The sequence below is a fragment of the Gadus chalcogrammus genome, chromosome 6 (genome assembly GCF_026213295.1).
Source record: "Gadus chalcogrammus isolate NIFS_2021 chromosome 6, NIFS_Gcha_1.0, whole genome shotgun sequence".
Taxonomy (NCBI): domain Eukaryota; kingdom Metazoa; phylum Chordata; class Actinopteri; order Gadiformes; family Gadidae; genus Gadus; species Gadus chalcogrammus.
The window spans coordinates 9,437,009-9,580,877 of NC_079417.1; the positions used below are offsets into that span (position 1 = coordinate 9,437,009).

General features: G+C 43.5%; 10 protein-coding genes across 10 annotated transcripts; 9 read left to right on the forward strand and 1 right to left on the reverse strand.

Moving 5' to 3' along the window:
- Positions 1 to 2,975: 2,975 nt before the first annotated feature.
- On the forward strand, positions 2,976 to 6,472 carry LOC130384630 (arrestin domain-containing protein 3-like). Its single transcript, XM_056592919.1, has 6 exons — positions 2,976 to 3,413; positions 3,523 to 3,589; positions 3,705 to 3,849; positions 3,972 to 4,074; positions 4,176 to 4,438; positions 4,780 to 6,472. The coding sequence occupies exons 1-6, from the start codon at positions 3,158 to 3,160 to the stop codon at positions 4,879 to 4,881; spliced, it is 936 nt and encodes a 311-aa protein (XP_056448894.1). The 5' UTR covers positions 2,976 to 3,157; the 3' UTR covers positions 4,882 to 6,472.
- A 114-nt stretch (positions 6,473 to 6,586) lies between these two features.
- LOC130384629 (arrestin domain-containing protein 3-like) lies at positions 6,587 to 10,723 on the forward strand. Its single transcript, XM_056592918.1, has 6 exons — positions 6,587 to 8,534; positions 8,963 to 9,023; positions 9,212 to 9,356; positions 9,589 to 9,685; positions 9,881 to 10,137; positions 10,444 to 10,723. Exons 1-6 carry the CDS (start codon positions 8,273 to 8,275, stop codon positions 10,663 to 10,665), a joined length of 1,044 nt encoding a protein of 347 aa, XP_056448893.1. The 5' UTR covers positions 6,587 to 8,272; the 3' UTR covers positions 10,666 to 10,723.
- A 1,449-nt stretch (positions 10,724 to 12,172) lies between these two features.
- LOC130384287 (arrestin domain-containing protein 3-like) lies at positions 12,173 to 17,800 on the forward strand. Its single transcript, XM_056592410.1, has 6 exons — positions 12,173 to 12,434; positions 16,047 to 16,107; positions 16,283 to 16,427; positions 16,671 to 16,767; positions 16,953 to 17,209; positions 17,508 to 17,800. Exons 1-6 carry the CDS (start codon positions 12,173 to 12,175, stop codon positions 17,745 to 17,747), a joined length of 1,062 nt encoding a protein of 353 aa, XP_056448385.1. The 3' UTR covers positions 17,748 to 17,800.
- A 1,181-nt stretch (positions 17,801 to 18,981) lies between these two features.
- Positions 18,982 to 21,088, forward strand: LOC130384766 (arrestin domain-containing protein 3-like). The gene is made up of 6 exons (XM_056593093.1): positions 18,982 to 19,419; positions 19,593 to 19,647; positions 19,727 to 19,874; positions 20,011 to 20,107; positions 20,396 to 20,652; positions 20,761 to 21,088. The coding sequence occupies exons 1-6, from the start codon at positions 19,161 to 19,163 to the stop codon at positions 20,884 to 20,886; spliced, it is 942 nt and encodes a 313-aa protein (XP_056449068.1). The 5' UTR covers positions 18,982 to 19,160; the 3' UTR covers positions 20,887 to 21,088.
- LOC130384764 (arrestin domain-containing protein 3-like) lies at positions 21,083 to 25,321 on the forward strand. The gene is made up of 6 exons (XM_056593092.1): positions 21,083 to 21,716; positions 21,808 to 21,868; positions 21,997 to 22,168; positions 22,328 to 22,415; positions 22,554 to 22,816; positions 23,727 to 25,321. Exons 1-6 carry the CDS (start codon positions 21,455 to 21,457, stop codon positions 23,880 to 23,882), a joined length of 1,002 nt encoding a protein of 333 aa, XP_056449067.1. The 5' UTR covers positions 21,083 to 21,454; the 3' UTR covers positions 23,883 to 25,321.
- An 18,557-nt stretch (positions 25,322 to 43,878) lies between these two features.
- tmem167a (transmembrane protein 167A) lies at positions 43,879 to 46,734 on the reverse strand. Its single transcript, XM_056592354.1, has 4 exons — positions 46,624 to 46,734; positions 45,886 to 45,995; positions 45,114 to 45,148; positions 43,879 to 44,692 (listed from the first exon to the last, which is right to left on the reverse strand). The coding sequence occupies exons 1-4, from the start codon at positions 46,624 to 46,626 to the stop codon at positions 44,622 to 44,624; spliced, it is 219 nt and encodes a 72-aa protein (XP_056448329.1). The 5' UTR covers positions 46,627 to 46,734; the 3' UTR covers positions 43,879 to 44,621.
- LOC130384244 (DNA repair protein XRCC4-like) lies at positions 46,707 to 66,083 on the forward strand. Its single transcript, XM_056592353.1, has 7 exons — positions 46,707 to 46,800; positions 51,395 to 51,555; positions 52,339 to 52,553; positions 60,151 to 60,317; positions 61,205 to 61,375; positions 61,897 to 61,976; positions 65,664 to 66,083. Exons 2-7 carry the CDS (start codon positions 51,417 to 51,419, stop codon positions 65,789 to 65,791), a joined length of 900 nt encoding a protein of 299 aa, XP_056448328.1. The 5' UTR covers positions 46,707 to 46,800; positions 51,395 to 51,416; the 3' UTR covers positions 65,792 to 66,083.
- Positions 66,084 to 76,081: 9,998 nt separating this feature from the next.
- On the forward strand, positions 76,082 to 102,094 carry LOC130384289 (mucin-2-like). The gene is made up of 9 exons (XM_056592411.1): positions 76,082 to 76,554; positions 78,010 to 78,073; positions 79,118 to 79,501; positions 80,776 to 80,950; positions 81,116 to 81,243; positions 84,558 to 84,851; positions 89,549 to 90,961; positions 94,370 to 101,703; positions 102,080 to 102,094. The coding sequence occupies exons 1-9, from the start codon at positions 76,528 to 76,530 to the stop codon at positions 102,092 to 102,094; spliced, it is 9,834 nt and encodes a 3,277-aa protein (XP_056448386.1). The 5' UTR covers positions 76,082 to 76,527.
- Positions 102,095 to 109,913: 7,819 nt separating this feature from the next.
- On the forward strand, positions 109,914 to 119,387 carry LOC130384290 (mucin-2-like). Its single transcript, XM_056592412.1, has 2 exons — positions 109,914 to 118,981; positions 119,215 to 119,387. The coding sequence occupies exons 1-2, from the start codon at positions 110,314 to 110,316 to the stop codon at positions 119,385 to 119,387; spliced, it is 8,841 nt and encodes a 2,946-aa protein (XP_056448387.1). The 5' UTR covers positions 109,914 to 110,313.
- A 3,133-nt stretch (positions 119,388 to 122,520) lies between these two features.
- LOC130383732 (mucin-19-like) lies at positions 122,521 to 142,446 on the forward strand. The gene is made up of 8 exons (XM_056591489.1): positions 122,521 to 134,782; positions 134,887 to 135,000; positions 135,111 to 135,224; positions 136,952 to 137,110; positions 137,495 to 137,577; positions 140,229 to 140,373; positions 140,522 to 140,704; positions 140,843 to 142,446. The coding sequence occupies exons 1-8, from the start codon at positions 122,647 to 122,649 to the stop codon at positions 141,004 to 141,006; spliced, it is 13,098 nt and encodes a 4,365-aa protein (XP_056447464.1). The 5' UTR covers positions 122,521 to 122,646; the 3' UTR covers positions 141,007 to 142,446.
- The last annotated feature ends 1,423 nt before the right edge of the window (positions 142,447 to 143,869 follow it).

Genomic DNA, 143,869 nt, shown 5'->3' on the forward strand with positions numbered 1-143,869 from the left:
ATTACAGCTGACCCTGGGGATTAACTGCAGTGTGTAGAGACTACAGATCAATACCTCAGTTTATCCTCTAGGCCTGTTCCTTCGCATTCACATTTGGATGTAACATACCGGAATAGGTGGTGTATTATCCCATATAGTTCAACAATATGGATTTTTTTATGTGGTTGAGTAGCAAAGAAACAAAAGTGTTTTCGATGCAGATGAGGAAACCAATGTCAAATTAATGGCAGGCTTGAGTGTGACGGTGAGCAACTCCATTTCTAACTTTTCATTATACGTATCAAACAAAAGGAATAAAAGGACCGACATAGTAGAGTTTGAGGTAAGAAGGAGGTCTTACAAGCAGCTGCTACAATGCGGCAGAGATGAGGAGAGCTGTTTAATGCGTCACACAAAAAAGTCTGAGAAATGGGGAAAGAAATATCTTGAAATGATAATTTGACCGTAATAAGCCATGGATTAGCCCAATGATCGAGTAGTCTACCCCACCCCCAAAGAATATAGCGTACTATATAAAGTTCAACAAAGTTGTAGATACAACATACCCCAAAAGCGGCACAAATCAATAAATACACCAAAATCCAACTTGAAAGCTGCTGAATAATTCTCTTTAAAACGTGAGAATGTTACCATTGCATCTTCATGCAGTCAATGGCGGCCCGTTGTGTGGATACATACTGAAGTGTAAACATGTATGAGCTGGATAACATGTAAGAAAGCCAGTGTGTGTGTCCAAGTATGCTTGGTTTAGATGGGTTGGCAAACTGTGAGCTATAGCTGCTAGGTGATTGTTCGCTTGTGCTTGTTTGTGTCTATTTCCACGTGTGTGTGCATGCTTGTGTGAGTGCATGCATGAGTGTATGTGTGTATGGGTTTGCATGTGCTTGTGTGCGTTTGTGTGTTTGGGTGGGCATGCATTTGTGTTTGTGAAAGCTCCTGCTGCCTGAGATCTGTAACTTGGTAGTGGAATGTGCCAAACACAAACCCACGGCAAATAGACATTCATGTTTCCAAGCAACCAGATCACCTTGCTACTGTAGTATAATGTATGCACAGATTGACAGGGACTTCAACACAAGAACACACACGACCTGTCTCTGTGCCTGAATCAAACCCAGTTTGATGATGTGCAGACAGTATTTCAATCATTTACTTAATGAATGGGACTCAACACAAAACAACCTCTGAATGACAATCCCAAAAAAAAGGGAACCTTTTATGCAAGGATGTATTAGCTGTAGAGAAATCAAATGAAAACTTTAGGAACATCGAATGCAGCAGGAGATGCCAGATGCTACTGGGATCGCCTGGCGGTAACAATAAATTCAGTTTATAGACACAATCTCAGTGGAGCCTCTGTCCATCTAATGGATGTTTAAAGAGATTAAATGATGGACATGATTACAGGTTGTTGACTGAGCTGTGCTGTGCTGTCTGAAAACCTCAACAATTCCTAGTATGCTGACAGAGAAACCCTTGTCCAATCTGTATAATACTATTTCATAAAGTTGGACTGCTTTATAATCAGTGCAATAAACAGCAGTTTTGAAATAATAATACAAGTATAATCCACAATATCAGCCCTGTTAAAACTGTTTTTCAAAATAAAGTGCACCGGGAACTGATCCGTATTTTGTGGTGGTCTTTATTTATTTGCTTGATATAGGCCTAGTCGTTATAACATAGACATAGTCGTTATAAGAAGTGTTTCCATATGCCGACATATTTCTGAGCCATATACAGTCCCAGCCGGTCCCTGTCAAGGTATTTGTTCTGTAAGTTGTGCTTTACTGCCCTCAAGTGACATTTCATTCTGTTGTGCCGGCTGCGGTAGGCCTACACATTATCATCTCTCCAGCCAAACAACGACAGCCAATCTGTGTATCAGCAGCCTATTATTTTAATTTGATGTTTATTATGAACGAATTTAAACCAAGACTATATATACAATCTTAAAGGGTGATTATCTGTGACAACAGTTGTTGTATATTTGATCTTTATTTGTTCATCAAGCCTGTGGAGACGTCACTCATGTTACGGTACCACCTCGTAGTGAAGACAATGTACTCAACGTCTGTGCATATTTGGTGCCACCTGGTGGTCAAGAGGGGGAATGGGATTGGCCATCGAATAAGGGCTTCTTCGATTGCACTCCATGGACCGCAGTTCGGTTACAGTGACACTTTGTATTTGTATAAAAATAGTTTAAAGACTTTATTGGCTTTAAAAATTACTGGTTAGAGTTCAGTTTAGGTTTTATGTAAGAAATGAGGTTTTAGGCCTAGTTACATTTAGGAATTAGTTTAGAGATGGGTATGCATTAGGTTAGAGATTTAGGTTCATGGTTTCGGTATGGTATGGTTTAAGCTATTTATGTGGTTATGGTTAGGCGTTCTACGTACGTGTTTCCTCACGTTTTAGTAAATATTAGTAAGTGATTATTATTATTATAATGATGATTTCGCATCGAAACAATAGAGAAAGTTCATGACCACCGGTCGATACCTGTGCGGAAATGACGCGTTCGAGTATGCTTTGTAACGGTTCAGAAAGCATCCTCTCAAAGTAGGCCTATACGTCCAGATTTTCAGCTTGTATAGTTTCCCAAGGAGTAAGCCTAGCCTATCTCCGGTAGTTTCCACCGCCTTGTCAGTATCAGATAACTTCACACACATGGTAACCAGTGCCACACCGATTGCTTGCCATGTCCTTACAAAATAACAACCATACAGTAAAATCGTAATGACTTCTAATACCCAATTACTGTCGTCGCCGATATTGACTGATGCAGATAAACAGATCTCTTCCCCATTCAATGGCATAGGCTATTTAAAACAAATGCAGAAGCAAAATGACACCAATGAGATCACAGGAACTTGACGCAACAAGCAAGGATTTACGTTGATGTTGCTCCAATGAGCCCTTTTCATTGTCATTCATAAAGTGCGTCTCGTCAAGTCGGTTTCATATTGGAACGCGCCCCGTTGGGACACCGTAGGCTGCTGTCCACCAATAGAAGTGGAACGCCGCCCCGGAAAGCCAACACCTAACACCAAAACGGACTTCATCGTCGTGTTTGTTGTTGCATTGTGAGCCATGTTGTTGACTTCGGGAAAGCTTTCGTTTGTTCGGGGAATATCGCCACATTAACGTGATCATGTTTGGACAAACCATCAAGAATTTCAACATAAATTTCCAAAGGCGGGATGGGAGTAACGTTTATTCAAGCGGCGACTTGATGACTGGAAAGATTTCCTTCGAACTTACCAAAGAATGCGTGATCAATTCTATCACGTTGACACTGAAAGGCAAAGCGAATGTTGCCTGGAGAAAGGGAGGGAAGAAAAGACGTGGCGTATCTGCAAAAGTTGTATATTTCAACTTCAAAAATGTTATCATGATGAACCGCGAAGGTAGTTCTGCGTAAACAACTCAAAATCTGACCGGATTTCAGAATGAAACGATTCGATGTGAATCCGTATACAATGTGCATTTAACTTCACTTTATCCCACTGTCTGCAGCTGCCGTTCAGTCCAAATTTCCACCTGGAACGCATGTGTATCCGTTTACATGTCAAATCCCACAAGGGTGTGTATGACGTTTTTCTGAAAGTGATTTGTAGGCCTGATCTTTGTAGACATATTGTTGTATGCTTTTTTGGTTTGTAACCAGTCAGTCTTTTTATTTATTTTTTTCCACCAAGGGACTTCCCGTCTTCTTTCAAGGCGTTCGCTGGTCAAATAGCTTACACTTTGATAGTGGGTTTCGATAGGCCATGGCACCTCACTAAAGAGTTTGAAACTGAGGTCAACTTTGCAAACCGTTGCAATCTAACCTACGAACTTATGGTAAAGTACCAAGGCAGACTGCAACAGTAGGGCCAGCACTTAAACTCCAATTAAACATATTTTGTATGCCTGTTCATTCAGATTGAGACTCATTCTGTCCTCTCCATATTGCTCTTCTATAGGCACCTCTCTCCGGCTCCAACAGTATGACGGTGTGCAGCCTGTGGTGTGCATCTGGTCCCATTTCAATGAATGTTCGTCTTGAGAGGGCAGCTTTTCTCCCCGGTAAGGAAATCCGGCAAACGTTGCTTCTGCCTTGTGGCACAAGATACAAGACAGCAGGTTCAAACTCGTTTTGTCTTTAAATGCCTTTGTTCTGAATGCAGGGGAAGAAGTCAAAATCATGTGTGAGTTCAGCAACTCAACATCTCGACCAGCCACCACCAAGGCACGCCTTCTTCAGAAACAGATGTTCTACACTCTTAACCATGTCCAACACCGGAAGTTTGAGCAAACTCTGGCGCGGCAGACTGGCCTTGTGGGTCGCCATAGCCCTGAGGCTCACAGTGAGCTCACAATCACTATACCTTCAACCGTGCCTTTCTCAATCTCCAACTGTGCCATCTTGGAAGTCAGTTACGTAATTGAGGTAAGTGAATAATGGTTGTAATGCACGTTTTAAAAGAGTAGGAAATACCTCTTGTGACGACACTAGGGTACCCACCTCAGTTATGCTTGTTCTGAGTACGGTCCACCTGCTGCAGATCCAGCAGAGCCTGGTGGAATATATTGTGATTTAAAGAGGGTAACTAATAACCAAACAGCATTCTCCCTTCTCCATGCTGTTTGTTCGATTTGAGGCAGAACTTCCGGCATGTTTCTGACAAGACACTGTTCAAAATGCAGCTTGCATTTTGAACAGGGCAATCGCATGCATTGGCGAAAATTGATTTGCATAGTCTTTGCTGACTGTTTTCTGCAACTTCCTAGGTGTGCTTTTCTGTCAAGTACTCCCCTGACCTCACAGTGCTGTGTCCTATTGTCATCGGCAATCTTCTGCAGGACTCTTTAGCTCCACCACCACATGTGTGAGTATGATAGAAACTCATCTGTTGTGGATATATATATATATATATATATATATATATATATATATATATATTATATTAAGTGCTGGTTAGCCTTTGCCAATTTGTATCCACTCAACATTGATATGTAGGTCTATACTCTAGAATACTAGATAAGTTAATATTCTCGCATTCTTGTCCGTGAGATATTTTCCCAAACCCTGAAAAATGATTTTATGGTTTGAATGCTATTTATTTGGCCAAGTGAGTGTTGAAGTAGATAGCCCAGTTGAGTCGACCTCAGAAAGACATTTTCAAATTCCTGCTTTGCATGGAATGACCATGTTTACATCCGGGACTTTTGTGTATCTTAAACCTTGTCAATGTGCTGGATAGGCCTGAATGGCTTAACAAATGTTTTCGTTGACACCCAATTACCGATGACAGGGTTAAGCACAATTTTATGTTAATGAATTCGATATTCTTTGTAATTATCTGTGTTACAATGCAGTATTACAATTGAATTAGTCCTTCCTTTTGTTACTGAAGTAGAATGTTGATATCTATCTCTTCTGTTCTATTCCTCCTATTTCATAAATGTTCTTTAACATTAAATATTACACCAATTAATGCTATCAACATTCAAACCAATCTTTCTGGAAAAAGGCCTGACTGAATTCCATGGCCAAACATCCGAGATTTCTGTTTCCCAACCATATTTTAGCTCTCACTGCCGTTACAAGTTATCGTCAAAGTTGTGACTTTTTAAAGATAAATGTAAAAACTCTGGCAGATTTTCCTGAGGTTAGCATTTACCTTTCCTTCTCTACTTTGCCATAACTCTGCCTCCTTGAATGTCAAAATGTGTCAAGACCAAATAGTTGTGCAGGTAGGAATCAAGTTTTATGTTTTAATTAATCAATCATGTTTTAACCCCTCATCATGGTAAATTAAATCAAATACTACAGACACTAAGTGTCCCGCAAGGAATCATTTTTCGTCAACTAGCCTTAACAATTTGCATCCCAATAATGTTGAAGGGTAACAGATTTGACATGATGTGCTACGTTTTCTGAGCTTTCTAATCAATGTTCAATATATTTCAGAGGGGACAGTGAGTTATAGCTTATAAGTTAAGTTACGAGGCCAGCTGTTGTATTCCTGTATCCGGACAACAAAGTTGAAATTCTTCAATACAGCTTTATTAGGATGCTTTTTGAAACGTGTCTCCGAGTGCATTCTAGCTATTAAATCCTGTATAATACAAGCCTAGACAGTACTCAACCTTAAATACAACTTTACGAATTCTATAATTTGCTTTTTTTGTTCAGTGCTAAAGCCAGTGGAGATGTTTATTTTTGTTCATTGTGGCTCTTTCACCAGGTATTTGCCAAAGATTTATTTTCAGGTTTATTCCCTGTTTCGAACCATTGTCATACCAACATTTCTTTGTACTCTTTCTTCTTTTTATTGCGACAATCTGCAACCATATTTATGTCTATATATATATTGAATATATACAGTAAATCTTTTTATTAAAAATGTCAAACTTCTTTGTTTTGGACTTCTTTTAATGCATTGGGGTTTGGTTGTACAGATGCTATAAATATGTCTATATTACCATTGAGATTTCTGAGTTTTATTCCAACATCTGGTTATTTATCCATCTTATGTATTACGATCCATTATTTCAAATATAACGGAAGAAGATGAAGTCAATAAGTATTCATCTAGTATATAATTTTTATAAAATGATATATTTCTGGATCCAAAAAAATAAGTTATATTTGCATTCCCTTCAAATATAATTCTCTTCATCCATTTACATTTAAAGAACATGTCTTTATCAATCATATTTTTTTTAATGTACACCTAAAAAAGCTGTTTATTATGAATTGTGATGTTGACAATATTAGTAGTTCTTGTTAGTTAGAATATAGTAGAACCATTATACTTCACAACTGCCATCATTAAACATGCATTAACGTGCTAAAGTACCAGACGAGAGAAATACATTTAAATGTATTAATGTCCACATTACTTCATTTGAATATAACATTTTCTTTCAGTCACACACACACAAGTTTTCGATCCAGTTCATACAGTTGTGTAAAGCAATGACAAGCCCTTCAACTTGTGCACACTCTCTCTATTTCTCAAATACGCTCAACCAGTAGTTAGGCTGCCTGAATGACCCACAGCAGACCTAAAACATAGTGGCGTTTTTGATCAACAATATACTATTGCCTTGACTTTAGAATGGATGAAAGATGATTAATAGATCCAGTCGGCCATTTCTTTTAACCGTGGAGGCCTAACGACCTCCATGGCGCACAGAGATGAGCAGCCGTCACATGGAGTTTGGCCTCACCGCTGTGGCTTGTCAACAATCTCACCTCTCCTCCCCTTTAGTCGGCCTATTCTGTCAAATTGATGCTTTTACTCACAGTCACTCACTCACGGTCTCCATTATGTGGATAAGGAGCAGCTGGTTGTTAGGAAGTTATTTGTCTGACATTAGGGTTTAAACCCTGAACCTTTGCCTGTGAGGGATACGCCTAGCCACTACACATCCTGTTGCCTAGCTTGACGAGGATGATGATGATGATGATGATGATGTGGATGCTGCTTAGGAAAACAAGACCAGTGCAGAGATTTGACAAATGCTTTGTTTTTCTTTTAATTTAGTTGTGATGCATCACTATGTTAAAGGCCTACACAAAGATATTTCAAATATGCTTTTGGTTTATTTTTTAATAAATTAGTTCTATCAGGCCTACCACAAATCAAAATCATCGGGGCATCTCGAGTTAGGATCCACGGGTAAGGTCCTTTTTAAAGGGACTGTCAATGTATAAATTGACAATAGGCTAAATAAATAGGATGTAATACTAATTTACCTAAATTAACCTTTCCCCGGCTCACTCTATTGCAGCGCCCCATCTGGTAGACTTCCCTAGCCATCGAGATGCTTATCCCAGGATAAAGTACCCTCTAAATCCATAGGGAATGGGTATAACGTGTGACCCAAAGCCATTTTGCCAGGAAACAGCAGCGAGCGCTTCAAACAAGTGTGCTTGTCCTCTACGTACACCTCATCGGGATAGGCCGTAGTAGGCTCTGTTTGCTTTTAATCTATATTTTTTATCAGACTACAGCAAACAAGGAATTTATAAATCAGAAGGGAAGGAGGCTGAAAATAACACTTTTCAAACTAAAACCTTTTTTCCTTTACACAGACATTTTTGGGTGTAGCGCAGTTTTAAGTGCACCTGAGGTTCAATGGTCAGCATGGGATTAATAAATAACAAAAGGGGGAGTGTCGGGAAACACCTTAAAAGACATAGTATACGTTAGCTCCTTGCTCGACAGAGCAATCCCTCCTTCACTTCTCATTTAGGCCAAGTTGCGAGGCCATGGAAGACACTGTGAAGGATTTCTCGGTGTCTTACAATCGCATTAACAATGAAGACACCTTTACTGGAGGAGATTTCATCTCAGGGAACATCAAATTAGAACTTTCAAAAGATTGTAAGATCAATTCACTCTATGTGCAGATCAAGGGGAAGGCCAAGGTCTTATGGTCAGAAGACCATGGTAGAACGTCAACAGTTTACTCTAGCACAGAGAAGTTCTTAAGTATTAAGCAATCCGTCATACAGGAGCTCAAAGGACAGGGTAAGTGTGCTGTTTACAACATGAATCTCATTCATATGTGCATTATGTATATACAATGCTGTAATCAGAATCTCTCAACTTTTTATCAGTTTCTTGCTGCTGTACCAAAATAAAGTTAAAGTTAGACATATAAATCACAAGTCTTATTATGACAACAACAAGACATTGTTACATAATGACGATTAAATCGACATACTTTCAAATCCTAATTTGGCTGGTTTCTCCTAACTGCCTACCCTGGTTTTCATTTTCACTGTTGCAACCTGAGTATATTCTTCTATTTTAATAGGGATGAAGCATTACATTTCCCTCAAATGTACCTTTGTCTTTTGGATAAATTATCATAAAATAATTGTATGCACACACTTTCTGTTTCAATACCCTCCACAATTCTTGCCAAAACTAACCTAATAATGTTTTCATTATAGAAAGCCAAACGGTTGGCCAAGGGTGCTATGCCTACCCATTCAACTTCCAGATTCCTTCAAAGTATGCTACATTTATTTATATCGTCATTTCTATCTGCTATCAATCTGTTTTATAGTAGAGGACCTTATGATATTTTGGAGGTTTTGTTTCACCTAAACTTTCTTTATGAAAAAAGAAATGCATAGTAAGTAATGTTTCACAATTCAGCTTGTTCATTTTATTTAATCTTTTCCAAAAATGTATTTCAGAGATCTTCCATCATCCTTCAAAAGCTTCACTGGGAAAATCCAGTACAGGGTGAAGGCCTACCTGAGTAGGTCTATGAGCCGAGATACCAAAGCTAATGCTCCCTTCACCGTTATTTCCAAAGCCAGCTGTAGTCCAGAAATGATGGTAATGATCTAGCCTTTCTAACACGTTTGACTTACTAAGCTTTTGTCTTATTTGTAATTATCGTCATTTGTTTTGTTGGGATATTTTGGTAAATGGCGAAAAGGAGGCCTCATCTTCAAAGTAGAAATACTGCCTAAACACCTTTACATAGAATGTCTATCAGTTGTGTAGAAAGAACCCCAAGTGTTTTAGGTCTATATTACAAATGGAAGTTGTGTTTCTGTACTTTCAGATTCCACAGCATAGTACCAAAGATCAGAAACTAAGACTCTTCAACTCAGGAAAAGTGACCATGGATGTTCACATAAATAAAATGGCCTTCTGTCAAGGTAAAGGTCCCTCTGTTTTCACAGTCAAATGATTCTTCAATGTCCAATACTTAAAGTAACAATGTAATGAATACAACAAACCTCCCAAGAAATATTAGGATAATCTATGTTTGATTACCAACGATGATTTAATGAATGCATTCATTCATTCATTAGCCAATTGTCTGCCTTATTTTCCTGTCATCTGCCTTGCAGGTGAGGCCATGCAAGTAACAGCCTACATTCAGAACAGTTCATCCCGGGACATTAAGCCCAAGTACTGCTTGTACTTAAAGACCAGCTTTTTTGCAAATGGGAAGAAAAAAGTAAAGACCAAGGACCTGGTGAAAGAGGTGGGGGAGCCCATCCCCCACTCCGCCGGCCAGAATGTGATCAGGGTCATCACCGCCCCCGCCACCACCGAAGTGTCCATCTTGAACTGTTCCATCATTAAACATGAGTACAGACTCAAGGTGTGTATCTTGATGTTGCCAACAAACATCTTTATCTGGTTCCCCTCATAAACCTATCACTATCACTATCGTCCGCCGAAGTCCTGCACAGAGGACACAGAGTGGAAGCACTCTCTGTGATCTGATGTGTACTGCTTTGTTAACAAGCCATGCAAACGGATGTGGAGTAACAAAGTATAAATACTTTGTTGAAGTCGTGTTTTGGAGTGTCTGTGCCTTTCTTGAGTTTTTATATTTTCTGTTGATTTGTTGTTGGATGCCAGCACTTGGTTCTTGCTTTGTAACCATGCATGTCTTGCCCGTTAGGTCTATCTGGACGTGAAGTACCAATTCGACCCGGAGGTCGATTTCCCCATCGTCATCCTGCCCGCCACAGCATCTCCTGGCCTGGGTCAGCCTCCTGCCTATGGGGGCTATGGCTTTGAGGCGTTCGGGAACCCTTCACCTACCTCAGCAGCCTCTGAACCCTCTGCCCCACCTCCGCCTCCCTCCTACGGGACATACAGCCTGTATCCCCCCTTGTCTTGAACTTAACAACGAACAACAACAACCAGTATCTGACATTGAGTTGAAATGCTGAGTCGATTTGAAAAGATGGTACCTAAAGGGATATCATGTTATATACTTTGGTACATTTTACTTAATCAATCGGTCTAACACGTATCGTTGTTAATTACATTTTGGGCATTGATGGCTATGCTTCTACTGTTATTCCCTTTGATATAAAGTGTCAATAGGCTGCAGTAATTTGGTGTTCATTTAGCCTCCGTGGCCACTGAGTGCACTTGACAAATAATGCCTTCATGCACATTCATTCCACTGTCTATACACCTGTTAATATGAAACGTTCATAAAACTCTTCACCTAATAAATACACACGTTTGTACACCCAATTATACAAACTCATGCACCCATGGACTCATTCATATGTCCATTATACACGTTCATTCACGTATTTATACATAATTCACTCACCTGTTCGCACACACATTCATTGAATTAATTATGCTTAAAATACATCCACATTCATACACATGCTCATACACCTGTACACATCAATGGTGATATCAACCATACAAGGCAACAACCAGCTCGCTAGAAGCAGATAAGGCAGCTTGCCTTGTTTCACTGAGAAGGAACCAGCAACCCTCCAGTTTCCATATCAACCTATCTACCTCATGGGATACTGTTTGGATCGCACCAAAATCTAAAGATAATCTGAAAATCTTCTGTATAATGTAAATTCAATTCTTGCAATGTATTACTGGATAGACTAATTTAAGATTAAATCAATTAAGAGAGACAACGATTAAGTTTAAGCGTCAAAATGTCAATTTATTTGATTTCTTTTGTCTTGTTTTTTTATGCTACCATGAGGACCCTATTATGTATGACCTGAGAATATTCCAAAAAACTCATTGCTTCCTCACAATTAAAGGCTTTATGTGCAATGAGATTACCCTGGTATGGTAAAATACCATCTAAGGAGAACAAACATGCTGGAATCCAATCCAAAAAGTAAAACGTTTCGCAAATCTAGCCAGTTCTATAGAGCTTTGGTTATTGTAAATAGAGCAAACAGCTATGTCTAAATTACTCCTAGTTTCCCAATTTCTGAATCGGTTGACATGCCAAACATTAGCCACGTATCCGATACCACGTGTCCTCAACCACCACTATCAGGTATGGAAGGCAATTAGGCCAAAAATAATCAGAAGGCTTCAGTCAGTAAAGATTTTTGTTTGCCAATCAGATTGCTCAAAAATATATATGTTAAGAGTGGACGTAACTGCGTCGAAACTGAATTTCTTTCTTTTAGCTACAACCTTTCTTCATTTCCACAAACATTTTCGGTGTGGCACAGTGTAAGTGCACCTGAGGGTCAATGGTCAGCATGGGATCAATAAATAATGAAAAGGGGTAGTGTCGGGACACACCTTACAAGCCATAGGGCTATATGAGCTCCTTGCTCAACAGTTCAGACCATACAAAAGACTGACTCCTTCACTTCTCATTTAGGCCTAGTTGCGAGGCCATGGAAGACACTGTGAAGGCTTTCTCGGTATATTACAATCACATTAACAATGAAGGCACCTTTACTGGAGGAGATTGGATCTCAGGGAACATCAAATTAGAACTTTCAAAAGATTGTAAGATCAATTCACTCTATGTGCAGATCAAGGGGAAGGCCAATGTCTTATGGACGGAACAATATGGCAAAACTGTAGTAGTTTACTCTAGCAAAGAGAAGTTCTTTACTATTAAGCAATCCGTCATACAGGAGTTCAAAGGACAGGGTAAGTGTGTTGTTTACAACATGAATCTCATTCATATGTGCAATAGGGGTGGGGAAAATAATCGATTCTTCGATGCATCGCGATTCTCTGAAACGATTCGGTCTCGATGAAGATAAATTAATAATCTGAATTTAAATATATATTTTTAATTATTATTATTTTTTTAATTTGTTCGCCTGCTATGACGGAGTATTAGGGCCACACATGCCGTGACGAGATTAAAGTCGACACGTCGAATGTCAATTTATTTGATTTCTTTTGTCTTGTTTTTTTTTCTTTTCGTAATTATCTCGTAATTACGAAATCAGAATCCCATAGCCTATAGTCTTCCACAACATGTGGTTCAGTTGATTGTTGGTCGGACTCGGTACCTCCGTAAAGATGGAAAGAAATGGGCAGATTCGGAGTTTGCGGTTCAATAGATCATCAGTGAAGCATCGTTGCGACACCACTGACACCTCAAGCTAAATGTAGTAACCTAGAGACCCAGCTACAACATTGTTTTCATCCAAACGAGCTGTCTTTATAGCGAACGGTGAATTGCATTGGCTTCTATGAGCTGTCGGCTTTCAGTCGCGACCTTAGGGATCGTCTGCAAAGTGCAAAATGGAAAACGACCACAATGGTCAAATTTAAATACCGTCGCCATTAGATTATATATAGTCATGGCCTCTATATGGTCTTACTACAATCTTTAGTTTTGAAAAATATATCTCTACTTATTTTAAAGGATTTTTCATTTTGCAATAATTTCAATAGCGTCCCCATTATTAACTCTAGAGCCCCAAAACTTGTTCCATGTAGGCATGGCCCATATTTTTCCAAACCAAAGGTTGTAGTCTGACCATAATGAGCCCAAGCCTCTATTGAACAAGTTTTGGGGCTCTAGAGTCAATAATGGCGACACTTTTGAAATTGTTACTATAAAAATTCCTCAAAAATAATAAGAGATATATTTTTCTAAACTAATGGTTGCACTAAGACCATATAGGCCATCCCTATGGAACAAGTTTTGGGGCTCTAGAGTTAATAATGGCGACGCTATTGAAATTGTTGCTAAATAGAAAATCCTTAAAGGTCCCATGGCATGAAAATCTCACTTTATGAGGTTTTCTAACATAAATATTAGTTCCCCTAGCCTGCCTATGGTTCCCCAGTGGTTAAAACTTGCGTTCGGTGTAAAACGAGCACTAGGTGTTCTGCTCGCCTTTGAAGAAAACGGAGGCTCAAGCGCGCTGATTTGGAATGTGGTCCCACATGTCGTCATAAAGCATCTAAGCTCCTCCCCTTTGTCTGCCTTGCCCGCCCAGAGAATTTGGCCCGTCAGACCGTGCGAGCGAGTGTGATTACACAGTCTGTAACGCAAGTGTTTGCTGTCGGTTCTTTGACGTCTCTTGTATTTCCACAACGAGACTGTAGTGGGGTTATCTCAGCCATGGTTGAGAAGGAATTGGGGGAAAGGAACTTTGGCTTTGACTCCCTCAAGAACATGAACCACGACATGGAGGAGAAAGGGATTGTTGGCCGCGAATGTCTCCCGCTTGAGCCCCGCTTCCCGCTGCCGAGGGACCGCTGCCGAGGGACCACCGCCTCGGCGCTGCAGGAGGCGGAGGTGCCTAAGCGCTGCCCGGCAACAATCCCTTTCTCCTTCATGTCGCGGTTCATTCTACTTCAGATTGATGTGGACGTGGAAGAACCAGGAACGGAGAACCCAACGCGGTCGTTTGAGATTCATAATATCGGCTCACACAGCTTTTGGCCGTGATAATATATATTATATTATATGATATAGATATCTGTGTCTAATATGATATTATTTAGATATAGAGCTCAAGGACTCCCGTGTGTTCTAGAATATTTACAGAACACGGCTAAAGGCTGTGTGCGCCTCCCATTGGCCCACTAATACCTATATTAAAGCATCCATAAAAAAGCATGCAATGGGACCTTTAAAAATAAGAAATAATAAGAATCTGCCCATTTCTTTCCATCTTTACGGAAGTACCAAATCCGACCAACAATCAACTGAACCACATGTGGTGGAAGACTAGGGCTGCGTTTTATTATCCATCCGTCTACTCTCGGAGGTCCGAGGACGTTGCCTAGCGACACGCACAAACACGCCCTTTTCCTCGGACGGCGAACTCGCCATCTCGGTTGAACTCAGTGGTGACCGAGCAAAATTCCGAGACAGAATTCAAGATGGCTGCGCCCGGTGTGACTTGAAGTATGAACTGTTTTCATTGTGCTTGGACCACTTTGGTGGTTTAAATGGCAATTTCAATCACTCGTATTACTGCAATACCTTGCTGCATCCGTATCTCTGCCTATGGCCTATAGCCTACTTATTTTGGAGCGCTTGGTCCTCTGTCAATGCAACCGCGACAACAGCTTTCCGGGTGGCGTCCATGTTTTCCTCCAACGATCGAGCGAAATAATAAAACGCTTGAAGTGTGGGCGTGGCGTCAGATCCGAGATCCGAGTAGTAGGCTATGGGATTCTGATGTCGTAATTACGAGATAACTATCTCATAATTACGAGATACATACATCGCAATTATGAGATAATTATCTCGTAATTATGACATAAAAATGTCGTAAATATGAGATAACTATCTCGTAATTATGAGAAAGATAAATATCTCGTAATTATGAGATAATTATCTCGTAATTATGACATAAAAATCTCGTAATTATGAGATATTTTCTCATAATTATGAGATCTTTGTCATAATTACGAGAAAACCTGATTTTTTATTTGTGATGTGAATGCAATGCGCCAACGTAGTTTTTTTAATGCAAGCTGCATTAATTATTGCATTGTGCTAGAAAGTCATATTTGTGACAAAAGCTTTTCTCTAATATAATATTAGATAAGTTAATTAATCTGTTGACGTCTTTAATGATCATCACAAAAGTAGGAAGTGATTGGCAAACTCTGGGTAGCAAATTCAGATGTATTTTTGAAAATCACGCATGGAAATGTAGGCCTACATACAATTTTTTGTTGCATTGAGATGCATCGATAATCGTTTTAGAAACGAAACGTTGACCTCATAAACGGAATCGAATCGAATCGTGAGGTGCCAAGAGATTCCCACCCCTAATGTGCATTATGTATATACACTGCTGTAATCAGAATCTCTCAAATTTGTATCAGCTTCTTGCGGTTGTACCAAAATAAAGTTAAAGTTAGACATATTAGTCACATCCATTATGACATCAACAAAACATCGTTATATAATGACAATTAAATCTACATTCATACTTTATAATTGTTGTCACATGCCTGTCATTGCACATTACCTGAGTCCTCCACAAGGTTTTTTGAGAACCTATTGCTAACGCTAATGATCTAGTCATGTTTTTTGGGGGGCTTTAGAATGAGGCCTGAAAGGAGGATCAGGATTTTTCAGATAGATTCTTTCAAATTCTAGCCTAATCTGGCTGGTTTCTCCTAATTGACCTAACCTGGTTTTTATTGTCACATTTCCCTCAAATATACCTTTGTCTTTTGGATAAATTATCATTAAATAATTGCATGCACACACTTTCTGTTTCAATACACTGCACAATTTTTGCCACAATTAACCTTCTAATGTTTTCGTAATAGAAAGCCAAACGGTTGGCCGAGGGTGCTATGCCTACCCATTCAACTTCCAGATTCCTTCAGAGTATGCTACATTTATTTCTATCATGACTTTCTATCTGCTATCAAGAGTGGACCTTATGCTATGTTGGATGTTTTGTTTCAACTTAACTTTCTTTATGAAAAAAAAATGCAAAGTAAATAATGTTTCACAATTCAGCTTATTAATTTTATTTAATCTTTTCCAAAATTAATTTCAGAGATCTTCCACCATCCTTCAAAAGCTTCACTGGGAAAATCCGGTACAGGGTGAAGGCCTACCTGAGTAGGTCTATGAGCCGAGATAGCAAAGCTAATGCTCCCTTCACCGTTATTTCCAAAGCCAGCTGTAGTCCAGAAATGATGGTAATGATCCGGCTTCTAGCCTTTCTAACACGTTTGAGTAACTAAGCTAAAGTCTTATTTATATTTATCATAATTTGTTTTTTGGAATATTATGGTAAAGGGCGAGTAGAAGCCTCATCTTCAAAGTAGAAATACTGCCTAAAACATTTTTAAAATGTAATGTAATGTCATCAGTTAAGTATAAGGCACCCCAGGTGTTTTAGGTCTATCCTACAAATTGTAATTGTGTTTCTTTTCTTTCAGATTCCACAGCATAGTATCAAACACCAGAAACTAAAACTCTTCAACTCAGGAAAAGTGACTATGGATGTTCACATTAATAAAATGTCCTTCTGTCCAGGTAAAATTCCCTCTGTTTCCACATTCAAATGTTTCTTTAGTTCAATACTCAGTTACAAATAATACAACAAACCTCCTGAGAAAAAAACTTGTCTCACATCTATATTTTGCTACCAACGATAAATCAATGAATGCAGTCATTTATTCATTCGTTCATTTGCCAATTGTCTGCCTTATGCCTTGCAGGTGAGGCCATTCAAGTCACAGCCTGCATTCAGAACAGTTCATCCCGGGACATTAAGCCCAAGTACTGCTTGTACTTAAAGACCAGCTTTTTTGCAAATGGGAAGAGAAAAGTAACGACCAAAGACCTGGTGAAAGAGGTGGGGGAGCCCATCCCCCACTCCGCCGGCCAGAATGTGATCAGGGTCATCACCGCCCCCGCCACCACCGAAGTGTCCATCTTGAACTGTTCCATCATTAAACATGAGTACAGACTCAAGGTGTGTATCTTGATGTTGCCAACAAACATCTTTATCTGGTTCCCCTCATAAACCTATCATATCGTCCGCCGAAGTCCTGCACAGAGGACACAGAGTGGAAGCACTCTCTGTGATCTGATGTGTATTGCTTTGTTAACAAGCCATGCAAACGGATGTGGAGTAACAAAGTATAAATACTTTGTTGAAGTCGTCTTTTGGAGTGTCTGTGCCTTTCTTGAGTTTTTATATTTCTGTTGATTTGTTGTTGGATGCCAGCACTTGGTTCTTGCTTTGTAACCATGCATGTCTTGCCCGTTAGGTCTATCTGGACGTGAAGTACCAATTCGACCCAGAGGTCAAGTTCCCCATCGTCATCCTGCCCGCCACAGCATCTCCTGGCCTGGGTCAGCCTCCTGCCGATGGGGCCGATGGGGGCTATGGGGGCTATGGCTTTGAGGCGTTCGGGAACCCTTCACCTACCTCAGCTGCCTCTGAACCCTCTGCCCCACCTCCGCCTCCCTCCTACGGGACATACAGCCTGTATCCCCCCTTGTCTTGAACTTAACAACGAACAACAACAACCAGTATCTGACATGGATTTGAAATGCTTTGTCGATTTGAAATGATGGAATTTGAAACAATTACTATCATGTTATATGACTCATCATGTTATATATTCTTGTACATTTTACGCATTCAATCTGTCCAACACGTAAGGTTGTTATTTGCATTTTACATCGTCTGCTAAATGCGTAATTGTAATTGTACTGTTAATCCCTTTGATATTCAGTGTCCATAGGCTGCAGTAATATGGTGTTAATTTAGCCTCCGTGGCCACTGAGTGCACTTGACAAAGAATGCCTTCATGCACACTCATCCCCCTGTATATTTATACATCCATGAGTCAACTTTTCACAGACACATTCACTGAATTATACATGTTTAAAATACAACCATTCATTCATACACATGCTAATGCATCCTTTCAGTCATACACATGCTCATACACCCGCACACATCGATGGTGGTATCAACAATACCAGGGAACAAACAGCTTGCTAGAAGCATATAAGGCAGCTTGCCTTGTTTTAATGAGAAGGAACCAGCAACCCTCCAGTTGCCATCTCAACCTATCTACCTCATGAGATACTGTTTGGATCATATGAACCAAAAACTAGACAATCTGAAAGTCATCTGTATAATGTAAATTCAATTCCTGCAATGTATTACTGGATTGACACATTTAAGATTAAATAAATTAAGAGAGACAACAATTAAGTTGAAGCGTCAAAATGTCAATTTATCTGAGTATTATTTTTTTTTTATGAATAATACTACCATTGGGACCCTGTTATCTATGAACTGAGAATATTCCAAACAACACATTGCTTCTGCACAAAAAAAGGCTTTATGTGCATGAGATCACCCTGGTCTGGTATTATACCGGCTGAGGAGAACAACCATGCTGGAATCCAATCCAAAAAGTAAAACGGTACGATTACTTGAGACTTTGCTGTAACGTAGTATGCCAGATGTTTTTTTTTTATTCATTAAAATAACCATCCAACAAAAACAGTATAGAGCTGTGGTAATTGTAAATACATCAAACAGCTATATCAAATTACTGCTAGTTTCCCAATTTCTGAATGGATGGTCATGCCAAACATCAGCCAGTCGGTCAGGTTATTTTGTGTGTAAAGATTGGTTGAGATCTTTTTGCCAGGCAGATCGCTAATTTTTTTTTGTTTTTGTTAGCCAATCAGATCGCTCCAAGAATCATGCTGGAGTGGATGTTACTGCATCAAAACCAGCTAAACAGGATCATCAGGTATATCACATCACATGACTGTGTTCAGGTACCCAACTGGATGTTTCTTCCGTGTTTGCGGCACTTCATACTTTGTTCACAATCTCTTTGACTCAATTCTCTCTAGTCTCGGGTCTGTTTGTCTATTCATAACGTTTCCTGAAAATGACAGTTGAATATTTTTCTATTGAGTATGACGCCAACAACTCTAAAAACACCTTTACCAATGGGGATACCATAACAGGGCGCATCATCCTGCAGGTTTCAAAGAAAACGCGCATTCAGTCTCTGATTTTTAGAGCTAAGGGGAAAGCCAATGTTTGCTGGCATGAACACTACGGTCAGAATATACATGTTGTGATAACTTCTCATGAGAAATACTATGACATCGAGCGTCCCATCTTCACAGAGGCGGGAAGAGATGGTAAAGTATTTGTCCTCCTTCTTAAAGAAGACTATAGCTAATGTTAATGTAATTTATAATGCTTTTCTCTGAGAATATGTCTGGATGGTACATTTTAATTTCCTTTTCAAATGGCTGGCCTATATTTATGATCATTGTAACATAAACAAGGGGTTGTATTTTCTAATGCTCAGAAGTCCTCGGCCAAGGAAGACATTCCTTTCCATTCGCCTTCAAACTACCAGACAGGTAGACCTAAACTTGAGGATGACATGTTTTTCCCTTGGCAAATGCCTTGATTTAATGAATAAATAACGATGTGTGATAGGGACATGCCATCCACTTTCAAAGCTACCGAAGGCAAAGTGGTCTACCAGCTGAGGGCTCAACTGAATCAGTCAATGAGTTTATCAAAGAAAACCAGAGCCAAGTTCACCTTTGTGTCAAAACCAGACATGACGATTCCAATGCTTATGGTAATATGGTGCCCATTCTCTGTTTACAATAGAATAGTAATAATAATACAAATTATTTTTAAGGGTTAACAACTTTTTGGTGGGGATTTGGAGGTTATTTTCATAATCTCTCAGGAGTTTATTTCTAAACATCTAGGAACCTCAGTATGGTTGCAAGGATCAATCAGTCACATTCTTCGCCTCTGGAAACATCTCGCTGAACATTTCCATACAAAAGATGGGATATCGGCAAGGTATTTATTTATTCTCAATTGTAGTTGCATCATTCAGTTTAGTCGACAGGAATCTATAATGTGAAGTATAGAATCGGTGTGACTCTGACCAAAGCGAGTATATGACCTTGCACGTTTCCCCCATACCATAGCTCATCCCAGAGTAGCTTCTGCTACTGGGTTATGCTGCTCTACATCCAGGACCTCATGTATCTGAGTCCACTCACAACAATTGTTTGAGGAATGCAGCAGTATATGACCCAACTGTCATGTGATCATTCTTACAAAGTGTTTGACTGCCCCCTTAAGGTGAGGGGCTGAAGGTGGTGGCGGAGATCAGCAACTGTTCCACTCGTGTGGTGAAGCCAAAGTTCCTCCTTTACGAAAAGAAGAGCTTCTTTGCCCAGGGCCGCAGGAGAGTACACACGCACAACATTGTGAAAGAGAAGGGTGAGGAGGTGGGCTCGTCCTGCACACAGACCGTCGCCAAGACGATCTGCATCCCCCCAGAGCTGCCTCCCTCCATCCTTAACTGCTCCATCATTAAGTTGGAGTATAGGCTGAAGGTAAAGCATGCACTTCACCAGATGTATTCATTGTAGGATTCATTCTGAGTAAGAAAGAATCGACAACAGTTTAATATTAATATCACACATTTTCTGTCCTGTTTCAAGGTGTTTCTCGATGTGACTCTGGCTAAAAATCCTGAAATCAAATTGCCAATTATTATTCTTCCCTGCGTCGGTTCTGTTACTACTAAAGGATCAGGCGTGGAGGAAAGCGCCTCGGCATACCTGTAGATGGATATTGTGTTTCTAAATGTGTCTAGAAGTAAAATCAATGAAGTGGACTTCATGGACAATATCAGCAACAACTTTTGTTAGTATTGTACTTAATTATGTTATAAACTAAACCTTTTAAAGTGCAGAGTAAACCAAGACGACATTCTAAATAAACTATTTTGTTTAATAATGTATTTTATTTTTCTAAATTTTCATATTTGAATGGGGGGAGTGGGGGTGGTGGGGGACTGTGCTGCTGGGCACTGCGATGTCTTCGGTTACCAAAGTGAAAACGGACTCCTGCAACCTTGATCACATGATCAGGTGTGACAGAGATACCTGCAGGCTAAAGGTTGGCTGAAAAGATCTCCTGTTCCAGTCATGCCACTTTTATCAGTAGCCTATGCTGGCTTGTTTCTCCGTTGGGATGCAAAGGATGGACTAAAACGTACTTCCAATGGATTGCCCGGTTTTATTTAGAGATCCCTGTCTCTCACTCCATATTCTTCAAATATTTTGACAATCTTTCAATTTTCTTTACCAGAACGAAAATATCCATCTATTTTTTTTTTTTTTATATAATACAATGACTATAAAACATCTACGTGTGGAATGTGACCAGAAGAATGGGACAACGGGAGCGTTTTCTCCAGGGGATATACTCTTTGGAAGAGTCATGGTGATGGCCGATAAGGAGACCAAGGTGCAATGTTTAATTGTCAAAGCAAAAGGAAAAGTGGAGGTGAAGTGGCCTGAGCAGCAGGGGAACGGTCCTCCAGGGGTCATCAGTGACAAGAAGAGATACTTTTATTTTGAAAAGATCCTTCTTCAGGACAAAAAAGCAGATGGTTTGTACTTCAGTGAAGGTTTTTTGGTGGTCGATACCGAGTACTCATACACGTATACATAATTAAATGACACATGTCGTCTTTTATAAAGGTTCTGTTATCATCGGACAAGGCGAAAATTCCTATTCATTCAGCTTTGATATTCCAAATAGGTGAGTGTGTTTTATCCAGCTTGGACTTTTAACACATCTTCATTCTAGTACTATGTCATGTAAACAGTCCCCTTAAGAACTCTCAAAATGTTGAATGTTTGACTTGTTCTCCCATTCTTTCCCTACAGAGATATGCCTTCGTCTTATGAGGGGAAATGGGGGAGCATTACATATAGTCTGCACACAAAACTGACCCAGACAGCTTGGCAAGTATACAAAGCCAAGACTCAGTTTCCAGTTTTAACAAAGAATGAATTCCCCTTCGGCTCAAAGTCAGAGATGATTATCATAGGACTAAAGGTATGGCAACATAACAATTTAAAAAGGCTTCGTTACTTCAGTTGCGATCCGTTTGCAACAATTTAATATTCACTTTTTTCTTTTGGTTTCAGTACCGCAGTAGACACCTTTATGCGATGGATAATAATAATGACAAATACCCTTTTTTAACACCCACAGGAGCCACAGTGTGCCACCAGGATTTCATTCTGTGGCTCTGGAAAAGTCACTGTTAATGTTTCGACTGAAAACATGGGTCTGACACAAAGTTAAGGCAGTTTGATGTGTGGGTGTGTGTGTGTGTGTGTTGCTTATTTGAATCAACACAGCATAACGCACCAGATGGTGACATATTTCCATCTCTCCTTCCATTAACTACCTTCTATTTGTAACACTCCTGCTCCAGGTGAATCCATGGAAGTGAGAGCGGAGGTCCTCAACGACTCTGCGTTCGCCGTGACCCCCAGGTTTTACGTGTGCGAGAAGCAGACGTTTGTCACGCGTTCCCAGAGGACGGTGGTGCACGTCAGTCACGTCGAGTTTGGGACCGGGGGTTGCGCTGTCCCTGCGGCTAGCGCCACGACAATAGCGAGGGTGCTGACCGCCCCGCCACAACTCCACCCCACCTTCTTCAACTGCTCCATGATGAGACTTGAGTACCGGCTGAAGGTATGGCACGCATGTCCGGACAAACGCACACACAGACACAGACACACATGCACACAAACATGCATATATAGACACACACACAGGCACGCAAACACACAGACACAGGTACATACTGGCACGCGTACACACAGGCAAAAGACACACACAGGCTCTATTGTGTTTGGAGAAAGAGAAGCCTTTGCGGGGGTTGGGGGGGGGGGGGGGTTAGGGGGTGGGGCTTGGGGGTCAGGGGGAGGGCTGGGTCTTGGCCACTCGAGGAGTCACAACACAGCTTGTCTGCTCCAACTAATGAGAGTGCATGTGGACGCAGGTCTCAAATTACAGACCAACCAGTTTTGTCAAGGCCCGGACTCAAAATAGTCCGGGATCAATGCACTTCAGTCTCAGACTAATGACGAGCGTTTCGAATGCCCTGCGTGCAACCTATTGGTTGTCGTTTGAACAGCTATACTGTGATAATTCATCTAGTTAGGTTGAAATGGGGTGCTTTACAATGTACATACACATGAAGAGTTAACATGATGTGTATATAGGGCGGCTCGTGGCTCAGCCCACTACCCGCTGACCACACAGACATTGTAGAGACACACGCTTGATTCTGACCATTGTTTCTGTGCTACATTCCCTCCCTCTTCCACCCCAGCTTCCTGTCTTTTCCTCACTCTGCTGTCCATAAAGGCCTAACAAGAATGTGTGTATATATATACGAATGTATTATGTATCAATATAATTTAACTTGTCTACAGTTCATACATTTTAGGAATGTGGAGTAGGTTTTCCTATATCTGTGTCACAGTATATATCATACATTTCTTTACTGTCAATGATAAATCATCTTTTAAAAAATCCTTTCACTCTATGAAGTATACTTTATGACAGACTTAACACTGTATATTATGCTCATTGGTAGGTCATGCTTGAGTTTGCGCAGGCAAGAAACGCTGAGATCAAGCTTCCTTTGATCATCCTGCGAGGTTACACAAGACCACTGGAGCAGAAAACCAAGAAATCACAACGCTTCAAGTCACTTCCTGGTCGAAGTCCACTTCCTTCCTGTATAAACTGAGCTGCTTAGATGAATAGAATGTTTGTTGTTTAATATTGACTCAAATAGTTTTCATTCTTTCTATTTGTGTGTGTTTGTGCGTGTCTGTTGTGTGTGTGTGTGTGTGTGTGTGTTTGTCCTTTTGTGTGTGTGTGTGTGTGTGTGTGTGTGTGTGTGTGTGTGTGTGTGTGTTTGTCCTTTTGTGTGTGTGTGTGTGTGTGTGTGTGTGTGTGTGTGTGTCGGTGTCGGTTTATGTATGTGTTTATGTGTGTGTGTATGTGTCGTGTGTCTCTCGACACAACTTTCAATTGTTTTCCTGCATTGTGCCCATTCATTCACTAGAGGGAGACATTTGCCACATTTTAGAGTTGTAAGGTAGGACGTAAGTAAACTCACTGAGTTGTCTCGATGTCCGCTATTTTGACAATATTGTCATCAATCTTGGCCAAAAATCTAGTGTGTGGTAGAATATCCTCCATAACCCTTTGAAGTAATACGGTGTGTCATGTCTAGGACAGACAAAAACGAACTATTCATGTGACATTCATGCAATTAAATATAAAATGATAAAACAGTTTTGAAATATAAGATTGGATTCCCGTTTCCTAAGCCTACTAGAAGGATACTCTGGTACCATCAGTCTACAAGATTAACCAACCTAAGCTTCCAACTACCTATCCCATGCACATACACGTACACGTACACGCACGCACACAAATACCCAGATGGTGTGTTTTGCGATCCCCTATGCCACAGGCTGGCCGTGGACATCTGGGATTGAACCCAGAAGGCCTCTACCTCTCAGCTGTGCTTCTGAGGTATAGAGGGACACTCATAAAACCCTTCTGGTTGTGACTCAGTCAGCAGTGGTGTCTTTCGCCTAAATGAACTTGCGATAAGCCTATCAATAACTTTGGTAAGACCTTTGCAACAACAACAATAGAAGAATGAGATCAGTAGTTTAGTTTAGGACTGCAATGTAAGCACCAAAATACCTGCATTGACTGTTCTGAGGGGCAACATGTGCGTCTTACTTGGTTGGACCATTGGTTATATACTTCATACAGGGGCTTAACCCTTTTCCTTGTCTTTATCTGTGTGACACTCTCCCGTTTGGCTTTGCGTGTCGAGGCTTTGACTTTCGGTATTCCGGTCTCTCCCTCTGGCCTGAACCGCATGACATGAACTGCATTTGAATGTGAGACAAGGAGCGGAGTGGTAAGCGAGTATTAAATGAGAGCCATTTCTCTTTTGAATCAGTGCAATGTTAATAGCCTTAACCTGCGCAGAGTAGGCCTACATTTACTAGAATAGAATAGAATATAATCAAATAGAACGGAAAAGAGAGTAGTTTGGTTGTGTTTTCGGGTTTGGTGGAGCCAGTCCACCTGCAGTAAAGACCAGACCGGTAGTCATGGCTCCTATCCGGCATGGCGGTGGATCTGGGTTGGAAACCCTGCCTGGTTACCAGCCTGGCTCCACATGCGGCAGGCAGGCAGGCAGGCCTCCAGCCAGCCTGCTCCCTCAGCGCACCACAACCTCTCTCCTGGTTTAGGGAGGGGGGAGGGGGGAGGGGGGTGGAGAATGGAGGGGGGGGGGAGGAGTGGCCTCTGGCGCCTCCCACCCCCGTAGCCAAAGACAGTGCCATGACAACCGTGCAGGCCTGCTGGCGACTCCCTGTCTTCGCCGGCCATGGTTGCCATGGCGACTCCCCGCAGGGCTCCCGCAGATCAGCGGGAGGGGCGTCCAGTTGACTAACCCTCTCCCAGCTGGGGAACGGCTGAGGGAGAGCAGTATTGTGCGTGCGTGTGTGTGTGTGTGTGTGTGTGTGTGTGTGTGTGTGTGTGTGTGTGTGTGTGTGTGTGTGTGTGTGTGTGTGTGTGTGTGTGTGTGTGTGTGTGTGCGTGTGGCGGAAGAGAGGTGTTGTTTTTGTGTGTGCGTGTGTTTGTGTGTGTGCTTTTGAGTATCAGTGTGTGCTTGTGTGGGATGGCACGGCAGAGCCTGAAGAGGGAGAGATGCAGCAACCCAGAAAACGGCAGAGTGAGCTCTAGATGCCACAGCTGAGCGCAAAGAGAGAGAGGGGGAGAGAGTCGGAGAGAGATAGAAACCCCAGAAGGAAGACACAGGAGACAGACAGTCTAAACTACAAAAACAGGCCCACAGATTCAGCATAACCACTTCTCCCAGTCTTCCACTGTTTGATTGTGCTTATATTATTAAGCAGTTATATCCCACACTCATACATACATCCATATAGCTGTTTAACTATGACTCCAAACAGACACACACCCAACTATGTATACATGTATATATATATATATATATATATATATATATATATATATATATATATATACATTTATATAAATAAATGTATACATTGGCAGTACATGTCATGGCAGTACTAGTCTGTAGTAGTGGTAGTTGTGGCAAATGCTAACTATTTATATTCCTTCCCTGCCGCGTCGACTTTATGGCAGCAGAATAGATGGCTTAATAAGCTTTTCTTCATCATAAATTATGCATATGACTCAAATGAAAGACATTAGTCACTAGCATCACTAACAATGATCAACTATGGTGAAACTCGATTTGTTTCAGTGAAAAACAAAGAAAGAAAACCAACTCTCAGTCTTTCAGTCTTGAGTCCTGGTAACAAACCCAGTACCAGGGGGGCTGGGGCGTGATAGGTCCGCAGATGGCGTGATAGGTCCACAGACGCCGTACGTCTCAGTAGTAAAGCATGATTTGCAAAATGGTACCACCATGTCTACGGGAAACAGAACGGAGGGCCTTTCCCTACTCACTAATTGTTCCAAGCTGTGTCCCCTCCAAGAACTAGGTAATCACTGATTTCATGTGTGGGTTTGAGAGATCAGTCGAGGCTCACTCTTTAACTGTTGGGGGGGTCATTTCATTTACTACCATGTATGTACAATGCCGTTCATGTACTTTCATGCATGCATTTTGTAAAGTGAGGTGGTATGCTGTTTCTTACATTTCTACAAAGAAGGAAATGGAGATGCATTATAATGAAGTTTTTATTTGTAAAATGAGAGAAATTTCCCATAGTAAACATTTGCTGATGTATTGTAAGTGCAGAAAGATCTTCATTTTTTTTTATTATATAAAACCAATGTATTTTTGTCAATGTATAAAAAAGTGTGACAAGGCAATTTTGTCAGTGTAATAAAGGCAATTTGCCAAAACATACATTCTAACCTAAAACAAAATGACCTACTTAATTTCAAATTGTACTAGTTATTCGTGCAATAGTATTCATTCTACCCTAAAACTATCTCTACGTAAAGTGTGTGGTTATATTTTGCACTTGTTGTGGCAACCTTTGGATTTACAAATCTTAAAAAAAACAAAAACTTTGACACAAGTTGATCTTGACACACATATATATATATATATATGCATATATATATATATACATATATATATAGAAAACCTAAACAAACAAAAAAGCTTATCTTTTATTTATGAAACTCAGAGAAGCAGCCTCCCCTGCATAGGTGGACATTGCATATCTTGCACCCGAACACGCTCTCGTGCCGCAGCCCCTTGTTGGTGCAGTTCCTGCAGCGCCGCGAGCGCTCCGACATGCGCTCCAGCCGGTGGCCGTACTCGATGGGCGAGTCGGCGTGCCTCTTCCGGGCCGCCCGCTCCATGCCCCTGGCCCCCTGGTAGTCCCCGATCAGCTGCTGCGCCAGCCGCACCCGGAAGTGGCGCTGGGTGAACTGCTTGCCGCTGAAGCCCGACGGCGGCGCGCCGCCCCGGCTCTCCCGCAGGATGATGTAGGCGTCCACGATGCAGAGGTTCACGAAGAACCACAGGAAGTAGCGCCACCAGCGCTTGCACGGCCGGCCCACCTGGTAGCATTCCCGCAGCTGGTCGCACAGGTCCACGCCGCGCATGTTCTCCTGGTACAGCATCAGGGGCAGCGGGCGGGGCAGGCCCAGCGGCACGCCCAGCGAGAGCCCGCCGCTCCCCTCCCCCTCCGCGCCGTCGCTGTCCCCCTCCCCCTCCTCCCCGTCCTCCCCGTCCGCCTCCCCCTGCGGCGGCGGCGCCGGTGGCGGCTGGCTCGGCCCGATGCCCACGATCCCCGGCGCCGAGTTGGTCGACAGGCAGCTGATCACCTTGTCGTCCCGCGTCACCGTGGCGACCAGGTTCCCCCGCTGGCACTGGTAGAACTCCCCCGGGGAGAGCTTGCCCACGTTGCGCGGACAGAGCACCTCCGGGTAGCCCCTGCGGCCCGTCTGGGTGGGCCCGCAGGCGTACAGGCCGTCCCGTAGCAGCCGCTGCATGAGTGGCACCGAGGTGAAGAAGCCGTCCATGAAGAGGTGGTGGTACTGGCCCTCCAGGCCCCGCACCAGGGACGTCACCACCCTGTAGCCCAGGGAGGCGGTGGCCACGTCCTGGCTGGGCTTGCCCACGTAGATCCTGGCGCGGTGGCAGTAGCCCGAGCGAGAGTCACACAGCATCCACAACGTCAGGCCTTTCTTGAAGGGCTTGGAGGGCATGTACTGCGTGGGGGAGAAGCGCCCCTTGGCGGAGATGCCCGATCTGTCGATGGTCAAGCAGCGGTTTGGTGTGTAGGCGTCCCACATGGTGTTGTCCAGCACGTCCAACAGCGGGCGGATCTTAAACAGGCCGTCGTAGCCCCGCTCGCCGCGCACGGGTTCCGACTCACGGTCACACAGCTGGAGATATTGTGTGAGCTTTTCAAAGCGCCTTGCGGTCATTGTTTTTTTAAAGCCTGCGTTGCCAATGAAAATGTCACTGGCCCAGTACATGCCAGAGTCTGGAAGTTGATTGATACCCATCAAAATGTTTAGTCCCACATAAGCTTTCATCTCTCTGAGATCAGTGGGGTGCCAGTGGGGGTCTGATTTTCCGCTCATTCTTTGCCGATAGAGGGCGTAATTATTTGTTTGTTCTACCATGTGTTCAAAAAGAGAATCTGGGAAGAGTAGCCGGAAATAGTCACGGGTGTCAGCATCGTCCCCCAGCGAATGCTGAGGGCCACTTACAGCAGAGAAGGGTTCGATCGAAATCACCTGGTCAGGTTCTCCCCAGAAGTCAGGAGAAGTGCAGTCCTCGTCCAAGTCATCATCAAAGCTGAAAAAACTCGTGCGTTCCTCCTCCTCTAGGTCGGAGAAATCGATATCCGAGTCGTTTGAGGTGGTATCAGAGCAGTTATTGGAGGTAGCATAATAACAGTCCTCTGTGTACTCCTCCTCCTCGTGTTTGATTCCATTACCCGTGACCAAAATAATGTTACAGCCACCTCCGGCGATGAAACTAGCGGCGTCTGCAGCCTCCGCCGCCGCGGCGGCTGTGTTCGCGGATCCATTCTCCCCCTCGCCGCCGCCGTCATCCTCCTCCCGTTCTCCGGCTTCTTCGTCTTCCTCCTCGTCCGAGTCGGGCTTTCGAAAGGGGATTTCAAACCACTTCACATCGGCCGAAAGATTAAGAGGAGACTCTTGACTCTTGTCACACACCGTTGTAGTTTCTGCGTCCGCGCTAGTTTCCAAAATAGTAAAAAGCTCTCTCCTTTTTCTTGCCGTCGCCATGTCGGGGTACTAAAGTGTCCCTGCATGAGTCTTTTTTATTTATTTTCTACGTACAAAATAGTATCGGAAACCGCGTATTTTTTTCCCTTAAATCAACTAACCTGCCACTTAGAGCTGCCCCCCCTTCAGCTAAACTTGCTGGTTGTTAACCTATGCGGTCTCCATACGCTTGGTTCTCATTGTTTCCGCTCCGGGTTTTTCGACGCTTTGTAGCGCAGTGTGGCCGCAGACGTCAGAAGCTGCATGCATGTCCTGCTTTGTAGGGCGTTTTGCGACTGCAGCTGGTTGGGTTGCTAGTTCGCTAGGCTGGCAGATGGCCGCTCGCTGTTCTATGCCCGCTGGCATTCGCCACTATCAATAACCGGATAGCCGTTGCATCATGGAGAAGAAATCTACTACTGCGTTTACTGATTAATAAACTGATTATTAAACTCAAAATATTTGATACTCCCAGCCAATCGGGGTTTAGTTTAAGGCATCCCCATTTGTATATAAAAAACTAAAAAACAACAAACTTTCAATAGCAGATCTAATCCAGTTGTGGAACTATGAAGGAAAACATATCATGCCCTGTCATGGGCTGTTGCTGACAAAAGTTGTATTTGACGACCCAATACAACCCAACAGGATGTGGATTGCAATGATGGATGTGGCCACAACACACGAGGCTTCCCATTCATTCGCCTGCCAAACATATATACTACAGTGAGTGAACTTGCAACGGTGTAGGAGAGCCCCGTTCATTCATAAACATGCTTCTTCCCTCTGACAGGTTCCTACATGCATCTGAAACCCCATAGGCTATTGTGGAATCAGGGACCTCCCTCTATTCTATGAATGTGGGCAGATCCTCTAATGTTTTACTCCAGTGCTTGGCCATGAAGCTGAGCTGAGACTGATTGGTCTTGACTGTAGATCAGGCAGAGGGCTTTGGCGGGCATGGCTCCACTGTGTTTTGTTGTTGTTTAGTATTTCTGAAGTCTCACATAAAATACTCATTAATATAGGGTTGTTTTATGTTTTTATGTATTATAATAGTGTAGATGACCATCTGCACCATAATTTAACCCTCTGCATCAATGTTAAAAAATATTTTTCATAGACTTGTGTTATAGATGACGTTGAAGGGTTGAATAATGTGCTAATAACCGAATAGCCAAAACACCCCAGATCACCAGCTTATCGTATAGGCCTTGTAATGCTTCTGATTCAAAGTGGATTGCTTTGTATCGTAATTAGAAATAAGCAGCGAGACGAAAGGCCTTTAGTTTCATGGATTATGTTTCCTCTAGGCCTAGACTTTGTCACAATGTGACTGAGAACTAGATAATAAACACATGTAAGCTCACACCAGTATTCGAGTTCCAGTGTTTCACGCGACATAGCAAGTCACAGCCTTCTTAGCTACAAGGCCTGAAACCTTGAAGACTTCGGTTGGAGCGTTTCACAAACCAAACCCAAAAACTCTTGACTACGGTTTTCTCACTGCGTTCGTGGGAGGAGGAGAAGGCGGCTAGCTGTGCCGTGTCTCCATGCGTGGGGGGATGGGCACCACGAAGGGGTCCTTCCAAATTCTTTTGGCTGCGGGCTGGGCCTGCATGGTTGGCTGAGCAGTCGGCTGCTGCCCCCTGGGTCCCGCAGCCGACGCACAATTTATGCATCTTTTCTCCAAGCCTGAGTGTTGCAAGCAGGAAAAGGTTCTAGTCGGCGTCCTCATGGTAGCAAGGCTATCATCATGCTGCCTGTATTTTACCCAGAGGCCTCTCTCTGTCTCTCTCCCGCTCTGTCTCTGTCTCTCTCTCACTGGCACCGTCTCTGTCTCTCGGTCTGTCTCTCTCTCTCTCTCTCTCTCTCACCCTCTGTCTCACTCTCACTCTCCCTCTCCCTCTCCCTCCATCGCTCTGTGTGTGTGTGCGTGTGTGTTTCTCTCTCTGTCTCTGTCTCTTCTTCACGTGCATGGAGAAGGGAGTGGGCCAGCCTGATAGTGGTGTGCCTATAGTTCATACACTGGGAACCAGTATGTTGGAAAACTGTGGGAAAACACGCGAGGGAGAGTGGTGGTGCTTAATGATATCGAGCCCAAAAATAGAAGTAAAGAGGGGGAAAAAAAAGGCTCACTCTAGCGTTTCCAGGCCCCTGGAGCAGAGTACTGCAGCAGACCCCTTAGAGACTCCTGTGGTGGGGTGGAGAGACGCCGACCAATGGGGGCTCAGGCGCTGTGTGTGTGTGTGTGTGTGTGTGTGTGTGTGTGTGTGTGTGTGTGTGTGTGTGTGTGTGTGTGTGTGTGTGTGTGTGTGTGTGTGTGTGTGTGTGTGTGTGTGTGTGTGCGTGTGACTGCCTGTGCGGCTAACTCAAGCCTCTGCACAGCTCAGATGCTTCTCTCATGGATGAGTTCCGCGCTGATCGGCCAGTGTGTGTGTGTGTGTGTGTGCGTGTGTGCGTGTGCATGTGTGTGCCGTGAATGTGTGTGTGCATATGCGTGTATGTGTATGACGGTGAACATGCAAAATATTGGTGCCGCCATGGCCGCGGCATGAGCGACCAACGCGACGCTACACTGCGTTACTCTCCTAGCACACAATCTCTGTTGTTACTGGTTTATTAAACGGTTAAAACCACGTTTTTTACTGGCATAGGTAGTCTATAAACAAATACCTAATATCTTTCCCCTTTAATGGGCTGAAGCATCTTTAGTATTTTACCAAATCCAGGTGATATGCCATGGTATGCTCCATTTAAAGCCCATCATTGCAAATTGTTAGTAGCCTACAGAATATCTTCTTGTAATCTGGATTTTAAACCTCTGAGCCAGATGTCAAGTACATCCAGAAAACTATTTATTGTCTTATTGGTATGTATTGTATGTCTAATTTGAACCTGAATCCTATGGGCCTGCTGTTTTCGAATACAGGTGTAGACTCACATGACCTTGTGTATCATTCACCTTGTTTCACGGTTCTTATTAAAAACAGTGACACAGCAACCCCTTGTGGTGGCAGCACAGGCATGAATATCCATTAGGAATAAAAGCCTCAGAACAGCTCAAGAACAGAGCAGCTCAAGAAATACAAATGCATACAAATGCATCCGTCTATTATTAACGATTTGGAAACATATATACTAAAATAACGCAGCACAATGTTTGTTAAAAAAATGGTACAGGAGTTATCGTCGCGTTATCATTAAAGGGCTACGTTACGCGTGAAAGTACTACCAAATCAACACTAGATGGGGCTAGAATACAGGGCCATGCGCAATAAATGAGTATCACTTTATTGGCGGTAGTAAAATTGTTGGAGTTAAAACGTGAGATCAGGTAGACTAATTGGATAACTGTCGTGTACAATATCCTCAATAGAACAGCGAGTTTAATGTGTAAAATTGAACTATCTTCCCCTCTGCCAGTTTCAAATGTAGGTCTACACTGTTTGGCTCGCCGTTGTCCAAACATGTGTTTCTCATTACAGCGTCCATGTTGCTGGATGAGGGTCAACAGGCCTGGCCAGGAAAACGCTGGCCTGAGTTTGGCCCTGACATAATCCCACAACCTCCGGACGCTGGATTAGGACTGGTCCAATCGGTGATTACGAAAATCTGGCCAATCAGGGAGATTGGTAATAATCATAATTCTTCACTGCCTCTGTTGAGTCTTTGCTTATTTTTTTAATGACTAGTCCTAAAGATGTTGAAAACACATTATTTTTCACCCTAGGAGAAGAGGTTCTCCTAAAGGAATGTAATGCAATCTTATGAAAGGAGTAGATGTTGCCACTAAGGTATAACAAATGTTGGTGATAGTTTAATTATAGCTCCCTGGTGTGTGTGTGTGTGTGTGTGTGTGTGTGTGTGTGTGTGTGTGTGTGTGTGTGTGTGTGTGTGTGTGTGCGTGTGCGTGTGCCTGATGTGTGAGAGTTTGTATGAAAGTGTGTTTGTGTGTGTCTGTGTCTGTATGTGTGCACGTGTCACTGCATCCACGCATGTGTGTTTATGTGTTTCTTTCATAGCGATAAGTGTTTGTATGCATGCTGTCTTTCGGCATGCATAAACATTGTCCAATTAAATGCTAATCATTGGTAGATTATGGGCAATTGAATTCCCATTTGCAATGTTAACATGTCCTCGTGGGCCTGAGATGGCTCCGAGCCCGCTTGGAATCAACTTCACATATGTTTTTTTTTAGCCCTGCAGAAGCAAACAGCAAGCACAGGGTTGAGGCGCAGCGGGGTGCATGGAGAGGAACAGAGAACAAAGAGCAGACTCACCCAATAAGATGAACACGAGGTAGTCCTAAGCTATACCCAATAACGGAGTGACGATATATCACCTCAATTCTACTGACGTGGTCATTTGTTGTGTTCACATCGTTATGTCGTCGATATTTGTTTGCAGTATTTTAGATATGGTTATGATAATCAGAGTGAGGGAATTGTATAATTGATGTATTGGTATTGTGGCTTGTACGCCTACCTTTTTGTCCTCCATGCTGTTATGCAATTTGTTGATTTAACAAGGGCTTTTTGAGCAAAATATCAATACAAAGTGCTTGACAATCAAAACAACACAATTAAAACACCAAATTAGTTTAAAATAACCTAACAAATCAAGGCCTGCTTTTGCCTGGTGAAATGTTAGCCGTTACCCTTGTTTCTTAGGGTTGAAATTCACTCGACCAAACCATGGGCAAAAATACCAACACCAGGAAATCCTATCCTCTTCCTTGAAGAGATCACTTCCTGTGGACCCATACGGTTTCCTGCCAGCGTTTTACCCGCCACAACACCACAGTCCCAATGGGAAACTCAAGGGCAGCACTAGGGACTGGTGACGATTGATGGTCGTTATAAATGGGTTTGTTATACTTATTATTCTGCCATTTTCTATCACCTATGATGCTAAACGTTACGCCGGATCAGATCAGAACGTAAACTTAAAAACAACACTAATGGGACTGAGGGACTGATTATCTCCACGAAAACAAGGAAAGACTTCAGTACGGACGTCAGGAGATCCCCTCTTATAATGACCCCATGAATGTGGGAAGGTTTTCTGGTCTCTACTGATCGCTCTCAGCGCTGTATATCATCAAGTCCCAGACTCTGGTTCCCACAATGCGTCATCAAACATCAGAGCATTTTGGGTGTTGTTAAGTATTTGTAATTGTTGTTTCATTCATCTGTTACATATAGTGGCCAGTCCCCTTCACAAATTATAATAAATCAAATAAAAAGACTGTAAATTATCTGTCACTTATGCGCCAACATATGCCAGTAATTTGTTCAATGCTTGCTGTTTTTTCATTGGAACATTTAGATAGCTTTTGGTTTAAAAAGGAAATAATAACATCCGGCGATGAGTGTTGTTCATTGGTTAGTTGATCTGGTATGATGTCCCAGTGTGAGGTTATTAATGTCAATAAATCTCCTGTTGTGGTCGTTGGTTTATGAGCAAAATTATGAGAACAGCTTTGGACATGGTCCTTGTAATGAAATACAAATGTATTTTTTCAAATAAAAATAAAAACACATCAAGACAGATTGACGAGGCTATTGTTTGTAAGCGGTTATTGACATTATATTGATGTATATTCAAGTACACTTGGCTTTGTTTGTTTGTGATACATTATGTGAGCTAGTCGGCGGATTGGCAGAGGTTATGCTTCATCAATATTGTTTACCTGTCTGTCACACAACCTAAATGACACCAGCCGTTTCAAATCAATTGTTTCCTTCCAATGGTTGTATTTAGTGTATATTTCTTCATGTCTTCATCTAAGAAAATAAATATATGACTAATACTGATTTAATTTATCTTTGTACTAAATATTATGTGAAGGTATAGCTGAATTAATTTAAAGTGATCACTGATTATATACACCAACGTCGGCAATGGATGAATATTTACCTTGAGGGCATTTAGCAAATGCCTTCATCAAAAGCAACTTACAACGGTTCATGCACACATTCACACACACCGACGTCGGGTAAATCATGGCAGGCGACAGCCAGCTCATCAGGAGCAGATGGGTTAGGCTCAGGGACACTTCGACACTCAGCCTGGAGGAGCCAGGGATTGAACTACAACCTTCCACTTATAAATCAACCCGCTCTACCATGTTGCAATCCCCTTGTTATGGCTTTTGAAAGCTACACCCTGTTTTTTTTTGTTTTTTAAATCACCCATGCAATGAAATAATACTATTATAGACCATCCAGAACCAACATAAATAATATCACATTATCATAGAGGACTGTACTGAAATGATGCTAAATTATTATCGTTATCTTGTATTGATATTATTCCAATGATCGTTATCGCAGCCCATGGGCACCATAACTTCCTCTCCCAACGTGTCCCTGACAGGAGTCCGTCGTGACCAGCTACAGTGGTGGGTGCAGGGTCAGACCCAACTGTCAACATAAGCTTTCTAAGCAAGTAAATAAACAGCAGCGTGGCTTTCTTTGGGGGAGTATATCAATGACATCCTGTTAATACAACCTACCCCATGTTAGGTCAGAAGAGGAAATAGCCCCAGATGGCCCCTATTACTGTCCCGAAGACTTGTTGCACACATGGGCTTGAACTAAGAGAGAAAGAGCTCACACACTTCAAAGATGGCTATAATTCCCAAAGACAACATACTCGGTCAATCCAAAACTCATAAACGGCTTGTTAAGAAATCAGCAAAAAAAGGTATTCCTCACTTCAATGTTTTGGCTTCCATTACACTCAGTTGAGGAACCTTTTGAAAGTGTTTAACAGACCATTTCCCGAACTCTCTGTAAACCGTGAGTTATTCTTTTCCCCCGGTTATCACAATGACTGCATCGTTTAAAGTGAGGAGAGTTAGGTGTTTAGAGAGCTAATGATACATCTGCACATTTCCCTGTTTATTTCACACTTGTCAAGCAGCACTTCCACAAGGTACTAATGATGATGTAAATTGGACTATATGTGCATTTTATGTTTGTGTTATGTGAAGGTGACAGCGAATTGCAGGAAATATATAATCACTCCAAGAAGAGTAGTAGTCTTGGTACATTAACTATATAATTTATGTTGAATCTCAAATGTGGTTTATTGAAAAGTAAAAACGATTTCCCTTTATGTCTATCAAAGTATCTAATTGGAAGCAGTCTAATGGTTTCAGTCTAGTTGACACACATAAGCACACAGTCACACGCTTGCGAAAGCGCACACACACGCTCGCGCCCGCGCACACACACACACACACAAACACACACACACACACACACACACACACACACACACACACACACACACACACACACACACACACACACACACACACACACACACACACACACACACACACACACACACACACACTCACACACACATACACACACACGCAAACTTGGGAGATACACTGGACACACTAATGACGCGATGACTTCATCAAAATAGGACATCACATGAAAGGTATAAGTTTGAACCTTCACCTCTAGGGACCTTAGAGGATGGGGAATTCAGCTGTTGTACACTAGCTGCAGTCACGTGTATGGGGCGACCCAAAGAGCAGCAGGGCTGCCTGTAAACAAACCGGGGATGGGGATATCCTTCTTCCATCACTCGGTTATTGTTAACCGCGTCCTCGTCATCACTTCACATTCCAGTCACACCCAGTGACAGAAAGAAATGAATGAGCCCTCGGAGAGTCGTAATAAGAATATAACATAACAGCATGTGGTGTAAACAACTGGGTAAGGGTTGGTTAATGTTGCTGGGACACCAGCAGATCAACTGAAAAGTAACCATTGCCATGTGTAAAGTCACAGTAGCTGACTTTACACATGGCAACTTATTGCTAAAAAACAACTTATTTTAAAGTTGTATGATATACTTTCTTAATTTCTTTAATGTTATCTTTATCTGGTTAATGGCATATTTTATGTGTACGAATGAAAAGTTTCATGTTGCCAGGTGACATTGGTTCAAGTGGGACCCCGTAGTGTTTACACTGATGCATGTTGTGATGCAATGTTCTTGTTTGGTTGTCATTGTATTTTGTCCATTAGAAGTTAAGACAACTCCCTAACTACAACATAACTCACTTCCACTTTTAATTAGAAACATTTCCCTTTTCACCAAAGTACAACACAGCTTGGTCAACAGATGTCACTTTAGCATATCTAAGCGATTACTCGATTTTGATTAGCTGATTGCTGATTGTATTTTGATTAGCTGATTGCAAGATCAAATAGGATTTAATTTGTTTGATAGATGAGCTATATTGCCCTTGGTTTTTGAGAAAGATGAATGTCAAACATGATGTAAATTGCTATCTTGACCATGACTAACTTAACTAGTAATGCTTGTCTTGAGTAAAGAACAGTGTTACAATGAGGGAACAAAACAATATAAAGAACAAAATAAAGGGAAAATAAAATCTTGAGCTAAAATCATAGCCAAGGTTCTACATGAATTGAAACAGGTGAACACTACATGAAAAATCCCTCGTATATGCAGGTCCGACGAGTGACAGGTCGGGTGTTTGTTGTATGCTGTGGGATCTCTCAGTGGACCTCACCATGGCTGTTGGACAATATGGCTCAGCAATGACCAGCAACCACACATTGTTCAGATAAAAAATGTACAAGATGATCCCCAGTCCATCCCAAAATGACCCAGTCGCCATTTCATTGCTTGCTTTGCCAAACATGTGTGTTTGAACAGTGGTTGCTAACCGTCATAGCAAGGCGTTTGGTTTCCAAATGTGGTTAGATGTTTAGATCTGATGCTCAAGGAAAATAGACAGCTGTGTGTGGCTTAACCCTCGATTGATATGACCTTTGACACACAACAAATCCAGGCTGACAACAACTCTCTACCTGTTTGTTTGTGTGTAGAGCAAAACATCTGGGAGGTGTAGCAGCGAAGACTTTGGTTTGTTGAAATGTACGTATTTTTTAACCTATTGAGCATACAGTAAAATATATACATCTTTTTTATATATATATTCGTTATAATTGTCACTGCCTAAGAACTGGGTATTTTCTGGAAACTTGATTCAAGCAAAATGAACTCAATTATTTCACAATATCTCTACCCTCACTAAGACCAACAGCAAGAGAATACTGTAATTGCTCAACAAAAAAGAGTGGCTTCCAGTCATTTTCATTTCACAGAACCAATTCCTGGAGTCAATAAAGCGTGAATCTGGCCTGTTTTTCCCCTCTTGCGTTGACATTGTTTCCTTGCACAATTTGCTCTGCAGTTGACTTATCCGAGCCAAGAAGCATTCAGTGTCGATTGGACCGATGCTTTTTGGCATGGACGCCAAGGAGTAACAAAATCACACAATTGATGCTTTCTTTTAGAAAATGTCAAATGTTTTTTCTTTAAAGGATACTAATCAGGCTGATCACACCCTCGTAGATGTCTTTCCTGGCTTCACTATAACACCTGTAACCAAAGTTATTTGTCAGAATCATAGCATTTCACGTGAACGCGTCTGCCTCAAAGGTAAACAGTAGCAATATAGCACTATGGTCTTTGTGATAAGACATTTTGTAAAAGTACCTGTATGGTGATTCACTGTTATTTTTGTCCACAGAATCCGTACTGAGAGAGGCCGTTGATTCCGAAAGATGAATGTGCTATGTTGCCATTGTTTACAGGCGCCCTCATAAGGCTCTTAATCAGTAGGAAAGTCATTTAGGAGAATGATATTCGTAACAGATGATTTAGTGAAGCCAGGAGAAACGGCTATGACCGCTGGATCACTAAGACATTGTGACACACAGACATTGTGACACACCGGCATTGTCCTTTAAAGCTGAAGTTTCTTACATATTTATTTTTGAAACTAAGAAAACATGCAATGCTTTGCGACATAATGTTGAGATAACATATTTCAAACACAATGACTTTGCAAAGTAAGGTTTTATTTTATTTAGTTGTATTTCTAAACCATGAGAGAAAAGCCACGTGTGTAGCCAAGCATCCCCCAAGGTTGTTGTTCCTCCCTTGCTTATCTAACTGTTCAGCAAAGTTTGCATATAACCAACGTTTAATCCAATACAAATAACAATGCAATACAAAAAAAAGAAAACCCCCACCAATAATAAGATTTTAATTGTGGTCAGTTTCAGAATCAGATATTGCATGCTAATGCTTACACAAATCTTTCAACAACTTTTACCACATGTAAGTTTGTTTTTTCTTTCTTTTCAGCCATTTACTCCAAATTTAAAAAGTCTATCTAAACCGAGCTAATACCCCGCCAACCCAAACAATAAATGATTAGTGAACCCAACAAACAAAGCAACAAATACAGTTTATCTTGCTCATTCAAATATATCCTCTGTCTTAGCTTGTACAAAATGTCACATCTTCAACAAGTTCACACACAGACTGGCTGCAACTGAATCAAGGTACATTTTCACAGATTATTGACCCCATTTAAAGTACCAAACAGGAGCTGGCTAATTTCTGGCAGCCTTTCTATTGTTCCCCTGCCTGCAGTCTTAAATCATCTGAGAATGCCATTGCACATTCTAGGCTGAAAGGCCGAAGGTTAGGCCTACTGGGCATTTTAAAATAACTCCTCTTGTCTTCTCAACTTTCAGGGGTGTGATCTTGTGTGAACTTGCTTGTTTTAACGTCTGTTGTGTAATTCTGGGTGTCTGTGGTTATTTGCCATGCCTGGGGATTTATTGGTGGGACATGGATGTGCCTTGGGCTAAGTAAGCAATCATTTACATATTTTCCACAGATGAATTGTTTTAGCGATGTCAAATTAGCTGTATTTTAAGTTGAACTATGCATTCGCAACATTGCAATAATTTGCGTTTTTGTGTATTCTCTGCGATTAGAAGGGAATTGACTTGGGTGAAAGTGTGCAGCCATTTTCAATAGGGGTGACATGTTGTATGTTTGTCATATCCCCGCCTGCTGCTTTTGATTTCCCAGTGCACATCAGTGCAACAAAGAAGGGCTGTGAATAGGGAGAGGAAAGAGAGAAGCAGAAGAAGAAGCAGAAGCAGAAGCAGAAGCAGAAGAAGAATAAGAAGAAGAAGAAGAAGAAGAAGAAGAAGAAGAAGAAGAAGAAGAAGAAGAAGAAGAAGAAGAAGAAGAAGACCCCACTTGATGTATCTTGCTGGTGGGCTTGAGGTTGGACCCCTGCCTGCCGGCCCTTCATCTCAAGGGGCCTAAGTGGGACCACTCTCCAGGCTTCCTGGAAGAAGTGATAGAGGGGACACACAGACCTGCCCATCGCACACACCCCAGATAACCAACGCATCATTACAATCAATACTGTAAAGGGACAACTCAACCTCCCAAAGAACATTCATTCAATATTTGTATTGGTTCGTCCATAATGATTTGGACCATCGGAACAATTTAAGCATTCTCTGGAAAATGAATCAGAATGGATGAAGGTAGTTAGGGACATGACAACCTAACTGACTGTACATATCTGAGTTGACTCCATAGGCTTTGAAAATTGGAAAGCCTATTGATTTCCCAAGTGAATATTCATGTCTCTGGTGGTGCACTGGCACATCCATAATATGATTTGAAATGGCAGGGACATTAAATAATGTTGCTGAAAAGTATTCATGAGTAGCACATAATGGCAAAAATAATGCTGCTAACTGCATCCTCAGTAGAATTATTACAATTAGAAGATAAGAGATGACCAGGGTACGTCATGCGTTGCATTATGATTATTTAATGTGGACTATCCACCTTTAAAAAAAGCCTTTACTTGCATGTCACCCTTTAGATAGTGATACTTTGAAACCCTGTGAAAGTCTTCACGGTCAAACTTTCATTGGCCTCCTTCCAACACGTCCTAATTAGTCAGGAATGGAAATTTCTATTGTCATCGTATTGTAGTATTGTCATCTTAAACACATTCACATATCCATATTCACAACAATGTATGTGAATCTAAAAAGTCAATTGGGATGCACACAATGTTTGTTAGCACAGGATATGGTGTTCGACTCCCAGTGGAAAGAAACCGGGTTCAATTCCCAATAACGACAGACCTGTACTTTCCCCGACCTGCTCCTTAATAACATGTGTCTGCTAAATGCCTAAAGCATGGGTCACCAACCTTTTGAACCTGAGAGCTACTTCATGGGTACGGAGTCATACGAAGGACACCCAGTTTGATACACTCTTCTGAAATAACAAATTTGCTCAGTTTGCCTAGTTATATATTATTATTAATGATTAATGATGCTCATCTATGTGAAGACACTGATCATGATAATGATTCCTCACAGTAATTATCAACAATGACTTAAAAAAGGTGGGAAAGAGTTGTTCAAGAATGAGTAGTGCTATTTTTTAGAACAGGCATGCGGGCGCCTCATATGGTCCTTGCGGACACCCTGGTGCCCGCGGGTACTGTGTCGGTGACCCCTGGCCTAAAGAGTATCTCCAAGTACTAAACAGTTTTGATCCTTTTTATAAAGCACCAAAAGATTAAGTTGACATGGAAACATCTTAGTCAGACTATCCGATGCAATAGAAGCCCAGACTGTATCACAGATAACAGACCCAGTAAAGTCATCGTTCAAAAGTGGACAAGACAGCTGTGTGTTTTCTCTGGTCCGAAAAAAAAAAAAAAAAGAGAAGGCCCAAGTGTTTTGGCTCACCTTAATTCATTACACACATGATAGTCATTGGCCAGAAACATGAAACTATTTGTGCATTATTGAAAAGTAGCGCAACACCTCCCAGAGTCCAAGATGTCCCCCCTACTCTTGCATGTTCCCTTTGAAGGTGCCATTCACTGTTGGCTTGGAGCATATTTCACAATCAATTTCATTATCTCTAAGCAGAGGCCCCTTGTTTCCTAGAAATCTGAGATGTCTTTAACTGTCCCTGCATCACAGCATTGTGAAATCAGGCACAGTAATGTTTAATGCACTTATACTCAGCCTCAGTCCAGGCCAATGAAGCAGCTAGGTTTTCATTTGTTACGGCATATATGATCAATTCTGATTTCATTTGATAATAGTACACATATACTGGGTTCTATCTCAATATTTGATATTCTTAACAAATTACAGGTACGTGACTTTTATCTTAAGTGATGTAGTTAAACCCAAGCATCTGTTTTGAGGGTTATACAATACCCCCCCCCCATAATCTTCGTTGTCTCTAATAGCTCTGCAATATTCTTTTATTAGCTTAAGCGTGTGGTAAGATGCTACCCAATAACCATCAATAGAAATGTCTGTGAAATCACTGCATGCACCCTTTTGTGCCATCTGTTTGTCTAACCGTTCTCTTATTTAACAAATTTTATGCATTTTAGCTATTTAATTATATTTAAATCGTTGATTTCTCTATTGCCGTTATTCAGGTTTTGCAATCGTGGGTGTTTGTTTGTTTACATAGTACATGATACTTTATCGTATACTTGTAGATTGAATCTTGAAGAACATTGTGGTTTAATTCTCCGCTTGGCCTCCCTGTGTTGGCAGTACTTCAGCAGGATCCCGGGCGTGTGCGTGAAGAGAAACAGTGTCACACTGGGTAGGGAGGCCTTATTTCTCTCTGTGCTTGCTCACTTGGCATCAGATGCGTGTAAATATTGACCGGCCAATAGAAATACATTACCCATGAATCGTTAGAGACTGTAAGTCATTTTAAAAACAAAGTGAATGTTGTGAATGTTTCTCTAGGCATTCAGCACCAAATCCATTGGTAGATAATCTCCTCACACCCTTGTCCAAAACCGCATGTGACATTGAAATAGGATGAAGATAAATGGTGGAATCAAACAATGGAATAAGAAATAATAGAGTTTGACCGCTTTCCCTGAGCATCTAACTGCTCTCTGAATAAAGTTTTTCACATGTCTGAAAGGGGGCGAGTCAATATTCATCATTCAAAGATCATCTCGCTGAATTATACATTGATTTCCGATCAACAGCGTTGAATAGGAACTGAAATTGCCATTCCCTCCTTTCATCCTCACCAAAGACATTAGCTGTGTGGAGCCGCGCCACTTCCCTTTAGTCATCCCGTATCTCTTCTCAGGGTGATAGCAGCCGGTGACTAAGAGGGTCCTCCTACTCTGTGTCTCCTCTCCCTGCGTCACCAGTCTGATACGAACAGCCTTACGGGCAGGCTCTGCTTGATGCTTTATCTGAACCAGTACAGGCCAAAACGGATGCGCCCAAACAGAGGCCAGAGGGAATGCAGAGAGTTGGATCAGTCATCATCAGACTATCAACATTTGTTAGTAAATTAATTAAGTTAATAATTCGTTTTGTACTAGGTTGAACTTTTAAACTTTGTGGTTTAAAGACTTTTATATGGTTTTAACTGCAGCAAACAATAGTCTGTAAAGAGCAGCGAGTGGCAGAAATAAGACAGCACTGTCATAGAGGGCATTATTTTAGGGCTAAAGAGGAAACACAATAATAGCACCTCCAACTTTAATAATGTGCTGAAAGCAGGCTGAAGACCAATACAAAGGTTGTATGGAGAGAAAAGTCAAAGTGCATTTCAAAAGTTTCTTTAATAAATATTGCAAAACTTAATGAAATAAAAAGAAAAAAAATTATAGGTTTTGAAGCAACAATTGGCCAGCATCACATTTTAAGCAAAGATTACTTTCCTAATATTGGCGCTGTCGTAATTAAAAAGCAACATCGTTGGCGGGACAGGTACATTTGGATAATGATAATAATAGTATCGAGCAATGTTATGTAGATACAATTTTTTATATCTCCAATATTGTCATTAACATTTACTTTTACTCAATTAAACCGTTAGAATTTATCTGAAGAAATAATGTCCATCTATTTGGAAAAGTCAAACATTTGAAATCGATGGACGAGGTGTACCCCAACAGAACAGTGGATGCACGACCAAAGGGGACGTTTTTAAAGAGAAACAACAGAGGAAACATTGGCCCCAACACTCCAGCTGTTATACACATTGTGCACATAAGAATAGACACAGGTAGACTGCACAATCCCGGGAGAAATGTAGACACCCCCATTTTGTTCTTCATACAGCTCTTCTCCTCAAACACATTTTATTTTTCCATGGCAAGGAGGAGGGCGTGTGGATGGATCTTCCTTCTCCATGCATGATATCGAAGTTAATGCCTTTGGAGTTTTTTTCTGTCCATGTTATCGTTGTCCATCATGAATTCAGTCCATTATCGCACTCTGTGGTTGGGCTACTGCATGAAGAGTATACTAAAAGCCATACCGATGCAGAACGCAGCCACCCAGGGACTCTTCCGTTCACCTGATGCAGAAAAGACATCGACTTTGACCAAGTACTCAAGTTACAAATTTCTAAATAAATTCCACTTAGTGTGTCAGTGATTCGAACACAATGGACCATGCTTAGAATGCAGTCGTGCAAACGCTTTCTAGATGCACTGAAGACTCATTTGGAGATGCCGCATACTAATTTAAGTGTGGAAACATATTGTTCTTGCCAAATAACAGATGTAATTCAGGCTGGCTGAAGCGATTATTAAGTCTTATTTTTACTTTTAATAAGAGGCATAAACCCAACAATGCAAAAGTGCATATCAGCTATGTCGCAAAAAAAAAATCATAAGTGATCACTCTCAGGACACATAGTTATTGCTATCAGTGCATCTTATTCTCTAGACACCAGGTCTGGGCAGAACCTTGATCCCAACCAAATCATCACTTACCTATTCTGGCACATTTCCAGAAGATACCTAGAAGCCTGTAAGAAAAAAATAAAGAACAAAAGACCAGGTTATACTATATCAAGTGTCTGGATAAAGAAGAGTGAGATAAATAGAACTGATACAATAGCCTTGGGTTTTATGATAAGAGTTGATGAATGAAAAGATCTTGACGCCGCATTACTATTACCAAACACATATATATATATATATATACACACATATATATATATATATATATATATATATATATATATATATATATATATATATATATATATCTTTATTTGGTGTTGAATTGGCATGTTTGCCATTCATACATTTTATGTTCTTATATAGTTATGTTCTACTGTGATTACTGTATTGTATAATGTGTGTTGTTTTTTCACAGTATCAAGATGTTGCAGTATCATTTAGTAAACATCTGCATGCTCTTATTATGCATGCTCGTTAACTAAGTCCTAAAAGTCTACTTGCCTAACATGAGAACAGATCGCTTGGTACAAAACAAATTAAATTGTATAGTTAATTAGTCCATCAAGCATGTTGATATCATTTCAAATTGCACTGCATAATCAGTGTTTGAAAAGGAAAGCTTTGCTTTATTATTTCCGTAAACATTTATGGTACCCCAATTAAAGTTTTATTTTTTTATCTATCATTATAAGCAAATAGACCCCAGCCGGTTTGGATTGAAAAAATATAATAGATTTGGATTTGGGTAGTTATTTTGTAAATGACGCTTTGAAACATTTTAAAGTGTGTGAAATCATACCCAGTCTTATGCTTTTCCAACAGTGATGGAGCCATTGCTCTAATGTAGGCACACGTACATATCAGCAGGAGAATCACCGTTAACAACGACTGGAAGTTGAAAATAGCAGACTGCAAAACAAAAACGACCCAATGTATTAGGCAATAGTTCTTATTGTTTCGATTGTGCCAGTAATTGTGGGCAGAATAGTTGAATAGTGGTAGGATGATTCCAGGATGCACAAGTTACATTGATCTTGATGATCTGCATAACATTGAACCATTACACTGGTTACTTTCGGGAGCTGTATGAAGTACCAAGTCCCTGTTATAAACATAACTTGTGGATCCTCATCATCATCAACCCACCCACTCCCACACCCACACACACAGCTGTAGCTACGTGGCATGGTACAACCACACAACAAAACTACGCTAACTCGCTAGTCTAAACTTGTAGTAGTACTCATGCATCAGTACATGTATACACAACGCCTTTAACTGGATACAGTAGCATCGCACAATTCAATTTAATTATAAGGACTTATAGTCATTCAATAAGCAGCTACAAAGAGACAATCATAACTTGATCGTTAGCTGACAGTTCTCATTAGCTACACGCATTAGCTTTGGCTATCGTTTGCTGAAGAAGTAAATTATCCACAACGTTATGTCGCACATCCAGCTATGCAGTCTTTACATCCGACTAACTATTCAATGAGCTAAAGTTAATCTTATCTTACGGGAGCGATAATCTTACCATTTTTTTGTTGTTAATCAAAGACACATCACACTCCCGTTTTTTTCCGGTTCTTTGGAGTTACGTAGCCACGCAAGTGACGTTCTCGTTTGTGATTGGCTAAGAAAACTAATCATCGACGTGATACAAATGTTACCACTTCCGGACTCTCACATCCTCCATACAGTACTGTACAGGGTAAGAAGTTAAAGTGATGATTACTTACAGTGGAGACACAAACTATCTTAGCTATCAAAATCGTCTTCTGAGCTTATCTGTTATCACGTTGTTTTTATTTATCCTCTTTATAACAGGGGAAATGGGGTCTTTCAGCTTCAGTGAAGGCAGCAGCATGAGGCTGAGGGCTGTATTTGTGGTCCGCTGACCATATCCCCTTTGCTGCTTTGTTCTAAATTAAAAAAGGGTTGATTATGACAAATTAAATATGGCCCCCCAGATACATACCTTAAGGTGCGGCCACACCAGACGCGTATCTCGCGTACTTTTTACGCGAGATACGCGCGTAAAATGTTGCTTGACCATTTTGTGTCAAAAATGGTCACATACGCGCAATACGCGCCATACGCGCATACGTCACTCGCCTAGATGAGTCCAATGTCCATGCAAGTGAACGGAGCGTTCCCTCTTCGTCATAACTATCAAACCAAATGTTATGTTATGTTACTATTTCCACCCAGAATAAAGAAAGTTGTCGGCCGTGGCTGTGTGTGTGTGTGTGTGTCTTGCCCCAGGATGAGGCTCCCCACGGTAAAGGCTCCAACACTTGGGTGTGTGTGTGTGTGTGTGTGTGTTCCCCCAGGATAAGCTGCGCTGGAGTCCGAGGTAGGAAACCCAAACGCCGCCGTGTTTGGGTGATAGAGTTTAGATCGGGTTAGATTAAATAATCTCGGATATAAATAACAATAATCGGGTTAAATAACTTCACATGGTGTGTCTGGTGTGTTTCCAGCATTCGTAGTGTTGATCAGCAGATATATAGTCCGCCAAGACGTTGAGGTTGCTTAGTAACCAGAGACTCTGTCCATGCAAGTGAACGGAGCGTTCCCTCTTCGTCATAACTATCAAACCAAACATCCTTCACATTCACCGAGCGAACATTATGAAAGTAAAATGCACATTTCTCGCTAGAAATGTTTCCATAAAAGCATTTAATGGCGTAACTATGTTACTATTTCCACACAGAATAAAGAAAAATGTCGGCCGTATGCTTCTGTCCAAGCTCACTACTCTCTGCCAGTGACGTCGGGTCAAGCTCAACGCTGATTGGGCAAGGCGGCAATCGTCAGACGCGTATCTCGCGTACTTCGCGTAAAAAGTTCAATTTTTTGAACTCTTGAAATGTACGCGATATACGCGATATACGCGCGTATAGCGCGTATTGCGCGTAAATATACGCGCCACATACGCGCTATACGCGCGTACAATGTTGCTTATACGCTTAATACGCGTAATACGCGTAATACGCGTATTAAACCAATGGTTCCCTATGGAGAAAATGGCGATTTGAGACGCGAAGTACGCGAGATACGCGTCTGGTGTGGCCGCACCTTTACATGTTGAAGATATCCATCCTCCATAATAACTCTTCTGCTAGAATATCCATTTCTCAGATGTCTGACTGCGTTTTTTATGGTTCATTCTTCGCACATTTATGTCTTCTTCCTTGCAAACATGCGACGGCCACAGCATCTTGATCACATTTATACCATGTTGTAATTCCTAAACCGTATGCCAATTTCACAATCCAAATGTAAATAGAACAATTTTATATTGCACACCACCCCAAAAATATGTAGCATATTTCCGACATACAGTTGGAGACTTGTATAGTTGGAGCCTGGTTGATGTAACATTATGTCTGTGGAATGAACACACAAGTTTACTTGTATTACGCATAACACACATAATGTACATGTGCTTAGCCAATAATAGAAAAAAAAATTGCTATGGTAAAACCAGTTTTTAACAATACTGTTGAGAATTTGACTAAGCAAAATCACTCATATGGATCAATAGTATATGATTTTATTTTACCATCATGAAATACGTTGAACCACATCTATCATGGTATGTCAATTTTACACAGCAGTAGTACAGAGTGTAGTACAAATTGATGTAATGCAATTTTACCATCATGAAATATGTTGAACCACGTCTCAATTATTCAGATTTTATAGAACACACTATTAACACAGAATCATGACCTTCTTCCAAATCAAAGAATCATGTCATTGTTGTGTATTGATGTTTTCATACAACCATGGCACACTTCGATTTCGTCTGACAGACCAGACTGTTTGTTCCGTGCCACTTGGAGGTCTTTCTCTTCCTGTCGACTGATTTTATTGTCATGAAATGGCATGTTCTCAATTCTTGTATAGCATTATTCTTTTAGTTATTGAAGTTATTATTGGTTTTCTTCTGATTTATATGCTCTTGAAACAGTATTTGGAGTTCTTCAAACTGCAAATCATGATGTAATTGCATTTTAGGCAAACTACACAGACAGTGCTTGACTGTCTGTGGTCCACAGTGTGTCTGTATTGTTAACAAACAACTAATGTCCGAGGTGAAGCACCTTGACTCAATGGCCAGGTTTATTAAATTCCTCCAAAGTGGTTCTCAACTACTACTCATCCTTACTGGATATTGAAGATGTTGAACACTTAAAGCTGACCAGGCATCTTCAATATGTTGCTGGAGCTAGAGTAGTGTGCAGAATATCTCTACAGATCAGCAAAGGTCGCAACACAAACAGACCCTACAGGCAAGTTCCACATGTTTTGCTTTTGACAAATGTATTGCTCATATGTGAAAAGCAATCTATTCTTTAGTGTTTGAAATAACTTTAAAATCCTGGACACTTAACAATTTATGCGTGGGAAGTAAATTGTGTTTTCTAACTACGCTGTCTGTTTGTGTGTGTGTTTGTGTGTGTGTGCACGTGCGTGTCTTGACCTTTTGTGTCACGCACACCTGGAACTCTGCGTGCTGCGCGCATCTAGTGGTTGTAATGGTCCATTGAACGGTACTGCGTTGCAGAGCGAAAACCTCCATCTGCCGTTCCTTGCAGTGCACGATCTGTTTATTTAATTGGCGTGTACTTCTGACATTACTGCAGGCAGGTCATCCTCCCTGCAGAGCAGATGCTACAGTTACTAATGAGTAGCTGGGATCCCTTTATGAGGTTAAAGTTGACTCCTGAAACCTGTTGCTGATACTCCTCACTCAGGCCACACCCACCTCCCTTTCTGAAGGACCAGGGGTCAACTTTAATCGGAGGTCCTGTATGTGTGTGTGCGTGTGTACAGTGCATGCAGGTATGTGTCTTGCCTCTGCAACATCCCTCAGTATGAATCCTCTTCGACATCTGCTCTGTCAGCCCTTCTCTCAGAGAGCCTTTGTACATAAAGGAACCTCCAAGCCACGCAATAAGTTATGGCACGCTCTGCGAAGGGGCTCATTTTCAGTTTTCAGACATGTCCATTTTGGCCACCTGCCAATATGCCTGTCCCTTTTCACGCTGCCCTGTAGTTAGGCCAGGGGAAGATGTCCACCGCGCCTCTAACCTGGTGTTCTAATGGTTTCGGAGGTGTTCTAATGGCGTGTTCTCACCTGGACTTCTGCAATCAAGTAAAAGTTTCGCTCGCTTCATTTTGTGAACGGGATCGAAAGAGATGGCCATATGCATCTTCTTAGGTTGTTTTTGTTAGGGATTTGTCCATCGGTAATCCGATTTCATGGAGTAAAATTGCATTGTGGTTCTCTGCACTTTAATAGAGGAAGGTCGCAATGTTGGCGAATGAGCTTAAGAGCAGTACACCCCTAAACAGCTGTTCCTTATCCAGCTTCCCTCTCTACCTCTGACCATGATGAAATAGGGTGGTTATTGCTGAAACTTTTAACTTCATGCACTTTCGTAGAAGGGCGATTGTAGTTATCTATATGTGAAAATAAAGAATGATTTGTCTCTTCAGCTGTTACAGCAGCTAGAGGTGGACACTGAAGGGGGACACTGAAACAAAGAGATATGAAAAGTAGACTGAAAAAATAGGATTAAAAGTGGATTGTCAAAAGTCTATATAAAGCCATGCACAAATTAAATATAATATATTACATTTAGGTAAAATAAAAAAACATCCTTGCTTGATCGCCAATAGATGAAACGTAATTTTAATCATGATGTTTTCGGGGTAGGTATGACTCGGGGAATGGAATTATAATTATTTTTCTATGAAATACACATTGTATGTGCACCTTATCCCAAAAGGTGTGCACCTTGTGTCTCTCCGGCTCTTTAATACATGTCGAGTTGAGTCAAGTCAAACTCATTTGTATCGACCTTACACCGTTAACAACTCAAAGGGCTTCACTTGACGGACAAGAGAAACTCACAAGGAACAGGAAAGGAAGATCCCACTTTCCAGGAATAGCTTCCACAGAAGGAACTATGTATGCAGGGAAGAGCGTGGCAATGATTCACATACTTTCAGGGCATCTCTTTCAGTTCCCTCTTCAAGTAATCAACCAAAATTAGATACATTTATTTCAAGATAAATCATTTTCTTGTAAGGACAAGACTTTTCATTTGTGCTATTGTCTGTGCTTTGCTTCAATACAGACCCTTTTACAATGTAATTCAAGCACATTGTGTTGTGAAGTATGACCAACATCAACAGCATGTTCTCTTAATGGTCATCGGCTCTTTGAGGAAGACCTCATAGATAATAGACGCACCATCTTGAAGGCTAGTGTTTATTTTCTTCTGCAGGTCTGAAGGCCATGGCGAGACAATGAGTGGCACAGTGCTCAAGATCAATGTGGCCTCTCACCCAGACACCCCCTACTTCCTACGGACGGAATGGGCTGGAGACGTGGGTGCTGGGTTCACTCTGGCTCTCACCGATGGCAGTGCTGCCTGGATAGGAGAAGGTAAGGGAGCTGCAAACCCAGCACACATAAACATGCATTGTATGTATGATTCCACGTGAAGCCACATGTATGAATGCAAAAAACAAAACAAACTAAAAACTAAACAAGAGACCAATTAAAGGTAATAAAGAAATTACGTTTGTACAGGCTATGGTTGTATTACAGCAAGGCCCGCGATCAACACCATTCACTTTTGGCTCTACCGAGCTGTCATCAGGTCTGACAGTCAGCAGGTCTTCACTGTGCAACCACCTGGCTGAACCCCAGCACAAAGCTATTGACTCATTAGTTAGTAGAGGGACCACATTGAACATTTTCTGCTTCACTTATGGGCTCCAGCTTACAGGTGTACCCGATGGATTCAACCTGTACAAGACCTATCATTGTATGTGTAATGGTGTATTTTTAAGTGGATACTATGGTGACCTTGTAGAGGTATCTGTAGCATAATCGGGCACACTGGTGCACCTATGGCCTTCCATCTGGACAGCTGAAGGGCAAAGATATGCTGGCTTTGACAGATATGTGGACACTCGCACGGCAATTGTCATTTGTGCGCCCCTGTACAGGGCTCTTTGATTCTGTGTTTAGCTTAAGATAATTGGGACCTTCAGCCCTTTGGGAGCAGCTGTGCAACAGCGAATTGCTTGATCCTAACATTTTTGTTGCCGACTGTCTTTGAAGGTGTTCACACATTACTGTATAGTTGCATGTTTACGTTTGAGTCTGTAGCCGAAAGCATGTTTTCCCTGAAGGCTGACCAACTGTATATTTTGCGTTCAGTTTCCGAGGACGAGGTGACAAGGGAGGCGAGTGACATGGGTGTTGACAGGCAACAATATGTGGACGATCTTCATCAAGCCCTGGTGGAAGGTGAAGAGAGAGGAAGAGAGGGAGGAAGTGGAGGAGGTCACAAAGCCGAAAAGGACAATTACTCTTTTCACCTTACACCAGATCATTGCCATCTGTCATATGAGAAGACCTGCAAAGGAATTTTGGTAAGCAACTAAACAGGTGATGCTATTTTATGCGGACTATAATAAGGCAACTATCATGTTCTTTATAAAGATGGAGGTGTCAAATTGCCTTCTACCTTATTAATGTGCATTCCACAGCCTCCCATATCAGAGCTTTCAGAAGATGTTCTCAGGTGATTGTCTAAAATATATTTTGCAATCTGTGTTGTAATGATGGGATTTACATTTAGCATTTGAGTCAAACACACTCACCACTAAATGATCCAGCCTCTATCATTTAATTGGGTTCTCCGAGTTCATAATATCTTTTTTAATATTTGCTACGGCCCCTGAGGTGGCCAATTTGGGTTTGGTTTGTTCAGCTTTTCCTTTCACAGCGAATTACTTTCATTAAGTAGCATATAGGTTTAGTTAATTGTTTGTTGGCCCAAATTATAGTGAATCTCTGACTACGTTTACTCATCCCATCCTTATTCCCCAAGGATACATTTATTTCCTAACAACATGCAATTGTGCAGAAAGGAAGTATTTTGCTTTACAAGGGGCTGTTTAAAAGATAAGGTTTACAGCCTCCCCCAGTATTATGGTATGATCGCAGGAAGGTATCCCCAGGCTATTGATAGGAATCTGACAATTTGTTTGCATTGTACTAGTGCTGATCATTATAATTTTCTTCTTTCTTCCAGGCATATGCCCCTTTAAATAGAAACCTTCTATCTATAATTGAGCAAATCTTCAATTTGTTAGACCCATCACAAGTATAGTAAACTCTACCTTGTTTGAGAGTTCCTAAGATTGAGTAATTCTCCTGGTGCTTCGCCACGATTGATGTTGAATTTCTCCCAAAAATGGTAGCACGCTGTTAGCCCCGGGCTAGCAGGTCACCGGGGGTCCTGTGACCGCAGCAATAGAAAGCATGGGGGCTTAATGCCAGGGGGTTAGGAACACCGGGAGGCCACAAAAGGCCTGATTTATGGACTGCGCTACCTTGATCAAACAACCAAGGTTTCTTTTTCCCCTTCGGCCAACACTGAATGCATGTTGGCCATTTAAGTTAAGCTGGTAATAACTGAGACATGGACATGCATCTTTTCTTTAGCATATCCTGGATGAAAGGATGCAAGAGTCTCAAAAGCCATACTCATTCATCCTCTGGTATTTAGACAAGAGTGCAATCAAGGAAAAAAAATAAATAATAATAATAAAATAATTATGTATATATATGTATTAGTTATTCTATCGCTGTCTCACACCTGCTTCCTTTCTCTCCAGATTTTCCCTCAGTTCTTTTTCCATGCCCCCTAGAAATTTAATAATTTAAGGTTAGAGATATGAGCAAAATGAGGCAAGCTTCCTTTTAGGAGCAAACTAAATAGAGTGCAGGGACAAACCAGGTGGTGAACCTGACATTGATATTTTATGAATATGACCCCAGAACTTGTAATGATATGTGTAATTAGGGGTTTCATGGTTAACCTGCTCCTAAGCAGGTATTTAAGACGACCTAGCCAGACTTTAACTCCTCCTTAATGTCTCTTTAAGTACTTCTCCATCACAAGGGCAGAAATCGATGATGTAACTCGGACAGATATAGCACGCTCATCTGCTTTACGATTGGTGAAGATAAGAGGCAGAGAAGAATACCCTTTCATTTTGTCTGCTTCAAATCAACATACTCTGATATAGCTCTAGTGATTGTCTGGGTGAGGGTTCCATAAATATATTGCGAACGATTAATATGGGTGCATATTCATTAGATATCAGATGAAGGTTTGAATCTTCGCACATTCACAGTTCGTTATTTTGTTCCGTCTTTGCTGGTTTTCAGCCATGTTGGAGGTTTCAAGGAACTTCTTTAATAACTACTTTTTAAATGAATTATTAAGGGAAAACCACGTTTTTTTTATCCTTTGTAAGCTGCTAGATATTGTTATTGCTGCTGGCAGACATTTTCAATTGGCTGATACTGTATCTACAAATGACTCCATTATTATTTCTCAGTTAGAGACTTTTAACCAGCTCTCAGTCTCTGCTCTTGTTCTTTCATCCTGTCTTCTCTCATCTCTTCTCCATATTCTGTAGCCATTCTTTTTCTCTTTTCCTTTTGCAGTTCTGTCAGAAATCACTCATGTCATAGATGTGTTGGATGAAATAGAATGGTAACTCGCTTAAGTTTGGCAGTATGGTTGCACCCTTTTAGGGAGCTCCCTGCTGTCGGATTTATAGCATGACACACAGGTCAGATACAGCATACCGACATTTAACCACAGAGAGCACTATACCATCGCCCTATGGGGTACATCGTCTATCCCAACCCATTGTGTTGCACACTAACCTTGGCAGAAAATGTGTGTGAGATGGAAGGTCTTAAATTGACCGCCTATCTGTGTATGTGCAATTTGATTGGACCAGGTTAGCTGTCCGTTGATAGGTGGCACGTGACTACATAGAGGGCCCTGCCACAAATGGCATGGCCAATAAAAATCACAAGTTTTCATTGTTTGTTTCTTCTGCCTCAGCTTGAAACCAGGCTCTCAATGGTTTGACTCTCCAAGTTTTCCGTAAGTCATCCGTAGATTCATCAGCAGACCTGAAGACATATTCTGCCTAAGTCTGTTTACAGATGAAGTTGATTTAGTTGATTCTCATCTAACTGAGCCCTGTTTAGCAGGCCTCTGAGCTCAGGCTCTCGCTATCGCCTCTCATCTTTCAATTGCAAACTGCTCATCAGTGCAGTGTGGTAGCTCTTCTGTTTGTTTCTTCTTGTTTCCACTCAGCTGTACTTTCTCTGCTCTTTTATTTTTTGCTTCAGTCGTCTGTATAACTGTTGCCTCCCTCCACCTCCATCCTCTACTCTTGCTCATTTCCTTACCGTTGCATTCACCTTGCACTTATTGTCCATTCATTCCTTCAAACCCTCATCTCCTCGGCCCTCTCTCATCCCATCAAATCCTGCAGCACGCCCCTTCACCAGCCTATTGTCATCTCCCACATGTTCAGATATATAAGACTTCTTCCTCAATAGCATCCTCTTCAACCATGGTGGTCCATCTTCACCATGCTCATGTTTGGCCTCTGATCTTTTTATGTTTGTATTCTGTATCCATCATTCTGCATCTAACTATGGCCTATTCTTGTTTATCCGAGTTTGGACACTTGATGTGGCTCAACTGGGTAATTATTGATGTGGTATGCAGTGTTTTGACTCTACATCGATATTTTTTAAACCTCCTTTTATGTGTGTATGTAGTATTTACCGATGTGTGTGTGAACCGATTTTCATATGACACTGTGTGGTCGCCATATTGTCCCCCTCTATCTCTGTTGTGGTGGGCTGTAGAAGAGTGTGTCCACCTTCGACGGTCTGCCCAACGTCGCCCCTTACTTCCTGCCCGCTATCTGACCTCACGCCTCTGCACAGAAGTCTGGGAGGCAGATGGGCTTGCTCTCTGCTTGATGCCAGAGAGAGAGAGAGAGAGAGAGAGAGAGAGAGAGAGAGAGAGAGAGAGAGAGAGAGAGAGAGAGAGAGAGAGAGAGAGAGAGAGAGAGAGAGAGAGAGAGAGAGAGAGAGAGAGAGAGAGAGAGAGAGAGAGAGAGAGAGAGACCCTTGCTCTGTCGCCATAGCCACCTCCCGCACAACGCCAAGCTGCTTATCTTTGTGGATCAAAAGGCTGTGCACAAGGACTTCGTTCTTTTCCTGCTTATATTTGTGTTTTTCCTACGCGCTCAATCGAAAACAAAATGGGGGCATCATCTCGCATTAAATAACTGATGTTGACATGATACATACATCGCTATATTGCATGTAGTTTATGGAGGCGCTAAAATTATGCTCATCTATGAATAAGAATTCTACAAGCTATAGCTGTAGCCATCTTATTACAATAAGATCTGGTTATCCCATGGGATGGAAAGTTCACCCGAGGACACGGCAGAGGGAGGGGGGGGGGGGGACTGATACGGAAAGCTTTGTTCTCAATAGTTATGGTAATATAACTGGGGGATGGAGGGTCCTTTGGACTTTCCCTTCCACACCTACATTTAGACACAAACAAACACACAGACACATACATACATACAAACCTTTCACACCGTGCTGTCAACAGATACCCGATATTTAGCAGTCCGGTTCTCATCTCATTGCTAACGAAAATGTTCTTTAGATTTTGTTGTATTATGTCCAGTAGTGTCCCTCCGCCTCTGGGTGGGAGTGTGGGTGCCAGCGGTCCACAGTAGTCCTGCGTGAAGCCTGGCACACTCAGGCTTCACGCCATCTGACCTCCCACAGGCTGGCAGCCGCCGGCTCACACACACGGCACTCTGACCTTTGGGCTTGTATCGCTTCCACACAGGAGGAAAGCGGGGGATTGTCACCGTCTGGAAACTCTGCCCGGCCCACTGTTGTTTTCCACAGTGCCGCGTCTCGCCATGTCGTCTGTCACGTTGACTCAATTGTCTCTATTGGGCGAGATTTTGGCTGTGGATGTCCTCCATTTGGCTCTTGCAGTGAAAAAAACAATGGGACACAAGATGGATGCCATCAATGGCGTCTATCCATTTTTTATGATTTAATCAAAATGATCTAATAAAAATGAACCCCCCGATAATGAGTCTGCCGACTCAGTCGGGGGGAGGGGGTGAGGGGGTGCGCGGTGATCCTGGCGGAAGTCGGCTCTGATTGACATGTAGTTTCGGGGGCAGGGTCTCAAGAAAAACTGTTTTGCCGCCCCCGCAGAGTTGAGGGGGAAAATATTTGATAGTAGTTTGATATCAACGGGCAAACTCCCGACTCGCTGGGGGAGAATGAGACCGGAATCGGCGATAACAGTGGCAACAGCCAATATGGAGAAGGGAGCCTCCCGTTTCTCCTAGCGGATGACTCAGATATCTGGATTCAAATGTTGACAATCAAAAAAAGACATAAACCCATGATTTTCCTCCTTGTAATTTTAAATCGCTTAAACTGCTGCTTTACTGTTTACCAGGGCAACAAGGCCCTTTGTCTAACTTGCGGAAATGCAGGCGGGAAATGGTTCTTGAAATGTTGCTTTCAGTAGAGTTGACTGAGCCTTTCATCAGAGAGGGGTTTTGCAGCAACTGCCCTGTAAAATGTGTCTCCCCCAGAATGCCTAAGGTTGCCTAGTGTGGACCACACTAGGGGTTGGTCCACACTGGAGTGATCGTCAAGACCATCCGCGTCGTGTGTACTGCCGAATGCCAGCCCTGACTTTTGGGCAACAGCCTCAACGGGGAACCACAAAGGCACAGGAATGTAAAGGAACAGACCCGTGTGTGCGGACAGCCCTGGCCCTGCCACGGTGTTACTGGGCTTTCATCAAAGTGGGGACTGGTGCTGTGTTATTATTATATTATTATTATTATTATTATGCCGCAGATGTAAGCAAAGGATTTACGTTAAAATAAAAGTGTGCAAATGGTAGGAGTTTGGCAGCTCGCTGTTCAAAGGCCTTCCAGTATCCCTGCATGAGAGGATTTATGAGTGAATGACATTCGACATGACGTTCACGTGAAGTAGGAGATAACAGAGTAGGCGTAGGGGGAAAAAGAGGGGCGGGGCTGCGGTCGGTGAGATGAGGAGGCGAGATCAAAGCTTGTCGTGTGCTTGACTTACTGTAACTGTCAAAGTGCATAAGATACATGGCCTGCATGCACCAGGTGGGATGTACACAAGTCATTACGTTGAGTGATGGCACCTTCATTCACTGTCCCACCTCACGCTGAGGTAGACAAGAACCGCACTGGGAAGACTTGAGTCACGTATCTCCTTGTGCTTTTAAACCCATCTTAAACGAGGCTTGATTCACGAGGCCGCTGTTAAGGGCTGTCCCGTCCAGATCCCACCAGCTGTATCGAGTCCCAGTAGTCCAGGGAGCCAGCTCTCTCTGGTTTCTAGGAAGCGTACTGAGTCACCGATGGTGCCCACTGGACGCCTGCACTGGATCACTGTGACAATCCTCCTTTCTGCTGTGGATGTTTATGAGACCTTGGGAAGCGTCTTATTCCTATATTCTGGGTGGTCTCCTCAGTGTCCTCTTTTCCATTAGAACAACACATAAAATGTTATTTATATATATATAGAATACATATATATTCGTTATTTGGGTTTGTTTTTTCTGTATATAAATGGCATCAGACCTCATCATTGCCCTTATCCCTCTCCAGCTATTTCCTCGCAGGATGTTTGGAAACACCTACGCTGCTGGCAGGCGACGGGGACACAGATTGTCCGATGTTAGCTGCAGCGCGGATTGGATAGTATTATCACGGCCATCTGGCCGCCTGCGTTCGCTGTGTGCCAACTGCCTTAGAATGCATTCGAGCATTGTTATTCAGTAGCCAAAGGCTAGAACAATACACTAATTATATTGCTTTGTCTAGGATGTTTAATGCAAATATGTAGTTTAAACAACAATATCTAGTAATACAAGCACAGGCTGTGTCCCATTACGTGTGACAGATGAATAGATGGAGCGATAACTAAGAGACCTAGATTTACGAAGGGATCAGGAGGAGGTAGAGGGAGCCGAAAGAGAGAGAGAGCCGAAAGAGAGAGAGGGCGGGAGGGACTGAGTGGATAGGGAGCGAAGGAGAGAGAGAGGGAGGAAGGGAGGGGAGAGGGAGAGAGGCTGGGGATCGGTGAGTGTCCACTCATGGTAGCATGTTTAGGCTGAGGAGGGAACAGCTGTCTGGCCTGCCAGGACAGCATCCCGCCTGGACAAAAATGACAAGTATTTCATGACAGTGTTTGAAGGTGGCCGCTTTTATGGCAGCGGGTCGGCGACCCCAAACGCAGCCCCGCAAAGGTTTAGCACTTGACCACCTTCTGGTTTCCCAGGGCACTATCTGTCTGTCTATCTAGTGTGTGTGTGTGTGTGTGTGTGTGTGTGTGTGTGTGTGTGTGTGTGTGTGTGTGTGTGTGTGTGTGTGTGTGTGTGTGTGTGTGTGTGTGTGTGTGTGTGTGTGTGTGTGTGTGTGTGTGTGTGGCGGGGAGGTTGGGATGAGGGGTTGGTGTGTGTGCTGCATGTGCAAGTGAGAAGGAGAGAGCAGACAGCAGAAGGGCCTTGTCAACGGTCTCCAAGAGCAACGTTGAAACAAATACTGCACAATGCTGTGAATGAACTGTAGTAGTTCATCCTCTGAACAATGATTACAATTTACTGTAATATCGATAATATCAAATCAGGAAATTCATTCGTTTTTTAGCACTTGTATTATAACTTTTAAACTGCTTAGATGGCGTGTTATAGTGCTAACTGCAATAATGTGCATTGTAAGCCCTTGTAGTTTTAGAAAGGTAAACCATTGCTCATTGCTATCAAATATACATGTAAATCTGAGATAGGGGTTTTCAGCGAGAGGACTAGTTGGTCAAACTCGTCACACACTCCTTTAACCCTCACGTGGTTCATTTCTTATGTCCTCTCCTTTGCTTTCACTCCTCAATAGTCTCCTATTCACCTGTGTGTGTGTGTGTGTGTGTGTGTGTGTGTGTGTGTGTGTGTGTGTGTGTGTGTGTGTGTGTGTGTGTGTGTGTGTGTGTGTGTGTGTGTGTGTGTGTGTGTTTTGTGTGTTGTGTGTTGTGTGTTGTGTTTTAAAGATACCATTAGGCTCTGTGGAGCTGCAGCCTGCCCCTGATCCTCTGGAACTGAACCAGGAGCTGATTGGCCAGACCCTGCAGCAAGGCACTGAGCTGGGCTTGTTAAACACCAAACTGCGGGAGGAGAACCGGCAACTCAAACGGGAACACAAGCGCATCCTCAGAGAGTAAGATCACACAGATTAATCACATTTAGAATGCATAATGATGGGATATTACTGACTGTATTATTATAAGAAGAAATATAACCGTCCACAACCATCTTAAACATTTAGAAAACATAATAATGGTTTATTACTGACTATATTATTATTAGAAGAAATACAAGCATCAAGAAACATCTTAAACATCTAGTAAACATGATAGTATATTACTGACTATTATTATTAGAAGAAGAAACACAAACCATTCTGCTCTTAAACATGAAACCAAACACATTGTGTTACTTGGTATTACTGACCATATGATTTAGAAGAGAAAACATCTGCTGAACACGACTGTTCAGTCATTATTTCTGGTCGTGTTTTTATGTTGTTTTTTCCCCTAACATCGGCCTGTTTCTTTTTTCCTTTGCCTAATTTGTTCTGAGGGAACAGTAATCAATCACCCGGCATAACGTCCTGACTAGTGGCCAACTGGAGAGTATAGGGAGTCCCACCCTGGCCTCAGCATCACTGATGTTTACTCCTGCATTGCATTACCTCTATATTGAATTAATTACTCATTTCGTCATTGACCATAACTATCAAACTGGGACTTGATTTTATTATTCATCAACTCTTGCTTTCAGTCAAACGTAGGCTTGCGGAATACAATACAAATGGCGAGATTCATATCTGTTTGGGATTTGGTCCTATTATTCAGAGAAACAACACTTCTAAAACAATTATCTCTACGTTGGGAATGCTTGAGGGTGAGTTTGAGTGTGTGTTTATTTGTGTGTATTTCTGAACGTGTATGTGTGTGTGTAAACACGTCTGTGTATGGCAACGGGGTAACAAACGGGGCCGGGGGCTGATGCGTGTGTGGCTCAGCGTGCGTTGGCTCTTTGCAGACTGGGGCAGCACGTCAAACACAAGGAGGCGACGGAGCAGAAACTCTACTCTCGCTTCGTCACGGTGCTGAACGAGAAGAAGGCCAAGATCCGAGGCCTGCGTCACTCCGTCCGTCAGCTCCAGCGCACCGCACACAGCGACGATGAGGAGGAGGACAAGGAGGAGCAAAGGTCAGCACAAAGCGCCTCCACTATGCTCTACTGACCGGGGGACCCAGACCCCCGTGGTACAGCTGGTATTCTGGTTTCTGTAGCGGTACCGACTCCACATTTTGAGGTCGGTATCGACTTCGAAATGGCTTTGGCTGAAGTGAAAGTATCCCGTCTTTACGGAGTCTAGGGTGTGATGGCTTGTACTGCATCTAGTCCACCCTCTACATAAAATAACGTAATGATTTTCAGCCCCACCATTAAAGATAGAATTTTTCTCAAATATTTTTGGCTTCATTGTTATTTTCATTGGTAAATAGAGTCTAATCTTCCATATATCAGTATCCAAATTAAAGAAATATGTTTTTTGCTTCCATTAGTGGATGGATATTTTTGCTTGTTGCGACATACTGCAAACCCTAGTAGAGGATCCTGTTTGAAGCCTGTTTACTGATTACAACAAGCTGAATTCTGTCCCGATGATGCTTTGTGTGTTCATTTTGGCTTTGTATTTGCCAAACCATCCTTCTGTTTCCATCCAGCAACAGAGAAGCTGAAGATGTCACTAGAGAAGAGGAGACGAGGATAACGCCATCTCAGCAGCCAACCATACTCATTACAGGTTTGTACGTCTGTTCATGTGTGTCTTTTTTAATATATATATATGGCTAAGATTCATAGCAATGATTGCTTCTTCGAACCCAATCGCAAACTGGGCCATTGAACTGGTCTGAACCCACTCACGCACACAAACAAAGAACACAGAGGCATCGGGTCGGGTGCTGACTCCAAGTGAGTTGCGTGTTCACTGCAGGTTTTTTGCCCCATGGGCAACATTACTGTGTCAGCATCGTATTGTTACGACAGAGCACTCGCCATGTGCGCAATCCCCCCCTCTGCCATGTGCGCAAGCCCCCCCCCTGCCATGTGCGAAACACACACGTAGCAGGGCGGGGGGAAACGGGGCGAGAGGGAGACCGTCCAAGTCACTCCAGCTGACGCACGGGTCCTCATGTGACTCAAGAGTGTGACGCAGACCTAGTCCCCAGCCGTTTTACCCTCTGCACATGTTCGAACAAGCACACATTATAAGGACTAAAGGTGTCAACACACACACACACACACACACACACACACACACACACACACACACACACACACACACACACACACACACACACACACACACACACACACACACACACACACACACACACACACACACAGTGTGTCGTACCCCAGGAGGGGAGGGGTTCTGGGAAACACCGGCCGTCATGAGTCATGAACCCACCCAGTGAGGTCCTCTCTGATTGTTCCAGCACGGCGAGGCCTTGAGGTGGTCTCCCCCCCCCCCCCCCCCCCCTCTTCTTGCATCAAGGGGGTGCGCAGGCGCGATTTCACGACTGCTGACTCATGCCCCCCCTCCCTCTCTCGATCCCCTGGCCACCCCCTACAGTACGGCCGCAGTCTACTGGGGTAACCACGTTGGCTTCCTTCTCAATGGCTTTGCCTGTGTGCACGCCAAAAGGCTGCGCCCCAAAAGAGTCATTATATTGCAGCAACGCACTGACGTCGAAGCAGTTGCATCAGGAGGTCTGGATTAACGTGGAACCGCTTTACTATGGGGTCTTTTGTTTTGAGTCTCACACTGTTTCAGTTGCTTCAGCCCCCCCCCCCCCCCCCCCCCCTCCACCTCTCTTTTCTCTCCCTATCTCCCTGTTCTATCCCCATCCTCTCCCTCTCCTGCCTTGACCCTCTGGTTCCCCAGGCTCGGGTGAAGATGGATGACGGGTTGTTCAGGGTTGAGCTCAGGGCCCTGGCCTGAGCGTTGCGGTTTGCTAGCCAGACACTCTGGTACATTGCTGACTGGTGGCCTTTCCGCAGATGTTGTGGTGCTAAAGGCCCTGTCGTCATTAACGATGCTACGGTGTTATAGTGCTCTTGATATTCATGTAATTGGTCGTATCTCACTGGCCCCAAAGCCTACTCTGTCTTCCTGAAGCTATGCCTAAAGGAGCAAGTCTAGACATGTAGGCCTACTTTATTTTGACCTGCTTGTTCTCTCTAAATATATATTCTTGCAGTTTGCCACGAGGTCTTTGACTCAAGAAACTGCTTTCTCCATCTTCAAAGAGAGAGCAATTTATTGTGTAGCCTTAATGTCTGTTTATGATGGAATTAGCTTTTTATGGTTGGTCCTATTTTTATAGTACGCGATTATAGTATGAATGTCTTTCTGGATTTTAGAAAGAACGTTGCAAAAACGATTGGCACGCATATTCAGATTTTAGGTGGATTTAGGGTGTCTTCCTGATATTATTTATGTCTGTGTGTATAAGTGTAGTACGTTTTTGCACTATAAAGCAAATGTTGTTTAAGTGCTCGGGTGGTACCAGTCTATATCCTGGCGTATGGTTTTATAATTTTTACGGATATATTTGACCCTAGTTGACCCTCCCACCCCCAGGCTGTTTTCATATCGACAGGTCTGGAAATAACTGATAATTACAGGGCAAAGAGGACGAACAAAAGAAGGAGGGAAAAAAAGGAAAGCGTTCAATCTTTGACCTTTCCCTCCAGGCCGAGCATCTGACATGGGACATGGGAAACACATCCGTCACAGAGAGGAACAAGTATTAACACCGCTAATACCACTGCTAAATACTGATGATACTACTGATAACATTACTACTATCACTACAACGCATGATAATGTTGCCTCCTGCTTACTACTTACTATTACTACTGCAAAAACTACTACTATAACTACGGCTATTGATACTACACTACTGATTCTACTAATATTATTTAAAGTGTGTCTATTAATACCAGCTGATGCTACATATTACAAATGGTACTGCTTATACTGCTGCTATTACATTTCCAGTTACTATCAGGCTTTATTTTAAACAATATTCAAACACATTCAAAAGAAAAGGTTTTAACCCCTGGGGCGTATACTGTGTTCAGATTACCTGTTTGTTCATCACAGGGATAACGCGACAAAGGCTTCATCTACCATTGTGCACCGGTTCAGGTTGTAAACTGGTTGGCTGTCACTTGGGAAATCCCGTTCATATCACGGCGTTGCTTGGCTAGCAGACTGGAACCTTGGGCCCAAGGGAGGCCCATACAGCTACCATAGGACTGAGGGATGTGTTTGAGATGCTGGTGAGGACTGCATTGCAGAAGTCCTTGTGGAGATCAGAGCCCGAAAAAACTTTGTCAGACAATGAACGAGTGGTCTGAGTGAACCCAAGTATGTCAATTATTCTTATGTTTTTGGTTGTGGTGGAGGGAAGAGACTGAGTGCGGGTCAGCCCTCAGACAGCCTAGATTGATGGAGATCTGGACGGATGGATCTGTGACGTCTGTAAGTACGCAAGCGGTGGTGTGACTTGAGGAAATGGGAAACGTACGAGAGGGCGCGTCAAAAGCTTTGGAATAAAGTAGTTAAAAAGAAGGACGCAAGTAGAAAAAAAAACCACTCAAAGGCTTATATCGTATCATCAGAACACATCCACAAACTGCTGTTGCACTTTAACTCTCCCAATCAGGTAAGTGGGATGTCTGCAGCCAAAGAATGAACGACGACAACGGCTTGCGTCAGCCTTGCCCCTTTAGGGCGTTCATCTAGCATTCACCTTTGTGTCTGCCTCATTCTTGAATCTGCAAGGCTAGCATCAGCCCCCTGAGAGGACCGCGGGGTGTGGGTCGCTCTGTCTATCTGGACACATTTGTGACCTTGTTTGTTTCCTGTCTAGTAGCTGTACCGAAATGTTTGGCTGTGTGGAATGTTGTCTCTCTCTACCGATGAGGGCCACAGGGCATTGGTGATGAAGGGTCTGTGAGGGGTCCCCAGAGGTTATCTGATGTATAATCAGTCATAAAATCTGCCACACATTGCTGAGGGAAAACGCATTCAGGGTGAGGAATTCTGGTGGTGTTGCACCAAGTTGACCTGTTGCTGAAACCTGAGCCATAACAAGCACTCCAAAGAACTGATTAATGATCGATGTTCCATGCCGACCAAAAGCTGATCGAGATATACAGCGACATGCCAAGACATCTGTTCCTTCAATAAATCAATAAAAATAATACTGCTAGTGTTGACTCAAATGGGTGTAGTACATCCTGGCAATACGTTTTAAACAACAGAAATAACAACAAACAAGACAAATAACATCTGGTTTGAGTTGTCCATTTATCAGTATTGATTCTGAACCCTCTGTCTTTCTCTATCTCTGTCTTCCACTTCCTGCCTTTACCTCTCTGTGCGTCTCTCTATCTGTCTGTCTCTGATGTGCAGGACGTGATCTGGTGGCTGGTGGTATACCCATGGATCAGAGCGTCCCCAGAGACCAAGCCTCTGCCCCCAGGAGGAAGCGCCGGTCTCTCCGTGTCCAGACTCGGGATTCTTCCTCTGACCCGGAGTGAAACCAACGGTGGTCACTTCAAGTACACACGATCACAACATCAACAGGAAACACAGCGCAGGATATGGGGCATCAGACTTGTTCTTTAGATTTAGTGTTGTTTTTGATATAATGTGATTATTCTCACAAATTATTCAATATTAAATTTGATGATGCATAAAAGTGAATGTAATGGGGAACATGTTTTCAAATGTTGACAGTGAACGGAATACGCTTTCTACCCCATGTGTTTTCAATTTCAATGTATTGCAATAAAATCGTATTTTATGAAGTGATTTCAACAGTGCCATTATCGTGCTTGTTAACAGTTGCAGTTGATCTGGAACCTAGAATAGCCGTGTGTGTGTGTGTGTGTGTGTGTGTGTGTGCGTGCGTGTGCACGTGCGTGCGGGAGCGGGCGCATCTGAATGTATGCGCCTGCGTGTGTGCGTGTCAAGACTAGCGACACAAACACACACACGCACACACACACACAAATGTATGTGGATTCTCAGACTGTTGCCTTTTTAGGACTGTTTATTTAAATGACCTGCAGTGAATCTTCAAAGCTAATCCCTCTCAAGAGGAAGTCAACTTGATACCTCCTATCCACTGGAAGCAAACCATTTAGGGTTTAAAAGGGTTGTTCTGCAGTCACCAATATATATTTCTAAAGAAAACATGAAAAGGAAATAGATTACCTTGTCACCCATTGAGAGCGGATTAGCGGATTTGGAACCATAACTTAGTAATCATAATGAATTATCGTCTTATCTTTTTTTTATTTCATCCAGAAAACGAATTCACTCCACCTTTTAACTTTAATCCAGAACATAATTGATAAAATATTGTTATTTTTCTTGTTATATATATTATTACATTTCTTCTCATCGCTCTTGCTAATTATTTGTTGTGACATTTAAATTAAATCCTAAGAGCCTCATAACATTTCCCCACATTGACAAAGCCAGACGGTCATCCGTGTTATATGGAAACACCTATTGCATTGTTGCGCTAGGTGTTGGCTAGAAGTCCTACAGCTTGAACTTTCACCCTTGACCTGGCACTTGCACTTTGTTGTAGCCTGTCGATTCCCCAGCTCCTTGTGAGGGGAATATGCAGTGCGGTGTTAGTTCTGCTTCGGTTTGTGAGTCCTCTCTTCAACCACCTTCAGTCACTTCATTATGTTTTGATTTGGTTCTCAGAGTTAAACGTATCCTCTCCCTTTGTGCCTACCCACCCATGTCCTCCACCCATGTCCTCCACCAATGGAGGGGATCCAGGTGTCATCATGTGCATGATTAAAGCCTTAGTCAGTGGCGCATGAATAGGAGGTTCTGTTGAGTATCGGGGGAACGTTAACCCCTGGTCCAAAAACACTCAGCAACAACAGAGCAACCGTCTCCTGGAGGATCACTCGCATTCTGGTGCCAGACTTTAGCTCACAACATCAAACCCATTCGACCAGCAAATTCGGTTTCTTACCAACTGATCTGTCAACTGGTTTCATACCTGCCAAAATCACCATAGGAAACACAGAGCCTGGCTCTATTGTGTCCCCCCCCCCCCCCCCACACACACACACACACAGACTCACACACATACCCCCTTTGTAAAGCGTTTTGGGTCCCTTGAAAAGCGCTATATAAATGTATTGAATTATTATATATTATTATTTTCAGCCCAATCAGCTGAGGGTGAACACGGTTCTGCCCGCTGAAGAATCCCTCATGTGTCTTCATGGTCCTGGGACGATGGTTTCTCGTCAGACCACCTCCCTTCCCTTCCTGGGATCTGATGGCACTCTCGCTAATGTCTTGGAGGATGTGCTTGGGAAATGTTGACCAGGAGTATGGAAGCAATTTCTCCACATTTGCAACTTCGCCCTCAGCTAGCAAGATCAGCTGCCAAGCCTCTCTGGCCTTGGCTGTTTGTGAGAGAGCATGCAGGGACACAACAACTGACGAGGGACAGGGGGCTACACCCATCTCAGACACCATCCCCACCCAGGTCCGAAACCGCCTTTTACTCATTTGTCCATCCTCATATTGTCTCCTTTTGAGTAGAAGGTTCCTTTGGTTCCATTGGTTCCATTGCCATTTTTAATTTTTTTTTGTCCTTCTCTTTGTTGCTTGAAGTCATCGTGTATTGATATTTGGTTCTTTGTTCTTTCTACTGGGCTACCTTGGGAGTATCACGTCAGGTTTTGATATGCCATTAGAGGTAATCAATACTTTCTATTTGAAACACTTGTGTATTTTGGCTGTATTTTATCACTATTTGGCAACACTGGAATAATGTATCTAAGCAGCTTGATCGACATTTGGTTGTAATCAGAACCCCCCCCCCCCCCCCCCCCCCCCCCCATGCGGTTGTCGTCCAGTCTGCATTGTTGAGATCTACTGATGTAGAAGATGGAGCTGTGATGGGGTTCAAAATGCTTTCATTCACCTCTGATGCTAGCCTCAGGTCATGGGATCGTCCCAAAGCATCTCCACACGCAGAGTGCCGTCGACCTGTGGTCTTAAAGGTAGCTCATACAAGCCGTTTTTTTGAAAATCGGCCTCTTCTGACATCAAAAGTTGGCGTGTCCACCTAGATGTGTGCTGGATAGATCAGTCTACCAGCTTTAGAGAGGACCGTAGCAAACGTTGCTCATCTATCCGTCCTACATCTAGGTGGACACGCCCACTTGCACCTCTGATCACCCCAAATGTGTCCCACTCTGCGTGGTGGATCTGATGCTACCTCCATGTCTTCTGGAGGCCGGGGGGGGGGGGGGGGGGGGGGGGTTGACTCAGGCCAGCCATGCTACTAATGCTTTGAGGAATGTCACACCCCGTTTCCTCAATGGATGATGTCTCTCAGGTCCCTGTGTAAAAGGCCTTTGAAAGCAGTTCTGGAATCTCAGGGCTAGAGAGATGGATTGATATGGAGATATACTAATGATATAAATGCAACCATTTTTCTGAAAGTCTCAAAGCCATCTCAAAGCCAATGCTAAATGTACTCCATATTTTTATGATTACGAGGATTTAATTTAATTGCGTGGGATTGAGGTGAATGATGATGAGAGAGAATATTTTAAAGAAATGAGATTAGAATGAAATTACAAATGAGTATATTTAAGTACAAAGAAGCCTATATTCATCCGAGATTGCATTGTGGGAACGATACTGCTTCGTTCAGTGTCCACCCTGTTCGCACCAAATTACCCCTTTTCCCTGAAAACGTGAACGGCGTTATTGAGCCAGTGTTGACGGCCATGTCAGATGGGGAATAATTGGCAGTAATAAGTCAGTCACTTGCTTATCATCGTCATTCACTTAATCTGTGCACCTGTACAAGTCTCTCCATCCAGTAAATTGACAGATGTCTTCCTGCCGGGCCACAGGTCCAGGGGCGGTAGACAGAGGGGGTCTTTGTTCATTGGCTCACTGCCATAGACCCAAAAGTCCCCAGAAAACGCTACAGCAGTCAACATTGCAAAGTACTAAATTCAATAAAGTATTTATATTTTTTTGTAAAGCCTCCACACTGCAGCAGTGTGTTCAACGTGTATTTTTCAGAAATTGCAGTGAGCTAAATACTATCATGAAGAGATACACATTAAGGATTTCAACTCTGTTATTATACTGATAGCCATGCCTGTTTTGGTAAAAAAGTTACATTGGGCGAGGCAGTGGTTCAACGTTTAGTGCGCTAACCATACAGGCAAGACGCCTTCTAGCGATCCAGGTTCAATTGCCACCTGTGGTCAAATACCACATGTCATTCCCTCTCTTCTTTAAACCCCCTCGTCTCTTTTCGCTGTCCTGTCCAACGAGACCCATCCCATACAAAAGAAGAGCCTCATCCACCTGGCAGCGCTTATGCTATTCTATCACTCACTATTCAAACCTCCAACCCCTGTTGCTCGTATCTTCCTCAACCACACCTTTGGATTAAGGGGAGCTAACTTAGGGTCCTGACAGATGGCCCAAAGTAAAAGAAGCCGTCTGCAGAAGCAGTGCTACTTCTAGAGCTCTTCTTCTTTGTTTTTTCTTCCCTACCTTATACATTTAATTGGTTTTATTAGGCCCCCACCGTTACCTGCCAAGCCGTTGGCTCCCAGCCGGCACTGAGGCTGGCTCCTGCAGGAGAGCGTGCAGGTATGGAAGTAAAACAGTTGGCAGGCTGTTAGAACCTGAAGGGATGTATTTCAGAGCAATACAAACCCAGCGGTGGGCCTTCCTGTACTGACACTTTGATGCTTTGGCATCTGCTCGCGCGCCTGTACGTGTGTGTGTGTGTGTGTGTGTGTGTGTGTGTGTGTGTGTGTGTGTGTGTGTGTGTGTGTGTGTGTGTGTGTGTGTGTGTGTATGTGTGTATGTTTGAGGGTACGCGTGCGTGTTGGTGTGGGTGTGTGTGTGTCAGAGAAGAGGTAGAGGGACATAAAAATTACTAGTTGGAGACAGATCACAGTGGAGATATCGAATATTTGATATAATGGACTGTGAGAAGAAAGTCACAGCTATGGTGGTACCATGAGTCATACCACTGTAAAGAAATATAGATAGACCGTTTTCTCTTGGATTGGGTGGGAACTCATTTAGCCTTATTACTTGGATTAAAACAAATGCTCTGGAGGGCCAAGGCGGATGGCGGTTGACCAGTAATTGTGTGTGTTAATGACAAGCTGCTGCACCAAGGGCCAGAGAGCGAGGGGGGGACTTTCTCTTTGTTTTCTCCCATGTTCCCCAGGCCAGAATCACAGGCTCGAGCATGACTACCAGAACCTTCCCTGTCAGCCCACCTGAAAGACAAACCACAGAGCTCCGGCCTGCCGGCCAGCCACTGACCAGTTAGTACAACATCACAAATCTTTAAGTGAAGAAGCACATTTGTTAAAGGAACAATGTGTAACAAATGTACTGTTCTCAATCAAAAGATGACCATGATATGTCATCAGAATTTAAGGAAAAACTGTCTTCTGCGGCAACAACGCCACAACCAGTTTGATGTCCTTTAAAATGTTGTCCTTTGTGTTATGATTCACTCTTCTGCGGGTTGCCAGATATAAAACAATAATCCACACAAACACAGAGCGCTGCAGCCACAGAAGCCATCAAACGAACTGGATCTTCTGAGATTCTTCTTCATGATACGAATGCTAAAATGCCTCGTCCACTTTTGGAAAAGTTTCATGACCAGAGCTGTGCTAAAACACAACCTAGGTACATCTTGGAGTTGCATTTGAGACAGCAAGGGGCCGATGCGGTGTTGTGCGATCCACTTGCCCCCCTTACATGCATGCCTGCTGACTGCAGCCTGGCTGGACATCCAAGGGGCCTTTCACACCCATGTTTCTTCTGTTCTGCTGCGGTTCAAGTAAGGCGAGAACTTGACTCGACTGGAATTTTGAACACAAGACCCCAACAATATATTTCTATACATGGTTCTCAACTGGTTTATCCAATTAGAGCCCCCCCCCCCCCAGTCAACCCCCCCTGCTGCCATGCATAGATTTCAAATGTCATCGTACATGTCTAGATTTGATTGATTGGCTGATTTACTTATTTTCAACATTATGATTGAGCAACTGAAATGGGTACCACGATGTTGCAACCTGTTCACTATAACTGGTTCACATGGCGCAGGCCTGGTCTGTTTCTGGTTATCAATCCTATTTCCCCATCTTTAAAAAAACCTCTCTCTTTGGGTCTCTCCTTCCCCTTCCTCCCATTTCGTCCTGTCCTCGCTATTCTCTTAACATTAGAAAGGGATTCTATTGAATGGTGATGAAGTTGTGATTCCGGAAACGGAATTTCATGCCTTTTTCGCAGCACGTCATCAGACATTGGTCATCCACGCAAGCATTTAGCTACTACGTGGCTTGGGCCGGGGCTGCTGAATCACACTCTGGTGAAATGTCTCAATGGGAAAGTAGCTGCTCGGCTCGCAGAGATGTAGACTTAATAAATAGACGTCATTGCGAGTCTCCAACTCAAACCCACCTCAGAACACCAGGGTGAAATCCAAAGGATTTGGTTGTGATAGTTTTTCAATTATTTGAGAAACATTTGGGATCATTTACTCATGCAAGCAAAAATATAAGGAAATGGTGTTACGGACCTTTAATGAAGCTAAAAAAAAAGGCTCTGGGGATACTGGTATCTATCCACGTACTCACAAACACACTCTACCCAGGGAGAGAGGCAGGATGCTGCTTTGCATCTGTGAACATAAACCCATTGAAACAGAACCAGCTGTGATTCTTTGTGATTCTGCCGATCGTCTCTATCGTCTCCGAATCCTAAGACATCATACGCTGCCAGTGTATACTAATAGTTCAGACAGGAGCAAAGCACAGCGCCGCAGGCCGTTAAACAAAGGCCTTATCGAATTATGGCTGTCAATTTGAGGACACCTCCTGTTCTGGAGTAGCATCGCTACATAATTCATGGCCCCAGGCAAGTAGTGGGAAGTCAAAGAGAATTAATATGAGAGAGAGAGAGAGGGAGAGAGAGAGAGAGAGAGAGAGAGAGAGAGAGAGAGAGAGAGAGAGAGAGAGAGAGAGAGAGAGAGGGAGAGGGAGAGGGAGAGGGAGAGGGAGAGAGAGAGAGAGAGAGAGAGAGAGAGAGAGAGAGAGAGAGAGAGAGAGAGAGAGAGAGAGGGAGAGGGAGAGGGAGAGAGAGAGAGAGAGAGAGAGAGAGAGAGAGAATAAAAAAAAACTCAAGGTCAACCACTTGGTCAAATAGGCACCCTTGACAGAACAGCCCCTCTCCCCCCTCACACACACACGCACGCACGCACGCACACACGCACACACACACACACACACACACACACACACACACACACACACACACACACACACACACACACACACACACACACACACACACACACTGTCTGTCTGAGCATCTGTCGGCTGTCCCTGCTGGATTGACACCTGCTCGGTTGATTGACAGCTGGTGGCAGTGTGATTGACACCTGGTATTAAATGGTGGACCGTTGCGCCTGGTATTCACTCGCCACCCATCAGAGCGGTGGTGCACAGCTCATCCTCTGTCCCCCACTCTGTACTCTTTTCCTTCTTTTTCCTTGCAATTACTTTTATGTTTCTCGGAAGTTGTGATTGAGCGGGTGGGTGTGGTGCCCGGAGGAGACACTAGAACAAGATTTATGATTCTGTGCTGCTGTGTGACGGGGTTTTCTGCGGATGTCAGATGGAAACATTTCACAAAACAATGTAGTGAAACAAACATACAAATAAAATAAGATCTTCTAAACAGTCACCCAGATAGTTAATCAACGATCTAAGAAATTGGGCGGGACGAAAATGAGGATGTATGTGTTTTTTTCGAATATTTTTCGATGTGGTTGTTGATGTTTGGAGTGCCTCTCTTGTGGTGGTTACTCTGATGAATCTCTGCATATTGAATGGGATCATGAATGATTTCACTCTTGTCTATAATGAAACGAGTGGCCGTGATGCCGCTCACCTCTCTCGAGGTCAACCTAACGGGTTGAGCCGTCTTGTAGCGGGACCCTCCCTCCCGGGACCTTCAAAGGCTCCAGGTTCACGTCTGTCCAGACGGCTGCCTCACTTTCCCACAAGTTCTGCTCTCGACAATTACAAACCCATCAACAGCTTTTCCCAGCATCTGTTAATACCACCACTGCCCCCTGATTCATGACCAGAGGACGTCAAAGGTCCATGAGGGAGAATGCTGTGGCACAGACTCCTTCATCTCTTGGCTCGCTCCCCCTCTCTCTTTATGTGGTACTACCTTTTCTTTCTCTTCTTACAGATACAGCACGCTACCTCTCGGACCGCTTTCCCTCTTTAACTTAATCCAGGGACCCCTCGGCCATAATGAGAGAGGGCACCATATAATGAGAACCTCTTTGTCCTCCCAGATCTTTGAGTTGTGACACATTGTCACCCGTCCCTCAGGGGTGGGTGACACCCTGAGGGAGTGGGACGCTTGTTTTCCATCTGTGTCAGAGGTGGCACGGGGCTGGAGGTAGAGCATCTTCATTGGTCATCTGATACGTGGGTTATCCTTGGGGGTCTGCTCACCAAACGCTCCCTGATTGGCTCCTCGGCTCGTTGATTTACAAGCCCTGAGAGGCAAAGAGGAGCTCCTTGGTTGCATATACAGGAAGGAGGTTAATCGCAGCGGCTGAGGGTCTTGCAACTTTTAACTGCCTGATGAGTCAGTTTAGGAGGTAAGGCTGTTCAAATGATTAGGTGATGCCTGGTCGATGACTGGTTTGCTCAGGGTGAGGTGGTCGAGCCCACTTGGAAATTAGGTCCTTTGACCCAGCTCTCAATCTGTTTTCCAGAGCTGTTTTTAGAAAATGTGTGCTATAGGATAATGTCTCACCTCATACTCGCTATATTGGAGCCTCAAACAGAATCATAAATAGCATTGTAAATACAAAGGAGAAATGGTTCCACTTTTCCAAACTTTTTGTCTTTCCCGTGGACTGTTTGCAATAACTATGTTAAATCCCCGCAAATAAATACCCCACATACACCACTCCCTACTGGCACAACATCTACCACCACCACCACCACCACCACTACCAACACCAGCGCTACCACCAGCGCTAACACCACCACCACTCTCATCACAAACACCACCACTGATCACCACCTTCAATCACTGTGTCTGTCTGGGCCGGCCAGGCCTTATAGGGACGATGTATAGCTGGTGGCCGCCACTGAGATGATTACCATGTAGAGTGAGCCCTCCCAGGCCTGCTGTGCTCTGTCTGTTTCCCGCCAGATGTTTACCACCTCTGCTCCAGAGCTCCCGTCTGCTATGAGTGGTCTTTAGGAAGACACCCCAACCAAGGCTTCAGCCATTAAGCCTGAGCCTGCTGCAGCTAGCAGCAAGGGTGTACCCATCAGCTTTGGTTCAACGGAGACGCTGTTTGCAATGGTCACAATGCTTGCCCTTTTGCACCCATCATTAAAGAGCCAAATAAGCAAACTCCTGCTGTTTAAGCCAACATCGCGCGCGCACGCACACACACACACACACACACGCACGCACGCACGCACGCACGCACGCACGCACGCACGCACGCACGCACGCACGCACGCACGCACGCACGCACACATGCACACACACACACACACACACACACACACACACACACACACACACACACACACACACACACACACACACACACACACAAAATGTTGAATCTCCAAAAACTTTTTTCTTTAACAAAGCAAATGTGCAAAGCTTGCATTTTTTCATTTTTTGTAGGAAAAGAGGGGGGATGCAAAAATTGTGTAGACACCGCAATCTACTTTATGTTATAAAACGGACTAAGGGATCAGACTTACTTTTTACTTTTTATGTATCTATTGTCAACAAGACAGTGATAGGATTGTTATATTGCCAGCAAACCAATATAATATAATTGTAGCTCCTAACCTAATTCATGAACTTGATCCCAGCAATGACATTGAGTGAATCATTGCTGTCGGTTTTTGAGGTAAATTATTTAATTGTAAACCTCAACAGTAAACCTTTAACATATATAATCCATAATACATCAGTGACATCCATGATCGAAGAGAGCATCACGGTCGAGGTATAGTAGGCCTGCCCATAAACTAGTAAATTAGCAGCGCTCTCCAGCGCGCGCATGCGCGCTCTGCTCTCCCATTTCGCCATCCCTCTTATCGGCACCTATCATTAGTCGCTTTGGACTAACTGTGGTTCATCCTCTCCCCCGTGTGGAAAGGAAAAGCACGGTGGCTTCAGCTATCAGATAGTCCTCCAGCGAAAGTATTATGTTCAGGAGTCTATATCCGGAGCAGAATACCCATTCAGACAATCTACCTGTCATTTAAAGCCCTTACTTACTGCGCACAGTATTTAGATGCACCCTCTCAATAGTAAACTACAATAATTACCGATGGAAGTTCCTTATTGTGCAAAGCAAATTCAAATAATGGAAATTTAATAAGTATCTTGAAAAGTAAAACACAATAAATTAAGTTAAAGAGTTGACATCCACTGAGAAAGAGATAATCCTGAATGTGATTGTATTAATTGGAAAGAAAATGTTAGTACATCAAATTGTTTAATTATGTGACCAAATTGCCTACTTATCGAAATCGCCTTGGCCCGATTCGCCGAATGAAACAATAGATGGTGTTTTACGCGGCTCTCATAACTTTCTCAAAGCTCCAACATTGCGCATTGTTGGGTAGGTGTGCGCTCCTTCGAGCGCACTGTCTGGAAATCGGCGGCACTTTTACGCGTAATCTTTAACACATTAAATCATAGACCGAAATTGTTTACCTCTAAGCTTACCGATGAGGGTAGTAGGTGATTACGCACTCTATTGTTCACTAGTGGAAAGACGGTGCTCTCACAGGGCATCGATGAGTTTTTTTCTCCCCTCCTCCCCGAGGTGTCTCATTCACTTTTCAGATGGGGACTCTGGCCCTCCTCTTCTGCACTGACGAAATAGTGGACTGCGTAAAGCGAAATTGAACTTGTTGCACAGCAGCACTTCAGTGTTTCTCTTGCACGGATCGGAACCAGCATCACCATACTGAAGTGGCACCCTGCAACTTGGGAGAACCAAAGCCCGAGGAACCTGAGCAAGGCGCACTGAGGAAATACCTAGCCATCGCACCACTCTGTGGAGGACATAAGCCTACTTTGGACACGTTTTGGCACATGCATTTAACACACTGGGACCTTACTTAATTGAAGGAAATAAGTATTTTTTTACATGTCATGGAATAGAAATCCCTTCAAAGTAAGTTCTCATTCAGTTTTGCCCTAATTTCCTTTTTTTTTAACCACTGAATATTCTGCGTAAAGTAGTGATACAAGTGTCAAATTAGGCTAGCCAATTGTTTATTTCAGTCTCTTCCTGTACAACAACACAGGGATAGATATTTCAAATAATGCACTCATATTCCAAATAATAGAAGAACTCTGTAATATGGGATTTAAACTTTTTTTCTTTGCTCATAACATGTGAACTTGTCCTTATTGGACCATCTAAATTTGCGTACTTAAATAGAATATTTGTTTTTTACAATAGGAGATTACCGATCAAATAATTTCTGACTGTATACCAAAACATATCTTATTGAGAATTACTATAAACTAATGGGGTCTTCCTTCATTCATTCAACTGGCAATAACAAATTAGTTGCTCAGCAAAAAAGTTATCAAAAAAAGTCATCATTAAATTAATATGTAATTGTAAAAAAAACACTGACAGGGTCTTGAATCGTCCAACTTTAACCACCACTTAAAGGTGTGCGCAACAGTCTCAAGCACTCCTGTGCTCCATGGCTTCATCCAATTATAGACTATCATCCAATAATTATTTGTTATTCAGCAGATGTAGGGCTTAGCCCTAATAGGCCTACTGTTTCGAAATTTGCAGAAAATATTCAATGGTCTTGAGATGACTTGATTTTCTTACCTATTTATCCGATTTTCATGCAATCATTCATGAAAAATTATGTTTTAGGAATAACAAATGTACAAATAAACATTAACACATGTCTTTGTTGGCCTGCAACATGTTTATTTGTGTTCATTGAACATCTAGTCTAGGTCTAATTTTCCCTTCAGGTCAGGCTGATTTTCTTTTTCCATTACTCTCTCTCAGGGTGTGTCTGTTGACTTGGGACCATTCTCTGGGTGTGCTGGCATTAAAGAAGACGTACAACTCCTTTATCCACCCAGAGATGATTTTATGAGTTTACGTTAGGGACGCTATTAGCCTGTTCATCACACTGGTTTACTTTACATCGGCTCAAATGGATGATTATCCCGTGGAAGTTTCACAATCTGGTGGTGAAGCGAGGGCCCTCGATTGCAACAGAAGTGACCTGATGTATTTACATAGAGGGGTGCACATAAGGGTAAGGGTGCCTTGAGTCCCCCTCCCTGCCTCCTTAGTGTTTGTTGCCTGACTCCACAAGAGGCAGAAACTGAGAGCTTCACCACCCAGGCTATTCAAGAGGTTACACTTACAGACCATCAAAGTGCACTCAGAACCACGAGCGAGATGCCAAGTGAAACGTATAGAGAAAGACCAAAGTGGAGTATTATGTTGAACCTGTGTCTGGGCCCATCTGCCCTGCGTTACTTGGACTCCCTCTTCATTAGACTCCGTCATTCTCATGAGTACATTTCATTGATTGTCTACTAATGCTATCCTTGTGTTTTCTGCCCCTTTCCCCTCTCATAGATGCTATTAAATATAAAACATATCCTGTGGTTGTATTGCCTCTGCCTAGCTGCACGGGGAACAGGTGAGTGTCAAATGGTGCTTCTCTCTCTTCCTTTACATCTCTTCACTGTACAGCCCCCCCTCGCTGTGTCGCCATTAAACCAGTTATTGTGCTTTACCATCAGGCCCTCCTGCAGCCGATATACAATATCTTATCTACAGCACACAAGCGTAGGTTAACATTATCAGCATGACTTACAGCAGACAGGCAGCAGCCCATTGAAAGTATGGGTCCTTCAGAGTCTATTACCGCTGGTCCGTGAGCACTGGCAGGTGAAGGTCACACAATTATGCAGAGTGGTAGTCCCACACACACACGCACACACACACACACATACATACCCACATACACATGCACGTGCTCGGCCACACATACACACACACTGGATGGATACCTTTCAATTAGGCCCTGGCCTCTGTCTGGAGCTAACAGCTGGTTTCACCGCTCATCCTAATAAGACCCTCAGTTAAAGCGGACACATGCCCTGGGGGCTGTCCCACCACTGTTTCCAGAGCATTCCCCGCATTGTTCCTCATCACCCCCACCCCCTGTCACTAGACCCACCAAGTCCCCAGCCCCCAACCACCACCTCCACCGCCATTGACAAATACTCATAATCCCCCTCCCCCTCCCTTTTTAACTCCCCCAAGCTCCCCCATGCAATAACATATTCTACCATCATTCTTTTTACTTTTTTACATTAAAAAGTTTAAACACATCCCATATGATCTCAACATACGTTGAGACAGTGCGCTATTTGTTCCCACATCTATTGAATGACGGTTGACTCTCCAGCAGCTATTTTTGACTTCCGATTTATTATAATGGTCTGGGTGTAGTTGACTCACCCCACAATATAAATGGGTTGGGCATTTTTTAGTGAAGAACAGCATCAGAGCACGACATGACTGACCCACATCACAAAGTTTCAAACACAACTAGATGACGAAATGGCATCACAAAATGAAATTTTCCTGAACAGAATGAATCTCACGTCACCGATGGTGAACATCACACACAAACCGATACAGGTAATGAATATTGACCCTTCCCTTCCTTTTCCAGCTTCCAACACGCTGACCATGTTGAAGCCTGTGAGCGGCTCCCTCTCGGGGAAGGTCACCCTGCCTTGCTTCTTCTCCAACCTCCCCACCTCCCCGCCCCACATCAGCGCCAACGGCAGCACCGTCCTCAGCAGGGACTACCTGCGCATCAAGTGGACCAAGATGGTGGGCGAGGTGGAGTCCACGGTGCTGGTGGCCCAGAGCGGACTCATCAAGATCGGCTCCAGCTACCGCAACCGCGTGTCCGTGCCCAGCCACCCGGAGGACGTGGGCGACGCATCGCTCACCATGGTCAAGCTGCGCGCCAGTGACGCGGGCACATACCGTTGTGAGGTCATGTACGGCATCGAGGACACCCAGGACACCGTCAGCCTCGATGTCAACGGTGAGCATGCCTCCCGGTTCCGCATTAGGCGGAGTCGGTATTGATTGTCATCAGATGTGTTGACATTTAAAATCGAAAGAGGACTGAGATGAACAATGGTAGAAAGACCAACTCGAACCGGTCGGGCTAGCCAAACTTTGATTCTAGTATAAAGGATTCTATTACTGCTAGTCATCATTCATTCATCATTTTTAGTCATCATAATTTTATCATTGTCCATTGCAGGGAATCACTGAGAATCTATACAAAACTTTGTTGCAAACTTACTGTCAAAAGTAATGTAATCCCAAGTCTCTGAAGTTTGTAGTAAAACCCTTCTGTGTCCATGTTTATCAGGAACAGATACAATCACCAGAATGTTTTTGCTTTCCCTGGTCATCCTCTTCATCTCTTTGTGTAGAGACATGATTAAGGAATAAAGTGGGTGGTATTGGTTCTTGTTCGGCGCCGGCACTAACTCACGCTATGATGTCATGCATCTCCATTATTATCTGGACTACCACCATGCCAATGGTCTTAATGCGGTAGTTAGAGGAGATTACCAGGGATCTCCACCAAACTAGTGGTCCGTGTTCTCACGCTTTTGTATCTCAGAGAGCGATGACACACATAGACACACTTATACATTTATCCTAAATTGTCATTCCACTCTGAACCACGGTTAAACCTCAAATTCCTATTAAAACGACATGACGGTACCGCTACGGCAATCTACTATTTCTGTCAGCTGTCTCCTTGCTGAGATGGGGTGTTGACCTGGGTGTATCAAGCATCATTACAACACACTGGAGAGTAAGTGTTCTCCTTCTAGATGGATTCACGGAGATATGATTCATTTCTTAGGGTATGGGTGGGGGATACTGTGATAGTTTCAGTTTTGTGTGGTATACAATCCACAGAGTCCCCTCTCCCAACTATCTGCAATGTTAATTAGGACAATGAATCAAGTCTTGTGCGCATGTTTGAAGACCGCAAATGCGCAGATTTAATTTCCGTGGCATCATCTGGATCATTCTAAATCATCCGTAGTCATCCAGCCCAATTGTGGGGAACTGTAGCCCTTTTTTATTTATCCTCTCAGTATATTGCTAAAACTCTCCATTCGAAAGAAAAAATGTGTCCCCTTTTAATTGGACTCATGGCCTTGTGACGTGCAAGAGGTTTCAACTGATTTATCGTAGCGGTAGAGCATTGCATCGGCAGTCACCAATCATGATGTGTTTTCCAGGCTCCTCAATCCACCTCTTCCTCTTCCCCCTTTTTCTTGTGCCTAGGTGTTGTCTTCCACTACCGAGCGGGCGTCAGCAGGTACACCCTAGACTACGCCCAGGCCGTGCAGACTTGTCAGAAGGTCGGAGCCACCATCGCCACGCCTGACCAACTGAAAGCGGCTTACGAGGACGGTTTTGACCACTGCGACGCGGGCTGGATCGCAGACCAGACAGTGAGGTCAGTTGGAAGCAGCTTCTGAAGTTGAGTCATGTTTAGTTTCACACAGCAACACCTCGACCAGCTGTTGAGCTGGTAGGCCCTTTGAGCGGAGAGCGCTGTGGGAAGAGGCAGGAGGTGCTCATGTACCACCCTGATGGGGCCTTCCTTGTTCCTTCCTTTCAGGTACCCGATCACCAAGCCTCGGCATGGTTGCTTTGGTAACCTGATGGGTAAACCCGGCGTCAGGACCTACGGAGTGAGGAAAGCCACGGAGACCTATGATGTCTACTGCTTTGTAGACAAACTCCATGGTAAGACGAAGCCGCAGCATCAGGGCGTTAGAAGCACGAGGGAACATTCGCAGCAGATAAATGCTGATGTATTACAGATATTCAGTGAGTGTGTATTGAAGTGCTCTTTGGCTAGAAGCAGTGTGTCAGAGCCAATTATTTTCAACATTCAGATCTAGTGAAAGAGGGAGACAAACTGGATTCAGTTCACACCATGATGTTTTTTTTTCAAGTCACCAACAAATATGTGAAAATGGTTCCTTCAAATTCTTCTGGCATTACTTGCAAGAAGTCCTCAGCGTCCTGCCAACAATATTAATCTGCTCTGACAGTGACTGCTGACAAATTTTTAACCACATTTTGGTGAAATTGATTTTTATTAAAGTGAACTTATGTCTTGACACTGCTAAACCAAGGGTCCCCTTTATGTCTATGTTTTGTTTCTCAAAAAGTACTAATCCAAATCATAACAATCCTCTTTATACTTTACACACACACACACACACACACACACACACACACACACACACACACACACACACACACACACACACACACACACACACACACACACACACACACACACACACACACGCATACACACGCATACACACACACACGCACATATAAACAGGCACACATACACAAAGAAACAAACGGACACACTTGTCCGTCCACACCAGAAGCGAATTGAGCGACCAAATCGCCGGAAGTCATTCACTTTCTATGGGCAAGAGCGACCAGAGCGACCAAAGCGACCAACGCTACCAGCGGCCAAAGTTGAGCGACCAGAGCGTCAAAAAGAAGTTGAAAACTTTTTAACTTTATGCAAATGACTATTATTCGCTTCAGCGACCAAACACTGACAGCCAATCGGAATTTAGACGCTCTTCGCTTGCGTGGATCCCAGGGAACATCGGCAGGCACTTTGGTTCCTACCTACCTTTATTCACTCACTGAACAAAATCTCGGCTGAAGTATTGATCGCGGCTGTAACTGGGCACCCGGTGTTGTACGAACCCACCCTTTTTCAGTTCAGAGATCGAAACGCCATAGTGGTTTGGATATCAAGTGATGATAAGCGGGAGTATTTATAGGCTGCATCTAGAACGTTCGTATTTAAGCGGGAATCATTATAATTTGCTCTACATGCCACCAATCTAACCAACCAATCGCGTGTAGCATGCTTTAAACAAAACCAAAAAAGTATTTGAAATTGTCACATAAACAAACTAATCGACAAGACGAGGGATAAATGACAAGGGATATATCTCTTGTCTTTTATCCCTCTATTCCCCACTATTCACGGAGCCTGAGGTGAATAATTTTTAATTAAATAGTCTAGATAGATAGATAGTCAAGTCTTTATTAATACCAAACGACACAAATCGTCGGGAATCCATTTAGGTGGTTCGTCCCACACAGGGCAGTAGCCTAAAATACCACACAGAACAAGTCTGACTGGATAATACACACAATACATCACATTAAAACTAGACACGCGTTGATAGATAGATAGACAGAAAGGCCTAGATAGATAGATAGATAGATAGATAGATATGTTCCATTATTTGCCTTGCGGAGCCAACCAGTCCTGTGCACGTATGCAAATTAGCCATGTGTCCCAACGTCTATTTGTTTTTAATGCGAATGAGTGCAGATCATGATTTGCAGATCCAGATCAGTGAAACATATTTTAACTACTACAGCACGCAGGGTTTTTTGTTCTCGGTTGTAATTAGCCTACATTTTTTTTTTATATTGGGGGGAATCACTGTCCTACTTGTTGTCGAAGCACTTTATCGAACAAGCAAAACCGTCTCGGCAATATGGCCAAGGTATATGGGAGAGTTCACTATTTGATGTGGCTGTCTGTAGGGCCTACTAAACGCATACGGCTCCTTTAAATGCGTCTGCATAATTGAATTGTACGTCATGAGCGACTTGAGCGACCAAAGCGAACAGAAAAATTCGCAGCGAAACTTTGTGAGCGACCAGAGCGTCTTTGACGCTTTGGTCGCTCCTGGTGTGGACGTACACTTGCGTCTGACCAAATTAAATAATAATCTACATTCTTAGCATTGAAACACATGTATAGGGACCTCATTTTACAGCTGCACGTCCCGTTGATTTTACGGAGTTAATTGGATGATGTTGCATCATTTAATATGCTGCAACATCTGGCATAAAAGTAGACGATTCCACACAGTGGAAACATAAAGCACAGAGTCCCTTTTAATGCAAAAAAAAAGAAAGGCGATTCATCTCATAAAATAAATACAACAAACTGGAATGAAGCGGAGAAGGTACAAAGGTATAAAGAAGCTTAGGAATCCTACTGTGGAAACTTCCTGACCCGAAGCTCTGATAGACACAGTGACGGGACAGGGACATAGTCTGCATTGCTATCCCACCTCAATAATAGAGAGATGAATGAAGTGCTATTGTGTTGAATAGGTTGGTGGGTGATGTTTTGGACCTAGGCCCTTCACAGCTGCATCTTTTTTTTTGTGAGCTGTTAATGGCCCTTTTACTGAAAGGTCAAATCCGATAATGATTTTTTTATTGTTCTTTTTGTTTTCAAGAGGATTGTGCTTTATTGGTTAACTGTTCTGATTGGGAGGTTCTGGTCAGGTCATGTCCAATAAAAGTCATGGTTAATCTAGTTGGCAAGTGTATCCTTTAAAACATGGCAGGGGAAAGCTTTATTTGGTTACTTTACTTATTCAGTTCAATTGAATGTCACAACCTTAACAAAACACACGTCTGGAACATTTTCGAGCACGCACATAACATTGAACGGCTGGGAAAAATTATTTAGAAATGTATTAATATAATAAAAAAGCCCAGGCCTTACAGATTACACCCCTTTATCCTGGTATAATAACACTATGTCTAACGGTCAGATTTGGTACATAATTTGGTTTCTGCAAAAACTAAATGTAGACCTATTGGTCGTTTACCAAGCATCCAGCTTAAGTGAAAACTGACTCAGCCCCTCCATCTATAGTTTGAATTCTACCATTCCCCTGCACACACACATGCCTCCACTAATGTATGTCTGTGTGTTTATTCAGTGCTTATCTATTGTGTCATTTAAAATCAATTTATTCAGATCCAAGCTAAACGGTCAGCCATTCTAAGTCATGTTCTTATACATAGTGAATTCCGATTGAGCGAAGTTCATTAAGCAGTCCTTCCAAAAAAACAACTCAGTAGTTTATTGATCTTTTAGATACATGTCATTCAGGAGCCGCTGATGATCAGGCGTCTTGCTACAGCTTGACGGAGGACAGCGGGGATCTAATCTAACATGGGTCTCACGTACGTTCCAGGTGAAGTGTACTACACTCCAGGGACTCGCAAGATGACCCTGAAGGAGGCAGAGGAAGAGTGCAAGAAGAGAAACGCTGTGCTGGCGTCCCCAGGCCAACTCCACGCCGCCTGGAGGCAGGGCCTGGACCGATGCGACTACGGCTGGCTCTCCGACGGCAGCGCCCGGCACCCTGTGGCCATACCCAGAATGCAATGCGGCAGAGGCCTGCTGGGTGTCAGAACCATGTATCGCTACAAGAACCAAACTGGCTTCCCGGACCCTTCTAAGAAGCTGGGAGCTTACTGTTTTGGAGGTACAGTGGTTAAGGTTTCTGTGATATTCTTATGCGACACATTTAAGGTTTCTTGGAACAGGCCCGGAATAGGGAGCAGTAGTTTTGCCTGGAACTAGGCTTTGGCCAGGCTGAACTATGATCTAATGTGGGAAAGAGTTGGCTACCCCGCCCTTGGATCCTCCGCTTCCATGCATCTCCATATACAATCACTCACACATACTTACACACACACACAAACACACACACACACACACACACACACACACACACACACACACACACACACACACACACACACACACACACACACACACACACACACACACACACTGAATCAACTGTTGTTTGTCTTTGAGATGTGAGTATTTTATGTGGTGGACTGGTCTAGAAGTCTACAGTGTCTTTCTGGTCTACTGACCTCACTTGGTTTACCCGCCTGTTGCCCTAGCGACATAATTTGGCCAAGGGGTGGGTGATATCATAATGCTAAGCCCTATGGTGTCTCTGCGCCAAATGAACCAGCTCATTTGAGAAGAAGCAACTACTAAGCTAAATAGTCCCAAGCCGTTCATATTATTTTATTGTATTTAATTATTTGAGGCTTGCTCAATCGATTCCGTAACTTTGCAACAACTCTCATTAAACTGCAAACTCAACTTCTGAAACTTGCTGTTTCAAAAACGAACTGAAGGATTTACAAATTTACAACACTACCATTTTGAGATGTTACATTTGATTGCAATGTTATTTGTGTATGCATGCAGGCATAGTGGATGGCATTTTTTTTTAGAGAGGTACAACATATTCATCTAAATTAGACATTTGCTTGAGAGAAAAAAAACGAAATGAACCATTTAAAAAAGGCCTCAGGTTACATTTTACGGTTGATCCTATGTTTATTAAAGCAGACTAATCTCTCCAAATGCCAGTGTCCCTTTGCTAATCACAGCCCTCCAGGGCAATGACAGCTGAAATAAGCCACTGACCGGAATAGCAACAGTTAGAAATACCCAACCTGTCAGCCTTTTTAGCCTCACTATCTCCCTACCTCCACGCCTTTATCCTCTCATTTCCGCTGTCACACTTTGTCCTTCCTCTGTCACTCTCACTCGTACTTATCAGAGCAGACGGTTGGATAATGGACAAAGCTACTACTGAACGTCTAAATTCAGTCATCCTCGGTGACCTCTGACCCGCCCTTTCCATCTTAACAAATGAGGGGTTGGACAGATAAGCCCGGTTCCCCCCCGTCAGGCCAGTCGCAGCTAACTCTGTTGGTGATAAGTCTTCACGGGGTTCAGAGGGCATAAAAACAGTCCGCCCTCACTTCCCTCCACTGTTGTGCGTTCCCCCTGCCAGCCCTCATGCTAATGTTGTATTTACTCCTGCCTAAGTGCTCCTCAAGTACCTCTCCTTGTCTTTTACTGCGACACAATTCTTCATTTCCTGGGCTCACTATGGAGGGGAACAAAGGCATGCGGTGTAAACACAAGTCACTTAAGACCGTGCACAGCGAAGAGCGGAGAGGGGCGTGGTCCAGAGGGCAGATGAGGATAATTACTTTCTGATTGGTCCTCGGTACTTGCCAGAAAGAAAACAAAGGCCCCAGTGACTGCAACTGCACAAAAAAAAATACAAAATAAGAAAAAAAACGTCAGTGAGATAATGCTACTTTGAACAGTACAAGGTTCTATTTTTCTTGGGAAGGAAAAAGTGGCGCACACCTTACATCAGAGATAGTCACACAGAGAAGGAGGGCCGGTGTGTAATGGTCCACAGCTGGCGTCTGCTCTACACAATCTGACGCCACAGGGGAGTGTCCTCGCGTAACCCCTCTATACTACTGTCTATTATGGCCAGAAGTAAGAGTGAGAGAGAGAGGCAGAGGGAAGCTCTAGAAAAAGAAAGGAGAGGAAAGGATGTAGAATCGAGGGACCTTTATAGGAAGAAGTACAAAAGCTTAAGAGGGATCTAGGTTATGCCATGAAATGGGTAACTGTGCCATTGGATACGGTCCTATGAACTCTCCATTTCATTTGGATGAGAGTGTATTGGGTTCAAGGCAGCTGACAGTCCCAGCTGAGAAGTTGAAATCAACAGCTATCCAGATGCTGCTGGACTGCAGCAAACACACTAGTGAACTCAACTTTATTGAAAACCAACACAGTAGATTCCTTACAGTTAAATTAAGTTAAGTTAAGTTAAGTTAAGCTAAGTTAACTTAAGTTAATTTAAGTCCTTTATTCATCCCTTTTTAGGGGGAAATTCTTTCTCTGCTTTTGACCCATCCGGGTAGGTACAGGTTTAATTTATGCTTTCAGTCTAAAAGTAAGAAAAAAAAATAATCTAGGCCCATGGGCATTATTAAAAGATACAATGCTGAACATAAAGAACAATTATAGCTCGCCAGAGTGACTTTAAGAGCAAGGATAGTTATTCTTCCAAACTTTGTTTTAAATAAATTATTGAAAAAGCAAAGAAACGATTTCTGGGAACCAGAGAGCAGTAGAGCTCTGGGGATTAATCGGTTAGAGTTGTTTCTCCTTTTTTCTCTCTTGTCGAATTTGTGTAACGCTGTATGGCTTTATGTCAATTCTTGTGGTTTATAAACACCACTAGGGAATGGCAAATTGTATAACGTACCATAGATATTAATGTTTGTTTGTGTTCATGCCAATTACTGTCTTTGGCGAGTATTCAACTCATTGATATGATTCAAACAGAGTCCCAGGAGTCAACTGAATTTGTCTGTTCAATAAACAATTGGTGCAATACAGTGTAGCATGGGCGGAACTTTCCCAGGCTTGTACAAATTGACAATGATCATCTCGTTTATCGGGTGCAGTGACCGTTCCTTTGTCCTTTTCTTTGGTCACTGCAGGGTGATGTACTGGGTGTATGTTGGGGTGTTTTTTGCCGGTCGCTGTGGTGTTGTAGGCGGTTGCTTGAGTTTTCTGGGCAGTTGCTAGGGTGTCTTGGGCAGTTGCTAGGTTTTTCTTGGGCAGTTTCTAGGGTGTCTTGGGCGGTTGCTAGGGTGTTCTGTGTTTCTTCTTGGCGTTATATGCAGTAAAGGTACGAACACACCAAACGCGTACCCCGCGTATGGATGCGTATAAAATCGGCAATTTTTCCATAGGGAACCATTGGTTTACGCGCGTATGAGCTGCGTACATGCGTTACATGCGCTAAAGCAACATTTTACCCGCGTTAGCGGCGTATATATACGCGCGTACATATACGCGCGTACATATACGCGCGTACGCGAGGAGTTCAAAAAATTTAACTTTTTACGCTCATACACATGATGCTTAGCCGCGATAGCCAATCAGCGTGGAGCTTGACCCGACGTCACTGGCAGAGAGTAGTGACGCTTGCACAGAAGCATACGGCTGACATCTTTCTTTATTCTGGGTGGAAATAGTAACATAGTTACGCCATTAAATGCGTTTATGGAAACATTTTTAGCGAGAAATGTCCGTTTTATTTTCATAATGTTCGCTCGGTGAATGTGAAGGATGTTTGGTTTGATAGTTATGACGAAGAGGGAACGCTCCGTTCACTTGCATGGACAGAGTCTCTGGTTGCTAAGCAACCTCAACGTCTTGGCGGACTATTTCTCTGCTGATCAACACTACGAATGCTGGAAACACACCAGACACACCATGTGAAGTTATTTAACCAGATTATTGTTATTTATATCCGAGATTATTTAATCGAACCCGATCCAAGCTCTATCATGCACCCAAACACGGCGGCGTTTAGGTTTCCTTCCTCGGACTCCTAAATCCAGCGCAGCCACAGGCGCGTAGCTGCGTACGCAGGACAATTTTTGACACAAAATGGTCAAGCAACATTTTAGCTGCGTTACGCGCGTAAATCTTACGCGGGTACGCGTTTGGTGTGTTCGTACCTTTAGTTTGTTGTTCTGGGCGGTTGCTAGGTACTTTTGTGTGGTTGGTCAGGTGTTGTAGGCGGTTGAATTTGTGTTCTAGGTCATTGCTAGGGTGTTTGCTAGGGTGTTCTGGGTGGTTGCTAGCCTGTTCGGGGTGCTTGCTAGACAGTTTTGGCCTGTTCCTAGGGTGTTTTTTATTTATTTATTTTTTTAGGTGGTTGCTAGGGTGTTTGTGGATTCTTTTAAGGTATTCTGGGTGGTTGTTAGGGTGTTTCTAGGGTAAGATATGTATGTATACGTATTTATTGGTATGTTTTGGTATGTGGATCTATATCAGAGTACGTATGTGAACATATGTTTAGGTATGTTTGTGTACGAATGTATGTATACATTTTTTCATGTGCATTTATGTATGTGTAGATATGATTTTGTATGTACGTATGGGTATGTATGTTTACGTGTTACTGTTTCTATATAATGTGTTTTATGGTATAATAACCAGCCTGTATCTGACCTCAGCTTGTTCTTGTCTGTCGTTTACACCTGTGTCCCTTTAAAGGTTGATTACAATGTGTGTGTATGGGAACCTTTTATAGTGCAGTATAATCTTGAAAGGTATGTAAACTACTGCTTCGATAGTCCATGTGAGCAATAAGCCCATCATGCTGAAGAATTGAATGTTTAATATGTGTACATAAGCGTCAATTTGCAGAGAGTTTCTGAATCCATTTTTCTAGGTTTCAATGTTACCCAATGTAAGGACTTATTTACCTTTTCATCTAGTAAAACGCTGTCCCTCTGTGTCTCTTTGTATTGTGATTAGGACGCAAAGAGGGGATCCACCAGACCTCCATTTTGGACATGTCTCTACTCGAACTGACAACCCCCTCACCAATGCAAAAGTCATCGACCACCGGCGCCCCACCCAGCTCGACCACCACCCTGTCCCCAGTGGAGAGCAGCACCTCCACCCTCACGCCTAGCTCTGAAACTGTAACAGCCGAGGAGGAGGAGAAGTCTGGGGAATCGTCCTCCATGTTCTCCACCAGCATGGCTCCACCTCATCCAACTCCTTCGGGCGCCGAGGTCATGGAAGAGCTCCTGGTCACCACCACCATGCCACTCTCAGCCGCCACCGAGGAGACGGAGGATGATGCCGCCTTCACCAAGACCGCCACCCTCGCTGACAGTGTGGAAGACTCCGAAAGCGGGAATGACACCCGGACGACGGACGTGCAACGCGGGACCGTCTCTCCAGCGCCATGGGCCACATCAGAAAGCAGTCTGGGCACACACGCCACCGCCGTCTACACCCATGACACGGAAACAGAGCCCCTTTCCTGGCCCACCGAGGAACCAGACGATCATGAGGAGATTCATGTCGGCACCGTGCAACCGCACTTCCTCTTAGAGCAAGCTCCCTCCGGCACCGAACCCATGTTTGCTGTCGGGAAGACGGAGGAGACAGTCCTGGAACCAGGGGTCCCCACGGAGATGACTGGGCTCTATGACACTCTCACGACAGACACTGCCGAAGGGACCTCAGAAGAGCTGGTCAGCTTCACTGATTCAACCACAACAATCCCAGAGACGTATTGGCCGGACCCTCAGGATTATAGTCCAGACCCCTTGGATGAAATCGAGCTTGGGATACCCCTGGAGGGACCACCGCCATTTGAATCGTCAAAGGCTGGCCTGAAGGAGCTGACAACCCTAGAGCCAACTGTACTACCTGTGACTTTTATGTGCAACACAAGAGGAGGCACCGAGTGGGACACAGAGGGGGACACCACCACTCAAGTGTCGCCCTCCACACCTTCATCCAGCGAGGAAGCCAGAACGCCAGCAGTTGTGTACAAGGAAGGCGACGTGACAATCACGGCTACCATGACGACGACGACACCTCAGCCTCCGGGTGTGACGTCAAGGATGCCTCACTCCGAACACACGACCGTCCCCACTTCCAACGTCGACAGTGAACCCCCCAGCGACGATCGGGTCACGTCTGCTACAAGCGTTCGAGTGTTCGATGAGTCCCAGGCCAAGATTCCAGATTCCGGCCGGCAGGTCCTGACAGGAGATGAGGAAACAGCAACGGCTATTGATGCAGAGTACCTGATATCTTCTACCAGAGCCTCAACCCTAGAGCACCCGACACAGGCTGCAGGGTCTTTGGTGGTAGAGGGACAAACTACCCAGCTCACGACTGAAAAGCAGGAACAGGAGTTGGATGCAGGTCAGTCTCATGTTAAACTTTTATATATATATATATATATATATATATATATATATATATATATCCTGTTTGATAAACAAGTACTTATTTCCATATGATTTTACTTTGGTGATTTGTTACAATTCTCCTCTGTATGCTGCGTTCAAATTCTGCACCGTTGAGCAAATATGGTCAGCAGAAGAGAAAAAGAAGTAATAAGAATTCCAATATACACAAAAACATAAATATTGCAAACTGCTGTTAGATTAAGTAAATGTTCGTTTTCCTATACAAGTATCCTACTGGAAGTGCTTTAGGCATTAGTCACTGATAGAATGAAAGGGATGATAAGGTTTTTTAATATAATGCTGATGCTGTATTCCACTGGAATTGATGATAAGTGTATTCATTGATTTATATAGGGATATTCATTAATAGAAAAAACAACAATTATGAATATTCAAATTCAAAGGAAAGATCCTGTGATTTGAGTTCAGGCAGCACACAGAGCACAGCAGCTGTTTTGTATTTCAACATTTATTTTTTCCGTTGGTCTGAACATCAGACCTAGCTGACACCATGATTCACCCCCTGTCCCTAAAGAGCATCTCTCGTGTTTCGAGGAAAGGAGTGGACTGAAATTGTAGGGTTTCGTGGAATGGCCTGGTAATTTGGCAATGTCTCTAGAGCATTTGGCAGGAATTGTTGCTAGTATAGACTTGCTTGTAAGGTCAGGTGATCTTGAATCACATTCTTTGCCAAGCACCTTTTCGGAGGGTAGAGCGGAACAACTGAGCATATCTATCGGGATGTGTATGTCAATGTGTAGGGATATGTCGCTTTGCTTGATGACAATCATCTAATTAACAGGGAGAAATCTGGCCAATAATGTCTGTAAGAAATGGGTTTGTGTGTGTGTGGGGTTGAGCATCTGAAATGACTAATTTAAAAAATATGGACTGTGCATCTACGCCAATAGGAGGCCTACTGACAGCACAACCCGGCAATGGAAAAAAAGGGGTGTTGGCATTGTACCTGAGTGAGCACAGATGACTGTCTTGGGCACATTTCAGACTGGACACCACCTCATCGTTGATGTCATGGCTAGCACAGACTCTCCCCTCACTGTGAAGAGAGCCCAGGGCCACCTGGCTGTAACAAGCATGATTATAGCTTTTTATTTTACTGCCGCACAGTGTGCTGTAGAGCAGCGAAGATGTTGGAACATGTCTCCTTGACTCGGTTAGTGTGTTGGGTGCCTGCACATAGTATTTAGGTGCTGCATCGTTTGTAATTGAAGAATTAATGTTTAGAAAGTTGGCTTTCTAAATAGGGTGGGGTGTTTGTGATCAATGGAGAAATGTGGCAATGCAGTTTTATGTACACAGTGCTAATCTATGACACATTAACGGCCTGCTGAATGTTGAAACAAAAAAGACTTGCTGACCGAATTTATTGCAGCACCATGGGCAGAGCAGTCAACAATATTATACTTGGAGAATGGAACATTTGTTAACTGGGTGAGCCACCCCATATTTCATGAGGGAATAGAGCAGACAGAGTGCACAATGTCTCCATGACCTGAAAAAAGGGAATCCTCCCTATACAGCATGGCGCTTGGATAACCACAAAATGATGTTCTGCTCTGAGAAGACTTCTTTAGCAACACAGGCTCTGTTAAGCATGAATATGAGAGCAGGATGAGGGATGCTATACTGACACAACACCATGCTAATCTGATTCATCTCTTATTTTATTGATGGTATTTGCATGGGTGCATGTATGTGTGTGTGTGGGGGTGTGGTCCCCCCCCCTTACAGTGTATACAACTCAATCAACTGGATATACAACTGATGATCATTGTGTTGTAACATATTTGTTCCCCTAGCTACAATTATTTTGTACTTTGATGATACATTTACGCTGCATTTATATCTGACAGAGACACATCAACCCACAAAGAATCTGCATTGGTCTGGTATGTGAATGTTGTGAATGTGCACTGAGCAAGACATTTATGTCGTACATTCTCTAACGTATAGTTCCCAGGCCTGCATGGTTTTAACCAGGTGTATGTGATTTCACGGATGGGCTACTGCAGGTGTTCCCCGTCCAACCAGTAATCTTGGTGAATCACTACTTGTGGGAAGCAGAAGGTGATACGCAGATACAGAGTGGGGAGGTACAGAGAGATCTGGTCGAATAGGGAAAAAAGGGCATAAAGGGAAAGTAGAAGGAAAAAGAAGGATGGATGGTTTAGGAAGCAAGGTTGCTTGTTTGTCGTTGTACGTAAGCAGTTGTCCGCTCCTGTTGTTGTTTGAACTGCGACATGTAAACATTAACAAACAAATGCAGCCTCGTAATACCAGTTCACTTGCTCACATGCCGTGATGTGGACATCCGCACGCTATTTCATTTGCCAACTGCCACACACACACACACACACACACACACACACACACACACACACACACACACACACACACACACACACACACACACACACACACACACACACACACACACACACGTGGATGTTTCGGAGAGTTAAGTAAACCTTTGACTCACTCCGATGAGCTGATATTATTTGTGGCGAGTAAAAACAAACAATAAAAGACGGGGAGCAGGTGAATTTGTAGTTTCCAGAAGTTAGTATTTGCGTGGGCAATGATGCTGCTCTCCGAGGGGCAGCTGAGATTGGACCGCACAGAGTGGTGTTTTACGTCCCCTCAAGCTGCTTTGAGGGGACGTAGGGGGGGAGGGGGGAGGGGGGAGGGGGGAGAGGACGTCTGCCTTTGCTCAGGGCCGTAACTGGGTCACAGACTCTCCATGGGGGACCTGTCCTTTCAGAGCACAGCAGGCTTTAACCTCACATAAGCCAGCATCATCAATCCTCAAGTCTGTGATGGAACCAACCGACTTGTGTAGCAGTGTTATTTTTTGCTTTGAGGCAAAACATGAGATGGCTGTATATTATACTTTAGATATAAAGCATTGAACGAGCAGCTTAAGTCTTTTATGGTTATTTCTAGTCTCTACTCATCTTTTGCAGCATTAAATGTCTCATTGATAACTCTTAAAAAGACATGCCTTGAAAAGCTTCTTGATAGATTGGCCTCTTGATAACACTTTCGTTTTCGGGTTCTCTGAATTATGGTTTGCAGGGAGAGCTAGTGCTTGAAAATGTTGTCATTGTCAATCTTTACATGATTCTTTTTTTAACGATTTCAAATGTGCGACCTAATTTGGTCCTTAAAACATAGATAACTGATGTAGCTGATTCTTTCTGGCTTAATTTGTTATATTCTGAAACAATTATTATATATATATATATGTTATAGCCATTTACATGATAGAAACATAATCAAATAGATGAGTCATAAAGGTCATCAAATAATTGTAACTGCTTATCCATACTCTGTGTTTTAGGTGAGGAGCACCAGGCCCCTGTCAGCCCTCTGATACCAGATGAGAGCAGCTTTTTCTCGGGGGACGCTGAGCCCATTCGTAACACTGGAGCCCCAGATGTCATATCATACACTGCTGTTAGCGTCTCCCCAACATCCAAACCAATCCCAGATTTGGCTGGTTACGATGTCACTGGGGTTCCAAATGTGGAGCCAACACCCCCTCGACTTCCGGAAGTGGTTGACTTGTTAACAACACAGGGCCTTGTACAGATAGATAAGACCACTGTATCAGCATCAACAATGGAGGACATGGTTCGATCCCAGGCCACACAAGGAGCTGCAGCTATCACAACCGTCACAGAGGCCACTGAGGTATTTAGTGAGGCCACACCTTCCACTTCCGATTCGATAGCTACACGAACACCATCTGTGGCAGTTTCCGAAGAAACCGATTTGTCGGCTCCCTCAACGTTAACTCATGAAGGATCTACCGCTGTCAGCACGCCATCATCACACAGAGAGCCTGGCTTTTCAGTAGCTACACCCACCATTGTCAAAAGTGACTCAGAAGTTAGTCAGACAGAGCTGTCTGGTGTCCAGGTTTTTAGTTCCGCCACCACCGAACTAAACACAGCCGCAGATAGAGACATGGCCACAGAGGGAAACTTGAGCACATCTGCTCCTTCAGCTGTCCAGGCCATAACATCATCCTCTTCACAGACTGTAGCCTCTCCCACCTCTGACTCAACAACAAAAACAACAATGACAGAAGACCCGGCCCATGAAACCCAAACCTTGATAGGAGCTTTCACAACCACATTGAATCCTTCGATGTCAAATGGACCAGATTCTGCTGAAGAGACAATCAGTACTGAGAAGGCCACAGTTACACAGGCAAGCCCTGAAAAAGCTCAAGCTCATACCACAGGGGAATATTCAGACAATACAGAAAAACCGACCGGCCGAATGCCCCCTAGACCAGACAAAGAGTACTCAGGTGTTCAAACACCTGACATGTTTACAAATGACCCTACATTGTCCACGAGAGGACAGATTTCTCGGGAGTCCACAGTGTATTTAGGTTTAAGTACTACAGGTACACCAGATAAGGTAACAGCACAGTCAAACAAAACCAGAGTGTCAGATAGAGTAGTTGTCATTGATGATTCACTCTCATCTGTATATTTAGCTGAGGAAACCACAGTGGCAGTTAAGACTGCTGGTCACACAGGGGAGTCCATTGAAACCACTGCATCTCCTCTGTACAGTGTCATTGAAACACTGAGGACAACAATGGCATCATTGACAGACTATTTCATCCAATACACAACCCAGGATACCTCAACAATTTCAAAATCAATGGAAACAGAAACTGAGACAACCAAACCCTTCAGTACAGTAACAGCCGGTGGGGAAGTGCCTGTGGAGCACACCACAAAACAACAGAGTGGAGAAGAGACAACTACAAGTGCAAACAAAGAGATGGACATATCTGAGAAACCAGACATCACCCTGGCCACGGCAAGAGAGATGGTCGGCTCTAAAGACCCAGACACTGACAAGTTAACCACAGAGACTGGGATAGCTTCTTCGTACAATACTGGGTCAACAACAGTTTCACCTGAGGAGAGAAAATCTACTTCTCCCGCCACTGTTGAGGCTGTTCAGGAAAAAGAGAGTGCTGTCACAGTAAAGACATCCCTATTCTTGCCTTCAACGGACAAGACTGTAATAAGTCATGGTGTCACAGCCACAACGGAAGGTGGTTCAGGTGGGACTCCTGATATTTTGACACAAACTTCTACGGACACACCTACATCTTCCCTAGCAAGCACAGAGGGATTGTCCACAAAGTCCCCTACTATTAATATTGGACCAGAGTCAAGCTCTGTTACAGCAACAGAGGAGAACACATCAACAAATGTGTTCAGCACAGAGAAGCCTTTGGTGACAAAAAAATCCAATGATACAGCTGACAGTTCAAGGTCAACACCATCTCCAGCGTCCTCATTTTACAGCACTGAGAGAACAACATCAATTTCTTCTGAGTCTCAACACAGCTTCACAACGAGTCAATCTAAGACATCTTCTGTTACACCAGAAGATAGTTCCGTTTTGTCCTCAACTCTTGGAGTGAGTTCAAGTGACATCACATTCGACGTGTCCACACAAGAAACTGTTACTGCTGCCGTTACAATATCTACCACTTCAGCATCTTCTTCCTTCCTCTCTGAAAAAGTATCCTCAACACCTACTGAGACAAGTTCTGAGTTAACCTCTACAGAAAAAGACAGCTCAGTAGATCAAGCCAATGGTACATCAGAGAGTGTACCTAAGACAGCCTCCTCTTTGTTCAGTACTGAGGAACCAACCATGTTACCATCTGTAGAACAGGAGAGCGCTGTCACAGTTCTGACAGGAGCATCTTCTATATCGCCTGTAACAGAGAAGAAAGACATAATTTATCATCCTACCAAAAAAGACGGTTCAGGTGAAGGAACTCCTGATATGTTTACACCTACCTTTCCTTACAGACCTTCTTCCTCCCTGCGCAGCACAGAAGAACTGCCCACAAAATCACCTACCATTGAAACATCTATTGGACCAGAGAGAAGTTTCTTTATAACCACAGGGGAAGAGGACACCTCTATATCTGATGTTTCAACCAAAGAGACTGAAATAGTAACTACACCATCTTTGTTCAGCACAGAGAAACCATCAGTGACATTTGAATCCCATGAAACAGCTGACAGTACATGGACAACTGTATCTCCAGACTCTCCTCTGTACAGCACTGAGAGACCAACATCAATCTCTTCTGAGTCTCAACAAAGCTTCACAATGAGTCAATATAAGACATTTTCCATCACACCAGAAGGTAGTTCAGTTTTATCCTCAACTCTTGGAGCAAGTTCAGGTGACATAACATCGGATGTGTCCACACAACAAACTGTTACTGTAACATCCTCCTCCCTAAAATCAACCTTGTCCCCACCTTCCTCACTCTATAGTACAGAGAAACCAGCATTCACAACAGAACCTCAAGAAAGTGTCTCTAAAGATCAACCCTCTTTCACAGCAGAGGCTAGTTCCATTTTTGCATCAACAGAGGAGGGCTCTGGTGAAGTAACATCTGATGGGTCTCCTAAAGAGACTGAAACAGCATCATCAACATCAACGTTCAGCACAAAGAAACCATCAGTGACAACAGAATCCCATGAAACAATTGACAGTTCAAGGACAACAGCATATCCAGCCTCCTCTCTGTACAGCACTGACACGCCCACAAGCCAATCAAAGACAGCCTCTGTTACACCAGAAGATAGTGTAGTTTCATCTTCAACCCGTGAAGAGGGCACAGATGGTCAAACAATTGATATGTCCACCCAAGAGACTGTTACTACCACATCATCCTCTGTGTTGAGTACAACGGAGCCAGAAAAAGAGGCAGCTGCTGTTAAAATATCTACTACTTCTGCTTCTCCCTCCTTTTCCACTGAAACAGCTACCGCCATCTCAAGTGAGCAACCAGAACAGACAAGTACAGATATGTCTCCAGGCAGTGAGACCTCCGCTGGCACATCATCGTCTTTGTTAAGTACTGAGAAACCGACAATGTTACCCTCAGGAAAGTCGTCAGTCTCGCCAATCACAGAGAAGACAGAGATCAGTGCTGATCTAACATCTAAAGATGAAGCTGGTTCTGGTGATGAAGCTCCTGACGTGTTCTCTCAGATGTCTGATGTCACAACTGTATCTTCCCTGGCAAGCACAGGGGGACCATCCACAGTGTCATCAGAAACTGTAGTGGATATTTCAAATCAGACAGTGATGCAATCAACATATGTTGCCTCAGATGTCACAAAGACCAGTTCCATAACCAGCTCTCAAAGTTCAACATCACCTGAGGCATCCGCAGATTCTAGCGATGAGATCGTGGAATATGGTGTTAGCAAAGAACCTATCATGCTGGAATCTTCCTCTTCCTTCTATGGATCAAGCACAGAGGCGGACACAGCAGCAGTATCTACTCCTTCTGAAACAGAATTTCCAGCGGACCTGACTTCTACGATATCTACTGATGAATCGTTAATTATCTCAACCACCATTTCTTCATTGCTCACCACAGCGAAACCTGCAGTGACAACAGCATCAGATAAAGCAATTGATGGTATAAAATCAACCTTGTCCCCACCTTCCCCACACTATAGTACAGAGAAACCAGCATTCACAACAGAACCTCAAGAAAGTGTCTCTAAAGATCAATCCTCTATCACAGCAGAGGCTAGTTCCATTTTTGCATCAACAGAGGAGGGCTCTGGTGAAATAAAATCTGATGGGTCTCCTAAAGAGACTGAAACAGAATCATCAACATCAACGTTCAGCACAAAGAAACAAACAGTGACAACAGAATCCCATGAAACAATTGACAGTTCAAGGACAACAGCATATCCAGCCTCCTCTCTGTACAGCACTGACACGCCCACAAGCCAATCAAAGACAGCCACTGTTACACCACAAGATAGTGTAGTTTCATCTTCAACCCTTGAAGAGGGCTCAGATGGTCAAACAATTGATATGTCCACCCAAGAGACTGTTACTATCACATCATCCTCTGTGTTGAGTACAACGGAGCCAGAAAAAGAAGCAGCTGCTGTTAAAATAACTACTACTTCTGCTTCTCCCTCCTTTTCCACTGAAACAGCTACCGCCATCTCAAGTGAGCAACCAGAACAGACAAGTACAGATATGTCTCCAGGCAGTGAGACCTCCGCTGGCACATCATCGTCTTTGTTAAGTACTGAGAAACCGACAATGTTACCCTCAGGAAAGTCGTCGGTCTCGCCAATCACAGAGAAGACAGAGATCAGTGCTGATCTAACATCTAAAGATGAAGCTGGTTCTGGTGATGAAGCTCCTGACGTGTTCTCTCAGATGTCTGCTGTCACAACTGTATCTTCCCTGGCAAGCACAGAGGGACCATCCACAGTGTCATCAGAAACTGTAGTGGATATTTCAAATCAGACAGTGATGCCATCAACATATGTTGCCTCAGATGTCACAAAGACCAGTTCCATAACCAGCTCTCAAAGTTCAACATCACCTGAGGCATCCGCAGATTCTAGCGATGAGATCGTGGAATATGGTGTTAGCAAAGAACCTATCATGCTGGAATCTTCCCCTTCCTTCTATGGATCAAGCACAGAGGTGGACACAGCAGCAGTATCTACTCCTTCTGAAACAGAATTTCCAGCGGACCTGACTTCTACGATATCTACTGATGAATCGTTAATTATCTCAACCACCATTTCTTCTTTATTCACCACAGAGAAACCTGCAGTGACAACAGCATCAGATGAAGCAATTGATGGTATAAAATCAACCTTGTCCCCACCTTCCTCACTCTATAGTACAGAGAAACCAGCATTCACAACAGTACCTCAAGAAAGTGTCTCTATAGATCAATCCTCTATCACAGCAGAGGCTAGTTCCATTTTTGCATCAACAGATGAGGGCTCTGGTGAAGTAACATCTGATGGGTCTCCTAAAGAGACTGAAACAGCATCATCAACATCAACGTTCAGCACAAAGAAACCATCAGTGACAGCAGAATCCCATGAAACAATTGACAGTTCAAGGACAACAGCATATCCAGCCTCCTCTCTGCACAGCACTGACACGCCCACAAGCCAATCAAAGACAGCCTCTGTTACACCGGAAGATAGTGTCGTTTCATCTTCAACCCTTGAAGAGGGCTCAGATGGTCAAACAATTGATATGTCCACCCAAGAGACTGTTACTATCACATCATCCTCTGTGTTGAGTACAACGGAGCCAGAAAAAGAAGCAGCTGCTGTTAAAATATCTACTAATTCTGCTTCTCCCTCCTTTTCCACTGAAACAACTACCGCCATCTCAAGTGAGCAACCAGAACAGACAAACACAGATATGTCTCCAGGCAGTGAGACCTCCGCTGGCACATCATCCTCTTTGTTAAGTACTGAGAAACCGACCATGTTACCCTCAGGAAAGTCGTCAGTCTCGCCAATCACAGAGAAGACAGAGATCAGTGCTGATCTAACATCTAAAGATGAAGCTGGTTCTGGTGATGAAGCTCCTGACGTGTTCTCTCAGATGTCTGCTGTCACAACTGTATCTTCCCTGGCAAGCACAGGGGGACCATCCACAGTGTCATCAGAAACTGTAGTGGATATTTCAAATCAGACAGTGATGCCATCAACATATGTTGCCTCAGATGTCACAAACACCAGTTCCATAACCAGCTCTCAAAGTTCAACATCACCCGAGGCATTCGCAGATTCTAGTGATGAGATTGTGGAATATGGTGTTAGCAAAGAACCTATCATGCTGGAATCTTCCTCTTCCTTCTATGGATCAAGCACAGAGGCGGCCACAGCAGTAGTAACTACTCCTTCTGAGACAGAATTTCCAGCGGACCTGACTTCTACGATATTTACTGATGAATCGTTAATTATCTATACCACCATTTCTTCATTGTTCACCACAGCGAAACCTGCAGTGACAACAGCATCAGATAAGGCAATTGATGGTATAAAATCAACCTTGTCCCCACCTTCCCCACTCTATAGTACAGAGAAACCAGCATTCACAACAGAACCTCAAGAAAGTGTCTCTAAAGTTCAATCCTCTATCACAGCAGAGGCTAGTTCCATTTTTGCATCAACAGAGGAGGGCTCTGGTGAAGTAACATCTGATGGGTCTCCTAAAGAGACTGAAACAGCATCATCAACATCAACGTTCAGCACAAAGAAACCATCAGTGACAACAGAATCCCATGAAACAATTGACAGTTCAAGGACAACAGCATATCCAGCCTCCTCTCTGTACAGCACTGACACGCCCACAAGCCAATTAAAGACAGCCTCTGTTACACCGGAAGATAGTGTAGTTTCATCTTCAACCCTTGAAGAGGGCTCAGATGGTCAAACAATTGATATGTCCACCCAAGAGACTGTTACTATCACATCATCCTCTGTGTTGAGTACAACGGAGCCAGAAAAAGAAGCATCTGCTGTTAAAATATCTACTACTTATGCTTCTCCCTCCTTTTCCACTGAAACAGATACCGCCATCTCAAGTGAGCAACCAGAACAGACAAGTACAGATATGTCTCCAGGCAGTGAGACCTCCGCTGGCACATCATCGTCTTTGTTAAGTACTGAGAAACCGACCATGTTACCCTCAGGAAAGTCGTCAGTCTCGCCAATCACAGAGAAGACAGAGATCAGTGCTGATCTAACATCTAAAGATGAAGCTGGTTCTGGTGATGAAGCTCCTGACGTGTTCTCTCAGATGTCTGCTGTTACAACTGTATGTTCCCTGGCAAGCACAGAGGGACCATCCACAGTGTCATCAGAAACTGTAGTGGATATTTCAAATCAGACAGTGATGCCATCAACATATGTTGCCTCAGATGTCACAAACACCAGTTCCATAACCAGCTCTCAAAGTTCAACATCACCCGAGGCATTCGCAGATTCTAGTGATGAGATTGTGGAATATGGTGTTAGCAAAGAACCTATCATGCTGGAATCTTCCTCTTCCTTCTATGGATCAAGCACAGAGGCGGCCACAGCAGTAGTAACTACTCCTTCTGAGACAGAATTTCCAGCGGACCTGACTTCTACGATATTTACTGATGAATCGTTAATTATCTCAACCACCATTTCTTCTTTGTTCACCACAGAGAAACCTGCAGTGACAACAGCATCAGATAAAGCCATTGATGGTATAAAATCAACCTTGTCCCCACCTTCCTCACTCTATAGTACAGAGAAACCAGCATTCACAACAGAACCTCAAGAAAGTGTCTCTAAAGTTCAATCCTCTATCACAGCAGAGGCTAGTTCCATTTTTGCATCAACAGAGGAGGGCTCTGGTGAAGTAACATCTGATGGGTCTCCTAAAGAGACTGAAACAGAATCATCAACATCAATGTTCAGCACAAAGAAACCATCAGTGACAACAGAATCCCATGAAACAATTGACAGTTCAAGGACAACAGCATATCCAGCCTCCTCTCTGTACAGCACTGACACGCCCACAAGCCAATCAAAGACAGCCTCTGTTACACCAGAAGATAGTGTAGTTTCATCTTCAACCCTTGAAGAGGGCTCAGATGGTCGAACAATTGATATGTCCACCCAAGAGACTGTTACTATCACATCATCCTCTGTGTTGAGTACAACGGAGCCAGAAAAAGAAGCAGCTGCTGTTAAAATATCTACTACTTCTGCTTCTCCCTCCTTTTCCACTGAAACAGCTACCGCCATCTCAAGTGAGCAACCAGAACAGACAAGTACAGATATGTCTCCAGGCAGTGAGACCTCCGCTGGCACATCATCGTCTTTGTTAAGTACTGAGAAACCGACAATGTTACCCTCAGGAAAGTCGTCAGTCTCGCCAATCACAGAGAAGACAGAGATCAGTGCTGATCTCACATCTAAAGATGAAGCTGGTTCTGGTGATGAAGCTCCTGACGTGTTCTCTCAGATGTCTGCTGTTACAACTGTATGTTCCCTGGCAAGCACAGAGGGACCATCCACAGTGTCATCAGAAACTGTAGTGGATATTTCAAATCAGACAGTGATGCCATCGACATATGTTGCCTCAGATGTCACAAAGACCAGTTCCATAACCAGCTCTCAAAGTTCAACCTCACCTGAGGCATCCGCAGATTCTAGCGATGAGGTCGTGGAATATGGTGTTAGCAAAGAACCTATCATGCTTGAATCTTCCCCTTCCTTCTATGGATCAAGCACAGAGGCGGACACAGCAGCAGTATCTACTCCTTCTGACACAGAATTTCCAGCGGACCTGACTTCTACGATATTTACTGATGAATCGTTAATTATCTCAACCACCATTTCTTCTTTGTTCACCACAGAGAAACCTGCAGTGACCACAGCATCAGATAAAGCCATTGATGGTATAAAATCAACCTTGTCCCCACCTTCCTCACTCTATAGTACAGAGAAACCAGCATTCACAACAGAACCTCAAGAAAGTGTCTCTAAAGATCAATCCTCTATCACAGCAGAGGCTAGTTCCATTTTTGCATCAACAGAGGAGGGGTCTGGTGAAGCAACATCTGATGGGTCTCCTAAAGAGACTGAAACAGTATCATCAACATCAATGTTCAGCACAAAGAAACCATCCGGGACAACAGAATCCCATGAAACAATTGACAGTTCAAGGACAACAGCATATCCAGCCTCCTCTCTGTACAGCACTGACTCACCCACAAGCCAATCAAAGACAGCCTCTGTGACACCAGAAGATAGTTCAGTTTCCATGTCAACCATTGAAGAGGGCTCAGGTGTTCAAACATCTGATATGTCCACACAAGAGACTATTACAACCACATCAGCCTCTCTGTTGAGTACAATGGAACCAGAAAAATTAGATTCCATTACAATATCTACGGTTTCTGCATCTCCCTCCTTTTCCACTGAAAAAGCTCCAGCCATTTCAACTGTGCAACCAGAAGAGTCAAGTACATATATATCCCATGGAAATGAGAACTCAGCTAGCACATCATACTATCGGTTAAGTACTGAGAAACCAACCATGCTTCCCTCTGAAGATCAGGAGAGTGTGTTCACAGTTCCAACAGGAAAGTCTTCGGTCTCGCCTGTCACAGAGAAAACAGAGGTTAGTTCCATCTTTGAGACAATTGAGGTTGGCTCTGGTGAATTCATATCCGATGTTTCTACCAAAGAGACTAAAACAGAATCATCAACATCAACGTTGAGCACAAGGAAACCATCAATGACAACAGAATCCCATGAAGTAACTCACAGTTCATGGACAACAATATATCCAGCCTCCTCTCAGTACAGCACTGACATACCCACAAGCCAATCAAAACCAGGCTCTGTTGCCACAGAAGATAGTTCCCTATCATCTTCAACCCTTCAAGAGAGCCCAGGGTTCCAAACATCTAATCTATCCACACAAGAGACTGTTACAATTACATCATCTTCTGTGTCAAGTACAAAGAAGCCAGAAAAAGAAGCAGCTGCTGTTAAAATATCTTCCACATCTTCATCTCCCTCCTTTTCCACTGGAAAAGCCACCGCCTTATCAAGTGAACAACCAGAACAGACAAGTGCAGATATATCTCAAGGCAGTGAGACCTCAGCAAGCACATCATCCTCTTTGTTAGGTACTGATACACCGACCATGTTGCACTCTGGAGAACAGGAGAGCGCAGTCACAGTTCAGACAGAAAAGTCATCAGTATCGCCTGTTACAGAGAAGACACGGTTGAGTTCTGGTCTGACATCTATGGATCAAGGTGGTTCAGGGGACGAAGCCCCTGACATATTCTCTCAGACGTCAGCTGTCACAACTGTAGATTCCCTGGCCAGCAAAAAGGGACCATCAACAGTGTCATCAAAATCGGCGGTGGATATTTTAGCTCAGACAGTGATGTCATCAACAATTGTTTCCTCAGATGTCTTAAAGACAAGTTCAATTTCAAGCCCTCAAAGTTCAACAGAGGCATCCAAAGAAACTGACATGCTGGAATCTTCCCCTTCCTTTTCTGTATCAAGCAAAGAGCCGGACACTGCAGCAATATCTACTTTGAGTGAAACAGAAGCTTCAGGGGACCTAACTTCTAATATTTTCACAAAGTTATCCTTAATTGTAACAGCCACCATTTCATCTTTGTTCAGTACAGAGAAACCTGCAGTGACAACAGAACCTCAAGAAAGTGTCTCTAAAGATAAATCCTCTATCACAGCAGAGGCTAGTTCCATTTTTGCCTCAACAGAGGAGGGCTCTGGTGAAGTAACATCTGATGGGTCTCCTAAAGAGACTGAAACAGAATCATCAACATCAACGTTCAGCACAAAGAAACCATCGGTGACAACAGAATCCCCTGAAACAATTGACAGTTCAAGGACAACAGCATATCCAGCCTCCTCTCTGTACAGCACTGACATGCCCACAAGCCAATCAAAGACATCCTCTGTTAGACCAGAAGATAGTGTAGTTTCATCTTCAACCCTTGAAGAGGGCTCAGATGGTCAAACAATTGATATGTCCACCAAAGAGACTGTTACTATCACATCATCCTCTGTGTTGAGTACAACGGAGCCAGAAAAAGAAGCAGCTGCTGTTAAAATATCTACTACTTCTGCTTCTCCCTCCTTTTCCACTAAAACAGCTACCGCCATTTCAAGTGAGCAACCAGAACAGACAAGTACAGATATGTCCCCAGGCAGTGAAACCTCCGCTGGCACATCATCGTCTTTGTTAAGTACTGAAAAACCGACCATGTTACCCTCAGGAAAGTCGTCAGTCTCGCCAACAACAGAGAAGACAGAGATCAGTGCTGATCTAACATCTAAAGATGTAGCTGGTTCTGGCGATGAAGCTGGTTCAGGTGATGAAGCTCCTGACGTGTTCTCTCAGATGTCTGCTGTCACAACTGTATCTTCCCTGGCAAGCACAGAGGGACCATCCACAGTGTCATCAGAAACTGTAGTGGATATTTCAAATCAGACAGTGATGCCATCAACATATGTTGCCTCAGATGTCACAAAGACCAGTTCCATAACCAGCTCTCAAAGTTCAACATCACCTGAGGCATCCGCAGATTCTAGCGATGAGATCGTGGAATATGGTGTTAGCAAAGAACCTATCATGCTGGAATCTTCCCCTTCCTTCTATGGATCAAGCACAGAGGCGGCCACAGCAGTAGTAACTACTCCTTCTGAGACAGAATTTCCAGCGGACCTGACTTCTACGATATTTACTGATGAATCTTTAATTATCTCAACCACCATTTCTTCTTTGTTCACCACAGAGAAACCTGCAGTGACAACAGCATCAGATAAAGCAATTGATGGTATAAAATCAACCTTGTCCCCACCTTCCTCACTCTATAGTACAGAGAAACCAGCATTCACAACAAAACCTCAAGAAAGTGTCTCTAAAGATAAATCCTCTATCACAGCAGAGGCTAGTTCCATTTTTGCCTCAACAGAGGAGGGCTCTGGTGAAGTAACATCTGATGGGTCTCCTAAAGAGACTGAAACAGAATCATCAACATCAACGTTCAGCACAAAGAAACCATCGGTGACAACAGAATCCCCTGAAACAATTGACAGTTCAAGGACAACAGCATATCCAGCCTCCTCTCTGTACAGCACTGACATGCCCACAAGCCAATCAAAGACATCCTCTGTTAGACCAGAAGATAGTGTAGTTTCATCTTCAACCCTTGAAGAGGGCTCAGATGGTCAAACAATTGATATGTCCACCAAAGAGACTGTTACTATCACATCATCCTCTGTGTTGAGTACAACGGAGCCAGAAAAAGAAGCAGCTGCTGTTAAAATATCTACTACTTCTGCTTCTCCCTCCTTTTCCACTAAAACAGCTACCGCCATTTCAAGTGAGCAACCAGAACAGACAAGTACAGATATGTCCCCAGGCAGTGAAACCTCCGCTGGCACATCATCGTCTTTGTTAAGTACTGAAAAACCGACCATGTTACCCTCAGGAAAGTCGTCAGTCTCGCCAACAACAGAGAAGACAGAGATCAGTGCTGATCTAACATCTAAAGATGTAGCTGGTTCTGGCGATGAAGCTGGTTCAGGTGATGAAGCTCCTGACGTGTTCTCTCAGATGTCTGCTGTCACAACTGTATCTTCCCTGGCAAGCACAGAGGGACCATCCACAGTGTCATCAGAAACTGTAGTGGATATTTCAAATCAGACAGTGATGCCATCAACCTATGTTGCCTCAGATGTCACAAAGACCAGTTCCATAACCAGCTCTCAAAGTTCAACATCACCTGAGGCATCCGCAGATTCTAGCGATGAGATCGTGGAATATGGTGTTAGCAAAGAACCTATCATGCTGGAATCTTCCCCTTCCTTCTATGGATCAAGCACAGAGGCGGCCACAGCAGTAGTACCTACTCCTTCTGAGACAGAATTTCCAGCGGACCTGACTTCTACGATATTTACTGATGAATCTTTAATTATCTCAACCACCATTTCTTCTTTGTTCACCACAGAGAAACCTGCAGTGACAACAGCATCAGATAAAGCAATTGATGGTATAAAATCAACCTTGTCCCCACCTTCCTCACTCTATAGTACAGAGAAACCAGCATTCACAACAAAACCTCAAGAAAATGTCTCTACAGATCAATCCTCTATCACAGCAGAGGCTAGTTCCATTTTTGCATCAACAGAGGAGGGCTCTGGTGAAGTAACATCTGATGGGTCTCCTAAAGAGACTGAAACAGAATCATCAACATCAACGTTCAGCACAAAGAAACCATCAGTGACAACAGAATCCCATGAAACAATTGACAGTTCAAGGACAACAGCATATCCAGCCTCCTCTCTGAACAGCACTGACACGCCCACAAGCCAATCAAAGACAGCCTCTGTTACACCAGGAGATAGTGTAGTTTCATCTTCAACCCTTGAAGAGGGCTCAGATGGTCAAACAATTGATATGTCCACCCAAGAGACTGTTACTACCACATCATCCTCTGTGTTGAGTACAACGGAGCCAGAAAAAGAAGCAGCTGCTGTTAAAATATCTACTACTTCTGCTTCTCCCTCCTTTTCCACTGAAACAGCTACCGCCATCTCAAGTGAGCAACCAGAACAGACAAGTACAGTTATGTCTCCAGGCAGTGAGACCTCCGCTGGCACATCATCGTCTTTGTTAAGTACTGAAAAACCGACCATGTTACCCTCAGGAAAGTCGTCAGTCTCGCCAACAACAGAGAAGACAGAGATCAGTGCTGATCTAACATCTAAAGATGTAGCTGGTTCTGGTGATGAAGCTGGTTCAGGTGATGAAGCTCCTGACGTGTTCTCCCAGATGTCTGCTGTCACAACTGTATCTTCCCTGGCAAGCACAGAGGGACCATCCACAGTGTCATCAGAAACTGTAGGGGATATTTCAAATCAGACAGTGATGCCATCAACATATGTTGCCTCAGATGTCACAAAGACCAGTTCCATAACCAGCTCTCAAAGTTCAACATCACCTGAGGCATCCGCAGATTCTAGCGATGAGATCGTGGAATATGGTGTTAGCAAAGAACCTATCATGCTGGAATCTTCCCCTTCCTTCTATGGATCAAGCACAGAGGCGGCCACAGCCGTAGTAACTACTCCTTCTGACACAGAATTTCCAGCGGACCTGACTTCTACGATATTTACTGATGAATCGTTAATTATCTCAACCACCATTTCTTCTTTGTTCACCACAGAGAAACCTGCAGTGACCACAGCATCAGATAAAGCAATTGATGGTATAAAATCAACCTTGTCCCCACCTTCTTCACTCTATAGTACAGAGAAACCAGCATTCACAACAAAACCTCAAGAAAATGTCTCTACAGAACAATCCTCTATCACAGCAGAGGCTAGTTCCATTTTTGCATCAACAAAGGAGGGCTCTGGTGAATTAACATCTGATGGGTCTCCTAAAGAGACTGAAACAGAATCATCAACATCAACGTTCAGCACAAAGAAACCATCAGTGACAACAGAATCCCATGAAACAATTGACAGTTCAAGGACAACAGCATATCCAGCCTCCTCTCTGTACAGCACTGACACGCCCACAAGCCAATCAAAGACAGCCTCTGTTACACCAGGAGATAGTGTAGTTTCATCTTCAACCCTTGAAGAGGGCTCAGATGGTCAAACAATTGATATGTCCACCCAAGAGACTGTTACTACCACATCATCCTCTGTGTTGAGTACAATGGAGCCAGAAAAAGAAGCAGCTGCTGTTAAAATATCTACTACTTCTGCTTCTCCCTCCTTTTCCACTGAAACAGCTACCGCCATCTCAAGTGAGCAACCAGAACAGACAAGTACAGATATGTCTCCAGGCAGTGAGACCTCCGCTGGCACATCATCGTCTTTGTTAAGTACTGAAAAACCGACCATGTTACCCTCAGGAAAGTCGTCAGTCTCGCCAATCACAGAGAAGACAGAGATCAGTGCTGATCTAACATCTAAAGATGAAGCTGGTTCTGGTGATGAAGCTGGTTCTGGTGATGAAGCTCCTGACGTGTTCTCTCAGATGTCTGCTGTCACAACTGTATCTTCCCTGGCAAGCACAGAGGGACCATCCACAGTGTCATCAGAAACTGTAGTGGATATTTCAAATCAGACAGTGATGCCATCAACATATGTTGCCTCAGATGTCACAAAGACCAGTTCCATAACCAGCTCTCAAAGTTCAACATCACCTGAGGCATCCGCAGATTCTAGCGATGAGATCGTGGAATATGGTGTTAGCAAAGAACCCATCATGCTGGAATCTTCCCCTTCCTTCTATGGATCAAGCACAGAGGCGGCCACAGCAGTAGTAACTACTCCTTCTGACACAGAATTTCCAGCGGACCTGACTTCTACGATATTTACTGATGAATCTTTAATTATCTCAACCACCATTTCTTCTTTGTTCACCACAGAGAAACCTGCAGTGACCACAGCATCAGATAAAGCAATTGATGGTATAAAATCAACCTTGTCCCCACCTTCCTCACTCTATAGTACAGAGAAACCAGCATTCACAACAAAACCTCAAGAAAATGTCTCTACAGAACAATCCTCTATCACAGCAGAGGCTAGTTCCATTTTTGCATCAACAGAGGAGGGCTCTGGTGAAGTTACATCTGATGGGTCTCCTAAAGAGAATGAAACAGAATCATCAACATCAACGTTCAGCACAAAGAAACCATCAGTGACAACAGAATCCCATGAAACAATTGACAGTTCAAGGACAACAGCATATCCAGCCTCCTCTCTGTACAGCACTGACACGCCCACAAGCCAATCAAAGACATTCTCTGTTACACCAGGAGATAGTGTAGTTTCATCTTCAACCCTTGAAGAGGGCTCAGATGGTCAAACAATTGATATGTCCACCCAAGAGACTGTTACTACCACATCATCCTCTGTGTTGAGCACAACGGAGCCAGAAAAAGAAGCAGCTGCTGTTAAAATATCTACTACTTCTGCTTCTCCCTCCTTTTCCACTGAAACAGCTACCGCCATCTCAAGTGAGCAACCAGAACAGACAAGTACAGATATGTCTCCAGGCAGTGAGACCTCCGCTGGCACATCATCGTCTTTGTTAAGTACTGAAAAACCGACCATGTTACCCTCAGGAAAGTCGTCAGTCTCGCCAATCACAGAGAAGACAGAGATCAGTGCTGATCTAACATCTAAAGATGAAGCTGGTTCTGGTGATGAAGCTGGTTCTGGTGATGAAGCTCCTGACGTGTTCTCTCAGATGTCTGCTGTCACAACTGTATCTTCCCTGGCAAGCACAGAGGGACCATCCACAGTGTCATCAGAAACTGTAGTGGATATTTCAAATCAGACAGTGATGCCATCAACATATGTTGCCTCAGATGTCACAAAGACCAGTTCCATAACCAGCTCTCAAAGTTCAACATCACCTGAGGCATCCGCAGATTCTAGCGATGAGATCGTGGAATATGGTGTTAGCAAAGAACCTATCATGCTGGAATCTTCCCCTTCCTTCTATGGATCAAGCACAGAGGCGGCCACAGCAGTAGTAACTACTCCTTCTGACACAGAATTTCCAGCGGACCTGACTTCTACGATATTTACTGATGAATCGTTAATTATCTCAACCACCATTTCTTCTTTGTTCACCACAGAGAAACCTGCAGTGACCACAGCATCAGATAAAGCAATTGATGGTATAAAATCAACCTTGTCCCCACCTTCTTCACTCTATAGTACAGAGAAACCAGCATTCACAACAAAACCTCAAGAAAATGTCTCTACAGAACAATCCTCTATCACAGCAGAGGCTAGTTCCATTTTTGCATCAACAGAGGAGGGCTCTGGTGAAGTTACATCTGATGGGTCTCCTAAAGAGAATGAAACAGAATCATCAACATCAACGTTCAGCACAAAGAAACCATCAGTGACAACAGAATCCCATGAAACAATTGACAGTTCAAGGACAACAGCATATCCAGCCTCCTCTCTGTACAGCACTGACACGCCCACAAGCCAATCAAAGACATTCTCTGTTACACCAGGAGATAGTGTAGTTTCATCTTCAACCCTTGAAGAGGGCTCAGATGGTCAAACAATTGATATGTCCACCCAAGAGACTGTTACTACCACATCATCCTCTGTGTTGAGTACAATGGAGCCAGAAAAAGAAGCAGCTGCTGTTAAAATATCTACTACTTCTGCTTCTCCCTCCTTTTCCACTGAAACAGCTACCGCCATCTCAAGTGAGCAACCAGAACAGACAAGTACAGATATGTCTCCAGGCAGTGAGACCTCCGCTGGCACATCATCGTCTTTGTTAAGTACTGAAAAACCGACCATGTTACCCTCAGGAAAGTCGTCAGTCTCGCCAATCACAGAGAAGACAGAGATCAGTGCTGATCTAACATCTAAAGATGAAGCTGGTTCTGGTGATGAAGCTGGTTCTGGTGATGAAGCTCCTGACGTGTTCTCTCAGATGTCTGCTGTCACAACTGTATCTTCCCTGGCAAGCACAGAGGGACCATCCACAGTGTCATCAGAAACTGTAGTGGATATTTCAAATCAGACAGTGATGCCATCAACATATGTTGCCTCAGATGTCACAAAGACCAGTTCCATAACCAGCTCTCAAAGTTCAACATCACCTGAGGCATCCGCAGATTCTAGCGATGAGATCATGGAATATGGTGTTAGCAAAGAACCCATCATGCTGGAATCTTCCCCTTCCTTCTATGGATCAAGCACAGAGGCGGCCACAGCAGTAGTAACTACTCCTTCTGAGACAGAATTTCCAGCGGACCTGACTTCTACGATATTTACTGATGAATCTTTAATTATCTCAACCACCATTTCTTCTTTGTTCACCACAGAGAAACCTGCAGCGACAACAGCATCAGATAAAGCAATTGATGGTATAAAATCAACCTTGTCCCCACCTTCCTCACTCTATAGTACAGAGAAACCAGCATTCACAACAAAACCTCAAGAAAATGTCTCTACACATCAATCCTCTATCACAGCAGAGGCTAGTTCCATTTTTGCATCAACAGAGGAGGGCTCTGGTGAAGTAACATCTGATGGGTCTCCTAAAGAGACTGAAACAGAATCATCAACATCAACGTTCAGCACAAAGAAACCATCAGTGACAACAGAATCCCATGAAACAATTGACAGTTCAAGGACAACAGCATATCCAGCATCCTCTCTGTACAGCACTGACACGCCCACAAGCCAATCAAAGACAGCCTCTGTTACACCAGGAGATAGTGTAGTTTCATCTTCAACCCTTGAAGAGGGCTCAGATGGTCAAACAATTGATATGTCCACCCAAGAGACTGTTACTACCACATCATCCTCTGTGTTGAGCACAACGGAGCCAGAAAAAGAAGCAGCTGCTGTTAAAATATCTACTACTTCTGCTTCTCCCTCCTTTTCCACTGAAACAGCTACCGCCATCTCAAGTGAGCAACCAGAACAGACAAGTACAGATATGTCTCCAGGCAGTGAAACCTCCGCTGGCACATCATCGTCTTTGTTAAGTACTGAAAAACCGACCATGTTACCCTCAGGAAAGTCGTCAGTCTCGCCAACAACAGAGAAGACAGAGATCAGTGCTGATCTAACATCTAAAGATGTAGCTGGTTCTGGTGATGAAGCTGGTTCAGGTGATGAAGCTCCTGACGTGTTCTCTCAGATGTCTGCTGTCACAACTGTATCTTCCCTGGCAAGCACAGAGGGACCATCCACAGTGTCATCAGAAACTGTAGTGGATATTTCAAATCAGACAGTCATGCCATCAACATATGTTGCCTCAGATGTCACAAAGACCAGTTCCATAACCAGCTCTCAAAGTTCAACATCACCTGGGGCATCCGCAGATTCTAGCGATGAGATCGTGGAATATGGTGTTAGCAAAGAACCTATCATGCTGGAATCTTCCCCTTCCTTCTATGGATCAAGCACAGAGGCGGCCACAGCCGTAGTAACTACTCCTTTTGACACAGAATTTCCAGCGGACCTGACTTCTACGATATTTACTGATGAATCGTTAATTATCTCAACCACCATTTCTTCTTTGTTCACCACAGAGAAACCTGCAGTGACCACAGCATCAGATAAAGCAATTGATGGTATAAAATCAACCTTGTCCCCACCTTCTTCACTCTATAGTACAGAGAAACCAGCATTCACAACAAAACCTCAAGAAAATGTCTCTACAGATCAATCCTCTATCACAGCAGAGGCTAGTTCCATTTTTGCATCAACAGAGGAGGGCTCTGGTGAAGTAACATCTGATGGGTCTCCTAAAGAGACTGAAACAGAATCATCAACATCAACGTTCAGCACAAAGAAACCATCAGTGACAACAGAATCCCATGAAACAATTGATAGTTCAAGGACAACAGCATATCCAGCCTCCTCTCTGTACAGCACTGACACGCCCACAAGCCAATCAAAGACAGCCTCTGTTACACCAGAAGATAGTGTAGTTTCATCTTCAACCCTTGAAGAGGGCTCAGATGGTCAAACAATTGATATGTCCACCCAAGAGACTGTTACTACCACATCATCCTCTGTGTTGAGTACAACGGAGCCAGAAAAAGAAGCAGCTGCTGTTAAAATATCTACTACTTCTGCTTCTCCCTCCTTTTCCACTGAAACAGCTACCGCCATCTCAAGCGAGCAACCAGAACAGACAAGTACAGATATGTCTCCAGGCAGTGAGACCTCCGCTGGCACATCATCGTCTTTGTTAAGTACTGAAAAACCGACCATGTTACCCTCAGGAAAGTCGTCAGTCTCGCCAATCACAGAGAAGACAGAGATCAGTGCTGATCTAACATCTAAAGATGAAGCTGGATCTGGTGATGAAGCTGGTTCTGGTGATGAAGCTCCTGACGTGTTCTCTCAGATGTCTGCTGTCACAACTGTATCTCCCCTGGCAAGCACTGAGGGACCATCCACAGTGTCATCAGAAACTGTAGTGGATATTTCAAATCAGACAGTGATGCGATCAACATATGTTGCCTCAGATGTCACAAAGACCAGTTCCATAACCAGCTCTCAAAGTTCAACATCACCTGAGGCATCCGCAGATTCTAGCGATGAGATCGTGGAATATGGTGTTAGCAAAGAACCCATCATGCTGGAATCTTCCCCTTCCTTCTATGGATCAAGCACAGAGGCGGCCACAGCAGTAGTAACTACTCCTTCTGACACAGAATTTCCAGCGGACCTGACTTCTACGATATTTACTGATGAATCTTTAATTATCTCAACCACCATTTCTTCTTTGTTCACCACAGAGAAACCTGCAGTGACAACATCATCAGATAAAGCAATTGATGGTATAAACTCAACCTTGTCCCCACCTTCCTCACTCTATAGTACAGAGAAACCAGCATTCACAACAAAACCTCAAGAAAATGTCTCTACAGATCAATCCTCTATCACTGCAGAGGCTAGTTCCATTTTTGCATCAACAGAGGAGGGCTCTGGTGAAGTAACATCTGATGGGTCTCCTAAAGAGACCGAAACAGAATCATCAACATTAACGTTCAGCACAAAGAAACCATCAGTGACAACAGAATCCCATGAAACAATTGACAGTTCAAGGACAACAGCATATCCAGCCTCCTCTCTGTACAGCACTGACACGCCCACAAGCCAATCAAAGACAGCCTCTGTTGCACCAGAAGATAGTGTAGTTTCATCTTCAACCCTTGAAGAGAGCTCAGATGGTCAAACAATTGACATGTCCACCCAAGAGACTGTTACTACCACATCATCCTCTGTGTTGAGTACAACGGAGCCAGAAAAAGAAGCAGCTGCTGTTAAAATATCTACTACTTCTGCTTCTCCCTCCTTTTCCACTGAAACAGCTACCGCCATCTCAAGCGAGCAACCAGAACAGACAAGTACAGATATGTCTCCAGGCAGTGAGACCTCCGCTGGCACATCATCGTCTTTGTTAAGTACTGAAAAACCGACCATGTTACCCTCAGGAAAGTCGTCAGTCTCGCCAATCACAGAGAAGACAGAGATCAGTGCTGATCTAACATCTAAAGATGAAGCTGGTTCTGGTGATGAAGCTGGTTCTGGTGATGAAGCTCCTGACGTGTTCTCTCAGATGTCTGCTGTCACAACTGTATCTTCCCTGGCAAGCACAGAGGGACCATCCACAGTGTCATCAGAAACTGTAGTGGATATTTCAAATCAGACAGTGATGCGATCAACATATGTTGCCTCAGATGTCACAAAGACCAGTTCCATAACCAGCTCTCAAAGTTCAACATCACCTGAGGCATCCGCAGATTCTAGCGATGAGATCGTGGAATATGGTGTTAGCAAAGAACCTGTCATGCTGGAATCTTCCCCTTCCTTCTATGGATCAAGCACAGAGGCGGCCACAGCCGTAGTAACTACTCCTTTTGACACAGAATTTCCAGCGGACCTGACTTCTACGATATTTACTGATGAATCGTTAATTATCTCAACCACCATTTCTTCTTTGTTCACCACAGAGAAACCTGCAGTGACCACAGCATCAGATAAAGCAATTGATGGTATAAAATCAACCTTGTCCCCACCTTCTTCACTCTATAGTACAGAGAAACCAGCATCCACAACAAAACCTCAAGAAAATGTCTCTACAGATCAATCCTCTATCACAGCAGAGGCTAGTTCAATTTTTGCATCAACAGAGGAGGGCTCTGGTGAAGTAACATCTGATGGGTCTCCTAAAGAGACCGAAACAGAATCATCAACATTAACGTTCAGCACAAAGAAACCATCAGTGACAACAGAATCCCATGAAACAATTGACAGTTCAAGGACAACAGCATATCCAGCCTCCTCTCTGTACAGCACTGACACGCCCACAAGCCAATCAAAGACAGCCTCTGTTACACCAGAAGATAGTGTAGTTCCATCTTCAACCCTTGAAGAGGGCTCAGATGGTCAAACATTTGATATGTCCACCCAAGAGACTGTTACTACCACATCATCCTCTGTGTTGAGTACAACGGAGCCAGAAAAAGAAGCAGCTGCTGTTAAAATATCTACTACTTCTGCTTCTCCCTCCTTTTCCACTGAAACAGCTACCGCCATCTCAAGTGAGCAACCAGAACAGACAAGTACAGATATGTCTCCAGGCAGTGAGACCTCCGCTGGCACATCATCGTCTTTGTTAAGTACTGAAAAACCGACCATGTTACCCTCAGGAAAGTCGTCAGTCTCGCCAATCACAGAGAAGACAGAGATCAGTGCTGATCTAACATCTAAAGATGAAGCTGGTTCTGGTGATGAAGCTGGTTCTGGTGATGAAGCTCCTGACGTGTTCTCTCAGATGTCTGCTGTCACAACTGTATCTCCCCTGGCAAGCACAGAGGGACCATCCACAGTGTCATCAGAAACTGTAGTGGATATTTCAAATCAGACAGTGATGCCATCAACATATGTTGCCTCAGATGTCACAAAGACCAGTTCCATAACCAGCTCTCAAAGTTCAACATCACCTGAGGCATCCGCAGATTCTAGCGATGAGATCGTGGAATATGGTGTTAGCAAAGAACCTATCATGCTGGAATCTTCCCCTTCCTTCTATGGATCAAGCACAGAGGCGGCCACAGCCGTAGTAACTACTCCTTCTGACACAGAATTTCCAGCGGACCTGACTTCTACGATATTTACTGATGAATCGTTAATTATCTCAACCACCATTTCTTCTTTGTTCACCACAGAGAAACCTGCAGTGACCACAGCATCAGATAAAGCAATTGATGGTATAAAATCAACCTTGTCCCCACCTTCTTCACTCTATAGTACAGAGAAACCAGCATTCACAACAAAACCTCAAGAAAATGTCTCTACAGATCAATCCTCTATCACAGCAGAGGCTAGTTCCATTTTTGCATCAACAGAGGAGGGCTCTGGTGAAGTAACATCTGATGGGTCTCCTAAAGAGACCGAAACAGAATCATCAACATCAACGTTCAGCACAAAGAAACCATCAGTGACAACAGAATCCCATGAAACAATTGACAGTTCAAGGACAACAGCATATCCAGCCTCCTCTCTGTACAGCACTGACACGCCCACAAGCCAATCAAAGACAGCCTCTGTTACACCAGAAGATAGTGTAGTTCCATCTTCAACCCTTGAAGAGGGCTCAGATGGTCAAACAATTGATACGTCCACCCAAGAGACTGTTACTACCACATCATCCTCTGTGTTGAGTACAACGGAGCCAGAAAAAGAAGCAGCTGCTGTTAAAATATCTACTACTTCTGCTTCTCCCTCCTTTTCCACTGAAACAGCTACCGCCATCTCAAGTGAGCAACCAGAACAGACAAGTACAGATATGTCTCCAGGCAGTGAGACCTCCGCTGGCACATCATCGTCTTTGTTAAGTACTGAAAAACCGACCATGTTACCCTCAGGAAAGTCGTCAGTCTCGCCAATCACAGAGAAGACAGAGATCAGTGCTGATCTAACATCTAAAGATGAAGCTGGTTCTGGTGATGAAGCTGGTTCTGGTGATGAAGCTCCTGACGTGTTCTCTCAGATGTCTGCTGTCACAACTGTATCTCCCCTGGCAAGCACAGAGGGACCATCCACAGTGTCATCAGAAACTGTAGTGGATATTTCAAATCAGACAGTGATGCCATCAACATATGTTGCCTCAGATGTCACAAAGACCAGTTCCATAACCAGCTCTCAAAGTTCAACATCACCTGAGGCATCCGTTGATTCTAGCGATGAGATCGAGGAATATGGTGTTAGCAAAGAACCTATCATGCTGGAATCTTCCCCTTCCTTCTATGGATCAAGCACAGAGGCGGCCACAGCCGTAGTAACTACTCCTTCTGACACAGAATTTCCAGCGGACCTGACTTCTACGATATTTACTGATGAATCGTTAATTATCTCAACCACCATTTCTTCTTTGTTCACCACAGAGAAACCTGCAGTGACCACAGCATCAGATAAAGCAATTGATGGTATAAAATCAACCTTGTCCCCACCTTCTTCACTCTATAGTACAGAGAAACCAGCATTCACAACAAAACCTCAAGAAAATGTCTCTACAGATCAATCCTCTATCACAGCAGAGGCTAGTTCCATTTTTGCATCAACAGAGGAGGGCTCTGGTGAAGTAACATCTGATGGGTCTCCTAAAGAGACTGAAACAGAATCATCAACATCAACGTTCAGCACAAAGAAACCATTAGTGACAACAGAATCCCATGAAACAATTGACAGTTCAAGGACAACAACATATCCAGCATCCTCTCTGTACAGCACTGACACGCCCACAAGCCAATCAAAGACAGCCTCTGTTACACCAGGAGATAGTGTAGTTTCATCTTCAACCCTTGAAGAGGGCTCAGATGGTCAAACAATTGATGTGTCCACCCAAGAGACTGTTACTACCACATCATCCTCTGTGTTGAGTACAACGGAGCCAGAAAAAGAAGCAGCTGCTGTTAAAATATCTACTACTTCTGCTTCTCCCTCCTTTTCCACTGAAACAGCTACCGCCATCTCAAGTGAGCAACCAGAACAGACAAGTACAGATATGTCTCCAGGCAGTGAGACCTCCGCTGGCACATCATCGTCTTTGTTAAGTACTGAAAAACCGACCATGATACCCTCAGGAAAGTCGTCAGTCTCGCCAATCACAGAGAAGACAGAGATCAGTGCTGATCTAACATCTAAAGATGAAGCTGGTTCTGGTGATGAAGCTGGTTCTGGTGATGAAGCTCCTGACGTGTTCTCTCAGATGTCTGCTGTCACAACTGTATCTTCCCTGGCAAGCACAGAGGGACCTTCCACAGTGTCATCAGAAACTGTAGTGGATATTTCAAATCAGACAGTGATGCCATCAACATATGTTGCCTCAGATGTCACAAAGACCAGTTCCATAACCAGCTCTCAAAGTTCAACATCACCTGAGGCATCCGCAGATTCTAGCGATGAGATCGTGGAATATGGTGTTAGCAAAGAACCTATCATGCTGGAATCTTCCCCTTCCTTCTATGGATCAAGCACAGAGGCGGCCACAGCAGTAGTAACTACTCCTTCTGAGACAGAATTTCCAGCGGACCTGACTTCTACGATATTTACTGATGAATCTTTAATTATCTCAACCACCATTTCTTCTTTGTTCACCACAGAGAAACCTGCAGTGACCACAGCATCAGATAAAGCAATTGATGGTATAAAATCAACCTTGTCCCCATCTTCTTCACTCTATAATACAGAGAAACCAGCATTCACAACAAAACCTCAAGAAAATGTCTCTACAGATCAATCCTCTATCACAGCAGAGGCTAGTTCCATTTTTGCATCAACAGAGGAGGGCTCTGGTGAAGTTACATCTGATGGGTCAGAATCATCAACATCAACGTTCAGCACAAAGAAACCATCAGTGACAACAGAATCCCATGAAACAATTGACAGTTCAAGGACAACAGCATATCCAGCATCCTCTCTGTACAGCACTGACACGCCCACAAGCCAATCAAAGACAGCCTCTGTTACACCAGGAGATAGTGTAGTTTCATCTTCAACCCTTGAAGAGGGCTCAGATGGTCAAACAATTGATGTGTCTACCCAAGAGACTGTTACTACCACATCATCCTCTGTGTTGAGTACAACGGAGCCAGAAAAAGATGCAGCTGCTGTTAAAATATCTACTACTTCTGCTTCTCCCTCCTTTTCCACTGAAACAGCTACCGCCATCTCAAGTGAGCAACCAGAACAGACAAGTACAGATATGTCTCCAGGCAGTGAGACCTCCGCTGGCACATCATCGTCTTTGTTAAGTACTGAAAAACCGACCATGATACCCTCAGGAAAGTCGTCAGTCTCGCCAATCACAGAGAAGACAGAGATCAGTGCTGATCTAACATCTAAAGATGAAGCTGGTTCTGGTGATGAAGCTGGTTCTGGTGATGAAGCTCCTGACGTGTTCTCTCAGATGTCTGCTGTCACAACTGTATCTTCCCTGGCAAGCACAGAGGGACCTTCCACAGTGTCATCAGAAACTGTAGTGGATATTTCAAATCAGACAGTGATGCCATCAACATATGTTGCCTCAGATGTCACAAAGACCAGTTCCATAACCAGCTCTCAAAGTTCAACATCACCTGAGGCATCCGCAGATTCTAGCGATGAGATCGTGGAATATGGTGTTAGCAAAGAACCTATCATGCTGGAATCTTCCCCTTCCTTCTATGGATCAAGCACAGAGGCGGCCACAGCAGTAGTAACTACTCCTTCTGAGACAGAATTTCCAGCGGACCTGACTTCTACGATATTTACTGATGAATCTTTAATTATCTCAACCACCATTTCTTCTTTGTTCACCACAGAGAAACCTGCAGTGACCACAGCATCAGATAAAGCAATTGATGGTATAAAATCAACCTTGTCCCCATCTTCTTCACTCTATAATACAGAGAAACCAGCATTCACAACAAAACCTCAAGAAAATGTCTCTACAGATCAATCCTCTATCACAGCAGAGGCTAGTTCCATTTTTGCATCAACAGAGGAGGGCTCTGGTGAAGTTACATCTGATGGGTCTCCTAAAGAGACTGAAACAGAATCATCAACATCAACGTTCAGCACAAAGAAACCATCAGTGACAACAGAATCCCATGAAACAATTGACAGTTCAAGGACAACAGCATATCCAGCATCCTCTCTGTACAGCACTGACACGCCCACAAGCCAATCAAAGACAGCCTCTGTTACACCAGGAGATAGTGTAGTTTCATCTTCAACCCTTGAAGAGGGCTCAGATGGTCAAACAATTGATGTGTCCACCCAAGAGACTGTTACTACCACATCATCCTCTGTGTTGAGTACAACGGAGCCAGAAAAAGATGCAGCTGCTGTTAAAATATCTACTACTTCTGCTTCTCCCTCCTTTTCCACTGAAACAGCTACCGCCATCTCAAGTGAGCAACCAGAACAGACAAGTACAGATATGTCTCCAGGCAGTGAGACCTCCGCTGGCACATCATCGTCTTTGTTAAGTACTGAAAAACCGACCATGATACCCTCAGGAAAGTCGTCAGTCTCGCCAATCACAGAGAAGACAGAGATCAGTGCTGATCTAACATCTAAAGATGAAGCTGGTTCTGGTGATGAAGCTGGTTCTGGTGATGAAGCTCCTGACGTGTTCTCTCAGATGTCTGCTGTCACAACTGTATCTCCCCTGGCAAGCACAGAGGGACCATCCACAGTGTCATCAGAAACTGTAGTGGATATTTCAAATCAGACAGTGATGCCATCAACATATGTTGCCTCAGATGTCACAAAGACCAGTTCCATAACCAGCTCTCAAAGTTCAACATCACCTGAGGCATCCGTTGATTCTAGCGATGAGATCGAGGAATATGGTGTTAGCAAAGAACCTATCATGCTGGAATCTTCCCCTTCCTTCTATGGATCAAGCACAGAGGCGGCCACAGCCGTAGTAACTACTCCTTCTGACACAGAATTTCCAGCGGACCTGACTTCTACGATATTTACTGATGAATCGTTAATTATCTCAACCACCATTTCTTCTTTGTTCACCACAGAGAAACCTGCAGTGACCACAGCATCAGATAAAGCAATTGATGGTATAAAATCAACCTTGTCCCCACCTTCTTCACTCTATAGTACAGAGAAACCAGCATTCACAACAAAACCTCAAGAAAATGTCTCTACAGATCAATCCTCTATCACAGCAGAGGCTAGTTCCATTTTTGCATCAACAGAGGAGGGCTCTGGTGAAGTAACATCTGATGGGTCTCCTAAAGAGACTGAAACAGAATCATCAACATCAACGTTCAGCACAAAGAAACCATTAGTGACAACAGAATCCCATGAAACAATTGACAGTTCAAGGACAACAACATATCCAGCATCCTCTCTGTACAGCACTGACACGCCCACAAGCCAATCAAAGACAGCCTCTGTTACACCAGGAGATAGTGTAGTTTCATCTTCAACCCTTGAAGAGGGCTCAGATGGTCAAACAATTGATGTGTCCACCCAAGAGACTGTTACTACCACATCATCCTCTGTGTTGAGTACAACGGAGCCAGAAAAAGAAGCAGCTGCTGTTAAAATATCTACTACTTCTGCTTCTCCCTCCTTTTCCACTGAAACAGCTACCGCCATCTCAAGTGAGCAACCAGAACAGACAAGTACAGATATGTCTCCAGGCAGTGAGACCTCCGCTGGCACATCATCGTCTTTGTTAAGTACTGAAAAACCGACCATGATACCCTCAGGAAAGTCGTCAGTCTCGCCAATCACAGAGAAGACAGAGATCAGTGCTGATCTAACATCTAAAGATGAAGCTGGTTCTGGTGATGAAGCTGGTTCTGGTGATGAAGCTCCTGACGTGTTCTCTCAGATGTCTGCTGTCACAACTGTATCTTCCCTGGCAAGCACAGAGGGACCTTCCACAGTGTCATCAGAAACTGTAGTGGATATTTCAAATCAGACAGTGATGCCATCAACATATGTTGCCTCAGATGTCACAAAGACCAGTTCCATAACCAGCTCTCAAAGTTCAACATCACCTGAGGCATCCGTTGATTCTAGCGATGAGATCGAGGAATATGGTGTTAGCAAAGAACCTATCATGCTGGAATCTTCCCCTTCCTTCTATGGATCAAGCACAGAGGCGGCCACAGCCGTAGTAACTACTCCTTCTGACACAGAATTTCCAGCGGACCTGACTTCTACGATATTTACTGATGAATCTTTAATTATCTCAACCACCATTTCTTCTTTGTTCACCACAGAGAAACCTGCAGTGACCACAGCATCAGATAAAGCAATTGATGGTATAAAATCAACCTTGTCCCCACCTTCTTCACTCTATAGTACAGAGAAACCAGCATTCACAACAAAACCTCAAGAAAATGTCTCTACAGATCAATCCTCTATCACAGCAGAGGCTAGTTCCATTTTTGCATCAACAGAGGAGGGCTCTGGTGAAGTAACATCTGATGGGTCTCCTAAAGAGACTGAAACAGAATCATCAACATCAACGTTCAGCACAAAGAAACCATCAGTGACAACAGAATCCCATGAAACAATTGACAGTTCAAGGACAACAGCATATCCAGCATCCTCTCTGTACAGCACTGACACGCCCACAAGCCAATCAAAGACAGCCTCTGTTACACCAGGAGATAGTGTAGTTTCATCTTCAACCCTTGAAGAGGGCTCAGATGGTCAAACAATTGATGTGTCTACCCAAGAGACTGTTACTACCACATCATCCTCTGTGTTGAGTACAACGGAGCCAGAAAAAGATGCAGCTGCTGTTAAAATATCTACTACTTCTGCTTCTCCCTCCTTTTCCACTGAAACAGCTACCGCCATCTCAAGTGAGCAACCAGAACAGACAAGTACAGATATGTCTCCAGGCAGTGAGACCTCCGCTGGCACATCATCGTCTTTGTTAAGTACTGAAAAACCGACCATGATACCCTCAGGAAAGTCGTCAGTCTCGCCAATCACAGAGAAGACAGAGATCAGTGCTGATCTAACATCTAAAGATGAAGCTGGTTCTGGTGATGAAGCTGGTTCTGGTGATGAAGCTCCTGACGTGTTCTCTCAGATGTCTGCTGTCACAACTGTATCTTCCCTGGCAAGCACAGAGGGACCTTCCACAGTGTCATCAGAAACTGTAGTGGATATTTCAAATCAGACAGTGATGCCATCAACATATGTTGCCTCAGATGTCACAAAGACCAGTTCCATAACCAGCTCTCAAAGTTCAACATCACCTGAGGCATCCGCAGATTCTAGCGATGAGATCGTGGAATATGGTGTTAGCAAAGAACCTATCATGCTGGAATCTTCCCCTTCCTTCTATGGATCAAGCACAGAGGCGGCCACAGCAGTAGTAACTACTCCTTCTGAGACAGAATTTCCAGCGGACCTGACTTCTACGATATTTACTGATGAATCTTTAATTATCTCAACCACCATTTCTTCTTTGTTCACCACAGAGAAACCTGCAGTGACCACAGCATCAGATAAAGCAATTGATGGTATAAAATCAACCTTGTCCCCATCTTCTTCACTCTATAATACAGAGAAACCAGCATTCACAACAAAACCTCAAGAAAATGTCTCTACAGATCAATCCTCTATCACAGCAGAGGCTAGTTCCATTTTTGCATCAACAGAGGAGGGCTCTGGTGAAGTTACATCTGATGGGTCTCCTAAAGAGACTGAAACAGAATCATCAACATCAACGTTCAGCACAAAGAAACCATCAGTGACAACAGAATCCCATGAAACAATTGACAGTTCAAGGACAACAGCATATCCAGCATCCTCTCTGTACAGCACTGACACGCCCACAAGCCAATCAAAGACAGCCTCTGTTACACCAGGAGATAGTGTAGTTTCATCTTCAACCCTTGAAGAGGGCTCAGATGGTCAAACAATTGATGTGTCCACCCAAGAGACTGTTACTACCACATCATCCTCTGTGTTGAGTACAACGGAGCCAGAAAAAGATGCAGCTGCTGTTAAAATATCTACTACTTCTGCTTCTCCCTCCTTTTCCACTGAAACAGCTACCGCCATCTCAAGTGAGCAACCAGAACAGACAAGTACAGATATGTCTCCAGGCAGTGAGACCTCCGCTGGCACATCATCGTCTTTGTTAAGTACTGAAAAACCGACCATGATACCCTCAGGAAAGTCGTCAGTCTCGCCAATCACAGAGAAGACAGAGATCAGTGCTGATCTAACATCTAAAGATGAAGCTGGTTCTGGTGATGAAGCTGGTTCTGGTGATGAAGCTCCTGACGTGTTCTCTCAGATGTCTGCTGTCACAACTGTATCTTCCCTGGCAAGCACAGAGGGACCTTCCACAGTGTCATCAGAAACTGTAGTGGATATTTCAAATCAGACAGTGATGCCATCAACATATGTTGCCTCAGATGTCACAAAGACCAGTTCCATAACCAGCTCTCAAAGTTCAACATCACCTGAGGCATCCGCAGATTCTAGCGATGAGATCGTGGAATATGGTGTTAGCAAAGAACCTATCATGCTGGAATCTTCCGCTTCCTTCTATGGATCAAGCACAGAGGCGGCCACAGCAGTAGTAACTACTCCTTCTGAGACAGAATTTCCAGCGGACCTGACTTCTACGATATTTACTGATGAATCTTTAATTATCCCAACCACCATTTCTTCTTTGTTCACCACAGAGAAACCTGCAGTGACAACAGCATCAGATAAAGCAATCGATGGTATCAAATCAACCTTGTCCCCACCTTCCTCACTCTATAGTACAGAGAAACCAGCATTCACAACAAAACCTCAAGAAAATGTCTCAACAGATCAATCCTCTATCACAGCAGAGGCTAGTTCCATTTTTGCATCAACAGAGGAGGGCTCTGGTGAAGTTACATCTGATGGGTCTCCTAAAGAGACTGAAACAGAATCATCAACATCAACGTTCAGCACAAAGAAACCTTCAGTGACAACAGAATCCCATGAAACAATTGACAGTTCAAGGACAACAGCATATCCAGCATCCTCTCTGTACAGCACTGACACGCCCACAAGCCAATCAAAGACAGCCTCTGTTACACCAGGAGATAGTGTAGTTTCATCTTCAACCCTTGAAGAGGGCTCAGATGGTCAAACAATTGATGTGTCCACCCAAGAGACTGTTACTACCACATCATCCTCTGTGTTGAGTACAACGGAGCCAGAAAAAGATGCAGCTGCTGTTAAAATATCTACTACTTCTGCTTCTCCCTCCTTTTCCACTGAAACAGCTACCGCCATCTCAAGTGAGCAACCAGAACAGACAAGTACAGATATGTCTCCAGGCAGTGAGACCTCCGCTGGCACATCATCGTCTTTGTTAAGTACTGAAAAACCGACCATGATACCCTCAGGAAAGTCGTCAGTCTCGCCAATCACAGAGAAGACAGAGATCAGTGCTGATCTAACATCTAAAGATGAAGCTGGTTCTGGTGATGAAGCTGGTTCTGGTGATGAAGCTCCTGACGTGTTCTCTCAGATGTCTGCTGTCACAACTGTATCTTCCCTGGCAAGCACAGAGGGACCTTCCACAGTGTCATCAGAAACTGTAGTGGATATTTCAAATCAGACAGTGATGCCATCAACATATGTTGCCTCAGATGTCACAAAGACCAGTTCCATAACCAGCTCTCAAAGTTCAACATCACCTGAGGCATCCGCAGATTCTAGCGATGAGATCGTGGAATATGGTGTTAGCAAAGAACCTATCATGCTGGAATCTTCCCCTTCCTTCTATGGATCAAGCACAGAGGCGGCCACAGCAGTAGTAACTACTCCTTCTGAGACAGAATTTCCAGCGGACCTGACTTCTACGATATTTACTGATGAATCTTTAATTATCCCAACCACCATTTCTTCTTTGTTCACCACAGAGAAACCTGCAGTGACAACAGCATCAGATAAAGCAATCGATGGTATCAAATCAACCTTGTCCCCACCTTCCTCACTCTATAGTACAGAGAAACCAGCATTCACAACAAAACCTCAAGAAAATGTCTCAACAGATCAATCCTCTATCACAGCAGAGGCTAGTTCCATTTTTGCATCAACAGAGGAGGGCTCTGGTGAAGTTACATCTGATGGGTCTCCTAAAGAGACTGAAACAGAATCATCAACATCAACGTTCAGCACAAAGAAACCTTCAGTGACAACAGAATCCCATGAAACAATTGACAGTTCAAGGACAACAGCATATCCAGCCTCCTCTCTGTACAGCACTGACACGCCCACAAGCCAATCAAAGACAGCCTCTGTTACACCAGAAGATAGTGTAGTTTCATCTTCAACCCTTGAAGAGGGCTCAGATGGTCAAACAATTGATATGTCCACCCAAGAGACTGTTACTACCACATCATCCTCTGTGTTGAGTACAACGGAGCCAGAAAAAGAAGCAGCTGCTGTTAAAATATCTACTACTTCTGCTTCTCCCTCCTTTTCCACTGAAACAGCTACCGCCATCTCAAGTGAGCAACCAGAACAGACAAGTACAGATATGTCTCCAGGCAGTGAGACCTCCGCTGGCACATCATCGTCTTTGTTAAGTACTGAAAAACCGACCATGCTACCCTCAGGAAAGTCGTCAATCTCGCCAATCACAGAGAAGACAGAGATCAGTGCTGATCTAACATCTAAAGATGAAGCTGGTTCTGGTGATGAAGCTGGTTCTGGTGATGAAGCTCCTGACGTGTTCTCTCAGGTGTCTGCTGTCACAACTGTATCTTCCCTGGCAAGCACAGAGGGACCATCCACAGTGTCATCAGAAACTGTAGTGGATATTTCAAATCAGACAGTGATGCCATCAACATATGTTGCCTCAGATGTCACAAAGACCAGTTCCATAACCAGCTCTCAAAGTTCAACATCACCTGAGGCATCCGCAGATTCTAGCGATGAGATTGTGGAATATGGTGTTAGCAAAGAACCTATCATGCTGGAATCTTCCCCTTCCTTCTATGGATCAAGCACAGAGGCGGCCACAGCCGTAGTAACTACTACTTCTGACACAGAATTTCCAGCGGACCTGACTTCTACGATATTTACTGATGAATCTTTAATTATCTCAACCACCATTACTTCTTTGTGTACCACAGAGAAACCTGCATTGACAACAGCATCAGATAATGCAATTGATGGTATAAAATCAACCTTGTCCCCAGCTTCCTCACTCTATAGTACAGAGAAACCAGCATTCACAACAAAACCTCAAGAAAATGTCTCTACAGATCAATCCTCTATCACAGCAGAGGCTAGTTCCATTTTTGCATCAACAGAGGAGGGCTCTGGTGAAGTAACATCTGATGGGTCTCCTAAAGAGACTGAAACAGAATCATCAACATCAACGTTCAGCACAAAGAAACCATCAGTGACAACAGAATCCCATGAAACAATTGACAGTTCAAGGACAACAGCATATCCAGCCTCCTCTCTGTACAGCACTGACACGCCCACAAGCCAATCAAAGACAGCCTCTGTTACACCAGAAGATAGTGTAGTTTCATCTTCAACCCTTGAAGAGGGCTCAGATGGTCAAACAATTGATATGTCCACCCAAGAGACTGTTACTACCACATCATCCTCTGTGTTGAGTACAACGGAGCCAGAAAAAGAAGCAGCTGCGGTTAAAATATCTACTACTTCTGCTTCTCCCTCCTTTTCCACTGAAACAGCTACCGCCATCTCAAGTGAGCAACCAGAACAGACAAGTACAGATATGTCTCCAGGCAGTGAGACCTCCGCTGGCACATCATCGTCTTTGTTACGTACTGAGAAACCAAGCAAGTTACCCTCAGGAAAGTCGTCAGTCTCGCCAACAACAGAGAAGACAGAGATCAGTGCTGATCTAACATCTAAAGATGTAGCTGGTTCTGGTGATGAAGCTGGTTCTGGTGATGAAGCTCCTGACGTGTTCTCTCAGATGTCTGCTGTTACAACTGTATCTTCCCTGGCAAGCACAGAGGGACCATCCACAGTGTCATCAGAAACTGTAGTGGATATTTCAAATCAGACAGTGATGCCATCAACATATGTTGCCTCAGATGTCACAAAGACCAGTTCCATAACCAGCTCTCAAAGTTCAACATCACCTGAGGCATCCGCAGATTCTAGCGATGAGATTGTGGAATATGGTGTTAGCAAAGAACCTATCATGCTGGAATCTTCCCCTTCCTTCTATGGATCAAGCACAGAGGCGGCCACAGCAGTAGTAACTACTCCTTCTGACACAGAATTTCCAGCGGACCTGACTTCTACGATATTTACTGATGAATCGTTAATTATCTCAACCACCATTTCTTCTTTGTTCACCACAGAGAAACCTGCAGTGACAACAGCATCAGATAAAGCAATTGATGGTATCAAATCAACCTTGTCCCCACCTTCCTCACTCTATAGTACAGAGAAACCAGCATTCACAACAAAACCTCAAGAAAATGTCTCTACAGATCAATCCTCTATCACAGCAGAGGCTAGTTCCATTTTTGCATCAACAGAGGAGGGCTCTGGTGAAGTAACATCTGATGGGTCTCCTAAAGAGACTGAAACAGAATCATCAACATCAACGTTCAGCACACAGAAACCATCAGTGACAACAGAATCCCATGAAACAATTGACAGTTCAAGGACAACAGCATATCCAGCCTCCTCTCTGTACAGCACTGACACGCCCACAAGCCAATCAAAGACAGCCTCTGTTACACCAGAAGATAGTGTAGTATTATCTTCAACCCTTGAAGAGAGCTCAGGGGTTGAAACATCTCATTTGTCCACACAAGAGACTGTTACTATCACATCAACTTCTGTAAAGAGTACAAAGGAGCCAGGACAACAAGCATCTTCTGTTACAATATCCACCACTTCTGCATCCCCCTCCTTTCCCACTGAAAAAGCTACCGCCATCTCAAGTGAGCAACCAGAACAGACAAGTACAGATATATCGTCAAGTGATGACACATCCATCAGTATAGCTACTGTGTTGCCCACATATTTGTCCACTGTAACCAGTGTCTCTGCATCTTCAATACAGTCAACAGAAGAAGGTCCAATAGAAACACCTTCAGAGGCTACAAAGGAGGAAACATCAATGGACCACACAGTTTCTTCATCGTCTCCATCAACAACTCTGCAAACCCGTGGTTATCCCACAAGAGTCACTTCGACATTCATCGACATGGAGAGTTCTGGGGACTCATTTGTGGATGATGATCTGGGGAGCACTCCTGATGGATCAGGTTCTGAACTACTGATGGAGACCTTTATAAATTCAAAAGTGGGAGTCACTCCTGCCCCAGTTAAGACTGAGATGGTTGAGCAGAGCACATCAGCAGTGCCAAGCTTTGCAACATCAACTTATTTAAGCACAAAGCCAACCATGGATTCAGAATCATCAACCCAACCTCCATACATTACAAGCACAGAGACTTTAACTGTCACTATCTCTGTGTCACCGGGTGGAAGCACAGCTGACCACACACAGGATTTTTTTATTCAGTCCTCCAATGTAACAGATTCATCTGTCTACACAACTGAGTCAACCACAGAAGTCTTGGCTACAAATGAGCATATTGATTCAGCCTTCCCAGAAACAATTACAAGTACTGATGAAACAGTTTCTATAACATCGGCAAAACCTGAAACACAATCAGATGGTTCAGGGGACCTATTAACAGATGTGTCATCAATGTTCAGCACAGTGATACCAAAAGTAATAACGTCGTCACATGAAACAACAACAGGTTCCATTTCAAAATCTGATGTAACAGCAGCTTCTTTCCCCATCAGCTCTGAAGAATCAACCACGGCCCCTTCAAATATGACGATATCCAATTCTGTCTCATTACGGCCTTTGTTGACTGATACATCGAAATCCACCCTAACAATTACTTTGATGGAAGAAAAAAGTTCCAGTTTCCATCCCCCTGGGGTATTCACTTCGAATCCATCAGAAGCCACGGGTGAAACAGAGTATTTTGTTTCAGTAACACCAGGCTCTGATGAGATGGCTACCTCAAAAGAAAGGGAGATTATCCGAGCTACAGAAAGCACTGTGAGTTCTGAAACAACACAGACTCCAAGTCATAGCCGCATGGACGAAAGTAATACTTTAGCTGAGCAAACAAGAGACTACTCCCATCCAACCATGATGCCCAATGCAACCTTAAAGTTAGTCAGTGATCACACTTCAAGTGACACCACCAAGTCAAGCTCAAGCAGTGAATTCCCATCAATTTCAACCGCTTTCCCCTCTATTGTTTACCATTCTGTGACAGACCAACAGATTCTGATTATTAGTCCCACAACCAGCCAAACCAATGCTGAACTAAGTGAACAGACCCCTACAATGATTCTGCATGGGACCAAACCATCAGCAAGCACCACTCGCATATTCACAGAGGAAGCCACAGATGAGGATACGATTTTCTCAACAGTGACAGATGGCATGAAACATGGAAGCCTAGACCCTGGCCTTATTACCAAAGATAATACTATCATCGATGCAGACACTTTTTCTGTGGTTTCCACCATTCAGACTGAGGAAGAAGGAGGTTTCACAGCAGTTACGATGACACCCATGCTGGATGGGACAGAAGAGATAAAAGGTTCTGGAAGTGATGAGGTAATTTCTGAATCCACTCCAGCCACCCTTGATTCAACATCAGAATCCTCTGAAAATTCCTCTCATCGTTCAGAATCAACAAGCAGCTCTGCAGAGATCAAAATGGTCCCAACAGAAGAAGAAGAAGAAGGCAGCTCTAGTAGTTCTAGTGAGTCATCCAGTGCTGAGGCAGTGACATTTGCGCCACAGAGCACGGGGGAATCTAAATTATTGACTGTGCAATATAGCACGTTCCCCACTGCAAGTGCCGACCAAACCACTCAACGAATGGATGCTGATTCTACGAGTGACAGCATTAACGATAAGGAGAGTGGGTCTACCACAGAAATCTCATCCACTTTGCCTCCTTCTCAAGCTTCAAACGAATCAGCTGAAATTGTGACAACAGCAGTGCTTAAAGGTCAAGATACAACAGCAAATGCAAAGACTACTGCTTCTTCACTGTTCCGTACTAAGACCCCAATTGTTTCTGTATCAGATATTACGGGTGAGCCTACTGCCACAGTAAAAGCAGAACAAGGAAGCCTTTCCTCTATATCAGATATCACAACAGAGGAAAGCTCTGGTCAGCCAAGCACAGCTATGTTTACAGAAGAACCTTCTTTGTACAGCACAACCAAACCCCTAAAAGATATGAACACAGAAGAGGCACTGAGACCCACTGCCTCCCTGCATGCCACGGAGGAACCCACCATTTCCTCTGGCACAGATGTGACCAGCAAAGATGACTCATCTGAACAAACCCCACCTAGAACAATGGTCAATGAAACAGTGATGGTGGAACAAGAGCCAATCCCCACTATTTCAGCTACTACAAGTGTAGGAGCTGTGTCATCTCTTTATAGCACCCAAAAACCAGTTATCACATCGAGTCCAGATTTGACTGAGTACTCTACCTTTTCAGAGACTTCCACAGTGTACACATATACAGTAAAGATTGATGAACTGCCTTCCACAAACGTTCCAACTTCACCCCAAGTTACTAAACAGCCATCAGCGGCAAATGGCATTGATGGTGAGAGAGACGGTGACAAGGCAATGGATACAACCACTGACCAAAACAACATCTCCAAATTATCACCGAAAATTATAATAGATGGAAATACTTTATCCACCTCCACGTCCTCACGTCCTCACAGCACAGAGAAAACACTGACTGAAACAGAAAGAGATGAAGCTACTAAGGAATCAACTGAAGAATCAGTCTCATCAATGGAACTTCATACAGCATCGTCTCAACAATGGGTCTCAGTTCCTTCCTCTGCCATCGCAACATCATCAACACCTGTGGACAAAGTTCAATTTGTCACCACTTTTGTGCCGGTACCTGAAGTAACATCATCAGCAGAATCTTATCAGCAGGCCAGGTCGGAGATTACGTTTATACATCATTCCTCAGTCGCTGTCAGCGCAGCGGAAATAGTTTCGGCTACAACAATCACAACTATGGTCTCCAGTGAGAGGACCACCTCCCCTCCTACTGAAAAGGGTGTCACTGCATCAACAACTGATAACTCTTTGTTCAATGACTCATCCAGCCAGTCAACTGCTACCCTAGAAGTTTCAACTTCCGCAGAAAGCCTCCCTGAAAAACAGGATGGTGTTGAAAATACATCTGATAAAACTGAAGCATCGACCAAAGTCCCAATGACCACCTTCTCTAGTGTGGATAAAGTTGTGGATTACAACAGCACAGGGCCTGCTGTGCTTGTAGCCATAACTGAAAGCGGTAAGACACATTCTGAAGAGTCCACACTGAGTTTCAAGGAAGTAACATTGATTCCGGTTACATCACAGGATAACTTATCAACACTTGGCCACACAGAGAACCCAAAAGCTGCCCCCATTTCAGAGATTTCTGAATCAGAAGCCTCAGGGGATGGGACACCTGTTATCTTCATCAGAGAGATGTCCACACTATCCCCTCCGATGTTGATGGAAGAAAGTGAAACGGTAACAAGCAGAGGGCAAACTCCTTATGTGGCACACATCGAGGAAACTTCTACAAGCTCAGAAGAGGAAGGTTTTACATCTCAGACGAAAACAGTAGTTACCCCATTCCCAACCTTGGCCCTGGCTCCCAATCTGACCATAGAGGATAGTATACATAGCATACATTTGACAGCTGCTACATCACAGCTTGATGTCAATATTCAGTTTGTCACAACAAGTTCTCCTTTACAACATCTGACAACCCCTGTAGAATCCTTTGAACAGGCCAGATCTGACGACAGCTTAACCCATGTGCCTTACACCGATCATTCCTCTGAGGATGCACTACTAAGCACAACCAGCCCCCTGTTGCCAATTCAGAAGACAACCCAGAGTTCAACAGCCAACCCTGTAGATGGGTCAACTTCAAAAGACAATTGGACAATTGAACCTCTAAAAGAAGCCAGTTCAAGTAGCACAGAGAGTGAATCGTCAACCTCTACCCCGTTTTATGAAAAAGACCCAGATTATGGCACCCCAGTAGATTATGAAGCACCAGACCTCTCCAAGGTTGAATCGGTCCCGATTTACCCAGGAGCACCTCCAAGCGCTCTGCCACAAACTACTCAGAGCCAGTCTGTTATCTCAGCAGGCAGCGAAAGTGGCTCTGAGGGAAGCACTTCTCAATCATCCGTAATAGCAGGGAGTATCTCTGTTGTGCCTGCAGTGGATCTGGAGAGTGACAAGGTTGAAGACAAAACTGAGCTATCGGCTGCCATCACTAGCCCGCCCTCTATGATAATAACCAAAGCGCCCACTGTTGAGGCCGGTGAAGAATCCACTAAAGAAAAGCCCTCAGCCGCTCCCGGTGAGATCAAGACTGTATTCAAGGCAGATGTTACCACGAGTTTACCGATGATCAGAGAGCCAGGTATGAGAGAGGATTCCATGAGTGTGGACAGAGAAGTGTCTGCCACTACGACCGCAATCGTGCCTCTGGCTGAGACACAAAGCCTGGAAGACGTAATCACATCATTGCATACAACACCTTCTTCATTCTCCAATGAAAATGACACAGTGGACCGGGATGGGACACCCTATACACCTCTCTTCAATGAAGGATTGCCTATCAGTGGAGAAGAACCCAGCAACTCTGCTGAAACTGGACTGGACATAAACCACAGCATCATCGGCGAGACTGTTGAAATTCCAGGTATGTAAAAATCATTTACCGATTTTTTGAATTGTAATTCCAAGGGATCTGAGTTTATGTCTCTGAGTATTTTTATTTAGATGGTTTGTTTTATTTCCACGCAGGTTTTCACTCATGTGTGAACAACATTTGTTTGAATGGCGGTTCCTGCTTCAAGACCGGCAGTACAATTTCATGCAGCTGTCCCCCTGGTTACAGTGGAGTCCGTTGTGAAACAGGTACATCACATATTCTCTCTGTATCCCCTTTCTCAAAACAACAGGCGCTTAAAGATAATTTGATACCACCAAATATGCCTACTCATTTCTGCCTTTTCTGTTATTTCTAGATATTGATGAATGCCAGTCCAACCCTTGCCGTAACGGTGGTACATGTGTTGATGGGGTTGGCTACCATACATGTGTGTGCCTTCCCAGCTACTCCGGCCGTAACTGTGAAGAGGGTGAGTTTAGTTTGAGTACTGTATGACGCAATATTTATATATTTTCCTCAGTTAGCATTGTGTGGTTAACGCATTCAAATATATACAATGACCACATCCCCAATATTAGTTGCTTACTATTTCTATTGTTTATTAAAGTAATTGTTTATATGGTCAACTACTTTGTGAAAGATATTGATTTTATTCAACCCCTTCATCCATCTCAAAATAACTAAATCCCCTAAATCCCTTGAGGAATAAACATAGTCAATGTTAGAGATAACTCTTACATAAATTAGTTATGGTTTAGTCTGGTTGTGAAGACTTCCCCAACAGCAGAACATTCTCTTCTAATATAAACCCTCGCCAATAAGACACAACTGAATCACAAACAGCACCTCCATCTCACCGTGGCAGCTGCTTTTAGTAGTCTCCTATTCTTGTCCGCAGGCCGCCAGGTTACTGAACAGGTAGCTTGGGGCAGCATTGACTGATGGCGTCAGGCAGACAGACCTAGCACACAATACATTACACACTTCATACATTTTCTGTTGGTTGTGTTTAGACATGTCAAACATCCAACTACGGATGTGTTATATTTCACATTGGCTATTTCAGCATGCAAAGAAGTTTCTGTTTAATAGAATGAGAAACAATATAAAAACTGTTACAACTGCTATACAAATACATTTGAATATATGAATTGTTGTGATACGGGCCATAGGAACATGTGAGTGATTCCCCGACTTGTCATTTGATTTATGTAGTCCCCAATGCAGCATAGTTTGATCTTTTAATTGCTCAGCCCAAGTCATCATCCATATTGGCCTGATCGACTGGTGTCCCCGCCCAAGATGTTATTGGGATCACTCAGCAGTGACTCACACCACAGCCCCATTGTATGCTGAGTCCCAGCTGTTGCCCCAAAACATCCTGCTAGTAGAGAAATAAAGCGTACGAAAGTGAGGGGAGAACTGATCAGAACCAAGATGTCTGTTCGGTCCATGTATCAACAGCTGGGTTGAGTCTTGATAAAAATATGTTTTTGAAACAAATGAAGTGAAACAGACCTTAAATAGAAATGTCACCTCATCTTTATACAGTCGTACATATACACACCCACAAACATGCACAGAGACCTTACAAGTAATTAAGAGGCTCCATCAGACTCAATGTCCCAATCTGATTTAATCTTAACGTAATTTTAAGAGTAATAATAATTATGTTTTTTTGCCTTTCCTCTGTTCCTGCCCTCAAGGCCTTGAATGGCTGCAGTTAGGAGCCATAGAAAGAGTTCCATCAAACATTCTTCCCCCTCAATCTTTTGTCTGGGCACATAGTCTCACTCAGAGATAGCAGAGGCCTGAAAATACTCTAGGTTGAAAATACTAAGGTGTTGGAAAGATCAGATTGGGAGTAGTAAAACAGAAGTCTTTAACTATGCATTGTATTATCTTGACCCTGTTGAAAGGCACTGATGATTGGTTTTCTTACCAAAAGTTACAAAAAGGACTTCTGCTAAATGACTAAATCAATGCTCTCTCTCTCTCTCTCTCTCTCTCTCTCTCTCTCTCTCTCTCTCTCTCTCTCTCTCTCTCTCTCTCTCTCTCTCTCTCTCTCTCTCTCTCCTCTCTCTCTCTCTCTCTCTCTCTCTCTCTCTCTCTCTCTCTCTCTCTCTCTCTCTCTCTCTCTCTCTCTCTCTCTCTCTCTCTCTCGCTCTCACTCTCTTTCTCTCCTCTCCCCATCAGACACTGAAACATGTGGCTATGGCTGGCATAAATTCCAGGGCCACTGCTACAAGTACTCTCCCCATAGGAGGAACTGGGACAACGCAGAGCGCGAGTGCAGAATGCAGGGCGCTCACCTCGCCAGTATAGTTTCCCACGAGGAGCAGCAGTTTGTCAACCGTAAGTCTATCACTTTGACGGACAGACGAAAACAAATAGATAAGCTGTGTATGTTTGTGTGCGTTATAAACTAGATAAGACACATGCAAGAGACTGCACTGCTTAACTGGGCTTCTCGATATCAATCATTTCGTAATGTATTCTAACTTAATTATAAAATGTCTTATCCAAATGAGCTGAGATTACTAACAACCATAGAACAAGAAACTAATGCCTATGTGGCGTCACACTTTCTGTCTCTATTTTGGTAATGCCACACACACTTTCTTTTTTGAACCAATGTTTCCTCTCACCGAAAAAGTCCTAATAAGGGTAAATTCTCAGAGGGAGCCGTCAACCTGCTCCTAACCAAGCTCTCTATCTCTCTCTGCCCCTGCATCGCAGGTCTGGGCCAGGACTACCAGTGGATAGGCCTGAACGATAAGGTGTACGACAGCGACTTCCGCTGGACCGACGGCAACCCTCTGGTAAGAACCGGAGTCTTTTCTCACACTATTTTATCTCAACAAACATGGCACAGAGTCATTGTAAATATTTGGACATGATGTTGATGAGAAAATGGCGTCACCATCCGGGGTAGGAGTTGCTCCTCCGCATGGAAGTGACCGAATGTGGTAGGGATGGGAACAGTGGTGGCCTTTTCATGGCGGATTCTCCCCCTGTCATGTGTGGGTGTGTGTGTGGGTGTGTGACAGAGAACAAGGAACAAGTGCAGATGTTTGTTTCGAGTTGGTCACTGCGACTCTGTGCAGCCCTGGCTGCAGTAGGACAGGTCATGTTATTTCAAATTTGGTCTCTCCCCCAGAGGGTGCCATAAAGGAGGGAATGAAGCGGCAGGTAGCCCCCCACAGTCAGGGGCAGGAGTTGGGGGTTTTGACCGCTCTGCGGTGTGCCTAAGTGGGAGTGCGTTTGTTTGTTTTGGCTTCTGGCTGAGGAACCTCAATCCCCCTCCTCTCACACACTAGACAGGAAAGTGGTTAATTGCTATGCATCCATGTCGTACGGAGTGATGTCCTCACTTCAAAGAACCCCCCCCCCACCCCCGACAACGCCAGAGATAAGGCGGGAGGCATCTAGATGGCCCGAGGAAGGGTATGGAAGAGAGAGAGAGAGAGAGAGAGAGAGAGAGAGAGAGAGAGAGAGAGAGAGAGAGAGAGAGAGAGAGAGAGAGAGAGACCCTGACCCCCCTCCCCCCCAGCTTGAGTGGAGGAGGAGGTTGGGTGGTGGTGGGGAGGGGGTGGGGAGGGTGTGAGGGACACTGTCTAGGGGGAGCGCATGACAGGCGTGGACAGGTATCGCTCGTCCGAGCCCAACACCCGTCCGGAAACCCAGCAGGCAGCCAGCCAAGCCCAGCCACCCATCCACCCACCACCCACACACACGCACACACACACACACACACACACACACACACACACACACACACACACACACACACACACACACACACACACACACACACACACACACACACACACAGATGGACAGCACCTGTGCCTGGCTGTGGAGAGACAGGGAGAAAGAGGAAGTTGTGCAGAAACCTCCCAGGGGGAGGGCCGGGGTAGGGGCTAGGTGGGTGGTCGCCCCACCTCGTGTTTCTCAATAGAAAAAGGATCCTGTAGTAGACCACCACAATTGGAACAAAGTTGGCATCTGGAGTAGAGCGAGTCAGTACTATAGCTGTGGAGGATGAATGTATCAACACAGCCATCTGTTGCACATGCAGTGTGTGTGTCTGTGTTGGTATTTGTGAGTGTGTGTGTGAGTGTGTGTATGTGTGTGAGTGTGTGTGTGTGTGTGTGTGTGTGTGTGTGTGTGTGTGTGTGTGTGTGTGTGTGTGTGTGTGTGTGTGTGTGTGTGTGCGTGTGTGCGTATGTGCGTGTGTGTATGTGTGTGAGTGTGTGTCATACCTCTATTTATTTATTTGCATATGCGTACTACTTACACATTAGTGTGTGGGAATCAGGATTTAGCAAAGTACGGACATAGGACTGATTATTGATTTTGATGATTGGTCATTAAGGGTCTACTGTGTGCCTGGGGTGGGGGAGGGTAGGGATGGGGAAACCATTGTGTTGAATTTGAGTGAATGGGGCAGGAAGCCAGTAGCTTTGCTCAGCATAATAACAGGGTTGCAGCACCTCAAGGCATGGATGGAGGTGTGGGGTGGGGGACAGAGCTTTGAAGGGACTGTTTGAACCTAGAGGGCGTTGACAGCCCGCTGGTGCTGTCCAAGTTGAGGGAGCTAGCCTCACTGGCTGCAGCTGTGTGTACATTATTGCAGGAATGTGCAAATCAACATTTTTTGGAATATTGTGCGTATATAATGCGGATGTTTCGGGATGGTAGGATCTGTGATGTCATGACACAGCGCTTGACATGACACATGTCAATTATAACATACTATAATAAATAGCCTAAAGGAAACCTCCTTTCTGCCTTCTGCATGTGTAATATAGAGTATTTCCACCTGATTGCACCTGCCGACTATATTTATTTCCTCTTTATATTCACGTTGTTCTTAATAAAAAACCCTTTCATGGGTGCTTCTTTAAAGAGAGGTATGGCGATTTATTATAAAAGATTGATAGATTCCAGTGTGCAGATGCTGTGGCTCCATCTTGTGGCCTTTCGGAGTAGCTACAGAAAGCAGTAAACTACAGATTGGAAACCCTATTTCCAAGAGCAGCAGTGCAATATCTCTTTTCCCGGGACCACTTCCAGAGCGAGAGATAAGGTCTAACTTTATAGCCTCTGACTTGTTAACCTCTGCCCTAAGAGTGGTGCTAGTTTGATATCATAAGCTTATCGACTCTTCCAGTTTTACTTGGAAGATAAGGAAGGTCCTTTTATGTTTCAAAATAACACCCAGCACCGCATACACAATGATCTGATTAATACTATTATTATAACGCTATTATTAACGTCAATGAAAAAAAAAAAAATTGATAGGCTACAAATTTAAAATCTAGTCATAGTGATGCCCCTAGACCACTTTCAGTTGTGCTTTTTGCAATGACTGGCCTACTAGCTACAAACAAAGCTGTTGGAACATATGTATGAATTCAACAAATCATCCTGCAACGAAGACTCACCCGTTGCACTTTTCTCCTTTCAGCAATATGAGAACTGGAGGCCCAATCAACCGGACAGCTTCTTCTCCGCCGGGGAGGACTGTGTCGTGATGATCTGGCACGAGGACGGACAGTGGAACGACGTACCTTGTAACTACCACCTCACCTACACCTGCAAGAAGGGCACAGGTACAAAGAAATCACCAAGCACCCCCAAATTGTGGATTATCTTACCTAAAATTGTATGAAATGTTTTTCTTTTACGCTCTTGCCATCACTGTGATATTTAATAATCATTCTCTCCTTTCGCTCACTTGTGTTATGCTTGGTTACCCAGTGGCCTGTAATCAGCCCCCTCTTGTGGAGAATGCACGTACCTTCGGCAAGATGCGGCCACGCTATGAAATCAACAGCCTTGTGAGGTACCAGTGCCAGACCGGCTTCGTTCAGAGACATGTGCCAATCATCCGTTGCCGTGGGGATGGACGGTGGGATACGCCCCAAGTATCCTGCATGAATCGTGAGTACACCGCAAACATCAACTCACAATTTAAATGTCGAGTATTTTTAGGCTATCTAAAAACAATAATAATCATCATTATATGGAGGTGAGGAAATTTTGCTCATGTTTTTTCTTCTCAAATCTTTCCTACTCTAGCCTCAAGTTATCAGAGGGCCTTCACCAGAAGACATCAACACACTAGCCTGTACAGCATCCACAACTTCAAAAGGCCAGAGGAGGCCATCAACTATCAACGCCAGCCAAGACACAGGGGGAAAAGAGACAGGACTGGTAACAAGTTGAGGATGAGGAGACAGTGACCGCCATTAAACATGGACTAAACTGCACATGGCACATGGTGTGTCAATAAGAAATAATTCCTGCAAGAAAAGGACAAGAGAAATCTCCTCTGTGAAGATCAGTGGATGCAATTTTGGATGGCAAGTCGAGCCTTTAAGTGCCTTAAGAAGACTTGTTGTTGGAGGTCATTCGGTTATAAAAAGGAGAAAATGCAAAGATGGATCCTTTCAGCTGGCTACTGGAAAATAACATTCATTTTTAATTCTCCAATGCTGCCACTTTAAGAACTTTAAGCTGATGCATTCATGACCAAATAATAATAATGTACTTACTTTATATTTTATTTTTTTACAGTGTCTTTCTGAAATCACCAAAGTATTCCTTACACAGATACCAGAATTCCGCTTTTTTTCTATATTGTAGCGCTTATGTAATGTGAAGATCTTATTGTGGGGAGTAATGCAAGCAGAGACCTGAATCCGCTTAATGAGTGTGTGTACACACAGTCATCAAAGTAGACTTATCCAGCTGTGTTCTTTGTTTAAATCAATTGTGTGGTCTACAAGAGCAGATCAGTAGAGCAATCAGCTGAACGACACAGGACAATACACAGGAAAATCCTTGGTACATCTGCAGTTTATTTGTCAAACTGTGTAAGTTATTGCAGCAACAGTCTTTCACTGTTTAACGATTTGTACTAATACATCTTATCCAAGCTTGTGGTTAAACAAAAACACCATGCATTTTTTAAATGGCAAATATCTGTGTTTTCTACAACTTACAATATCTGTAAAACTACATAATTATGACCTAAAGACTCTTCTTTTAGGGGCATAGCTATGCATAATTCCTGTTACCTTTTCCTTGCCTTGTGCTAATGTCTATCAACAGTTGAGAGAATGTATTTTGTGAATCAATAAGACTTGAACCTGATGCCTGTTAAACCAGAGATGCTTATAATTTATTTCCAAGCTGCTCAAAACTGTATGCCTTTACAGATAATGTAATATTCAGTAACCTGGGCCAGCAGTTCTCTTTGTGCATACAGAAAATGTCGACCAGCAAGCAAAAGAGCTTGTGTTTATGGAAGATGACATGCCTGTGAAGATGATACTTTACTTATAAATACATTTAAACTATACATAATTTCATAAAAAGACAACAGTGGATGAAAGGGTAGGCACCATCCATTGTACTTGTATTCTCACGTTGCAATGGTGATGTTGTTTTGTTACAAAAGGATTTCAGATTTTTTATTTTCTGTCTGAGTGTATGTGTGTGTGTGTGTGTGTGTGTGTGTGTGTGTGTGTGTGTGTGTGTGTGTGTGTGTGTGTGTGTGTGTGTGTGTATGTGTGTGTGTGTGTGTGTGTGTGTGTGTGTGTGTGTGTGTGTGTGTGAATGTGTGTGTTTCTTTCAGCATTCAAGTGCACATAATAGCATTATATATTTAAAATTTAAAATGTGAATGTCTGGGATGTTTCTGAATTGTTTTCGTTTTATTGTAAGCTTTTCTTTTCTGTTTTCCACCATTAAAGAAATAAAAAAGGAAATGAATATACCTTTCATTGCGATGTGCTATAATGCCTTTTATTGCTGTTAAGGGTAAAGTTTTACTTTTTTTAACAGCTTCATCGATTAAGTAATTGATGTGTAGCCTACTTCCAATATAGACAAAGAGAGACCATACAAGTTGAATTTGGTGCATTTCCCCTACTACCATCTAATAAGTTATCCTTTATAATGCTATCAGACCAATGGTGCATGTTATTCCGCTGTATAGAGACATTTATTTATATTATCTGCCGCAGTAAAAATGCATAGGCTATAATGGAAGAATGACTCTGAAGCAGATTGAATATTGCACATCAACTATTGACACCGCAATCACTTCCTCAAGTGTTTATTTAGCTTTTGTTCTGCTGCAGTCTTTGAATTCCACTGCCATGTTTTCAAACAACAGGAATCTCTATCTGACAACCCACTATACTTTTCAAGGTGTTGGAAAGACAACTGTAAACAAACAATTTGCATTAGACCATCACTTTACATTTTTGGCATTTAGCATTATTTGGCATTTAGCAGACACTTTTATGTCAAGCGACTTATAATGGTCCGTACACACATTCACACACCGACAGCGGTGTCAACCATGCAAGGCGACAGCCCCATCGGGAGCAGTAATAAATGTCTTGCTCAGGTACACTCAGCTAGCAGGAGGATCACCGGGGATCAAACTAGCTACCGGTTGCAGGTCAACCCTCTCTGTCTACTTAGCCAAGCCGACCCACAGTGTAATTTCCAGGGTCCAAAGGCCTTGAGCAAGTTAGCTTAGCAGAAAAGATTTCAGAGCATTGAAGTTCAAGCCTCTTTATGCCACTGTTGCAACTGCAAGGCATCGTTGATTGAAGATTAACATTTGTTTTGCCTCAGGCTTCTGTAGTTGCCTCTCTTTGATCAGCCGCTCTGTCATCGAGTTTGTCTTGTCATTAAAGTTAAATACTAATGTTCCATTATGCAACCTAGAGGAAAAATACTTTGGTTGATTAACAGTGCAAATGCAATGTGTATGTAGCCTACTAGCCTACTAAATTAGACATATATTAATGAGGCTTTCTTTTTAAAATATTTTTATTTTATTCAATTTTTCTGATCTTTCTGTGCTGTTTCTTGAGTTTATTTTAACAATCTGCGTTCATTAACCTTTGGCAATAATCTGGATACCCGCAAAGAAAGTTGAAATATGTGCCGAGTCACATAATTGCTAGATGGAAAATGGGGGTTGATCTGACTTAATGTAACTGTGAATCTGTTTTTATGTGAATCTGAATCTGTTATGGTTGAGGTAGCATGGACTGGGCTATATAATAAGGTTCTGCAATATCC

Excerpts from the sequence above, each read along its gene's own strand:
- LOC130384630 (XM_056592919.1), top strand. The coding sequence starts at position 3,158 with ATGTTTGGACAAACCATCAAGAATTTCAACATAAATTTCCAAAGGCGG. Across the intron at positions 3,590-3,704 it reads ACATGTCAAATCCCACAAGG|GGACTTCCCGTCTTCTTTCA; the intron begins GTGTGTATGACG and ends TTTTCCACCAAG. Across the intron at positions 3,850-3,971 it reads ATCTAACCTACGAACTTATG|GCACCTCTCTCCGGCTCCAA; the intron begins GTAAAGTACCAA and ends GCTCTTCTATAG.
- LOC130384629 (XM_056592918.1), top strand. The coding sequence starts at position 8,273 with ATGGAAGACACTGTGAAGGATTTCTCGGTGTCTTACAATCGCATTAAC. Across the intron at positions 9,357-9,588 it reads GCTGTAGTCCAGAAATGATG|ATTCCACAGCATAGTACCAA; the intron begins GTAATGATCTAG and ends CTGTACTTTCAG. Across the intron at positions 9,686-9,880 it reads TAAAATGGCCTTCTGTCAAG|GTGAGGCCATGCAAGTAACA; the intron begins GTAAAGGTCCCT and ends TCTGCCTTGCAG.
- LOC130384287 (XM_056592410.1), top strand. The coding sequence starts at position 12,173 with ATGGAAGACACTGTGAAGGCTTTCTCGGTATATTACAATCACATTAAC. Across the intron at positions 12,435-16,046 it reads ACAGGAGTTCAAAGGACAGG|AAAGCCAAACGGTTGGCCGA; the intron begins GTAAGTGTGTTG and ends TTTTCGTAATAG. Across the intron at positions 16,768-16,952 it reads TAAAATGTCCTTCTGTCCAG|GTGAGGCCATTCAAGTCACA; the intron begins GTAAAATTCCCT and ends TATGCCTTGCAG.
- LOC130384766 (XM_056593093.1), top strand. The coding sequence starts at position 19,161 with ATGACAGTTGAATATTTTTCTATTGAGTATGACGCCAACAACTCTAAA. Across the intron at positions 19,875-20,010 it reads TGACGATTCCAATGCTTATG|GAACCTCAGTATGGTTGCAA; the intron begins GTAATATGGTGC and ends CTAAACATCTAG. Across the intron at positions 20,108-20,395 it reads AAAGATGGGATATCGGCAAG|GTGAGGGGCTGAAGGTGGTG; the intron begins GTATTTATTTAT and ends TGCCCCCTTAAG.
- LOC130384764 (XM_056593092.1), top strand. The coding sequence starts at position 21,455 with ATGACTATAAAACATCTACGTGTGGAATGTGACCAGAAGAATGGGACA. Across the intron at positions 21,869-21,996 it reads AGCTTTGATATTCCAAATAG|AGATATGCCTTCGTCTTATG; the intron begins GTGAGTGTGTTT and ends CTTTCCCTACAG. Across the intron at positions 22,817-23,726 it reads GACTTGAGTACCGGCTGAAG|GTCATGCTTGAGTTTGCGCA; the intron begins GTATGGCACGCA and ends GCTCATTGGTAG.
- tmem167a (XM_056592354.1), bottom strand. Across the intron at positions 45,149-45,885 it reads TTGGAAAAGCATAAGACTGG|GCTTCTAGGTATCTTCTGGA; the intron begins GTATGATTTCAC and ends TTTTTCTTACAG. Across the intron at positions 44,693-45,113 it reads CTGGAAATGTGCCAGAATAG|GTGAACGGAAGAGTCCCTGG; the intron begins GTAAGTGATGAT and ends TTTCTGCATCAG.
- LOC130384244 (XM_056592353.1), top strand. The coding sequence starts at position 51,417 with ATGAGTGGCACAGTGCTCAAGATCAATGTGGCCTCTCACCCAGACACC. Across the intron at positions 61,376-61,896 it reads GAGGACAAGGAGGAGCAAAG|CAACAGAGAAGCTGAAGATG; the intron begins GTCAGCACAAAG and ends GTTTCCATCCAG. Across the intron at positions 61,977-65,663 it reads GCCAACCATACTCATTACAG|GACGTGATCTGGTGGCTGGT; the intron begins GTTTGTACGTCT and ends TCTGATGTGCAG.
- LOC130384289 (XM_056592411.1), top strand. The coding sequence starts at position 76,528 with ATGTCATGGAATAGAAATCCCTTCAAA. Across the intron at positions 80,951-81,115 it reads ATCGCAGACCAGACAGTGAG|GTACCCGATCACCAAGCCTC; the intron begins GTCAGTTGGAAG and ends CCTTCCTTTCAG. Across the intron at positions 90,962-94,369 it reads GGAACAGGAGTTGGATGCAG|GTGAGGAGCACCAGGCCCCT; the intron begins GTCAGTCTCATG and ends TCTGTGTTTTAG.
- LOC130384290 (XM_056592412.1), top strand. The coding sequence starts at position 110,314 with ATGTCCACCCAAGAGACTGTTACTACCACATCATCCTCTGTGTTGAGC. Across the intron at positions 118,982-119,214 it reads AACAGCTACCGCCATCTCAA|ATGTCTGCTGTCACAACTGT; the intron begins GTGAGCAACCAG and ends GTGTTCTCTCAG.
- LOC130383732 (XM_056591489.1), top strand. The coding sequence starts at position 122,647 with ATGTCTCCAGGCAGTGAGACCTCCGCTGGCACATCATCGTCTTTGTTA. Across the intron at positions 140,374-140,521 it reads CACCTGCAAGAAGGGCACAG|TGGCCTGTAATCAGCCCCCT; the intron begins GTACAAAGAAAT and ends TTGGTTACCCAG. Across the intron at positions 140,705-140,842 it reads CCAAGTATCCTGCATGAATC|CCTCAAGTTATCAGAGGGCC; the intron begins GTGAGTACACCG and ends TTCCTACTCTAG.